Consider the following 144,179-nt stretch of genomic DNA (forward strand, 5'->3'; position numbering starts at 1 on the left):
GCCAATATATAGGTAGCAGAATGCTGGCAATAATAATTAGAATACTTAGAAAAAACATTATTAACAACGTCACTATACAGTGACTACGCAGTGATTTACAGTATGTACGTTTCTTTGCTTCTCTCTCTCTCTCTCTATCTCGATCTAGGGGATACATGTCAGAAACTATTTAACCGATTCACCTAGGGGAGGACTTAAACAATTAAACTGTCTGACTTGCTAGATCGGAGTTTCATACGATATAGTTCTTGGGGAGTTTTTTCTCGTTCAGACACTGTAACGTCTTTTCTTTCAACACAGTCTTTGGTGGGGGTGGACGAGTCAGAGTCCTGTTTTAGTCCGTTTTTTAGTTCATTGCAAAGTTTGATGTGACTCGTGTGGACCCACCCCTTTCTCCCCTCTATCTTCACGGCGGTCCTGGTTGTAAGGAGGACGGTCTTCGGGGATTTCCAGCGGGGCTCCAGCGGACTTTTCCGGTCGAAATTCCGGACGAGTACCAGGTCCCCAGGACGGACCTCATGCGCCTTTACATCGGTGTTGTCAGGGAAGGCTGCGGCAACCTGTGAACGACATGATTGGAGTGCAGACATCAAGGAGGCAAGGTAATCTGTCAACATATTGCAATCAACATCAGTTATTTTCTTCGGAATGGGCGTCCCCCACATATTCGGTGGTCTGCCAAAGACCACTTCGTACGGGGATAGCCCTGATCTTGAATGGGCGACCATTCTCATGTAGAATAGTGCCACGGGCAGGGCGACTATCCAGTCGACCCCCTTTTCCTGACAGATCTTTGCAAGGCGGATTTTTAGTGTCTGATTATGCCTTTCTACAAGGCCTGCTGCTTCGGGATGTCGGACACAGTGGAACCTCCACTGATATCCTAGCAAAAGGGAAACCTGTTTCATCAACTCGGACGAGAATGGCTGTCCGTTATCTGAATACACGACACGGGGCAAACCGTACCGTGGGAAGAATTCACGAACCAACTGTCGGGCAGTGGTCGGAGCAGTGTAGTCTGGAACTGGGTATGCTTCGGTCCAGCGGGACAGAGCACAAACAACTACAAGGACATATTTAAAACCTCGACAACTGTTCATCTGGATATAATCCATCTGGAGGACTTCAAAAGGGTGATCGGGAGGATGAAATCCGCCTTGTTCTACAGGGACGCTTTTACCTGGATTGAACTGACAACAGATCATGCAAGTACGCACTTTCTGTTTTGCTGCTGCTCGTAAGTGTTTGTTGTACCAGAGATTCTGTAAACTGTCTAACATCGCCTTCTCTCCTAGATGTGCCGGGCTATGTGCTGTGTTTATCATGACTTGAACCATTGAGTCAGGGAGAAACCATATAGATTTTTCCTTCGTTATCCAACCTTGATCTGTCTGGATCCCTCCTAGTTCAGTCCATTTCTTTATTTCATCTGGTGTAGCATGTGTCTGAATGTCAATTACGTCTAGGGCGGGATCTCTAACTGCCATACACTTTGTCGGTACTATTGTCTTTGTCACATCAGTAATCTGGATGTGAGTCAGTGCTGTATGTTTTGCTGTCTGGTCTGCCAGGTCGTTACCCTGGGAAACAGAATCTGTAACTTTAGTATGTGCCTTACACTTCATGACTGATATGCCCGAGGGCAAATGTATTGCTTCTAACAGTGCTTGAATGAGGGGACCGTGTTGAATCTTGGCCCCATGAGAGGTCAGGAAACCTCGTTCTTGCCAGAGGACTCCGAAGTCGTGTACAACTCCGAATGCATAACGTGAATCAGTGTATATGTTAACATTTCTGTTCTTTGCTAGAATACAAGCTCGGGTCAGAGCGATAAGCTCTGCTGCTTGAGCAGACAGTGTGTCAATACGATGTGTTTCTTTAACTTCAGTTTCAGTGGTCACGGCATACGCGGCCACTAATTCTCCTGTACTTGTTCTCATGCATGAACCGTCCACATAAAGTGTCAGGTCTGGATTTGTCAATGGAACATCTGTTAAATCTCGTCTAGGCTTTGTTACTGCATTAATGATTTCTATACAATCATGTGGGGCTGGATCTGTCATAACTGTTGGTAACAGTGTTGCGGGGTTCAGGATACTGCAGCGTCTGATTTCTATGTGTGGCTGGAATAACGTTAATTCATAACCTGTCAGTCGTGCTATAGTCAAGTGTTGAGTCTGGGTCCTGTTTAACAAAACCTCTACAGAATGTGGTACTTGAACTGTTAACTGATGACCTAAAACAATTGAGTCACTTTGTCTTATTGCTAACGCTGTTGCTGCTACTGATTTTAAGCACGCAGGGAGTGCTTGGGCTACTGAATCCAATGTACTAGAAAAATAAGCACAAGGCTTATGTGAACCTGCTTGATCTTGGGTGAGGACAGACAACGCTGTACCATCACGTTCTGTAACAAAAAGTGTAAACGGTTTGCTGTAACATGGTGTCGCTAAAACTGGTGCTTGACATAAAGCTTTCTTTAAGTCTTCAAAAGCTTGTGTATGTTCCTGAGTCCAAGGGAGGGCAGTCGAAGTCGCTGCCTCCTGTGTCGTTAACTGGATGAGTGGCTTGGCTAGAAATGCATACTGGGGAATCCATTGTCTGCAGTACGAGGTGAGGCCTATGAAGGCCCGCACTTCCTTTTGTGTCTGGGGTTGTGGCATATTTGCAATTAACTGAATGCGATCGGGAGTGAGCTGTCTCCCCACTTTGGAAAGCAAGTGACCCAAGTACACAACTTGCTGAACACAGAATTGTAGCTTCGAAGGAGACACCTTGTGTCCCTTGTCGGCCAGGAAGTGTAAAACTGTCAGTGATGCTTTTTCACATTCGGGCTCACTTCGTGCGGTGATCAGCAGATCATCGACGTATTGCAGTAAAGCGGTGTTAACTGGCATTTGAATACAATCTAGTTGTCTTTTCAGTGCTTGACTATAGATGCTGGGGCTTTCTGTGAATCCTTGAGGTGCGCGCGAAAATTTGAAGCTGCGTCCATTTAAACTGAATCCGAAGAGATATTGGCTCTCTGGACCAATAGGCACGCTGAAGAAGGCGTTCTTGAGATCAATTACAGTAAAGAACGTTGCTCCTGAATCAATAGCAGTCAATAGAGAGGAGATATCGGGGACCACAGGATACTGTGGAATAATGCATTTATTCAATTCTCGAAGATCAATCACCAGCCGATATACTGGCGGTGCATTGGGATCGGTACGTTTAAGAATCGGAATGATGGGTGAATTGCAGATATTGGAGTCGGTCTCGACGACCACTCCTTGGGCAATGAGCTCTTCAATGATTTTCAGTAAAGCCACTACAGCATCGGGTGGTAACTTGTATTGTCTGATTCTGGGTAATACAACACCTGCCTTGAGTGTAACGCGGTATGGTGTAATGTGCATACAGCCTACATCAGTTGGGCCTTTTGCCCACAAGTAATCTGGTACATTTTTCAATCTGACATCAAATTCACGCAGAACATAATGACCCTTGAAATCCCGCAGAAAGAGTCTAACTCCCTCCGGGGAACAGCATATTATAGCTCCTAGAGCCTTCAATGTTTTAATTCCTAACAGATTTTCTGGACATGATTTCGTGAGTAACAGGTCTGTAACACGTGATAATGGACCCACAGCCAGGGGAACTGGTTCTGATACCTCGTTTACAATAGGCTGTCCTGAAAAACCCAGGGAAACATTCTGTGAGCCTGAGAGGGGTGCCCCTGGAACTTCATCATGGCTGATTGTAGTGCGACTTGCCCCTGTGTCAATTAAAAACTTTCTGTCTTTTCCCAATACTTGACTGTGTACATAAGGACCTTCTTGATCTACAGGAATCTCAATAAGAGGCAAGCCACCTTCCCTCTCTAGGCTGTTTCATGTATATCGGGAATATTCGGGGTAAGCGGACTGGGCATACTGGTACATCTGCTGTGAAACTTGCTGAGTTGCGGCAATGGGCTGTGGCTGTGGTACTGCTACGGTCTGTGCTGGAGTCGAAGAAGCATGCATAAGCTGTGTACCCTGTGTATTCTGTGAAGACTGATGTTGGTTATGGTCTTGTCTAGGCGGATGCGGTCTTTCTTTAGTTTTACCTGTCGCTATGTTATGTTTCAGAACTGGGCATTCATGTACGTAGTGACCTGGCTGCTTGCAATAATTACATGTCCCTTTAACGGGAGCTGCAGTGTGACTTATCTGGGTCATACCCTTTCTGTGACCCTCGGATGGGACCGTCTGAGCTACTAACATTTTCATCTTTGTGTCTTTCATGCGTTTTTGTTCCTGATCTTGTTCTTCTCTGATTCTGTTCTGATGATATTGTAACATTTGTAACATCTGTGATGGCGTATTTGCTTGCCATGTACTCTCGACCTTGTACACTCGATTTTTAACTAACGGTAAGGAATTCTCGACTAACTTTGATACAAAAAGATGCGGGTACGACTCGCTACTTGGCTGGAGGCCACTATTAATAATAAAACATTTCTCGAATCTTGAATAGAAGTCACTAGTATCTTCATCATGTTTCTGTTTACAGGACGATATTGCATCCCAATCCTCCTTTCTTGTTGTCAATAATCTGGGCAGGACCTGTACTATCAAACCTGGTAATGCTTTAGTTTTGTCCCCAAGGCCTAACCCTGGGACCCGTTTCTTTTCTTCTTCCTCTATTTCTGCCCAGGCAATCTTTGTGTCTCCCACCTCCCATTCCTTTTCCTTTAATTTCTCGAATATACCCGTAGGCAATAATACTTTCAACATTTTCATGATATCATCATACGTGTAATCCCCCATTAATAACATGTCTTTAAGTTCTCTATGAAAACCTGCAGGGTCTTTATCATGGCATGGTACTAGTTTCTTCATTTCTAACAGTTCTAATTTAGTCAGAGGTGTGTGTACATACACGCGTTTCAAGGTTTTATCCTCACACATAACAGGGTGCACTTCTCGTAAGGGGTTCTGACTTTCAATACCACCCCCGCATTGCATGTGGTACATTTTCCTTTCTGGAGGTGGGGCGGGAACATATTCAGAGCTTACAAAGGTATCATATCTGTGTCGTTGTTCTAGAATTATTTGAATTAATTTAGTGCTTAGACCTCTCCATCTATCCATCAGTAGTGCTTCTAGTGTCTCGTGTAAGGGACCTGGATCAGAATAATGTTTTCTGTATTTGATGAGAAGGTGCTGAATCATGTATACACCTGCTAATTTCTGTTCGTCGGGGGAGAGGTTCAGAAATGTCTGCGCTACTGTGTCATCATTATATATGTCTGCATTTTCGGCCCATGATACAGCTGATCGGGCTAGTTTTGTTCATCCATAGAATTGAGTATATGGTACCCAACTCGATCTCGAAGCCTTTTATCAGTTTCCTGGAACTGATGCTCAGCAGAATTCGGATTTGTTAAGGCAGAGAAGAAAACTCTCTTGCTCTCTGGACGGATACCCTTCCTAAGGTAAGTTCCCTTACCTACATATGCTATTGTTCCTACATTTCTTTCGGATTCTTCCTGTTCTTCTTCCTCCTCGGAGGGAGCCTCTTCTTTCTCTTTCTGGTGTACGGCTATCACTGCTTTCCTAATTTTCTTGTACATAGAGTCTATGCAATTCTGTCTGTCATGTTTTCCATCAGCTATATTTTGACCCCACTTGTTCAATGCATCTAATTCACTCTGATCTGTTCCGGGCCTGTCTCGTTCTCTTATTAGACAATTTATGAAAAATCGTAGTATCAGCGCTTGCATGCCAACTTTCTGTTTCTCCATGGCATCCTTAATACTGTCAGGGTCCTTTCCTGTCTGAACAAACTCATATATTCTGTCTAGACGCTCCTTCATTCCTGCATAGCATAACAAGCTATCAGTGGCAGATCTTAACCGTAATGATGCCAATATCATTAAATCGTCCTTTCCGGGTACTGGATCATATCTGCAAACTGACATGTTTTCCTTTAATGCGTCAAGGCGGGATGAATTAGAGGAGTGGGGAGACCTGTACGTGAGAGGACTCTGCATATCTCTGAGATTGAATCTGTGAGTTGGTGGCGGGGTCTGAGGACCCGCGGTCGCACCTCCTGAAGCGGACGCTTGTGTATTACCTCCCTGTGGAGTCTGTATCTGAACTTGAACTTGTCGTTTAGGTGGATCAGGCAAACGTGGTTTCGGTAGGTCAGTTTTGAGTACGGGAAGCGGCGGGGCTGGCGGAACGGGGGAAGTCTGTTGCGGTACCGGCGGAACGTGACCTGGGGGTGGAGTGCCGCCCCCGTCCCTGTCAGTAGGCAGGGCACGAACAGGCAGATTGGTGTAAGCTGGTGCTACATCTTCTAAGTATGAATTTAGGAATATGTCTTTAGTAGTCTTGTGCATTACTTTAGTTGGAACTAATGGTGACGGCAAATTTTTCGGTATTTCTGAAATGGCGTCAGGTGTACCTTCGGCCAAAAGATACATGTTGTTCACTTGGCTATTTCGGATGCGATCTATTTGTTCTGATTTTACTCGAATTCCTTCAATAACTAATTCGTTTTCTTGGGCCTTTTCTGATTCTTTAAGTCTGTCTTCTCTACGAAGTGCTCTTTCAGCACGTTTATGTGATTCCTTACGCCAAAATTCTATGGCGTCTTTCTGAGATTGTCTGGCTTTCTTTTTCCGTAATGCCTCCTCTACCTTTATGATGCACTCGGCATCCCATGTTCCGTTAACCGGCCATCGGTATCTTTCCTCTAGGTGCTTTGTATAATCGGTCCATAACTCTAGATACAATATGGCGTCTATGCCATGTTTGTTATACATGAAATTACCTGGAGTGTCCCTAGGGGGGATCGGAATTTCTTCCTCTAACATCCCTTTCCTAGTTCCTATCTGCTTTAACTTGTTGAAAAACGGCATTGTGCCTACTTGATACTGAAATGCTCGATCCTTGATACTTAATTCTGACTGTAACTATTTATACAAAAAACACAATAATGCACAAGAAAACAATCACATTCATACCACGACATTAATCACAAAAAACATTTAAAACATAGATGACTACCCCACTATACTAGATGTACTGCTCAACAGTACAGATACACTGTTGTAACAGTGCAAAAATTCAGAAATTCGGAATACTAGATATACTGCTAGACAGTACAGATACACTGCCTAAAAACAGTGCAGACCGGACTTGCGTACCCAAACCCGTCTAGATACGACCCAGCAATGGTACTCACCGGGAAGCACGGAAACAGAAGGCCTCGGAAAACTCGACTGGACTCGACTCGATACTTCGGAAAACTTCGGAAAACTTCGGAAAACTTCGGGAATTTTCGGAAAACTTCGGAAAACTGGTGGGCCTCTTGACACCTCGGACCTTGCTTCTTTCGGCTAGGCTCTGGTCGGGATCCTCCGCACTCCTCACCGCCTCGTCTGGGCACTGATCGCAGTCTTCGTCACCTCCGTGGGTCAGAGGGGGAAATCCTGCCGGTACGCGTATGTTCCGGCTAACTGACGGCAGGGGACAGAGCTTGCAATGCGCCAACCGGCGCGTGAGGTGGGGGAGGGGTCCCTATTCGGGCGCCAAAATGACGTAAATAATTAATTTACTCTCTTAATTTCTATGCAGGTAAGTACTTAATCAATAATAACTCAAATCGGGTGAAAAAAGACAGAGTCCGTGGTGTTAGAGTTCTAAGGGTTTTATTCCTTAAAAAGGAATGGTCATGGCCAAGATATCATGTTCTGACCACCACACAGGGTGTCAGAAGGGATAGATGAGCGCGCTAACATTTTATTAACAGTACATAGCTTATATACTTATTGTACACCATTGAAACAGTATAGAAGGCGTAACAGCTGAGAGAAGACAAGATAACAATATACACGTGGTACATGTGCGTAATCAAGAGGCGTGAACTAGAGGTGTGTTCTGGAAACGTCACTGATAGGTGTCACAAAGGGGTGTCACTAACAGAAAATGTGGCAATGTCAGCAGAAATCGGAAGCTTGGATGCGCACGCATCTGCATGACGTGTAATTGGAGGGGTGCAGGGGACTTGACATTTACACTGACGGAAAGAGACAAAAGTCTGGCATGTCAGATCAACTTGGGCTTCTATCATATCTGATATCTGATGTTTAGGAACTAAGCTATCTGGGCGGAAAGGTCTCTAGAGCAGAAGCTATTCTATACTTGCTGTGAGTGCGTGTATAAGCGCCTGAGTGTCTGTATGAGAAGCGTGGGGGCATGGGGCCTTCCATGGAAGCATGGCAACGAAGCTATGAATTACTTGCACAGAGACAGGTCGGCCCTTTAGCCCTGTAGCTGAGGAAGGATGTTTACTGAAGCTAGCAGGCAGGAATGTATTTCGGGGAGGGAAACAGATAACTCGAAGGTTATAGTCAATCTTGGCAGGCAGCAGGCTGAGCCGAGCGCGAGGGGCCGCGCTGAAAGTAAGTCAGAGTTCACGAGTACGGGGGCTGCCTGGGCAGAGATTTCTCGGAGTCAGAAGCCAGAAAAGAGGCTCGGTGGCAGAGATTCAGGGCCTACTTCAGCCAGAGCTGAAAAACGTAGGAGTACACTACAAAAAGACGTTGGCATAGCATACTTAGGAACGGACCATTCGACCCATTCATGGTGGATCTGAAAGAGGACATGTTAACGTTGGACGCAAATGTATTTGCGTCTTCATAGCTGACACAGGAGGGAAGTTACATGCACTTTAACTCGTACATGGAGTCGGTGGGGTACTCGCTAGGGAACACAACTTGACCATAAAATTTAGATTACCTCAGCGCTGTGGGCTTCGGTAGTAGCGGTGGTGGTGGGGAACCAACGAAGAAGGCAGCACAGTTGCAGCGTCCCACCTGGCCAAGAAAGCACAGCCAGGTAGGGGATTGCGGGTTATGACTCCAGACACCTTTATGTCTTTATCATACAGGAGTCAATAGACGGGTCGGTGCCTCTCTTTAAGATACCGGCTTCCCTATCCCTTGAGAAACTCAGTTTCCAGGTAGCCTGTTTCAGAGTGGCTTTTAATTAATATGGTGCTAGGGTGAAAAGTACGGTTTCATCCAGTTGAAGTAAGTCTACCGCAGCTCTAACATTTTTAACAATTAAAGATTGCTCATTTAAACTTCCCAGTAGTTCTTTCCAGATAAAAGATCTTGTTGTCCCTACCTCACCCTTTACAAGACTTATAACCCAACGTACTATCCCCGCATGTCCCTGTCCCCAGGTACTTCTTAATCCAAATTCCAACCTTAAAGCGGCCACAGGACAAGCAGAGTTAACTGAGGCTAGGCTCCATAAAATTTTGCCTTCTGTTATATTTAGGAAACCCCATTTTTCTAGGTCAAGTAATTCCATACCATATAACAAAGAGGCAGGAATTTTAGCATGAAAGACCTCCAATAGCATTCCAAAGTGTCTCCTTCCAGTTGACCTATAGAGGGAACCGAAACTTTCCCCTATGTAATTGCTTTAAGAATATTATTTTCTATGTGTGCTTTATCACTTAAATTGCTACACACCGTTTTTCCCAGGAAGACATAAGATTTTACAAGTTCTAGTTTTTGCCAACCTACAGACCAAACAAAGTTTCCATACTTCACCTTTTTTCTACCATGCTTTCACATTACTTTGCTTTTATTTACATTTATCTTTAAAAAATGGGCCTCTGCATATTCATAAAGCACCTGAAGACGACTATTTAATCCCACTCAGCGTCAAATTCAATATTAGAATGCCGTCCGCATAGAGTAAACAAACAATTGATTTTCCTCCCAATAATGGAGCAATGCCTTCACTTTGAGACAGAACATAGGGAAGGTCAGAGATATAAAGGGAGAAAAGTAGAGGGGCCAATAAACATCCCTGTTTTAGGCCATTTACAGTGGGAATTATTTGGGAGAGACCTCTTTCCCCTCCCAATAAGACTCTACACCAGGTATCTGTATAAAGAGCACAGACTAACTTCAAGAGGATGGCTGGCATACCCAGGTTCGACAATTTTCCCCACAGCAATAATCAATCTACTTTATCAAATGCTCTGGAGAAGTCTATAAACGCTGTGTACACTCTTCCACCTCTGTATTTAACAAATGTGTCATTTATTACCTGTAGAGCCGTTAAATTGTCCATAGTTCCATGTTTTGACCTAAATCCTGTTTGTTCAAAAGGTAAAATTTCACCCCCCTTCACCCGATCATTTATTTGCATCAAGAGGCATTTAACAAAAACTTTACCTACTGCATCTAGGAGGGCAATTTGACGATAATTTTTTGAGGCATCTCGGTCTCCCTTCTTGAAAAGGGGGACCACTATACTCCATTTCCAAGATGGGTGGACCGTTTTGTTTGCATAGCAGTAGTCAAACACCGGATAAAGGATTTTACTCCACATTTTACTGTTTTGTTTTAAAAATGTAATCGGTAACTCATCCGGTCCCATCGCCTCGGAGGACCGCATCCCCTTGATCGCCATTTCAATATCTTTTTCAGATGGTGAGCCATATAATGATACATCTTCCTTCAATGCAGTGCATACCATTGTAGCTGCATTACTCGCATATAGGTCGTGTATATAACTAACCCATTTATGCTCCTCAATTGCAATTGGGAGAGGACACGATCCAGCTCCACATCCCTCCCCAATGATGGACCAATACTTTCTTACTTTGCACAAATGTATCCAAATGTTGTCTTCCCTCTCTTTTCTTAACTTTACCTTTGCCCTAGTCCTCCTCCTCTTTAATAACAATATTGTACGGTATCTATCAGAGAAGTAGTAAAGTTACTGTTCTCTAATCAGCTTATTTATTACAAGATTAAATAGATGTAAGGGTTTAGGGGCTACTTTAATGCTTCTTTTTTGGTTTGACTTCCTAGCAATAGCTACCAATTTCATCATAAAATCAGTAAAACTAGCAATTTCTGTACCATTCCAGTTAGCCAAGTTCTCTACAGTAGCCTCTAAAATACTATCCAAACCCAGAATAACCTTAGTATCCCAATAGCATTTCCCTGAATTCTTAGCAAAGCAAACTGCTTCCCCGTTTAGTGCCCATGGGTCACACCCGGGAAGATCTACATTTATAGTGAGAGTTAATATTTCATGGTCACTATAGAAAGAATTGGAAACCTCAAGATTCTTCAATAAGAAACAAGATGTACTTTCCACTGCCACATAATCTAAAATAGATTCTCTGTTATTAGATTTACAAGTAAAATTTGACGGTGTATCAGAGGAGAGTCTTCCATTCACTACAATGCCATCAGCTTTTGTTAACTCATCCAGAAGCATTTTCCCCCTCTTATTTGTTCTAATATTTTGTGGAACAAGTGCTTGTGGGATCTGTAAGGATTCTTCTTTTTCCTTTTTTCGGAATATATCCAGAGTGGAATTCGAGATTTTACAGTTCAGATCCCCTACCAAAACTATGTGGGGGAGAATTCTACTTCATGGAGTTTTTTAATATAAGAGAAAACCTTCCTCAAAAGTACATCATGGCAGGCGTCAGGAGGAATATAAGCATTTATCAACGTCAATTGTTTACATTTTACATAATTATCGGAGGTATACAGTGTTATTCCCATAAAAAGGTTACTAGGATCTGTATAGTAGTCATAGTTCCATTTTATCTTATTTGACAACATGCATGCCACTCCTCCCTTTGCATGTCCTCTCCTAGACGGAACAGCCATACAATCTAAAAGAAAATAATCCTTACATAGAAATTCCTCTGTACACCAGGTCTCTTGTAGACAAATCACGTTTGCACCAAGTGCACATATGTATTGTAACTTTTCCTTATTATTCTTTATTCCTGCAACATTCCAAGATATTATTTTTAATTCATTGCTAAGGGGATGGCTGTTGTGAAAGTTTATTATTAGATCTGCTCGATAGAACACCAGGAAGCCAGTTCCAGTTAGAACTCTCTTCTTTACAGTTCCCTTGAGAGTAAGCTGAAATAGATCCTTTAAAATTCACTCGTCTGACATTTTATGTAATACAGATTTTTAATTCCTCCGTATCATACGGACGGGCTCTACTACATAAAACTACATTTGTTAACATGGACTTATTATCGGAGGCTCTAATTCGAGGTTTGTCGGAGCAAGGGGTAACATCGATCCCCCTACTTTGTAGGTCTTCTGACCATTGAAATACAAGGTTAACAACAATTTTGGAATTAAATCTTACCCTCGATTTATAGCCAACCTCTGTTTTTAAAAGTGAGACTAAGCTTATATCACTACTTTGAATACGTTTTAAACTTTCAATCTCCTGGAAACATTTCAGAAGCAGAGACCTATTTTGTAATAAATAAACAGAGGTATAAAATCTAATTGGAATGTATCTATACTTTCCCTGATGTGATCAACCTCAGTTTTCTTCGATCTAACTTTACTTTTTACAATGTCGGAAAAGGGGATAGCCAAAAGATTAAGTGCTGAAGAGGAAAGGCTAACAGACTTCCGCTGCTCTGCTGTTATCACGGATGAAGACGCCTTTATAGTGAATTTATCAGATACTGTTGTAGGATATGCGATGTTTGAGATGGGAGCTTCATAGGCCACTATTGGCCCTAATGCTAGATCTCTAGTCTCTGGATTCAAAAAATTTGCTTCATTTTCCTGAGTCATATCTTGTGAAGCATTTTGCAGTGATTCTGCGCGAGATTCCTTACTAACAGGGGCTTCTATATTTTCTTTAAAACAAATTCTCCGCTGCTTCTTTTTTGAGATTCTTCGTATTGATTTAATGTTTTTCCCTCTATTCTTTCCATTTTTCCCATTTCTCTCTTTTTTTCCAGGTGTACTATTCCTAAAGCATCTTCTTTCTCATCGTCTTTCTCATCAGTTGACTGGGTTCTAAAAATGGGGAAAACTTCCCTATCTATCCTTTTCGCTGAGTCTACCGAGTCTTTTAAATCATAATTTAGCTGTATCGATTTATTAATTTGCTTATCAGCTTGAGAACTAACGTCATGCTTAATATAGGTTTGATGACTATTTTCATTCTCGAATATATTCGTCACAACCTCTTCTATTTTTACTTCTCCTTCTTTTTGTTTGAAATCAGTTTTTAAACTAACCTCCTTCTCCTGATTACTTTTTAACAATACCTTTAAGATTTGGGTTACAGTTTCCAACACGCAATCAGAACCTCCTACAAATTTTTCAAGTAACGTTAAAATCGAGGACAATAGATATTCTAGGGATAATAGTGAGTCTGAGACTAACATCTCCTTCCTAGGTATTTGACTGGGAGAGGAATCCTTGATATTTAAATCAGGGGTCATAGAGGTGAGGGAGCTATTTGATTTATTTGATGGAGTACTGCTGAATAATTTTAGACCTATAGGGACTGTTTTTGTAGGAGTATTTTCTAGTTCTAAGATCCTGCTGGAATCACAAGAAACATATTTCCTGCAGAGTGCTAAATCTAGATCTGGGAGAGTGAAATCACTACTTTGAACATCCTCGGCTGGATTGAGACCAAGGGGTTCTTCTATGGAACCATGGGGAGCGTGTGGCGTCCTATGTACAGTCACATCTACTGTTATTAGAGCAGGTCCCAAGGCTACCTGTGGAATTAAAGAACTAATTTGATCCCCAGGACTTTGCGCTGGATGTCTCTGGGGTTCTTGGGGTTCTTGGGGTTTCTAGGGGTTCTCGATATTCTCCTCCTCTAGAATTACTACCAGTAATATGGGACTCTTCAGCAGTATTTACCTTTTCACACTCTTTTCTAATCCCACTCGCAATTTTCCCCTCCGTCTCCAGGTATTACAGTATTTGATGTAACTTTGGAGTTTGTATCCTTTCCCCTTTCCCATAGACTAAATAGTTGATTTTTTCCTTTGGACAGTATGCCAGAGACATTCTTATTTCGTAGGGGGTTTGATTTTGTTTTTGCACAAGTACTTCCCACCAATAAATGCCGACCTTAATTTTATTGCTGTCATTATGTTTTAAAAGATATGCAAAAGGGAGTACTGAAAGACAAAGGTAAAGGTGGGCAAAAAACGCTGCAAAGAAACACTGTTGATATATATGTTTAAATATACACAAGGCTTATAATCCAAGACTACAGTTTTCCCTTTCCTTTCAGACTTTGATCCTTCAAGTTAATCAACGTTCAAACATGTACCTTCAGCGATAGTTTTTGTTTTTTTGTACATTTGTAGGTGGCAGCAGTCCACAGTATTTAGTATTGCAAACAACCTGCATTTTTGCCTAGTTCCGGATACTCTGATCTCCCGGACAGTCTGCAGTCGCCACCAACTGCTCGGCACCCCCGCCGCTCCCGGAGGCTCTCACAGCTCCTATCACTGCTAAAGAAGATTTCTCAGCCTCTCAGCTGCCGGGCTGATTCCGTGGCTTTTACGTGGCTTTTGTGGCTGCGGGACAATATATGACAGCACCTGCTGCTAAGGAAAGTTGAGGAAAGTTTTTCACGGCTCCGGCCGCTTGTGAAATGCCTTTCGCGGCTCCAGCTGTAGAATGGCTTTCGTGGCTCCGGCCGCTGCAGAATGGTTTTTGCTTCTCCGGCCGCTGGAAGATGGCTTTTCGCGGCTCTCACGACTCCAACCACTGTAGAAACAATTTCACAGCTCCGGCCACAACAGGATGGCTTTTTCGTGGCTCCTGACGCTTTTGGACGGCGTTCAGGGCGGCGTACAGGGCGTTCAGAGCCGGGGCGGCTCCCGCTGCGGAAACTGCCCCACAAACACAGCCACGTGGCAACAAACAGCAACCTCCCACTTCCTATTCAGCATTGGCTCAAACAACTCAAGCTCAGGTGGCTCAGGCAGCTCAGGCGGCTCAGGCAGCTCAGGCGGCTCTTGCGGGTTCAAGCAGGCCCAATAGCGCCGATGGAGGCGGAATTTCTTTGGAGGTTTTCGCTAGTTCGTTGGATTGGTGTTTGACCAAGTTGAACAGCTTGCAAGTTATGTTTTTGGCTTTCTCCAGTTCCATTCTGAAGAATTATTTTTTTGAGTTGAGGATTTTCTTGTTGTAGGCATTCCTGGCCTGGCAGAGAAGCTTTAGATGTGCTGCTGAAGGGTGTTTTTTCCAGTTACGTTCAGTCTGCCCATCCAGAAGCGGATTATGTTTAAAACTCTGACTTTGGTGCATACAGCACTTTTTGGCTTGGGAGCAAGGTATCTGCAGCGAAGGCTTGCCTTTTATCGCCCGGTTCGTTCACTTCGGTCGGAATCTCTGTTCACGGCCGTGGTCCCTCGAGTGAGGAAGGCCCGCACCGGGGGTCATTCCTTTAGTCTCAGGCCCCCCCCCAGCTGTGGAACTCCTTACCTTTGGCTTTACGTAGTAGTCCCAATTTGCTTCTGTTTAGGAAGAGCCTCAAGACCTGGCTTTTTAACCTGTAGGCTGTTTTTCTTTCCTTTTGTCTCTGTTTCATGCTGTTATGTTTGTTAACGTTGAGCTGCCTGTATAAAGCGCCGGGACACTCTCTCTGAGTAGCCGTGCGCTATGCAAATAAAAGTATAACATAACATAACATAACATAACGTCTGTCGAAGGGATATCCTCTCCTTGTTTAGGGATCCGCTGAACCAGGGATTTCGATCTTTGATATGGGTTCTTTTTAATTTTAGTGGTGCCAGGTCGTCTGGAATGTCGGATATGGTAGACGAGTAATGACCTGCTAGATTGTCAACTGTAGTGCACTGAGGGGGGCGGGAGGTCGGTCGTACAACGCGCTGCCAGTTTCTTGTGGTCAAGGTTCTTGGTGTCTCTATCCCATCGTTTGGGAATCACGGGTTGAGGTGTCCATATCTTGTGGGTGCTGGGCAGGAGGAAGGTGAGGGCCTGTGGTCAGACCAATCACAAAGGTCAATAAAGATAAGTTTGACCGCTGCTGCTTTAGCAATGATCCAGTCTAGGGTGGCACCTTTCGAATGAGTAGGGAGGGAGCAGGCTTGGGTAAGGGCTTGATCAGCCAATAAGTCTCTAATGGCAATGACCTGTGGATACTTAGGGTCATTCCAATGCAAGTTGAAGTCACTAAGGAAAATGTCATTAGAGTTTGGAGAATTCTTGCCTGTGATGATTTCCATGAGGAGGTCCGTCAATCAATCAATCAGGAGTTTGTTAAAGCGCAACTACTCACCCGTAGGGGTCTCAAGGCACTAGGGGTGGAGGGGGGTGCAGGTTCCATTCCATCAAGGAGGGGGTCTGTCGAAGAGCCAGGTTTTGAGGTTTCTTGCGAAGATGGGGAGCGATCTTGTCTGTCTGAGGTGGAGCGGAAGGGCGTTCCATGCTTTGGCTGCGAGGAAGGAGAAGGAGCAGCCTCCCGATCTGGTCTTTCTGGTGTGGGGGACCACGGCGTAGGAGAGCTGGGCTGATCGTAGGGTCCTTTGGGGTGCGTGGAATTTGAGCCGGCTGTTCAGGTATGCTGGTCCGGTGCCGTGGAGGGCCTTGTGTGCGTGGGTGAGCATCTTAAAGGTGATTCTCGCCTCGACGGGGAGCCAGTGGAGTGTGCGCAGGTGCTGGGAGATATGGCAGTGTTTTGGCAGGTTGAGGACCAGTCTTGCGGCGGCGCTCTGGATGTTCTGTAGCTTGCGGATGAGGTTTTTGTTTATTCCGGCGTAGAGTGCGTTTCCTTAGTCGAGTCTGCTGGTGACCAGGGCGTGAGTGACTGTCTTTCGGTGTTCGAGGGGGATCCATTTGAAGGTCTTACGAAGGAAGCAGAGGGTGTGGAAGCAGGAAGATGAGACAGAGTTGATCTGGCGGTCCATTTTGAGCTCGGAGTCCAGGATGATTCCCAGGTTGCATGAGTGGTCTGTATGGGTTGGCGGGTTTCCGAGGGCGGTGGGCCGCCAGGTGTCGTTCCAGGCGTCGGGGTTTATGGCCCATGAAGAGTACTTCTGTTTTGTTGGTGTTTAGTTGTAGGCAGCTGTTTTTCATCCATTTGGCGACGGCTTCCATGCCTTCTCCAAAGTTGCGTCTGGCGGTATTGGGCTCGTTGGATAGGGAGATGATGAGCTGGGTGTCGTCTGCGTATGACACGATGTTGAGTGCGTAGGTTCTGACGATGGGGGCAAGTGGAGCCATGTAGACGTTGAAGAGCGTCGGGCTGAGGGAGGAGCCCTGGGGGACTCCACAGGTGGTAGGTGTGGGGTCTGAGAGGAAAGGGGGGAGTCTGACCCACTGCGTCCTGCCAGAGAGGAAGGAGCAGATCCAGTCAAGGGCCTTGTCCTGGATTCCTGCGTCGTAGATTCTGCGTATTAGGGTGTGGTGGGAGACTGTGTTGAACGCCGCTGATAGGTCTAGGAGGATGAGGGCTACTGTTTCCCCTTTGTCCAGTTGGGTGCGGATGTCGTCTGTTGCGGCGAGGATGGCGGTTTCCGTACTGTGGTTTTTTCTGAAGCCGGATTGGGAGGAGCCGAGGATGTTGTGTTCTTCAAGGAATGTGGCGAGTTGGCTGTTGATGGCTTTCTCGATGACTTTTGCTGGGAAGGGGAGCAGGGAGATGGGTCTGTAGTTTTTGAGGTCGGTGGGGTCCGCTGGGGGTTTCTTTACGAGGGGGTTGACCTCGGCGTGTTTCCAGTCGTCGGGGACGAGGCGGTCGCCAGGGAGCGGTTGATGGTGTGGCGGAGCATGGGTACGATGGTGTCGGCGGCTCTGTTGAAGATGTGGTGGGGCCAGGGGTCCGTGGGGGCCCCTGAGTGGATTGACTTCATTGTCTTCAGTGTGTCTTCGGTGGTGAGGGCTGTCCAGTCATTAATCGCTGGTTTCCGGGTGTCGGGGGTGGTTGGTGAGGGTTCAGTGTGTTGATTGTCTTCGTCGAAGTTGTTGTAGATGCTCTTGATTTTGTGGTGGAAAAAGGTGCTGAGTTTGTCGCAGAGGTCTTGTGAGAGAGGGATGTCGGTAGACTCGCTGGTGGGTTGGGCGAACTCCTTGATGATGCTGAAGAGTTCCTAGCTGTTGTGTGCGTGGGTGGAGATTCTGTCTTCAATCGCTTTTTTCCTCGTTTCACTGATGAGTTGATGGTGGGCGTTGGTGACGCTCTGAAGTTGTTGTGGGCTTCTGTGGATTTGGTGTTTCTCCATGCCTTTTCAAGGCGGTGGCATGTGTGCCTGGACTCTCGAAGTTCGGTGGTAAACCATCTGGCTTCCTTGGCACGGGTATTGTTGTTTTTCTTGAGGGGGGCTATGGTGTTGGTGCTGTCCGAGATCCATTTATGCAGGGTTCGGGCTGTGGTGTTGGGGTCGTCGTTTTCCGCGATGGTTGGGGTGGAGTTGTTGAGTGAGGAGGTGAGCTGGTCGTCGGTGATTTTGGTCCAGTTTCTTTGTGGAAGCAGGTGCTGGTGCCTGTGGATGGTGGGTGTTCTGAAGGTGAAGTGGACGCAACGATAGTCGGTCCATGGTAGTTCGGTGGTGTGGCTGAAAGAGATGGAGTTTCCTGTAGTGAAGAGGGGGTCGAGGGTGTGTCCTTCTGAGTGCGTGGGCTCGGTCATGATCTGGCAGAGTCCAATGTTGTGGAGGTTGTCCAGGAGGCATGTGGTGTTGGGGTCCAGTTGATTGTCGAGGTGGAAGTTGAGGTCTCCCAGCAGGGTGTAGTTGGTGGATGCGATGGCCTGTGGGGAGATAATGTCCGTGATGGAGTTGGCGAAGGGTCCGTGGGGTCCAGGGGGTCGGTAGATGAGGGTTTCTCGGAGGGCGGCGGTGGGGCTGACCAGTATCTTGAAGTGAAGGTGATCCATCAGTTTTGTGGACTCGTCAGGGAGTGTGCTCAGGCGGAGGCTGGATTTGTGGACAATGGCGATTCCTCCTCCTGGGTGGGTGGGGCGGTCCTTCCTGGAGATCTTGTATCCTTGGGGGATGGCGATGGCGATGTCTGGTCCAGAGGTGGCGCTGGTCCAGATTTCGGTGAAGAATGCTATGTCCGGGGTGGTGCTGTCGAGGAGGTCCCAGATTTCTGTGGCGTGTTTGTGGAGGGACCGGACGTTGGGGAGGATGCATTGCAGGGTCTTCGGTTCGGTTGTGTTCTTGTGGGCGGGTTGTGCTGGATCCGTGTTTTGGTGGTGCTGCAGGTGTGCCGGCAGCGGTGGCAGCTGAAGGGTCCATGGGTGTCGGCTGGTGATGCTAGCTTGCAGTTGTTGTTGCAGCCTGGGTTGAGAGCGTGGAGTACTGCTGGGTCGTAGTAGCGTTAGCGGGCGGAGGTCCAGGGTTCCTGGTGCTGGTCGCGGACGGGAGCAGACGTGCTTGCCTTTGACGCGCCTTCGGTGCACCAGCGGCGCGCTCGCAGACAGAGGTCCACTGGACCACCAGCAATGAGGCGCAGGGAAACCTGCGGGTGGAGGAGGGCTTCGATCACTAACACTCAAGAGTGCACGGGCAGGGGCGCCTCACTTAATGGTGGAGCTGCGAGGGTTGGAGAGCAATTTCACTGACAATGAGTCAGTGGTCTTGCTCGCCTGTCCCCGCAGTGGCCGCCATTAAGTAGGGGTCGGGGAGGGCTGGACAGCTGGGAGGCGGGGAGAGGAGCTGGATTGGGCCAGTCCCTTGGGGGGGGGAGGGGCTGTGGGGGCAGCAGCGGCGGGGAAAGGTAAAGGGAGGAAAGAAGGGATAAAGAAAAAAGGGAAAATAAGCAGAAATAAGGCAAAAAAGAGCAGAGATGCAGAAAAGGGCAGAAAGATGGAAAGTGTAGAAAAACGAGTGAAAACGAGTGAAGGAGCAGAGGGAGAGGAAGGGAAAATGGGCAGAAATAAGGCACAAAAGAGCAGAGGTGCAGAAAGGTGAAAGATAGAAAGGGTAGAAAAACGAGTGAAAACGAGTGAAGGAGCAGAGGGAGAGAAAGGGAAAATGGGCAGAAATAAGGCACAAAAGAGCAGAGATGCAGAAAGGTGAAAGATAGAAAGGATAGAAAAATGAGTGAGGGGGCAGAGTGAGAGAAAGGAGACAGAGGTACACTGGACCACCAGGGATGAGGCGCAGGGAAACCTGCGGGTAGGAGAGGGCCTCGATCACTAACACTCAAGAGTGCACGGGCAGGGGCGCCTCACTTATTGGTGGAGCTGCGAGGGTGGGAGAGCAATTTCACTGACAATGAGTCAGTGGTCTTGCTCGCCTGTCCCCTCAGTGGCCGCCATTAAGTAGGGGTCGGGGAGGGCTGGACAGCTGGGAGGCGGGGAGAGGAGCTTGATTGGGCCGGTCGTACTGGGGGGGGAGGGGCCGCGGGGGCAGCAGCGGCGGGGAAAGATAAAGGGAGGAAAGAAGGGATAAAGAAAAAAGGGAAAATAAGCAGAAATAAGGCACAAAAGAGCAGAGATGCAGAAAAGGGCAGAAAGATGAAAGATGGAAAGTGTAGAATAATGAGTGAAAACGAGTGAAGGAGCAGAGGGAGAGAAAGGGAAAATGGGCAGAAATAAGGCACAAAAGAGCAGAGATGCAGAAAGGTGAAAGATAGAAAGGATAGAAAAACGAGTGAAGGGGCAGAGTGAGAGAAAGGAGACAGAGGTCCACTAAACCACCAGGGATGAGGCGCAAGGAAACCTGCGGGTGGAGGAGGGCCTCGATCACTAACAATTAAGAGTGCAGGGGCAGAGGCGCCTCACTTAATGGTGGAGCTGCGAGGGTGGGAGAGCAATTTCACTGACAATGAGTCAGTGGTCTTGTTCGGTAAAGGTGTTGTTCTTGCCTCGGGTGGTAAAAGATGTGCAGTTTGCACAGCTGTGAGGTGTTGTTGGAGATGGAGAGTGCAAGGTATGTGCAGGAGTCTGTAGGTTCTACCGGCAGTTCCGTAACCAGGAGTTTGGACCGGTAGATGCAGGCAATGCCACCCTTTTTTCTTTGAGTGCCTGTCCATCCCTATGATGTTGTAGTTGGGTGGGACTAGGAGGTCTAGGTAGGGCGATGAGGATCCCTTGAGCCAATATTCAGTCAAGATTGCTATGTCCAATTTATGTCTCAGGATGAGGTTGGCAACATCAGATGCATGTTTTACAGCTGATCGGCAATCTATTAGGAGGCTGGCTAGGGACGGGCCGGAGTGAGTCTCAAGGGTAGAAGCAGAGATGGGAACTCTAGCAAGATTGGTATTTACCACCCCTCAGGTGCGGAGGGTAGCAGATCTGTTAGGGTTAGGTGCTACTGTGATGATAGGGAGTATTTCCCTCAGGTCTGAGGGGCATGGGGTGGTCAAAGCAGAGTTGTAACCACTAAGGAGGTCAGCCACTTCTTTCTCCGAGAGTTCTGAGGAATTAGGCATGCCAGGGGTGGGATTGTAGGTATGGAGGAGAGCAAGAATTTCCTGCTCCGAGAGGTGGCAGGGTTGCTTGCGGGGGTGCAGGTGTCTAATGGAAAGTGGTTGGGGTTGAAGGAGGAGCTTTGTGACGGGGATGTGAGTCACGTTCTGCGTGAGCCAGAGATTGGAGAAGGAGAGTTTGGTGATGTGAAGAAGGTGCTTTAGGTCCAGAATGGACTTGTGGATGCTCTGGGTTAATTCTGTGGCTCTGCGGTGCAAATTATCAATGTCTCTAAAAGAGGTACGATCAGGCCGGCAAGGGGCCAGTAGCAAGGGAGTGGGCCTGATAGAGTGTGCTGGTAGCCTGGAGGTGGGTTTAGGCGGGCAGAAATCAACGCCCTCCTGAAGAAACCAACAGCGGACCCCAAAGACCTCAAGAACGTCCGCCCCATCTCTCTTCTCCCCTTCCCGGCTAAAGTCATCGAGAAGACCATCAATAAGCAGCTGACTGCATTCCTCGAAGAAAACTACTCACTCGACCCATCCCAGTCCGGATTCCGAGCCAACCCCAGCACCGAGACCACCCTCATCGCAGCCACCAATGACATCAGGCAGCCTTTGATACCGTCTGCCACCGCACCCTAATAACCCATCTCTACAACACCGGGATCCGAGGAAAGGCCCTGGACTGGATCACATTGTTCCTCTCCGACAGAAACCAGATAGTCCCCCTTCCTCCCTTCCGCTCGGAGGCAACCAAGATCATCTGCGGCGTACCCCAGGGCTCTTCACTTAGCCCAACCCTCTTCAATATCTACATGACCCCCCTCACCACCATCGCAAGCAAATACAGCATCAACATCATCTCCTATGCCAACGACACCCAACTGATACTCTGCCTCACAAAAGACCCTCTCACCGCCAAAGCCAACTTCCAGGACGGAATGAAAGATGTCGCAGAATGGATGAAGCACAGCCGTCTGAAGCTCAACTCGGACAAGACGGAGGTCCTCATCCTCGGACAATCCCCTTCCGCCTGGGACGACTCCTGGTGGCCCATGATGCTGGGCACCACACCGACACCCATGGACCACGCACGCAACCTGGGATTCATCCTGGACTCCTCCCTCACAATGACCAAGCAAGTCAACGCATTCTCGTCGTCATGTTTCAACACCCTACGCATGCTCCGAAAGACCTTACAGTGGATCCCCACCGAAACCAGACAGACGGTCACCCAGGCCCTCATCACCAGCCGATTGGACTACAGGAAAACCCTATACGCAGGAACCACAGCCAAACTTCAGAAACGCCTTCAACGCATACAGAACGCCTCTGCCCGACTCATCCTCAAAATCCCTCGCCACAGCCACATATCCACCCACCTGAGAAACCTGCACTGGCTCCCCATCTGCAACAGGATCACCTTCAGGCTGCTCACCCATGCACACAAAGCGCTCCACAACATGGGCCCCGAATACCTCAACAACAACCTCTCGTTCTACACCCCCACCCGCCAGCTCCACTCAACCAGCCTCGCCCTTGCCACCAACCCACAGATTTGTAGAACCACCACCGGAGGAAGATCGTTCTCCTACCTGGCAGCCAAGACATGGAACTTCCTCCCCGCACACCTATAACTGACCCTGGACCATCTCACCTTCAGGAAACACCTCAAGACCTGGTTATTTGAAAAGTAGCGCCCCCCCTCCCTTTGTAGTGTAGTTCCTATATTCCCAATAGGCTCTGCGCATTGGAATAACATAAACGGCAGTTTAGACGTAGGACTGATGTCGACTAGGTCTCTACTGAATATGTTAGACTTAAGTAGGTATGCCAGCTAGCTCAGAGGTCACTAGAAACTTTCTCGAATGAACAGGGAGGAGTTAACTTCCCTGATTAGAAAAGAAGGGATTAGCTTCTGACAACCGCATAAACATGACAACTTTGCTCCCTCCAGAATAAGGAGTATATCTCCAGAGTCATGTGAAAATAATAGATAACTATTTCACTCGGTCATTCGTGCATACTTAGTTTCAAAAGAGTGCAGAGAAATAGAGAGATGGGCGTTTTCAATAAAAGGAGTTATTTATTGAGCAGTCTTCTTTCTCATGCAAGAGAAGTGAATTGCCACAATTGCAATACTTGTCATAAAGTAAAGTGCGTATAGTAAAAGGAGTATTATGAAATAATACTGTAAAAGGATTGATATGGTTTCTGAGCCATATGATACTTAAAACGGATAAAATATATACAATTACATACAATGATAAAAGTTGAATAAACGTACTCAACTGGTGCTTCTAAATACGCCTACCCCAGTGTACCTAACCTAGGCCTAGTAGGTGGGAAGGAGTAAAGGAGTTGCAGTTTAATTAAGTTAGTTTTGCCAAGAATCTGAATGAAGAATTCTCTAAGGGTCTAATCAGCTCCGTACTTTGGTTTAAGAATGAAGGAGGTCTTGTATCTCGATCTCTCAGTAACCCGCAAGGGTGACTGGAAACACTGGAGCTGGATTTTCTCGGCAGGAGAAAAGACAGCGTCTTTCTCAGTGTGTCAAATGGGAGGGACGGCTTCCTTCGGCACTCGCATCAGCTGGGCTTTGGGTAAGTAGATAGCCGCTCTTCTCCAAACCACTGTGTGTTGCTGAAGGCAAATGCTGGTATATTTATACCTGGAAGGTGCCGTGTTTGACGTAAGGTTGGACATAAGACGTCAATAAGAACCGTCATTAGGAACTTGCAGTTCTTTCAGACTCGCAGGAGTTCTAGGACAAATCCAAACAAAAGTATGGGGAATTCCCAGGTTGCTGGAGGTTTGGTTTGTTTAAAGAACTCGTTGTACTTTCTAGGAGTCTTAGGAAGTAGCCTTGCCGTATTTGGACTGCATTGGCTATTACTAGCCAATGGGACAATCACTAGAAAAATATGAGTTTCAAAAGTACCCTACTAAAGCTCTACTGTTAAACATACTGCAGAATGTGTCTAAATATTTTTTGCATTTTTTACAAAGTACATGCTCTTCGCGACTACCAATGTCCTCATGAGGATCTCAGTAGTCGCAAATATTAAACCATAATGTAAGCGTGCTTTTCTCCTAAATTGATCACAGAAAGACACGTTAAAACAATATTTTACTAAATATCTACACTTAAACTTTATTTGAAAAATGCATTTAAGTGTATTTTTCAGTATATGAAATACATTTGCTGATCACACATTCTCCATAGTAAATGCAGCAATGTTGTGCCGACTCAAATTAAAAATAAAATAAACATATTTATCAATGTAATTTCTGATAAACACATACCAAATAAAAAAATCGTGGTATTTAATATATTTATAATGTACAATATCCAATTATAGAAAGAAAATATGAAAAATCTTAAGAAATGGACATTACAGTTAGAAAGGTTACAGGGATGTTATAGTTAGGATCAGATTACACATGCACAAGACCAGATACATTCAGCGTAACTCATGCCCCAGCAATGCACTGCTTATGACCTCCCACATTACATCAATCATGACTAGTACAACCGGTTTTATGGTATTTATTTTTTCACATTTCCGTCTGTATTATCAATATTTATTTTTTGCTAATTTCATCTGTATTTATCCATTTTTATTATTGCTTTTGTGGAAAAAGGAACCTGAAATTAGTATTTTTCCACATTTGTTTAACCGGTAAATATGCACTCATGCATGAATGCCTACCATGTTCCAATGCTGTAAACACCTGCAAAAGATAAACCAATGCACTTTACAGGAAATATGCTTATTTCATTATCAACTGTGTGCATATCTACTTCTGTTACAGTCTCTTTACTAAAATTCCTAACTTTTTTACCCCCTAACCTATCCATCCACACAGCTATTGGCCTGACGGTCATGGCAGACAGTATTTAGAATTACTCAAAAAGCAAACCAATTTCCTTTTTTATCCACATTAAAAATAAATACAGACAAGAAAATAAATGTTTTCTGTCTGTATTTATCTGTAAAAATGAGTAAAAACAGAAAACTGGGAGCCTTAATCATGACATGGTTAGTAAATTCACTCATGACATCACTGATGACATCACAAATGACATTCTAATGACATCATTCATAGAATCTCTGACACAATCATTCACACCCCCATATAACCTTTCATACACCCACTCCAACTTCACACTAGCATTCTGAAAACCATTGACACACACATACCAGTACTTACACATCACCTCACTGATGCATAGGCCTACACACACATATCCACTCAGGTACCCACACAGCCACTCATACACCAACTCAAACACTAATACAGCCGCTGATATATCTACTCATGCACCAATACAACCACTCACACCCTGTTAGTCTCCCTAAGAGCTACCTACTCACACACCTACTCAGTCACCAATAGAATCAATCACACAGCCATTTCCTCACCTATACAGTTATAAACAAACCCACTCACTTATTCATAAAGATACTAAAACATACTTGATCACCCATACAGTCACACAAACACTCACTCATACAGCTACTATCACAATCCCTCACACAAAGTCATTTATATACTCCAAAACTCACCTATACTGCCTTCCACATATACAGGTTCTCATCCATATACTACTGACACACCCATCCACTCACCAACAAAGCACTATTCACACTCAAACACTTATACAACCCTTCACTTATACAACCATTATCCCAAACAGCCACTGACTCTCCCATACACTCCATGCAGGCAGTCACACATCCCCTCACCCAACCATACAGCTCATATAACCATAGAGGTACTCAGACAACCAAACACTCACCTAGACAGCCACTCATATACCCAATCACCTACCCATACAGCCAATCAGACACCAACTGACAGAATAATACAGACATTCACACAACCTAATCACTTACCCATACATTCACTGAAACACCTCATCACTCACTTACACAGTCAGGCATGCACCCACTGACTCATCCATACACACACTCATACACCAATTGATTCATAAGTACAACTTTGTATATATATTTAACACTCATAAACATTTTAAAAACACTCACAGTCACTGGGTGATGCCATCAGTGATGTCATGAGTGATGTAATTTGAAGTGGCATGAGTGATGTCAGTGACCATGTCATGAGTGATGTAATATATTTGGTCATAAGCAGTGCATTGCGTGGAGCAAGTAATAGTTAGCACAGCTAACTATAACTACTGATTTTCTCAGGGTTTCTGGTTGTGAAATCTGAGCCTAACTATAATGTCCCTGTAACCTTTGGTTATATATATTAACTGAAAAAACAACGGTTACAGGGATGTTATAGTTTGGCTCAGATTTCCCTCATACAGAACAATGGAAAGTCAGCAGTTGTGGTTACCAGAGGTAACCATAATGTACGCCCCTGCAATGCACTGCTCATGACCACAAATATATTATAATGGCATAGAAACATCTAGAAATAAAAATAGATTTCCCTACCTATTTCCTCTTTAATATAATGGTAATAGGTAGAGAACAGCAATAAAACCTATAGTTACCTATGCCTGAGTTCCTTGACAAGAACACAGCAAAGGTTTGCAGAAACGTACATCACTGCATTTTTGATCTTGAAAAGATGGACAAAAGCCAAGTATGTACTGCCTATTCAATGCCATTTACTGGTGTATATCGCAAAATTATCGCTTCATACCTCAGAATACCATGGTCCAATACATAACTATGTATTTTGACATGTATAGCTTTAACACTTCTTAAACTATTTAAACCTTCTACAAAAATGAGCATTTGCACACCATAATATATATTCCTGCCACATTAGATCAAAATCCTTCACACAATTTCACGCTACATCTTTGTAAACATCCACACTCCACTCTATTCTACTCCACTCAATACCACTCCATTCAACATCACTCTACTATACGCCACACCACTTTAATCCAATCCCCTCTATGCCACTCCACGGCTCTGTATGTTGCTCGACTGTATAATACTCCACTCTACGCTAGTTCACAGTATGCCACTTTACTGTACACCATTCCACTCTTTGCCACCCCACTGTACAGTATTCCATTCCATGCCAAACCACCATATGCCATCCACTCTACATCACTCCACTGAATGCCAGTCCACTCTACAGCAATCTATTTAATGAAATGCCACTGTACGCCACTCCACTCTATGCTAATCTATTGTATGTCACTCTAGTTTATGCCTCTCTACTGTACACAACTTTACTCTATGTAGCTCACCTCTAAGCCCCTACAGTCTCCTCTATTCTATATGACTCAATTATTCACCACTCTATGCCATTCCACTGTATCCTTTTAAACTCTATGCCATTTGACTGTACACCACTGTACACCCCATCACTGTGTGCTATTCCACTCTGCACCACTTGAATGCCACTCCACTCTAATCTGGCATGTTCTACTGTATGCAGCGTCTTTCTAGTCCACTTTATTCTATGCTATTCTACTCTATGTCACAGCTCTCCAGTCCACTCCACTCTATGCCACTCAAGTCTACACCTCTCCATTCTGCCCAACCCCACTCTACTCAATGTCACTCCATCCGATGCTACTCCACTCCACTTTCACTCTAAACCACTCCAGCCTAAACTATTACTCTCTACACCATTTCACTCTAAGGCACTCCATGTTAAACCAGTCTATTCTATCCCACTCCACTGTATGCCACTCCACCCAATGCTATTCCACTGTAATCCACTCAATCTATGCCACTCAACTGTACTCTTTTCTTCTGTATGCCAATTCAGTTCATGCCACTTTTCCGCATGCCACTTAACTCTATGAGACTTCGTGCTATGCTATTTCACTGCACACCACTTCACTCTTTTCCATTCCACTTTATGCCACTTGAATCTATGACACTGTATGCCACTCTAATCTACTGTATTCTACCCTGCGCCACTCCACTGTGTGAGACATTGGCCTGATATATGATGTTCACTAGTTCTAGTGACCACCTTGTATCAGTCCAAACAACCCTTATGATGATTGGTTGTAAGTCAACCTTATAGACCAGCTATCCTAGGGATAGTGTGGACAAAGCAGTCTTAGGCTAAACTCTGTAAAGGCATGTGAAGCAAGCTATTTTACCATATACACTCTACTTGAATACCAAATGAAAGGACACCACACAGAAATATATTGAAAATATATATATATTTATTTACTACAAGTATCCCCTATACTCTTTATGAGCACAGAAGCAAATGCGTTAAAACAAAACAGTGTTTAAATATACAAAAGTTGCACAATATAGATAGGCCCTGGTGGCCAATCAAACCATATACTAAAATAGTGGTATAAGAACCACATATCTGAAAGGAAGAAGGCTTAGAGAATCGCTGGGACTGCAAGGAGCTAACAAAAGTTAGTGACCAGGAGGCCCACGGAATGTGTGTGCAGTGCTGAAAGTTACACGCGGGCGCCTATTGATTTCAATGGGTGCGTAAAAACACAGAGTTAAAGAAAGGGGAACCTTCCGGATGACCTAGAACCTAGCAACTTGGAACTTAGACACTAGAGGTGTATTTCTACACATGAGCACCGGAGTGCCAGAGTTACCTCACCAACAGGAAGCGGGTGCATATGTCTCAAAGTGTGTCGGGTTTCGTCGTGCTGTTCTCTGGAGCCTGGAGATGAAGATGCTGCAGGTGGGTCGTCGAGGAGAGTTCCGGTGGATCCAAGGGTGGATCTGAAGAAGAGAAGACCTTAAAGCAGAGGGCACAATGTTCAAAGTCACTAGCCAGTGACCGGCGAGGAACCAGGAAGGAACCAGGCTTTGTCGGGTGCAAACAGGTGAAGAGGTGTAGCTTGTCTCTGCAGCCACATGGACACGAAGAGGTCGAGGATGTCCAGAAGTCGATCATGAGCTGTCCCACATAGGCTCTAGCTGATGGCGGTGTCAGCAACTTGATTGAAGCAAACAAGCCTTGGCTAATGCAAGCCACACAGGAGTTAAAGAAAGCTTGTTACTCGGACCAGCAAGGTCAGAGCGGCTGCTCCTTATTACAGGAGCGAGGGCCAATCTGTAGCAACCAGACCAGTGGTGTTGATTGTAGATTTCGTCCCCAAGATGGCCTCTAGCCAACGGACCAGTGACTGGGATGACGCGTCAAGTGGCAAAATGCACAAGGGCCCCACACAGATCGTGGAAATGCTGGAGGGCTGCTTTTCGAAGCAGATGCTGCTCGGTAGTGTGGCTTCTCAAACCCCAAAGCACAGCATTGAGGATGCCTCGGGTGCTGTGCAGTCAGCTTCTCGTGGATCTTCCAAGATGGCCGGTCCCACGTCTCTCGGTGACTCCATGGGTCTCTTCTTTTCAGGGACTGTGGATCGGGCTCTGAGATGTCTGGGAATCTAGGTCTTGTCAGGCTCTGGGCTCTGGCTCTGGCAGGAGGTGGCAGCAATGCAGACATCGAGTTGCTGGATGGTGCCTGTATGAAAGAATGAATGAATTGGATTTCTTAAGCGCATGGCTGCCCGAGAGCGTCCCAGCGCTGATACACACAGCTAGCTTCCTAGATCCTCAGACAGCGGACTCATATTCCTCGCGGAAAAAGGAATGTCTTTAAAGATTTCCGAAACCTCTGGAAACAGGGTTCCAGACGGAGAGCAGCAGGAAGATCATTCCAGATCTTGGCTACATTCACAGAGAACCTCCTGCCTCCTGAACGAGCTCTCTTTACTCTGGGAATAGTCAGTAAATTGCTCCCGTCAGAGCGGAGGGGACGAGAGGACTTGTAGGGGCATATAAGGTCCCTGAGGATTGGGGGACCCATTCCCTGGAGAGACTTAAAGGCGATGGAAAGGGCCTTAAATTTAACTCTCTCCCGGATGGGGAGCCAATGGAGAGCTCTAAGAGCAGGCTTGGCCGAAGTTCTTTTTTCAGTGCCTGTCAAAACCCTGGCCGCCGCATTTTGTACTCGCTGGAGGGTGTTGATGGCTGATTCAGGGGCACCGAGCAGCAAGGCGTTACTGTAGTCCAGCCTTGACAGTATAAGCCCTTGAATCAGGAGTTTCCTTGAACTAAAAGGGAGGAGAGGCAGCACCTTTCGGACCGAGCGTAACAAACCATAGCAGATCCCTGCCACTTTCTTCGTATGTACTCTGAACGTCAGGTCGGGCTCTAACCATACTCCCTAGGGTATTCACAGGGTGGTCACTCATTGGCCACAAGGGAGATGCTCTTCAGTCTTCTGTGCAGCAGAACGTTGAAGTCCAGTATTCTTCTTGTTTTCAAGTCTAGTTCAGGATGATCTGCAGTCTTAGGACACAGCTCCTACTCTTAAACCAAATCTAGGGGGCCGATCACCTGCTAGGTCCCTCCTCTGGGTGGGACCAGGGAGAGGGGTGGTTATACCCCCTTTCCTTTGTCCAGTTTTGTGCCAGGACTGGGGCTGGAAAGCCCCAGCTTCGGTTTGAACTGGCATATGCACAGGGACACCTTGTGTGCCCCAGGCATGTCTCATTCTATTCGGCCCTCCCTAAGCCACTACACAAAATCCTGTCTGGGGTGGTGCAAGCACCTCCCGTGACAGGAAACCCTTTGTCCAGGCCTCCCAAGCTGGAAGGACTCCCAGCAGCAGGAGGTCAGACTTGTGTCTGTGGTGGCAGCATCCATTTTTATGATGCTGAGGTTCATGTTTAACTTTACCCGGGTTTCAGGTTAGGTACATGTCGTCTCCCTCTAGAAGGGTGGAATGCTACCCCCGTTGCCAGAACTGGCGAGGGGGTAGTATTCTAAGTTGTATGACACCTTACTCGACATGTTTTGATAAAGCCAAACCAAAGATAGCATTTAACCGCGAGGTTCATAATGCACTTAAGAGTATATGGTATGGCCATATCATGAACCAGCATAAGGATGTTGTTCCGAAAGCTGCAGACAGGCTCAGCTCATGTCAGAGCACCATCTCACATGAAACCAAGCACTCTGCCTCCAGGATTGCCGAGGCCTGCCATAGGAGTGACTTCCCGGTTACCATGTGTCCACATATGTTAGATATTGATATACTATATCTAAGTAAGAGGTAGTTACACCAACTTACCCCAGATGAGCGATCAGCCAGTTGTGTCAAATAGCTAGGCCAGGCCAGGGGTGGCACAATACATGCTGCAGCCCCTGGTAGGCCTTGGATACACCTATGCCCTGGGTACCTAAGGTACACTGTTACAGGGGCCTATAAGGTGAACCAGTTCCAATTGGTAATGCACCTAGGGTGCATTGGCATTAATTTAGAGAGAGAAAAGTGGGCTGTGGGTCTGATTAGCAGGCCCACAGCCACATTAAGTCAGAAACTAGTGAAGCAAAAAGCAAAAATTTGGGGTGACCATAGGATAGCAGACTCTACACTCCTACACACTGTATGCCTTTCCACTCCACTTTTCATAACTCCACTCTATGCCACTCATGTTTATGCCACTCAACTGTATACTTCTCCACTGCACACTATTGCACACTACATGACTCCAATGTAGGACACTCCACTATACACCATTTCAGTCTCTATCCCTCCATTCTAAGCCACTCAAATTGCCACTCCACTTATGCTACTCTACTCTCCACTAATGCACTCTATGCCACTTCACTCTAAAACTCTCCACTCTAATATACCCACTGTAAGCCACTCCACTCTATGCTGCACTATGCTATTCCATTTTACAAAACTTCTTTAAACAACACTCTATGACACTCCACTCTAACTAATTCTACTCTACGTCACTCCATTTTATACCACTCTAATGTACGTCACTCCTCTTTACACAACCCCATTCTATGCCACTCCTTTGTACCATATCCCAAACTATGCCATTCTACTCCATGACACTCTAGTCTACTCCACTCTACAATATTTCGCTTGATGCCATTGCACTCTATGCCACTCAACTTTATGACACTCCACTGAATGACCTTCATTCTACGGTCCTCAACATTATGTCACTCCATGTTACTCCAGCCCACTATTCGCTTTTCCACTCCATGCCCCTGGTTTATGGTACTCCACTCTATGGTACTCCGGTCTATGCCATTCCACCTTATGCCACATCACACTAAACAACTCCTATCTACGCTATTCCCCTGCATGATTGTAAATGTAAAAACCCTTAAAATTCAACGAATATAGCACAGGTGAACACTTAATTATAGTTAGGAAAAGGTTAGATATCATTTCTATACAATTCACCCTTAAAGAATTTGTGCCCTAAAGTAACTCACACCATGCACAATATTTTCATCAATGATGCCATTTCGGATGGTTCAATGATTTTATTAGTGATATAAAGATCATGTCATGACCGATGTAATATGTGGGGTAATTAGAAGTTCATGACAAGCCAATGAGTTATAATTACTTTAAGACACAAGTTATAGTTGCTTGAGATAACAACTGGTGAATTTCAGTGTTTTTTTTTCAGAGTAAAACATTGAGTTGTTGCTGAGAGTTTTAACTAACTATAGCTCTACTTTCACCTTTTTTCAGTGAGTGTGTATATATCTATTACCTACTGAGGTCGCCAGTAGGTATATATAGTTAGGATTTTTTTGAATAGGGATTTCTGAAAATTCTATGTTGAATAACTTTGGCGTTGATGGACGGAATTGGCTGAAATTTTCAGGAAAATGGCACATTTTGTTTCTGAGCATCCCCTGAAAGTTTTCTGGGGGTTTCGTCAAGCGGGGGCCGAGAAAAAAGGGGGGGTCCCAAAACGTGTTTTTAACATTGAGTTTTCCATAGGGCGGTTGGACTCACTTTTAGCTCGAACGGCTAAATGGATTTCCACAAAACTTGGCTAATTGTAGGGACTGGTAGCCCAATGTGCCTTTGCTATGTCTCAAGATATATGCTCCAGTGGTTTTTACAAATATTAACTTTGAAAAATATATATTGGGCTACATTGGGCTATATATATGTTAGAGCCCAAATGTAGCCCAATGTAGCCCAATGTAGCCCAAAGATGGCCACCAGAGACAAAAAAAATGTAGCCTAAATATCAGCCAGATGTAGCCCAACTATAGCCCAGTGACAGAATGTCCCAGAGTGTTCTAAAGAACAACTAGAGCGCTAACAGTCTTACTTATGACAAAAGTATGGCCCACCTGAAGTCATCTTGTTTGGAATAAAGTGTTAACACTTAAAACATTTAATTTGCAAAGGAACAAAATGATCGGGTTCATTGTGCCATAGAAATTATGATGAGTGCTGAAGAAAGAAAAATTAGGGCACATTTTGAGTGACTTCTCAAATCCTCTTATATCTCATTTAAACAATTCTGATATGCAGTCTCCCAAGATGGCCACCAGAGACAAAAGAGCCCAAATGTAGCCCAAATATCAGCCAGATGTAGCCCAACTATAGCCCAATGACAAAATGTCCCAGAGTGTTCTAAAGAACAACTAGAGCGCTAACAGTCTTACTTATGACAAAAGTATGGCACACCTGAAGTCATCTTGATTGGAATAAAGTGGTAACACTTAATACATTTAATTTGAAAAGGAACAAAATGAGGGGTTTAATTTTGCCATAGAAATGTTATATATATATATATATATATATATATATATATATATATATATATATATATATATATATATATATTACCTACTGGCGATAGCCAGTAGGTATATATAGTTAGGATTTTTTTCCTATGGGATTTTTGAAAATTCTATGTCGAATAACTTTGGCTTATGAGGACAGAATTGGCTGAAATTTTCAGGAAAATGGAACATTTTGTTTCTGAGCAGCCCCTGAAAATTTGGGGGGGTTTCGTCAAGGGGGGGCCGAGAAAAAAGGGGGGTCCCAAAACGTGTTTTTCCCATGCAATTTTCCATAGGGCGGTTGGCCTCACTTTTAGCCTGAACGGCTGAATGGATTTACACCAAACTTGGCAAAATTGTAGGGACTGGTAGCCCGATGTGCCTTTGCTATGTCTCAAGATATAGGCTCCAGTGGATTTTACGAAAATTTACTTTGAAAAATATAAATTGGGCTACATTGGGCTATATATATGTTGGAGCCCAAATGTAGCCCAATGTAGCCCAATGTAGCCCAATGTAGCCCAAAGATGGCCACCAGAGACAAAAAAAACAAATGTAGCCCAAATATCAGCCAGATGTAGCCCAACTATAGCCCAATGACAGATTGTCCCAGAGTGTTCTAAAGAACAACTAGAGTGCTAACAGTCCTACTTATTACAAAGGTATGGCACACCTGAAGCCATCTTGATTGGAATAAAGTGGTAACTCTTAAAACATTTAATTTAAAAAGGAACAAAATGAGGGGGTTCATTTTGCCATAGAAAGTATGATTAGCGAATATATGACGAAATCCCGCATACCATCAGTCCGCAAAAAAAATCCCGCATGTACTATTAGGCCGCAAATTAAAATAACGAAAACTTTTAGAACGAATATGCCTTTAGCATACACTAAACAACTAAACTACCCTAAACCCTAAAACACTACCCCCAGCATGACCCTACACTACACAAACACTACAACACTACCCTAAACCCTAAAACACTACCCCCAGCATGACCCTACACTACACAAACACTACAACACTACCCTAAACCCTAAAACACTACCCCCAGCATGACCCTACACTACACAAACACTACAACACTACCCTAAACCCTAAAACACTACCCCCAGCATGACCCTACACTACGCAAACACTACAACACTACCCAAAACCCTAAAACACTACACCCCAGCATGACCCTACACTACGCAAACACTACAACACTACCCTAAACCCTAAAACACTACCCCCAGCATGACCCTACACTACAACACAACCCTAAACCCTAAAACACTACCCCCAGCATGACCCTACACTACGCAAACACTACAAAACAACCCTAAACCCTAAAACACTACCCCCAGCATGACCCTACACTACGCAAACACTACAACACTAACCTAAATCCTAAAACACTACCCCCAGCATGACCCTACACTACGCAAACACTACAACACTACCCAAAACCCTAAAACACTACACCCCAGCATGACCCTACACTACGCAAACACTACAACACTACCCTAAACCCTAAAACACTACCCCCAGCATGACCCTACACTACGCAAACACTACAACACTACCCAAAACCCTAAAACACTACACCCCAGCATGACCCTACACTACGCAAACACTACAACACTACCCTAAACCCTAAAACACTACCCCCAGCATGACCCTACACTACGCAAACACTACAACACTACCCTAAACCCTAAAACACTACCCCCAGCATGACCCTACACTACGCAAACACTACAACACTACCCTAAACCCTAAAACACTACCCCCAGCATGACCCTACACTACGCAAACACTACAACACGACCCAAAACCCTAAAACACTACCCCCAGCATGACCCTACACTACGCAAACACTACCCAAAACCCTAAAACACTACCCCCCAGCATGACCCTACACTACGCAAACACTACAACACTACCCAAAACCCTAAAACACTACCCCCAGCATGACCCTACACTACGCAAACACTACAACACTACCCTAAATCCTAAAACACTACCCCCAGCATGACCCTACACTACGCAAACACTACAACACTACCCAAAACCCTAAAACACTACACCCCAGCATGACCCTACACTACGCAAACACTACAACACTACCCTAAACCCTAAAACACTACCCCCAGCATGACCCTACACTACGCAAACACTACAACACTACCCAAAACCCTAAAACACTACACCCCAGCATGACCCTACACTACGCAAACACTACAACACTACCCTAAACCCTAAAACACTACCCCCAGCATGACCCTACACTACGCAAACACTACAACACTACCCTAAACCCTAAAACACTACCCCCAGCATGACCCTACACTACGCAAACACTACAACACTACCCTAAACCCTAAAACACTACCCTCAGCATGACCCTACACTACGCAAACACTACAACACTACCCAAAACCCTAAAACACTACCCCCAGCATGACCCTACACTACGCAAACACTACAACACTACCCAAAACCCTAAAACACTACCCCCAGCATGACCCTACACTACGCAAACACTACAACACTACCCAAAACCCTAAAACACTACCCCCAGCATGACCCTACACTACGCCAACACTACAACACTACCCAAAACCCTAAAACACTACCCTCAGCATGACCCTACACTACGCCAACACTACAACACTACCCAAAACCCTAAAACACTACACCCCAGCATGACCCTACACTACGCAAACACTACAACACTACCCAAAACCCTAAAACACTACCCCCAGCATGACCCTACACTACGCAAACACTACAACACTACCCTAAACCCTAAAATACTACACCCCAGCATGACCCTACACTACGCAAACACTACAACACTACCCAAAACCCTAAAACACTACCCCCAGCATGACCCTACACTACGCAAACACTACAACACTATCCTAAACCCTAAAACACTACGCCCAGCATGACCCTACACTACGCAAACACTACAACACTACCCTAAACCTTAAAACACTAGCCCCAGCATGACCCTACACTACGCAAACACTACAACACAACCCTAAACCCTAAAACACTACCCCCAGCATGACCCTACACTACGCAAACACTACAACACTACCCTGAACCCTAAAACACTACCCCCAGCATGACCCTACACTACGCAAACACTACAACACAACCCTAAACCCTAAAACACTACCCCCAGCATGACCCTACACTAAACAACCACCACAACTCTACACTACACTAACACAACACTACACTACACAACACTACACTACACTACACAATCACTAACCCACGAAAAAATTAACACAAACCCACTTACCTCTCTCGTCATCGTGGTTTTCACAACGCAAATGCATTTACCATACATGCCTTTAAAACGTAATTCTTTGTAAAGGCATGCGCGATAAATGCACATGCGTTTTGAAAAAATGCGGGATAATGGTATGCGAGCTCAATGACCTTGCGGGATAATGGTATGCGGACTGAAAGTCTGCGGGATAAAAAATGCGGGAAAATGGCTGCAAACCATGATTAGCAGCAGACTTCCCTGGTGAGCACTAGCTTTACTACAGTGATCTAATGAGCAACTAGAGTGCTAACATTCAGAATTTATGGCAAATGTGTGACACATCTGAATGCCTTCTTGATAGAACCAAAGTAAACAAGCATTGAAAATGCAATAGATCTCGCCCTCGTTTAAGTTAAAGCCATTCTGTTTGTAATGAGGTGGCTTTTTAGCTTTGCTTTTATTAGTGTTTTTAAAACTTTCATGTAAATAACGGGCATATGTATGCATATATGTATATGTATGCATGCATTTATATTTATATAGATATGCAGATTACATATGTTTATATATGTATATTACCTACTGGCGATAGCCAGTGGGTATATATAGTTAGGATTTTTTCTCTATGGGATTTCTGAAAATTCTATGTCTAATAACTTTGGCGTTTGTGGACGGAATTGGCTGAAATTTTCAGGAAAATGGCACATTTGTTTTCTGAGAAGCCCCTGAAAATTTGGTGGGGTTTCGTCAAGGGGGGGCCGAGAACAAAGGGGGGTCCCAAAACGCGTTTTTCCCATTCATTTTTCCATAGGGCGGTTGGACTCACTTTTAGCTCGAACGGCTGAATAGATTTACATGAAACTTGGCAAAATTGTAGATATGGTTTGCCCGACGTGCCTTTGCTATGTCTCAATATATGTGCTCCAGTGGATTTTGAGAAATTAACGTTTAAAAAAATATAAATATCTGTGACAGCGCTCCGGTTAGCGCCCCGGTTCGCGTACCTGACGCGTAACGGAACTTCGCGAAGCGAATCTGATTGGCTCTCCGGTGTCTGTCAACATTCTAAACAAACCGGAGCGGCCGCCATCTTGTCTCTCGGTACGATCGTGAGACAAGATGTGGTGAAAAACGAAGGGGGAAATGAAGTAAAGGGGGCAAGGTAGACCACTCCTGAACCCCTAGGATTGATGAGGGGGATATTAAAGTGCCCCGCGGGGCAAAATATTTTGCGATTTTACGCCGTAGAGGCGCGTCCCGGTACGCGAACCGGGCAGCTCACCGGGCAGCTCACCGGGCAGCTAACCGGGCAGCTAACCGGCAGCGTAGCTGTCAACATTGTAAACAGTCCGGAGCGGCCGCCATCTTGTCTCTCGGTAGGTTCGAGAGACAAGATGTGGTGAAAAAAGAAGGGGGAAATGAAGGAAAGGGGGCAAGGTAAACCCCTCCTGACCCCCTAGGATTGATGAGGGGGATATTAAAGTCCCCCGCGATTTTTCGCGGTAGAGGCGCTTCCCGGTACGCGAACCGGGCAGCTAACCGGCAGCGTAACGGGAGTCCGCCATCTTGTGTTTTTGGAGCGTCCGGTTCGCGTACCGGGTAGCGTCCCGGTAAGCGTAACAAGGGGAAAACCAAGAGAAACAGTAAAAAAAAAATTAAGGGAATAGATTTCCAGCAAACTTGGCAAAATTGTAGGGACTGTTTTGTTTGATGTGCCTTTGCAAGGCCTCAAGATATGTGCACGTGTGGATTTTGTCTAATTAAGGTTAAAAAAAATATATATATCTGTAAGCGTGCTCCGGCATGCTTACGTTACGGGTTTTGTTTGCGCTGCAGAACCGATACGTCACGGTTATGCGACGCGTCATGAGGCGTCTCACGTGGCTACGTGATACGTCACGTAATAAAGAATATATTTTACAGCTATAGATATTAGCTTTTAAAAAACCAATGAAATTCACTGAAAAAACCATAGGTTATAGACCATATATAGTTAGGAATTTGCATTTACAAAACCTTGAAAATTCACTGAAAAAACCATAGGTTAGAGACCATATATAGTTAGCTGGACATTTTATTGACATAAAACCAATGAAATTCCATATATAGTTAGTTGCACTAACTATATATCGCGCACCCGCAATCCACTGCTGATGATGTCACATATTACATCATTCATGACATGGTCAGTGACATCACTGATGACATCACTGATGACATCTCAAATGACATCACTGATGACATCACTGATGACATCTCAAATGACATCAGTGATGACATCATGACACACCAATACCAGTTACTACATACGCACCCACTGATTCCTACGTCTACACACACATTCACTCATTCACCCATACAATCACTCATACATACAGTCACTCATTATTACAACACTATCATATGCACTCATACACCTATGCAGACACTCACACACTGCCACTCATCCATGGAGTTACTCACACACCTAGTCAGTCCTGTAAAGAATCAATCACACTTCCATTTCCTCATCTATACAGTTAAACACAGAACACCATACTTCAGTGACATCACAGATGACATCACTGATGACATCTCAAATGACATCACTGATGACATCTCAAATGACATCACTGATGACATCATGACACACCAATACCAGTTACTACATACGCACTCACTGATTCCTACGTCTACACACACATTCACTCATTCACCCATACAATCACTCATACATACAGTCACTCATTATTACAACACTATCATATGCACTCATACACCTATACAGACACTCACACACTGCCACTCATCCATGGAGTTACTCACACACCTAGTCAGTCCTGTGAAGAATCAATCACACTTCGATTTCCTCATCTATACAGTTAAACACAGAACACCATACTTTTCACACATATACTAACACATACTTACTCTCTTATACAATCACTGATACAAGTACACATTGATATGCACAGAGTCACACACCTCCCAGCCAGCCACACACACACTCAGTCTTCCATACATCCACTCATTCTTCAATATGTAAAACATATTTAAACTTTACAAAAACACACAGACACTAGATGATGTCATCAGTGATGTCATTTGAGATGTCATCAGTGATGTCATCAGTGATGTCATTTGAGATGTCATCAGTGATGTCATCAGTGATGTCACTGACCATGTCATGAATGATGTAATATGTGACATCATCAGCAGTGGATTGCGGGTGCGCGATATATAGTTAGTGCAACTAACTATATATGGAATTTCATTGGTTTTATGTCAATAAAATGTCCAGCTAACTATATATGGTCTCTAACCTATGGTTTTTTCAGTGAATATATATATATATATATATATATATATATATATATATATATATATTCACTGAAAAAACCATAGGTTATGGATCATATATAGTTAGGAATTAGCATTTACAAAACCTTAATTTACTCGCACAAAACTATAGAAATTCGCATATATAGTTAGTTGCAATAACTATATATCGCGCACCCGCAATCCACTGCTGATGATGTCACATATTACATCATTCATGACATGGTCAGTGACATCACTGATGACATCACTGATGACATCATCCAGTGTTTGTATGTTTCTGTAAAGTTAAAATATGTCTTACATATTGAAGAATGAGTGGATGTTTGTACTAACCCGAGTTAGGATGGGTATTGCACATCACCTTGTCGCTTTCCCAGTACAGAAATTAGGATCTGAGACTCTCTGCCCATGCGACAACACCTCACGCCAAAGCTGCTGTCATTTTTTACTTTTCTGTAAATTTTATCACTTTTTAAGAATAAGGTATCTAAAACCTATTTTTATAAAATACAATATTCAATCTTTTAAGAGTGCTTTAGAGTTATTATCTTCCCTAGAGAATGTGGATATTTGTTTCTTTGTTGCCACTTTTATCCTGAAATGTACAGCTGCCAGGAAGTGTATAGTGCTGCCATAATTATATACACTCCTGTCTGTACATATTTTCCTTTTTAATAGCATATTGTATTTAATTTCGTATTATGCCCATTGTCTGTAAATGTATGGTCCAACTACCTTTCTTTTTTGTACTGTATTTTGCTTTACCCCTATTGAAACAATGCTAAAATGTACAGCTGCCAGGAAAAGTATTTTGTGTGATAATTATCTTTATTCCTGTCTGTACATGCATGACCCTTTTTAGCTTTTAGCTTTTTACTCTTTATAATTTTTTTAATCATGTATTGTTGCCCAGTGTATGACTAGTAAATGTTTTCTCCCTTTATGTATTATCTCTGAGACCATTTGAGTCTCTATGCTTTTTAGACTAATCGTGTATGTAATGAACTTTTTTTATGTCTATGCTTGTGTGATTTGTATTCTCAAATCGAATAAAAGCCTATGACTTGACTTGACTTGAGTGGATGTATAAGTGTCTGGATGAAGGATTTAGTAGGTGCATGACTGACTGTATGAGAGAGTGATTAAATGTGTCTCACTGAGTGCATGGGTTAGTGACTAAACTGTCTTAATTTGTGCATCATTATGTCTGTTGTTCTGTAAACTGCTGCATGTGTTAATCAGTAGCTATATGAGTAACTATATGGGTTATTGATTGGTTGCCCTAGTATTTGTATGGGAGAGTGAGTGTGTGTGTGTGGGTGTCTGGGAGGTGTGTGACTCTGTGCATAGATGTGTGAACAGTTGATTCACTAGATGTATGGGTTCAAAAGTGCATGTGGAAACAGCTGTATGGGTGGTTGACTGTGTGCATGAGTGTATTGGTGAGTGAATGGATATCTCAGTGCTACATGTCAAAGTAAGTACATATGTAAAACACAGTACATGTGAGAGTTGACATATATAAATAACTGAGCATAAGAGCCAGTGAATGTGAGATTGGCTGTATGAATCATTGAGAACTTGTATCAGGGATTGTATAAGAGAGTAAATATGTGTTAGAATATGTTTGAATTAGTAAGGTGTGTATAACTGTATAGTTGAGGAAATGGAGGAGTGATTGATTCTTTTCATGACTGACTAGATGTGTGAGTAACTCCATGGATGAGTGACAATCTGTGAGTGTCTGTGAGTGTCTGTTTACACTGATTGTGTCTAAGGTTATATTAGAGTCTGAAGAGGTTCATCGTATTATCACATGAATGATATTATCAGTGATGTGATCAGTAATGTCAAATGAGATGTCATCAGTGATGTCATCAGTGATGTCATCAGTGATGTCACTGACCATGTCATGAATGATGTAATATGTAGGTTCATCAACAGGGAGGGATGAGGAATCACTTTGTCTGTTTCTTTCCCCGGGATAGGATTAAGGTTTATCAAAAAGAGAAAAGGGACACTTGTTACACCTTACAACCTTGGGTTCAAGGAAGAAGAGTACCCTCAAAAAACTCAATGCGAATCTGAGTGCGGTATATATGTTTCATCCGCCCCGCATTGACGTTGTGGCAGTTATCATTGGGATTTCTTCAGTGCTAAACTGCCCGCCTCAACCAGAGGCACCTCTGGGTCGTTTGGTGCAGTGTCCAGAGATTGAGGGTTTCCCCACTAACAATGTGAAAAAAGGAAAAAAGGAAATAGAAAAAGAAGCTTGGTGCGCAAAAAGTGGATTAAAAATGAGAAAATTACCCCTGGGATTTATTGGGGGGTAGATTCTCAGTTGGTTTAAAAATGGTGGTACTTACTGCAGACCGAGTTACTGGGTCTGTAAGTATTAGAGTTGTTGAGAATTCGTCGACATGTTTCAGCTTCTTAGGCCCGAGCGGTCTGTGAAGCTTTCGTCAGGACTTACAATATAACATAACAAAAAAGTATACTCACACTATTTGTGCAGTATCGGTATAGTCTTTTCAAGCTAGGAGCAATTATCCAATTTCTGAAAAAGAATTGTATGTTAGTACAAACAGATCTGTATGTATATACTCTTTTCCAAATTTTATTTCTGACACAATGGGGGAGGAAAAGCAATGTCCTTCTGTGGAACAAGGCTAAATTATACTCATATTTAAGAATCAAGGGGAGGAGGGTCTCAGGGTTCAGTAGTACAAGAGGCATGGTGAATTTATAGCAAATATCTGAATTGTGTTCCATATTATATCTTTTGATGCTATTTATTGGATGTCTCTGTGGCTGTTAGTCAGTAATAATTATATTGAGAGGCACCTACACAAATGATGTCGACTCAGAACTGGGTTAGCACCATTCGAAATTATTCAGAAAATCGGCATGTGCCAAATGCAAGGTAAATAGTTAGAGTTAGATCCTGTCTGACATCGTCCCGTAGCATCATACATTTTTAATTGTAACACTGGTGTCTTAAACTGTGCACAGTCATTGTAAACATGTTATTCCTCGTAAATGGAAAGCACTAAACGCTAACCGCTGACTAGTGCATCAGGCACACTGTGTAATAGATGAAAAAACGGGAGGGGGGTTTGGCTCGTTGTTGTACGAAATCTTTGTTATATAAAACAGTTACCTAGGTGGAACATGTGACATCATCAGCAGTGGATTGCGGGTGCGCGATATATAGTTATTGCAACTAACTATATATGCAAATTTCTATGGTTTTGTGCGAGTAAATTAAGGTTTTGTAAATGCTAATTCCTAACTATATATGGTCTATAACCTATGGTTTTTTCAGTGAATTTCAATGGTTTTTTAATAGCAAATATCAAAAGCTGTAAAATGTGGTAGGTAAAAACATTTTCGTATTAATGCACTCTGATGTGCTTTGAACGCTGCCCCCCCTCCCTCCTCTTTTCTTTTAGGAGTATTCTCTCTTTGCAATTAGTGAAGGATAGGTAACGTAAGCCTTTGACCCCGTTGTAACCCGTCGTGCCTGCTTCCCTCTACATTTGATTTATTGTTATCCAAGCATTTACTGTTTTAGAATTGGGTGCTCTCATGCTGACGCCAGCTTCAATCTGCAACATCCAGAAACACTGTAGACTACCAATTCAATCAGCTCCGGTGAAGCCCCAACGTGACCCAGTAGAGAAGAACTTGCCCCCCCCTTTGACTGATTGTTCTTGTTGCCTGTCCCTTCTCTTGTCATTTAACAGAACTTTTTGGACTGCTGAAAGGGGTTGTATTCCGACCGCTGGTTGGTGGAGACATTTTAACTATATTCTGGAACTGCGTTATTGCGTAATGCGTCATATGACGCGCCGCGTTAGCGCACCCGGAAGTGCTCCGGTGCGCAAGGCGCAGCTTCCCGGAAACGATCCAGACCGCGGCGCGCAGCGCGTAACGTAAGCATAACAGGTCATGTGGAAAGGGGCGACCATTCGGTCCCCCCGAACGTATGGTGGAGTACCTCGATCCCCCCGGGAAGCCATCTTGGGAGGGAGGCGAGTCTCGGCTGGTATGCCCGAAGCGGCGTAGCCGGGGCGCGCCTTTTTCCCGCCCTAGAGTGGGCTGGCCTAGACACCGACGCGGCCGGCCACACCCTCGGAGGCAGGCGGGGGCGGGTTCACGCCCACCCTGAAGACGGATAAAAGGAGCGGAAGCCCAAGAAAGCATCCTCTTGTTCCTGTGCTCTGAAGCTGCACCTCCCCGCTGCACGTGAGCTCGAGACGGAACGAAGAGCCGATTTTGAGCGTTGTAATCTTTCTTTTATCTTACAGATATCCCGTCTGAGAATGCCCAAGAAAGTCGGAAAGCGGGTCGGTACCGAGGAGATGCTCCGCATACTCATGAAGGAGATAGCCGATCTGAAGAAAAAGGTTGAGGCTAAGGACGGGGAGGGAGGATCGAAGCGGCCTTTGCAGGGAACAGTCCCCGGTGGAAAAAGCAAGAGGCCCAGAAGGGGAGCACTTGGGGGAGAGACCCCGGTTCCCGAAACTCTACGAGCGGAGCCAACCCCGGTGCCAAAAGAGGGGAATCCAATCCCTGTGGTGGTCACCCCCGTGAACAGGGAGGATATGCCCCCCGAGTTAGCGGCACAATTGGCAGCGTGGTTGGGAAACGATAGCGAGGGCGCCACGGCTGACGACGCCCGGGCAGTAATGAGGCTACTGCGTGAATCTAGGGAGGCGGCGAAGGCGCCATCTTCTATTCCCGCACAGGTCCCGGCGGCTGGAAGTACACCAGGCCCAAGTTCGGCGACAAGCGCGGGGTCTACTTCAGGTAAGAGGCCATTGCCGATTGCGGGGGAGGGGTCTGTACCTTCTCGAAAGGAGAAGATTGCCCAGCATGTCCCACAAGAAATCAAGGAATTGATCTGGGCGGATAAATATATAAACATGTTTTCATTGCTTACCGATCATTACGAGATCGAGCATGTGAAGAGTCAGAAGGAGCTCATGCATCCGAGTGTTTGGCGCGCAAAAATGGCCGCCTTTAAGGTCGACGAGACCATTGGTACTTGGGGCAGAGCGTGGGGTATTTTTACTTCCATCATGGGTGAGCGCAGGCCCGAGTTGTTGACCGAGTTACCCATTTATCAGTCACGTATTATGGAGTATTCTGTGGCATATGGGGGCAACCAGTGGTTCTGCTATGATAATCTGTTTAGAAAAGCTAAAGAGCACAACCCATTGTTGTCTTGGGATTGTTACGACTCCGTGTCTTGGCAGAAAATGGAGAGTACAGGGATGTTGAAGGTTCCATTGGTAGGGAGTAACGGGGGGGAATCCTCCCGCCAAAACTCTGGGACACCCTTTCGGACGGGGACAGGTAACGAGTACCACTCGAAGCCGAGTGGCAACACAGGTAAAAGGGGGATCTGTTGGAATTTTAACAGAGGCAAATGTACTAGGCCCCAGGGGTCATGCAAATTCAGACATGAGTGTGGGGGGTGCGGGCAGCCATCCCATCCTGAGTCCATGTGCAGAGCCAAAACGGGTGATAACGGTGGTAAGGGAGGCGCCAAACAGGTCTAATATAGTCCGAGGGGCGCCTCTACCGACCCCGATTGATACCATGGCAATGATTCCTTGGCTCAGCGAATACCCGGATCATGCTTCCGCTGGGGTGTTACGGAACGGGTTTTCATATGGTTTCCGCATCCCAGTGGGGGATTTTCAGGGGGTACCAAACTGTAAGAATCAAATGTCGGTCTTACAGCACTCGGCGGTGGTGCAGGTAAAGATTGAGAAAGAGGTGACTCGAGGTCGTGTCACCGGTCCATTCGATTTGCCACCGGTTGCTAACTTTGTGTGTTCTCCTCTAGGGGTGGTCCCCAAGAAGGACCCGGGTGAGTTTCGGCTGATACATAACTTGTCAGCCCCACGTGGTCTTTCCGTGAATGACGCGATAGACTCGGAAGTATGTTCGGTGCGGTACGCATCTTTCGATGAGGCCGTTGCCATGTTGAATCGCCTGGGGCCCGGGACGCTGATGGCCAAATCGGACATCGAGTCAGCGTTCCGGTTTCTCCCGGTACACCCAGACGATCAGCGTCTACTTGGTTTTCAGTTTCAGGGTCGCTATTACATGGATAGATGTATGCTAATGGGATGCTCGATTTCATGTGCCTATTTCGAGAAGTTCAGTTGTTTTCTGCAGTGGGTATTCACGAGGAAGACAGGTTTTCAACATGTTATGCACTATCTCGATGACTTTCTGTTTTTGGGGGCAGCCGGGGATTCTGAGTGTGGACAGGCTTTACATGAATTTTGTGTCCTAATGAATCAATTCAGTGTGCCTTTGGCGCCAGGTAAGACTGTGGGTCCCTCGACCTTGATCGAGTTTCTGGGGATCGAGCTCGACTCGGTGGAAGGTTGTTTTCGATTACCCAAGGAAAAAGTGTTAAAATTCAGGTTTTCCCTTGAGAAATGTATTCGTTCAACGAAAGTTAGCCTGCATCAATTGCAACAGGTGGTGGGTCAGTTGAATTTTGCCCTAAGAATAATGCCGATGGCGCGCCCTTTTTCCCGCTCGATTGCACAATCCATGGTCGGCTTGAGGGAAGGACATCATCGCACGAGACTCTCGGCAGAGGTTCGCCAGGACATGCGCATTTGGATTGCATTCCTGGCGGATTTCAATGGTCGAATTGTCTGGAACAAACCAGCGGTGTCTTCCGAGGAGTTGGGGCTTTGGACAGACTCGGCGGGGAGTATGGGTTTTGGCGCCATATTGGGTACACAATGGTCGGCTCAAAAATGGCCGTCATGGTGGCATGAGTGCGGGTTGACGAGCAACATTGCTTTTCTCGAACTATTCCCTATTCTGGTGGCTTTGAAAACATGGCCAGAAGGGTTTAGGGATCACTCTGTGGTGTTCTGGTCTGATAACATGACCGTGGTTGAGTGTATCAATAGTCAGGCAGCACGATGCAAATTGATTCTGAGATTGCTCAAAGAAATTGTGTTGTTATGCATGCAACTGAATGTACTGTTTAGGGCGCGACACGTGCCGGGGGTGATGAACCAAGCGGCTGATGCGCTTTCTCGTTTCCGTATGCAGGCCTTCTGGGGTTTCCTGCCCACAGCGGACCCGGTGGCGGCGCCCTTTCCCGAAGCTCTCTGGTCTCTCAGTGCCCCGAACTACAAAACCTCGTGGGAGAGAGTTTAGCACCCAGGACGAGGAAGGCATATGAAGGGGCGTTCCGTTCCTATTGGGCCTTTTTGGGTACTGCTGGGGGGGAGCTTTGGGGTCAGGAAGAGTTTGTAGTGAGTTTCCTGCTCTCTTTACATCAGGCAGGCAAGTCAGTAGCTACGGCCCAGAGGCATCGGGCCGCCATTTCTTTTATGGCAAGGGCTCATGGGATCCAGGACCCGACAGCGTCTTTCGTTGTGCAGAAAGCGCTACGTGGGTGGCAACGCCTTGAGGGTCGCAGAGTAGACGATAGGCACCCGATAGGTCTGGATAGGTTGTCCCTGTTATTATCTGTGCTACCGGTAACATGTTCATCCCAGTACGAAGCAGTGTTGTTCCGAGCCGCGTTCGCATTAGCATTCCATGGGGCTATGCGGGTAAGCGAATTAGTGGCAAAGAACAAGCGGGATACGATGGGGGGACTGTGCCGGGAACACATTCAGGTCAGAAAGGAGACGATGACGGTCTCGTTTGTCAGGTCCAAATCCGATCAGGGTGCAATCGGGGACTGTACAATCATTCAGAGGATCCCCAGGTCTTCCATGTGCCCTGTTGTGTGCGTAGAGGAATATTTAGCACAGAGGGTGGCAGCATGGGGGGGGACCTTGTTGAGACACGCTGACGCCACCCCACTGACGAGGTTTCAGTTTCAGCGGGTGCTTGCGATGTCGATTTCGCCCGCGGGCTTGAACCCCGGCGACTTTGGGACCCATTCCTTTCGGATAGGGGCTGCTACAGAGGCTACAGCCAGGGGTCTGAATGTTGAACAAGTAAAACGTGTGGGGCGTTGGTCCTCGAACTGTTATAAGAGGTATGTGCGGTTGCACATGTTGTGAAGCTGTAATGATGTACTCACGCTTCTTGTTTTTGTTTGGTTTTCAGTTGCGCAAGCCTACGAGGCGGGGCGGACTGTGCAGTCGACCCGACACCGGGGGGCCAGCGGTCAGACATCACCGGCTGTGAAAAAAGAGGTGTGGGTCGTGGGCCACTCATACGTGAGACGTGCCACGGACGTATTCAAAGCAGGTGACATGATTCACGTGGCTGGGGAATACGGGTACAGTGTGTCCTTCTACGGAAAGGGCGGGCTCTGTATTGACCAGTTTCGATCATTTATTGAGGGTTTGTTAGGGCGGAAGAGGTCACCGCCGTCTGTAGTCATAGTACATCTTGGGGGCAATGATTTGGTGACCACTGGTAGACGACTTCTTCTTGAGGCGATGCTTTCCACGGTAAGTTGGTTGGCGAGAAGAGTTCCAGGGTGCACAATTGCATGGTCCCATATGATCCCACGGAAAGTGTGGCGGGGGGCTATTTCTGTTTCTGCTCTGAATCATTCAGTAAGGAAGATTAATAATAAAGTGAGTAGATTGTTCCGTTCGAGTACACTGCATTCTATTTCGCATGGTTGTATTAAAGGGGACAGTATGTATTTGGGGGATGGTGTTCATTTGTCCCGGGTGGGGAACGAGTTACTCATAGGAGACCTGATAGCCTGGCTAAAGACTTTATGACATGACCTTTAGGCAGGAGTGTTGTGGGGGGGTCCGGATAGCCGGTCAACTATCCGGCCTGTGGCGGTAAGGTCATGATCGGTGAGCAGTAATTCGAAGATCCCTATGAGGGGGCGTCACCCATTACGGATGGGAGCGCGCGGGGGAGGTGGCCAATTGGCCCCTCAACGGGGAGGCGGTCCTGTCTAAGGAGAGGCCGCCGGAAGGAAAGGAAAGGTGGTCAAGGGCCCTTCCTGGATAGGAGGGGCTACGGCCCCTCCTGGGGAATTTCCCGGGGCCAGGACATCTGCGACGGCAGATGGGTAAGTTGTGTGGGGTGCGGGAGGGGGTTTACGCTACCTTTTAGACACCTCACACGAGCCCTCGAACGACCGTTAAATGGCGTCGAGTTTATTGGGGCCCCCGTCAAGTACAAAGGGAAATTGGTAGATGCACTTGAGGTACGCCTCTGTGCGGTCACTCCTCTCACAAGTGAGGGGGGTATTTCTGGTTTAGGGATCTGACACCGGTTACGACCTTGCCGTTGGCCCTTAACGTTAGGATGTACAATTTCAAGTTAAATGTTTTGTAGGATGTTAGTTCGGCTAGGAGAACCTTTGTATTAGAGATCTGTTAAGGTTAGCCAAACATCGTAATGTGGAAATGAAATTGTACATAATATGAAACTGTTATTTTAATGTTTTAATTTTGTTTCATATTTTAATAAATACGGCCGGGAAGGGTGACTCCCTTCCCGCCTTCCAAAAGTTCAAGAACGGTTTCCGGTTTCCCAATTCTTGGGGATTGTGTTGAGAGGGGGTGGCGGGTATCTCAGCCATATGGAAAGGGGCGACCATTCGGTCCCCCCGAACGTATGGTGGAGTACCTCGATCCCCCCGGGAAGCCATCTTGGGCGGGAGGCGAGTCTCGGCTGGTATGCCCGAAGCGGCGTAGCCGGGGCGCGCCTTTTTCCTGCCCTAGAGTGGGCTGGCCTAGACACCGACGCGGCCGGCCACACCCTCGGAGGCAGGCGGGGGCGGGTTCACGCCCACCCTGAAGACGGATAAAAGGAGCGGAAGCCCAAGAAAGCATCCTCTTGTTCCTGTGCTCTGAAGCTGCACCTCCCCGCTGCACGTGAGCTCGAGACGGAACGAAGAGCCGATTTTGACCCACCCACCAGCCCCTGAGGACAGCGATTCGTTGTGAATACAGTTGATATAGTATTGTGTTTGTTTTCTCTGTTTTCTTACAGGTGGTGATGATATCGTGAAATTTCTTAAATGCAATAAAGATTGGTTAATTTTAGTATGTTTTGCAAATAAAGTTTTGGAACAAGGATTGAACAGTATTCACGCTTGGTAATAGGTGATGTTTTCTTTATAATCTTAGTTACTTAGTTAGTCTTGTCGTATTTATTTTTGGTCGGGCGGTAAGGTCATGATCGGTGAGCAGTAATTCGAAGATCCCTATGAGGGGGCGTCACCCATTACGGATGGGAGCGCGCGGGGGAGGTGGCCAATTGGCCCCTCAACGGGGAGGCGGTCCTGTCTAAGGAGAGGCCGCCGGAAGGAAAGGAAAGGTGGTCAAGGCCCCTTCCTGGATAGGAGGGGCTACGGCCCCTCCTGGGGAATTTCCCGGGGCCAGGACATCTGCGACGGCAGATGGGTAAGTTGTGTGGGGTGCGGGAGGAGGTTTACGCTACCTTTTAGACACCTCACACGAGCCCTCGAACGACCGTTAAATGGCGTCGAGTTTATTGGGGCCCCCGTCAAGTACAAAGGGAAATTGGTAGATGCACTTGAGGTACGCCTCTGTGCGGTCACTCCTCTCACAAGTGAGGGGGGTATTTCTGGTTTAGGGATCTGACACCGGTTACGACCTTGCCGTTGGCCCTTAACGTTAGGATGTACAATTTCAAGTTAAATGTTTTGTAGGATGTTAGTTCGGCTAGGAGAACCTTTGTATTAGAGATCTGTTAAGGTTAGCCAAACATCGTAATGTGGAAATGAAATTGTACATAATATGAAACTGTTATTTTAATGTTTTAATTTTGTTTCATATTTTAATAAATACGGCCGGGAAGGGTGACTCCCTTCCCGCCTTCCAAAAGTTCAAGAACGGTTTCTGGTTTCCCAATTCTTGGGGATTGTGTTGAGAGGGGGTGGCGGGTATCTCAGCCATATGACTTGTTAATAAAACTTTTCATTGGTTCATTTTACTTTTGTTATTCTGATGATGAAAGGCTTGGTTATATGATCTAAAAATAACGCTTTTCATTGCTTTCAAACATTTTTTTTTCCCAAATGATGAAAGCCCCACCTTTTTTTCTCACTCTGACTTGTAAAGCAAAGGACCCAGATGCATTTACAGTTTATCACTAACAATGATCCAGGCTAATGTATTTTCCCGGGAAATTTAGAACTGTCCTGCAACTAAAATATTCCTTTTTCGAGAAAAAGGGCGTTTCTTCATCCCATGAGGGAGCCGTTGAGCAAAAGAGGCTCGGCCTGCTGTCTTAGTCGCTGATAGGCATGAATATCTGATTCTTATCGATCACTTTATGTTGCAGGAGTGGAAAACACAACAGCCCTTGACCATTTATCTTTACTGTGTTCCTGCGTATTATACCTTTTAACCGTCGTGTAATCGGACTGCTTTATTTCACTTGCCTTTTACTGATTCGAAAACAGTGGCTATTATTCAAAACTTTACCAATGTAGGTACTACTACATTTTTAAAAAACCTTTATTGTGAAAATGTCAGTATACAAATACGGGCCTATAACCACGTGGGCCGGCCACGGAGCAAACTGGAATCGTATATGATGAGGGCACATTTACACTGTAGAAGAACGTAACGGGCGAACCATTCGATTGCAAGAACTAAGGTGTCTACCATATACGGAATCAGTGGACGTACATTTTATAATTAAAGTACGACAGGGCCAGTTACAATAAAATTATCTAGATATACATTTGCGGGCAAGTACCATGGGTGACGTTAATTCGAACTTTCAATAGTACAGTAATCAATAACACATCAGAACTTAATATCAATAGGGATGTCAAAATGTTCAATCAATTCTCGTCCCTGCTCGCCATGTGCTTCAAAACTGCATACGTATCTCGTGATATCAAGGTTGGGCAACCAGTACACAACAAGGAGTTACGAGTCCCATTTATACCGGCGCCATTTTGGGCGCGGACGGGCAGGTCCAGGATATAGTCAAACATAACAAATGAGGCTGACGTCTCTGAAGCAGTTGACGCACAGCAGGACATAGCAAATAAACATGAAGTTTCTGAAGCTGTTAACTCACTGCAGGACAAAACAAGTGAACCTGAAACCTCTGGAACAATTGTCGCTCAGAAGAACAACACACAAAACTCTGTAGTGTCTGAGGAACTCAGCTGGTTACGCCGTCTTTTGGTGCAGCATTGTAGGATGGCCACACCGGTGCGGCAACTTGCTGGACACCACCTCGGTGCCATCCGGATCTCGTCGCGTTGTGCTGCCTTCGGCGTACTGTAGCAGCAAGAGTGACCGCAACTCAGCTGGATACGCCGTCTTTCGGCGCAGCATTGTAGGATGGCCACACCAGTGCGGCAACTTGCTGGACACCACCTCGGTGCCATCCGGATCTCGTCACGTTGTGCTGCCTTCGGTGTACTGTAGCAGCAAGAGTGACCGCAACTCAGCTGGACACGCCGTCTTTCGGCGCAGCATTGTAGGATGGCCACACTAGTGCGGCAACTTGCTGGACACCACCTCGGTGCTATCCGGATCTCGGCGCGTTGTGCTGCCTTCGGCCTACTAATTGTCGCTCAGAAGAACAACACACAAAACTCTGTAGTGTCTGAGGAACTCAGCTGGACACGCCGTCTTTGGGCTCAGCATTGTAGGATGGCCACACCAGTGCGGCAACTTGCTGGACACCACCTCGGTGCCATCCGTGTCTCGTCGTGTTGTGCTGCCTTCGGCGTACTGTAGCAGCAAGAGTGACCGCAACTCAGCTGGACACGCTGTCTTTCGGGGCAGCATTGTAGGATGGCCGCACCAGTGCGGCAACTTGCTGGACACCACCTCGGTGCCATCCGGATCTCGTCGCGTTGTGCTGCCTTCGGCCTACTGTAGCAGCAAGAGTGACCGCAACTCAGCTGGACACGCCGTCTTTCGGCGCAGCATTGTAGGATGGCCACACCAGTGTGGCAACTTGCTGGACACCACCTCGGTGCCATCCGGATCTCGGCGCGTTGTGCTGCCTTCGGCCTACTGTAGCAGCAAGTGCGGGCGCAACTCGGCTGGAAGGCGAGTGAAACGCTAAGGGGCGCCGCACTGCACATGAGGTGCCTCCACCTGGGGAGGCGGAAGAAGGCCGTTTGCGCCGCCTCCCCCCAGGCACCCCACGCCGTCTTTCGGCGCAGCATTGTAGGATGGCCACACCAGTGCAACTTGCTGGACACCACCTCGGTGCCATCCAGATCTCGGCGCGTTGTGCTGCCTTCGGCCTATTCGCACATCGGTCCACTACTGACGCCAACGGATTTTGTATACTTTTTATAACCCAAAGCCGCATATCAGGTCATGTGACTTGTTTATAAAACTTTTCATTGGTTCATTTTACTTTTCGTTTCCTAATGATGGAAGGCTTGATCATATGACCTAAAAATAACACTTTTCATTGGATTAAAACATTTTTTTTTCCCAAACGATGAAAGACCCACCTTTTTTTTTCTCACTCGGCAATCAAAAAAGGTTCCGTTAGATGACAACAGAGGGGACAGGCAACAAGAACCATCACTCAAAAAAGGGGAGGGCAAGTTCTTCCCTACCGGGTGACGTTGGGGCTCTAACGGAACTCATTGAATTGATAGTCTACAGTTTTTCTGGATGTTTCAGACTGAAGCTGGCATCAGCATGAGAGCACCACCATCTCGTAGCTCCGTGGTGGCCATTCTGCAAGCAATCATGGCAGCCGCTCCCCACCGGAAGCCTGCGGGAGTCGGGGGCCCCCAAGACTTTTATAGAATCTTCAAGGCTGAGGGGACGCTTTCGAGAATGGAGCCCAAGCCCTAGCAGACAAGCGTCAGAATTCCAAGGTGTCCCAGGGCCATTTTAGTGGACCAGGCCCAAATCCGAAGAGCCGGCCGCCATTTTAAGAGTCCTGTGGCAGCCACCTATCGCTGCACCACAAGAGTGGGAGAAACTCGAATACATGGTGAGCGAGACGCTGTAGCCGCAAGAGCGGGCGGTAAACAGCTGAATGGCAGATGAGGCACAGTGTAGCAAAAGCGGGCGGAATGGCAACTGAAACGGTAAAGGGGCGCCCCACTACAGCAGACGAGCCTCCACCTGGGGAGGCCCATTCACGCCGCCTCCCCCCCCCCCCGGGGCGCCCCACGCCATTTTTCGGAGCAGCATTGTAGGATATCAAAACCAGTGCGGCAACTTACTGGACATCACCTGGGTGCCGTCCAGATCTCAGCGCGTACTGCTGCCTTGGGACTATTCGCACAACAGACCGCTACTGACGAGGCACAGTGCAGCAAAAGCGGGCGGAAAACCGCTGAATGGCAACTGAAATGCTAAAGGGGCGCCCCACTACAACAGACGAGCCTCCACCTGGGGAGGCCCATTCACGCCGCCGCCCCATCCCCCCGGGCGCCCCACACCGTTTTTCGGAGCAGCATTGTAGGATACCAAAACCAGTGCGGCACCCAGGTGCCATCACCTAGGTGCAGTCTAGAACTCAGCACGTTGTGCTGCCTTGAGACTATTCGCACAACAGACCGCTACTGAGCATTGTTGCTTCTGTTTTAATAAAAAAAAATTTAAGGTGTTTACTGTTTTTGTTGCGATGTATATATTTATAAGTTATTAAAGTGTTATAATCCTACTACTTTGTTGGAGTGCTATATATTTTTGATGTGACATATAATTGTGAAGACTTTGATGTACAAAAAGGCATCCCTGGAATCTTCCGCTTCAGGCTCGGTCCCACACACCCTCACAGTGAGAATCCCCTCCCCAATCACAATACAGGATGGTTATCAGATAGTAGGAACGCGTGTGGTGTGACGGATCTCATCGGGTGGGGGCCTTGATCTACTGTAACTCCTTTGAAGAGGGGTGATTCTTTACAGTTGAGGCCATAAACTACATCTGCAGGGCTACGTGATAGCCTGGGACCGGCCTGGACAATCAGACACAAAGGAAGAGGAATGTCAGAGGGTGCGGTAGTAAATAGGGTGAAAGGGTGGTGTCGGGCGGGCACAGGGTGTGATTCTCAGGAAAGAGCAGCGCAGATGGGGAGGTTTATGGCCCATGCATAAGACAGAGAACGGGGGTGACCAGTGCATGGGGGAGCAGCAAATCCCCCCTCCCCAGTATGTCCTCCGCGCAAAAATGCGAGGATCTTGCGAAGTTCTTTGTCGACAAGGTACAGAAAATTTACACTTCCTTTCCTCAGCACTCCCCCAGCCCTTCCAACAGCCCTTCTCCTCCCTCCAACTATTCTACCTTGACCCACATTCCGGAAATTTCCGGCGATAACCTCATCAAACTATGCCAAAAAGTTAAAACTGGCTCACCGGCTGACCCCATGCGCCCGGCACAATTTCTAGAGTCACTCAACTTCTTTCTTCCTTCACTCACCTCTATTTTGAACCTCTCCTTCACCTCAGCGAGTGTGCCATCTGCCTGGAAGCAAGCATGGGTTTCACCTATCATCAAGAAGCCCACTCTAGATCCATCTAAACCGGAGAACTATCGACCTATCTCCTTGCTCCCATGGCTTTCCAAACTCGCTGAAGCACACGTGAACACTACTCTATCCCAGCACATGGTCAATAATAACATCCTGGACCCATCTCAAAATGGGTTCAGACCGGGCCATAGTACTGAGTCTGCTCTCTTGGCCACCACAGAGCATCTCCGAACGATTTTAGATGCCGGTCAAAGTGCTGCGCTGATTCTTCTTGACCTCAGCGCGGCCTTTGATACGGTATCCCATGACATCCTTCTTAATCGTTTAGAGACATTTGGAGTATCTGGTCATGCTTTGGACTGGTTTCGATCCTTTCTCAAAGAAAGATCCTTTCGGGTCTCTGCCCCCCCTTTTCTATCCAAATCCCACCCCATTGCACAGGGAGTTCCGCAGGGCTCTGCGTTGAGCCCATCCCTTTTTAATCTTTACGTTCAGCCCCTGGCGGCGTTGGCCAAAGAGTGGGGCCTGACATTAGTATCGTACGCCGACGATACACAGCTGGCCATCGCTCTTACAGAAGGTCCTTCCATTGCATCCTCCAGTTTTAAAAACGGTCTATTTGCGCTTGCCCAATGGATGACAACAAACTGTCTACAGCTCAATGCTGGTAAAACAGAGGTGCTACTTCTTGGCAAAAACACCTGCCTATGGAATGAGCATTGGTGGCCGTCCTCCCTAGGCACCACCCCATCTCCCAAATCCCCAGTGAAAAATCTAGGAGTTTGGATGGATGCCTCACTTAACTTTCAGGCCCACACTAAAAAAGTGTCTGGCACTTGCATCGGCCTGCTGAGGAGTCTTAGCCACATACTAGGCTTCTTCAATGCCAAAACTCGCCAACTTATTATTCAAGCCACCATTCTCTCGCGTCTTGACTACGCCAATGTACTCCTTCTTGGCGCTAACAAAAGTGAGGTATCACGACTCCAACGTGTGCAAAATTCCGCGGCTAGAACTCAAGTCGGCCTCCCCCGCAGATGTTCAGCTAGAGCGACCATCCAAAAACTACACTGGCTACCCGTCGACTCCAGAATCAAATTTAAGACCCTCATCATGACCTTCAAAATCATTAAACTCGATACCCCTCCACTGCTTCGACCTCTTCTTACCCCCTATGCGCCGTTACGCAACCTGCGATCTTCCAACCAAAACCTACTATGCGTCCCACGCATAAAACTTTGCCGCATGGGCGGCCGCTCCTTTAGGTTTCTTGGAGCCAAACTTTGCCGCAACATATTCGCTCCATAGAAAGCCTACCGGCGTTCCGGAAGGAAATAAAAACGTACCTATTCTCATAATTCCCTTCCCTTCCGCCCAGGCCTAGGTCTTGGTTCTTAGCGCCGGGACGCCTCATTGCTGAGGCAGCTGTTTGCGCTCTACCAAAACTATAGAATAGAATAGAATAGATGCTTGCGAGGGTGGGGAGCCATGCTGAGGATCGGCGGCATGCAGAGAGTGGGTCTGGTCAAGACATCTAAAATGGCTGCCGTGCACGACAAAAGTGTGGCATTGGAAAAAAAGCAAGATGGCGCAGACAATGTTTATCAATACGAATTAATTTATAACAATTATTTTTAACAATATATTTACTCGCAGTGACAAAATGGCGGTCAACACTTCCTGATTTCCTTCGAATCGAACGTTAACAGACGTCACGATCGGCGGCGTGCAGAGAGTGGGTCTGGTCAAGGCATCTAAAATGGCTGACGTGCACAACAAAAGTGTGGCATTGGAAAAAAAGCAAGATGGCGCAGACAATGTTTATCAATACGGATTAATTTTTAACAATTATTTTTAACAATATATTTACTCGCAGTGTCAAAATGGCGGTAAACACTTCCTGATTTCCTTCGAATCGAACGTTAACAGACGTCACGCATAAAAAAAAAAAATTAAAAAAAACGCTCACGCGCAGCCGCTGGAAGACAAATATCAACATATATGAGCCTCCTTAGCCACCCTCAGAAAACATAGGGGGTCAGGATACGTCTCCCGTACCCCCTTATACCCATTTCTCACATTGTTTTTCCTCCATCTTGTAATTTAATTAAATCGAAACACAAAATGGCGAATTCCCGTTTCGCGTCCCGGTTCACTACCCAGTTCGCGAACCGGAAAGCGCTTCTACCGCAAAAAAATCAATATTTTTTTATTTGCCCCACGGGACCCTTTAATAACCCCAACATCATTCCTAGGGGGTCAAGAAGGGTCTACCTTGCCCCCTTTCATTAAATTCCCCCTTCGTTTTTCTCCTCCTCTTGTCTCTTGATCCTACCGAGAGACAAGATGGCGGCCGCTCCGGACTGTTTAGAATGTTGACAGACACGGGAGAGCCAATCAGCTTCGCTTCGCAAAGCTCCGTTATGCGAAAAGTACACGAACTGGTGCGCTATCCGGGACGCTGTCACAGATATATCTGTTTTTTTAAACGTTAATTTCTCAAAATCCACTGGAGCACATATATTGAGACCCAGCAAAGGCACATCGGGCTAACAGTCCCTACAATTTTGCCAAGTTTCATGCAAATCCATTCAGCCGTTCGAGCTAAAAGTGAGGCCAAATGCCCTATGGAAAAATCAATGTTAAAAACGCGTTTTGGGACCCCCCTTTTTCTCGGCCCCCCCTTGACGAAACCCCGCCAAATTTTTGGAGGCTGCTCAGGAACAAAATGTGCCATTTTCCTGAAAATTTCAGCCGATTCCGTCCACAAACGACATAGAATTTTCAAAAGTTACATAGAGAAAAAATCGTAACTATATATACCTATATATATATTCAATGAAAAAACCATTGGTTTTAGGCCATATATAGTTAGGGATTTGCATTTACAAAACCTTATTTTACTCGCATAAAACCATTGAAATTCCATATATAGTTATAAGCGCTAACTATATATCGCGCACCCGCAATCCACTGCTGATGATGTCACATATTACATCATTCATGACATGGTTAGTGACATCACTGATGACATCACTGATGACATCTCAAATGACATCACTGATGACATCACTGATGACAACATCCAGTGACTGTATGTTTCCGTAAAGTTAAAATATGTTTTACATATTGAAGAATGAGTGGATGTATAAGTGTCTGGATGAAGGATTTACTAGGTGCATGACTGACTGATTGAGTGAGTGATTAAATGTGTCTCACTGAGTGCATGGGTTAGTGACTAAACTGTTTTAATTTGTGCATCATTATATCTGTTGTTCTACAAACTGCTGCATATGTTGATTCGTAGCTATATGAGTAACTGTATGGGTTATTGATTGGTTGTCCAAGTATTTGTATGGGAGACTGAGTGTGTGTGTATGGGTGGCTGGGAGGTGTGTGACTCTGTACATAGATGTGTGAGTAGTTAATTCACTATATGTATAGATTCAAAAGTGCATGTGCAAACAACTGTATGGGCGGTTGACTGTGTGCATGAGTGTATTGGTGAGTGAATGGATATCTCAGTGCTACTTGTCAAAGTAAGTACATATGTAAAACACAGTACATGTGAGAGTTGACATATATAAATAACTGTGCATAAGAGCCAGTGAATGTGTGAGTGGCTGTATGGATCATTGTGAACTTGTATCAGGGATTGTATAATAGAGTAAATATGTGTTAGTATATGTTTGAATAAGTAAAGTTTGTATAACTGTATAGTTGAGGAAATGGAGGTGTGATTGATTCTTTGCATGACTGACTAGGTGTGTGAGTAACTCCATGGATGAGTGACAGTCTGTGAGTGTCTGTTTACACTGATTGTATCTAAGGTTATATTAGAGTCTGAAGAGGTTCATCGTATTATCACATGAATGATATCATCAGTGATGTTATCAGTCATGTCAAATGAGATGTTTTCAGTGATGTCATCAGTGATGTCATTTGAGATGTCATCAGTGATGTCATCAGTGATGTCACTAACCATGTCATGAATGATGTAATATGTGACATCATCAGCAGTGGATTGCGGGTGCGCGATATATAGTTAGCGCTTATAACTATATATGGAATTTCAATGGTTTTATGCGAGTAAAATAAGGTTTTGTAAATGCAAATCCCTAACTATATATGGCCTAAACCCAATGGTTTTTTCATTGAATTTTCAAGGTTTTGTAAATGCAAATTCCTAACTATATATCCACTATAACCTATGGTTTTTTCTGTGAATTTCATTGGTTTTTTAGTAGCAAATATGAAAAGCTTTAAAATGTCAAGTACGTGATAGATAAAAACATTTTCGTATTTATGCACGCTGATGTGCTTTGAACGCTGCACCCCCCCCTCCCCTCTTTTGTCTTAGTAGTACTCTCTCTTTGCAGATAGTGAACGGTAGTTAACGCAAGCCTTTGCCCCCGTTGTAATCCGTCGTGCCTGCTTGTCTCTCCATTTGATTGATTGTTGTCCAAGCATTTACTGTTTTAGAATTGGTTCTCTTTGGATCACTCTCTATTTACAAACAAGCACAAAGTCGCAATACTCTGTTTAGTCTTTGCAGATAGTGAAAAATCGTGTAAAAAAAATAAAAGTAATCGAGCAAAATCAGTAGGCCACTAATTGGATCTCTTTTTGACCTCGCTAAAATAGAAATATTAGGAACAACCCTTCATGAGAAATACGAAAATAGTGAGATGAACTGAGCTCCACACCATGAGGGCTGCAAGACAGCTCGACTCCGTCACCCATCCCGCCCAAAATAACGACAAACCCTATGCAAATATTAAAAATATAGACAACACACCAGCAAAGAAACAGGGTAAAACATTTTATTAAAAAACTATTTACATAACGTTGGTTTATAAGATGATGTCAGTAGTGGACCGATGTGTGAATAGATCGAAAACAGCACAAGGCTCCAAGATCCGGATGGCAAGCTCCTGGATGTTGGGTGCCATAGTTTAGAGTTCTGAATTTCAGCCTTTTTCAATGCCTGTGCTTTGTTGAATCAAAATGGCGGCTTGACACAAAGCTGACTCAAGCGTTGCTACTGATGCTATGCAGACCAAAACTGGTTTTCAGTTTGTACATTTTTCTAGATTTTTCAATCCAAGTTTGGTTGACTTTGTAGAACGATGGCTTCAGATTTTCAACATACACTGTGCCTCTTCCGCCATTCAGCTGTTTACCGCCCGCTCTTGCGACTACAGCGTCTCGCTCACCATGTAGTTGAGTTGCGCCCGCTCTTGCGGTGCAGCGATAGGCGGCTGCCACAGGACTCTCAAAATGGCGGCCGGCTCTTCGGTTTTGGGCCTGGCCCACTAAAATGGCCCTGGGACACCTTGGAACTCGGACGCTTCCCTGATAGGGCTTGGGTCCCATTCTCGAAAAGCGTCCCCTCAGCCGTGAAGATTCTACAAAAGTCTTGGGGGCCTCCGACTCCCGCAGGCTTCTGGTGGGGAGCGACTGCCATGATTGCTCGTGGAATGGCCACGACGGAGCTACGAGATGGTAGTGGTCTCATGCTGACGCCAGCTTTAGTCTGAAACATCCAGAAACACTATAGACTACCAATTCGATCAGTTCCGGTAGCGCCCCAACATGACCCGGAAGAGAAGAACTTGCCCTCCCCTCTTTGACTGATGGTTCTTGTTGCCTGTCCCCTCTGTTGTCATTTAACAGAACTTTTTGGACTGCTGAAAGGGGTTGTGTTCTGAACGCTGGTTGGTGGAGACATTTAGACTATATTCTTGACCTACGTTGTCGCGTAATGCGTTTTATGACACGCTGCGTTAGCGCACCCGGAAGTGATCCGAGGCGCGGCGCGCAGCGCGTAACGTAAGCATAACAGGTCATGTGACTTGTTAATAAAACTTTTCATTGGTTCATTTTACTTTTGTTAATTTAATGATAAAAAGCTTGGTCATATGACCTAAAAATTACGCTTTTTATTGTTTTCGAACAATATTTTTTTTTCAAACATATGTTATAATATTCCAGGCTAATGTACTTTCCCGGAAAATTTACAACTGTCTTGCAAGTAAAATATATTCCTTTTTCGAGAAAAAGGCGTTTCTTCCTTCCATGACGGAGCCGTTGAGTAAAAGAGATTCGGCCTGCTGTCTTAGTCGCCGATACGCCTGATTATCAGATTCTTATCGATCACTTTATGTTGCAGACATGAAAAACACAACTGCCCTTGACCATTTATCTTTACTGCGTTCCTACATATTATACCTTTTATCCGTCATGTAATTGGACTGCTTTATTTCACTTGCCTTTTACTGATTCGAAAACAGTGACTAAAAGTAAAAACTTTACCAATGTAAATACTACTACCGTGTTTTGTTTTAAAAACCTTTATTGTGAAAATGTCAGTGTACAATACGGGCCTATAACCACGTGGGCCGGCCACGGAGCAAACTGAAATCGTATATGATGAGGAGACATTTACACTGTAGAGGAACGTAACGAGCGGGCCATTAGGTTGCAAGAACTAAGGTGTCTAACAGTTGCGGAATCGGTGGACATACATTTTGTAATTAAAATAGAACAGGGCCACTTACAATAACATTTTCTAGATATACATTTGCGGGCAAGGAGTTACGAGTCCCATTTATACCGGCGCCATTTTGGGCGAGGCCGGGCAGGTCCAAGATATAGTCAAAATGTCTCCACCAACCATCGGCCAGACCAGAACCCCTTTCGGCCCTTTATGCTACAAGATGGTGTCTTCCATTCAGAAAATATTGTTGGCAGCATTTTGAAAGGAAACAGAAACAGCCGTTCTCCTAGTGAGTTTCACATTGTTACATTTAGGAAGAATGTTGAAGAGTAGTATGTGGAAAATCTGAAGCCATTTTTCTACAAACTCTCAATCAGACTTGGATGGAAAAAAAAAACCTGAAGAATGTACAAACTGAAAACCAATTTTTGTCTGTATAGCATCAACAGCAACGCTTGAGTCAGCTTTGTGTCAAGCCGCCATTTTCATTCAATCAATAGCGTCCCCCTGCACACATTCAGGGACCTGGTCGTGTCTTCAGATGAAACGCATTGTAGGAAAAGAAGCAGAAAGGAAAACGCAAAAAGTTCCGCCGGACCTAGTGAAGCTGCAGCAGGTGCAAATAAGCTTCAGACAGTCTTGCAAGCACTGCTCAGAACTCTCAACTGAGGCACTCAACATCCAGGACTTGCCATTCAGATCTTGGCGCCTTGTGCTGGTTCCGACCTATTCACACATCGGTCCACTACTGACATCACCTCATAAGCCAACGGGGCACCCCACGCTGACTTTCGGCGCAGCATTGTAGGATGGCCACACCAGTGCGGCAACTTGCTGGACACAACATCGGGGCCATCCAGATCTCGACGCGTTCGACTCACTGTACCGCAACAGTGACCGCAACTCAGCTGGACACGCCGTCTTTCGGCGCAGCATTGTAGGATGGCCACACCAGTGCGGCAATTTGCTGGACACCACCTCGGTACCATCCGGATCTCGGCCCGTTGTGCTGCCTTCGGCCTATTCGCACATCGGTCCGCTACTGACGCCGCCTCACGTGCCAACGGATTTTCTACACTTTTTGTAGCCCTATGCCGCATAACAGGTCATGTGACTTGTTTATAAAACTTTTCATTGGTTCATTTTACTTTTGGTTTCCTAAAGATGGAAGGCTTGGTCATATGACCTAAAAATAACACTTTTCATTGGTTTAGAAATTTTTTTTTTTCCCAAACGATGAAAGCCCCACCTTGTTTCTGGATCATTCAGACTGAAGCTGGCGTCAGCATGAGAGCACCACCATCTCGTGGCTCCGTCGTGGTCATTCCGCGAGCAATCATGGCAGCCGCTCCCCACCGGAAGCCTGCGGGAGTCGGGGGCCCCCAAGACTTTTGTACAATCTTCACGGCTGAGGGGACGCTTTTCGAGAATGGAGCCCAAGCCCTAGCAGGCAAGCGTCCGAGTTCCAAAGTGTCCCAGGGCCATTTCAGTGGACCAGGCCTAAAACCGAGGAGCCGTCCGCCATTTTAAGAGCCATGTGGCAGCCGCCTATCGCTGCACTGCAAGAGTGGGAGCAACTCAACAACATGGTGAGCGAGACGCTGTAGCCGCAAGAGCGGGCGCAACTCAGCTAGATGGCCGCCACCTGGGGAGGCCCGTTCACGCCGCCTCCCCCACGCCCCCCCCCCCCGGGCCGCCGCACGCCAATTTTCGGAGCAGCATTGTAGGATACCAAAACCAGTGCGGCAGTTTACTGGACATCACCTGGGTGCCTGTCGTACATGTTGTGTCAGCCATGTGACACTGGACACAGACCGCTACTGATGAGGCCTCCCCCCGCACCACCCGGGACGCCCCACGCTGTTTTTCTGTGCTGCATTGTAGGATCCCTAAACCAGTGCGGCACCCAGGCGACATCACCTGGGTGCCGTCCAGAACTCTGCACGTTGTGCTGCCTTGGGACTATTCGCACAAAAGACAGCTTCTAACCATTGTTGCTTTTTGTGTTGAGAAATGTTTAAATGTTTTTAGTTTTTGTTCCGTTCGTTAAAGTTAATAGTTAATAAAGTTTTATAACCTTACTTTGTTGGAGTGTTATCTATTTTTTTAAAAACGGGTGAATGGGGCCTTGAATCGGGTTATTGTCATGTGTGGGCTTTGGAAGTGTGCTGCTGCAGGATCGGACATTTCAAACTCAAATGCACGTTCTTTTTCTTACCTTTCCGAAGCATGGAGCGCAATAGCAAGCAGAGAAAGGGTGATGCACGTGTTGAACACTACCTGACCTGGCAAGTTGCTGGCAGTGCCCCCCCGCCCGCTCCTGAAAGGGGGCACACACACACACCGCCGCTCCGAGTACTTCACAAATCTTTAAAAGACCATGCGCTTGTTCATGAGGCTTAAATGGTTTACCACCTCTTCTAGAACCCCTGCATCGACCCTCTGACGTTTCCTGGAAAAATTACCATGTAACACAATACCAAGCCCTGTCAGCTGAAACCCCCAAGGAATCGTGGGGCATATTATCAAGGGGGTTTATCTCCGCTTTTTTGGCTTTAAAAGCCTTGAAAGCGGAGATAAAATTATCTCCCTATTACCAAGCTGTCGCTAACACCAGTTAGTGACAGCTAAAAGGAGATAGCGACCATCTTGGGCCCCGCTTTGCATGTCAGTGATACTTATCACTAATGACATGCTAAGTGGCGTGCCAAGATGTTAGCGACTGGAAACAGTCCCTAACATCGCTACCTTCTATTACCAACTTTTGGAGATATTCGCGCTAAGCGCGAATATCTCCAAAATCTAACACCTGCCCTGAGCAGTTCTTAGCCATGTTATCCAATGGGAGGTGGATAACATGGCTAAGAGCATTTGCTCGATAATACATGAATATCGCTGACTTTTCTGCGATAATAGCAAGGTTTATCTGCGATAAAAATCGCCGATGTGCGGCGATAATTTTTGTCTCTAAACAAGTTAGAGACAAAAATTATCGCTAGTTGTTCGTAATATGCCCCCGTGTTTTTGCTTGCAGAAATCGGGAGGCGGGAGACTAGCACTGAAATCAGTAGTCACACGCCTGAATCGGGAGGGTTGGCATGTCTGAATTCTCTACAGCTGGGGCCATAAACTACATCCGCAGGGGTAGGTGATAGCCTGGGACCAGCCTGGCATCTAAAATGGCTGCCGTGCACGACAAAATTGTGGCATTGGAAAAAAGGCAAGATGGCGCAGCCGCTGGAAGAGATGTATCAACATATATCAGCCTCCTCAGCCACCCTCAGGAAACATAGGGGATTAGGATACGTCTCCCGCACCCACTTATACCTAGTAATTTAATTAACGAAGCACAAAATGGCGAATTCCCGTTTCGCTACCAGTTTGCGGCCCAGTTCGCGGCCCGTGAAGCGCTTCTACCGTGAAAAATCATTTTTTTTTTATTTTCCCCACGGGACCCTTTAATAACCCCAACAACATTCCTAGGGGGTCAAGAGGGGGATACCTTGCCCCCTTTCATTAAATTCCACTTTCGTTTTTCACCTCTTCTTCTCTCTCGATCCTACCGAGAGACAAGATGGCGGCCGCTCCGGACTGTTTAGAATGTTGACAGACACCGGAGAGCCAATCAGCTTTCTGCGCGCAAAGTTCCGATAAGCGAAAAGTAAGCGGACCGGATCGCTGCCCGGAGCGCTGTTACAGATATATATCTTGATTTAAACGTTAATTTCTCAAAATCCACTGAAGCACATATATTGAGACCTAGCAAAGGCACATCGGGCTAACAGTCCCTACAATTTTGCCAAGTTTCGTGCAAATCCATTCAGCCGTTCGAGCTAAAAGTGAGTCCAACCGCCCTATGGAAAACTCAATGCAAAAAACGCGTTTTGGGACCCCCCTTTTTTCTCAGCCCCCCCTTGACGAAACCCCACCAAATTTTCAGGGGCTGCTCAGAAACAAAATGTGCCATTTTCCTGAAAATTTCAGCCGTTTCCGTCCACAAACGCAAAAGTTATTAGACATAGAATTTTCAGAAATCCCATAGGGAATTAATCCTAACTATATATACCTACTGGCGATAGCCAGTAGGTAATATATATATATATATATATATTGCCACATATATTGCCACAGCTTCTTCTTTCCACATGGAGTAGATCAAAGGACACGGCACAGCAACAGATGGTTTTAGCGTTCTTTTATTTACACACCAGTGCAAAAATAACGTGTATCAAAAAAGGACGATCTATGCGTTTCGGCTCCTGCCTTCCACTGGACCATAGAGTCCCTAGGTCTAGAACATGTTTAAATAGTGTGAATAGTGTAAGTACCCTCTACCATTTCCATGGTCATCTAGACCAACCCACCCAGCAATGTATATACATGGCCAGTACATGTTTAAAGGTATATACACCAATATGTACAATCAACGTAAAGTACTCTAATACTAATCCAAAACCATGCATCCAAAATAAAGTATTTACAATCTTGTTCTATTATACATATTGGTGTTCAAAATTAATGTGAAGTACCAGTAATCAATCGAACCGATAATATTAAATAAAGTATTAACAACAATTATTTACAATCAGATCCATCCAAGTATTTATGGTATTAGTTCATGCCTATTCATGAATTACTCAAGAAGTGAGGACCAAATTAATTCAGGGTTAGTGATGGCCTGAAATCATATGACAATCCATTTGCAAAACTTAAGAGGAAACAAGTTTTCAAGTTTTTATAAAGGTTGGGAAACTGCTGCAATAGTCTAAATAAAGTATCATGTGGATATAGAAAAAAGAGACTAAGTAATGCATATTGTCATTCTCTAGGTATAACACAAACTCTCATCCGTAATTATATATATATATTTATTTATATATATATATATATTCACTGAAAAAAACATAGGTTATAGACCATATATAGTTAGGAATTAGCATTTACAAAACCTTGAAAATTCACTGAAAAAACCATAGGTTATAGACCATATATAGTTAGGGATTAGCATTTACAAAACCTTATTTTACTCGCACAAAACCATTGAAATTCCATATATAGTTAGTTGCACTAACTATATATCGCGCACCCGCAATCCACTGCTGATGATGTCACATATTACATCATTCATGACATGGTCAGTGACATCACTGATGACATCTCAAATGACATCACTGATGACATCACTGATGACAACATCCAATGACTGTATGTTTCTGTAAAGTTAAAATATGTCTTACATATTGAAGAATGAGTGGATGTATAAGTGTCTGGATGAAGGATTTAGTAGGTGCATGACTGACTGTATGAGTGAGTGATTAAATGTGTCTCACTGAGTGCATGAGTTAGTGACTAAACTGTCTTAATTTGTGCATCATTATGTCTGTTGTTCTGTAAACTGTTGCATGTGTTGATAAGTAGCTATATGAGTAACTATATGGGTTATTCATTGGTTGCCCAAGTATTTGTATGGGAGACTGAGTGTGTGTGTGGGTGGCTGGGAGGTGTATGACTCTGTGCATAGATGTGTGAGCAGTTGATTCACTAGATGTATGGTTTCAAAAGTGCATGTGGAAACAGCTGTATGGGCGGTTGACTGTGTGCATGAGTGTATTGGTGAGTGAATGGATATCTCAGTGCTACATGTCAAAGTAAGTACATATGTAAAACACAGTACATGTAAGAGTTGACATATATAAATAACTGTGCATAAGAGCCAGTGAATGTGTGAGTGGCTGTATGGATCATTGTGAACTTGTATCAGGGATTGTATAAGAGAGTAAATATGTGTTAGTATATGTTTGAATAAGTAAAGTTTGTATAACTGTATAGTTGAGGAAATGGAGGTGTGATTGATTCTTTGCATGACTGACTAGGTGTGTGAGTAACTCCATGGATGAGTGACAGTCTGTGAGTGTCTGTTTACACTGATTGTATCTAAGGTTATATTAGAGTATGAAGAGGTTCATCGTATTATCACATGAATGATATCATCAGTGATGTGATCAGTAATGTCAAATGAGATGTCATCAGTGATGTCATTTGAGATGTCATCAGTGATGTCATTTGAGATGTCATCAGTGATGTCATCAGTGATGTCACTGACCATAAAGAACAAAAAGAGTCGGAAGGTCTGTTAAGCTACGTAGCTGAGTTTATAAGGTCCTACTAAAGTGACCCTTTTGGATTGCACTGAGCCAGACCAAGTGGTAACATGACACGAAAATGTGTTAGATATCCTATCAGCCCACCCATCTGGCGGAGCCTCGTCATGTAGGACGTCTGACCAGGGTGGTGAGTCCAAGCCCAGATGTATTGGCCAGACACCACACACTACTGGTTCATCATGTAAACGTGTCCGTGCCACAGAATGGTGCTGAGAAAATGCAGTGCAAAACAGGGAATAAAGAATAAGTGATCTTAAAATGACGGTCGAGGTAAAGAAAAACGTTTTTATTAAAGATATTCACCAAGACGCCAAATTAAAAAAGAGTGTAGAACAGTGTGAAATAATCACTATGATGCTTGGTTGTGTTAAGGATCAGGCCTGATCCTTAACACAACCAAGCATCACAGTGATTATTTCACACTGTTCTACACTCTTTTTTAATCTGGCGTCTTGGTGAATATCTTTAATAAAAACATTTTGGACTCACCACCCTGGTCAGACGTCCTACATGACGAGGCTCCGCCAGATGGGTGGGCTGATAGGATATCTAACACATTTTCGTGTCATGTTACCACTTGGTCTGGCTCAGTGCAATCCAAAAGGGTCACTTTAGTAGGACCTTATAAACTCAGCTACGTAGCTTAACAGACCTTCCGACTCTTTTTGTTCTTTGTAGTTTGATTAGGGGTATTGAGTCTGGTAGGTCTATAAACATAGTCCCCTTGACCCTCCTCAACCTTTGTTTTCCATGTCACTGACCATGTCATGAATGATGTAATATGTGACATCATCAGCAGTGGATTGCGGGTGCGCGATATATAGTTAGTGCAACTAACTATATATGGAATTTCAATGGTTTTGTGCGAGTAAAATAAGGTTTTGTAAATGCTAATCCCTAACTATATATGGTCTATAACCTATGGTTTTTTCAGTGAATTTTCAAGGTTTTGTAAATGCTAATTCCTAACTATATATGGTCTATAACCTATGGTTTTTTCAGTGAATTTTCAAGGTTTTGTAAATGCAAATTCCTAACTATATATGGCCTAAAACCTATGGTTTTTTCTGTGAATTTCAATGTTTTTTAATAGCAAATATCAAAAGCTGTCAAATGTCAAGTACGTGTGTTGAATAATCATGGAGAAGATAATAAAGTTGTAATGTATTTATTAGCAGCATGGCTATCCATCCACAGGTTACAGAGTACAGCTACAACTGATTTCTATAACAGCAACATGTAAGTTCCACTAGCATGTGGAATGTAGAGCTCTGTTGAAAGGAAACATGTCGCATGCAGTGGCATGCGACAATGACCAAGCTTCTTAAAGAAATACAACCTGAAATCAGGATACAACATCTTCCCTTTTCAAAACAAAAAGAAAAAGAGAAAAACAAATATGTACAATGTTGAATAACGAAGAAAGTAATATAACAAAAATACAGAATAACATTCAGTCAGAAAATCTTTTAGGTAAATTGACAACCCGTTTTCCACCCTTGACCCTATGGGCTATAGAGTCATCTGTTTCAGCATCAACATGTTTATCAGCCAAACTATTGGAAACATTATAAGGTTTAGTACACTTGGCTAACCTACACATATTCCAAATCCTGCCGTCTTGGGTCATGACACTGTTGGTAAACACTTTTTTAATTTTGATTGGATCGGTAAATTTGCTGGATCCTTTGGGCAAAAGACCAGGTTTAAGAATTCTGACCCATTCACCCTCTTGAAAAAATAAACGTTTGGTATTCCATTTCTTATCATACCATGATTTGGTTCTCAACTGTTTACATTCCACACGTTTAGCCACCTCAACAATATTCTCCTTATCATCCAAGGCACCCTTACTATACTTTTCTTTTAACCACCAAGGTAGAACAGTGGAAGCTGGATTTAGACCTTTAAACAGTTTAAAAGGGCTAACCTCTGTGGTAGAGTGGGGCGTGATACGATATGTCCACAACCTTTCTCGCAAAGCACTTACCCAATTTCTTCCAAATTTGACAGACTCTACAATGAAATTTTTTAACACTCGATTAAACCTCTCCACTTGCCCATTCTCGTGTGGTTCGTACAAAGATGTCAATCTGTGGACAACATTACATTCTTTAAGAAACGTGGACATATCTACAGAGGTCAATTGTACCCCATTATCAGACACCATTACTGATGGACAACCTTCTCTAGTAAAAATGTCCTTGAAAAACCCAATCACAGCTTCTGTGGAAGCTTTGGGTACAAATTTAACCTCCGGCCACTTAGAATGGTAGTCTATCATGACCAAGGCATATTTTGAACATTCTGGTAACATGTGAAAAGGCCCAGAAATATCAAATGCAACTTTTTCCCAGGGTTCCAATGGCCACTTAACCATCTTGAGGGGTGGAGTAATGGTTTTCATCATCTTATTACTGGATGCACAATCCTGACATTCTCTGACAATCTTATCAATGAAACGGTCAATTCCAGGCCACCAAAAATACGATCTAACTAGTCTTTTCATAGATGAGATTCCCGGATGGGTCCTGTGTGCCACCTTGAGTATAACATCCTGCATACCTTCTGGAGGGACACACTTGCCTGACTTAAAAATAAAACCAGACTCTAGTTCCAATTCTTCTTCCACATTATAGAAAGGCAAAAGTTCTGCTCTAATTTTGTCCTTGCTAGGCCAACCCCCATTGATATAATTTTTGAGTTCCTCCCATTTATCATCCTTCTGTACACACTCCAACCACAACGATTCAGAAATATCCTGAAAGGAATCTTGTAAAACATCCTGAACAGTAATCACAAAATCCCCTTCATGTAAAGTGCCCACTACATCTTGTTGACACGGTAAACGCGATAGACAGTCAGCCATAACATTCTTCTTCCCAGGTACATAGCAAGTGACAAAATTGTATTCTTGTAATCTAGAGGAAAGTCTGGCTATCCTGGCTGTTGAGTTCCATCCACCACCAACTGATAAAATGTTGACTAGTGGTTTGTGATCTGTCCTAAGGACAAACTTAGAACCCCAAACATACAATCTGAAGTGCTCAATCGCCCAAACACAAGCAAGAAGTTCCCTTTCTATCACTGCATATCTTCTCTCACACTCATTGAGAGTTCTGGATGCAAACGCTACAACCCACTCATTATCCCCCTCTTTCTGTGATAAAACACTGCCCAAACCATACAAACTCGCATCAACCGTAATTACACATTCCTTGTTTATGCGGAAAGGCTTAAGGGTAGGGGAACTTATAATATCATTTTTGATGGTATCAAAAGCTTGTTGTTGTGTAGTAGACCACTTGAATTCCTCACCTTGCCTTAATAATTTCCTCAGGGGTTCCATCTTAGTTGCAAAGTTTACTACAAATTTACTGTAATATTCACACATTCCAGCAAATGATAGCAACTGATCCTTATTTATTGGAGCAGGAGCCTTAATAATGGCATCTACATTTGATTTTTTAGGAACAACACCCTCACCGGACAACGTGTGTCCTAAGTACTCCACAGATTCTTGAAATAATTTACACTTATGTGCTTTAAGTGTTAGCCCATTAGACTCTAATCTTCTGCAAACTTCTTGCAAATGAGATTCGTGTTCATTCACATTTTTTGAAAATACTAGGATGTCGTCCTGAAAGCATTTGACGTACCCATCCAAATCTCTGAAAATATGGAACATTGTCCTTTGGAACACGGATGCAGCTGACGCTAACCCAAACGGCATACGTACATATTGGAATAAACCTTGAGGGGTAATGAAAGCTGTAAGTTTCCTAGATGTTTCTGTTAAAGGGATTTGGTGATAGGCCGACCTCAAATCTAATGTCGAAAAAATGTTTGCACCTTCTAACATAGACACTAGCTCGTTTATATTGGGTAAGGGATGACAGTCAATAACTATATTAGCATTTAGTGCTCTTAAATCTACACATAGCCTTAATTTTTGGTCCGGTTTTCTTAGTAGAACTATGGGCGAAACCCATTCGGAGGATTCAATTGGTTCAATAATGCCCTCATCTAGCAACTCTTTCAACATACCTTTAAGTTCCTCCCTGATGTTGATAGGTACACCTCTAAGCTTTTGTACAATTGGTGTATGGTTCCTCTTGAGAACAATATTATGTGAAAAATGTTTGAGCATTCCTAATTTCTCACAAAAAACTGAGCTAAAAGACTTTACTAGATTATCAGCTTTTTCAGCATAAGTAGTAGCAATATTGGATGGTTCAATCAATGAAACAGTACCCATGAGACTGTCATCACATAGAGAAATGGGATCTTTGGCACGTGGATTAATCAAAATTCCTAATTGCCACTGATCCCACCATCCTAAAACATTAACGCCCCTGAGAGAAATATATAATTTTATGTCAGCTTTCCTATTCCTAAATAGAATCGTCACATGAAAAAAACCAATAATATCAATTTTTGTACCAGAGAAATTTTTTGCAAAAATATCAGGTTCATTCATTTCATTCAACATTAAATACTTAGCTAGAATCTGGTTGAAATACTCTTTGGTGATAATAGTCCAAGGCGAACCTGAATCCACCATGAGGGACAACTCAATATTGCCGATGTTGAATATGCAATCAGGTGCTTTAAGGTGAAACAAAGCCTGTTCATCAATGATGGATACTACAAAACCAGAAGAATGTGATTCAAGGTTACAAATTTCATCAGCATTCACTTCTGCTACAGAAGAAACAGAACCCTTATTATGAGATTGAAATCTTCTGTCCCTACACATGTTCCCAAAATGACCAATTCTCTTACAAAAATTACATTCTTTTTTAAGTGCTGGACAACCTGGAAAGGAAGCATAATGAGATTTGTTTCCACATCTAAAACACATTCCTTGCATATTAGAATATTCATTGGACTTTTGTGTAAAATTAGTCTTAAATCTGGAAGGCACATATTTAGATAAGGATTGGTTAGTAACAAATTTGTTATCCTGTCTATTTTTGATTACGCAGACTTCTTCCTCAGGAACCTTCTTTTCCGAATCATTTCTAATAGTTTTCATCCATAAGTCAGATTGCTCTTGTGCTTTAGCAATTGCAATTGTTTCTGTGAGATTGGGATCACCCATGACCCAAAGTTTATCCTGTATCTTTTTGCATTTGACATGTACAATAATCTGGTCTCGAATCATTTCATCTGTCATCATGCCAAAATTGCAATGTAAACTTAACGATCTCAAAGAGGTTAAAAAGTCATCAAATGTTTCGTCTTCTTTTTGTTTCCTAGTATAAAATTTGAAACGATTTAGAGCAATGCTGACAGTTGGTTTAAACCTTTTCTCAAGTCTCGCTAAGGCTTCAGTATAGACATTCATGGAATCCCCACTACCATCACTTGAAGAAGTAATTTGTGGTAAAGATCTGAAAATAACTTGACCTTCTGAACCAAGGCAATGTAAAAGAATACTTTTTTTTCTTTCTGATCCCATTCTTTCACCATCAATGGCTTTCATATAAGTCATAAATTCTTCTTTCCACCTAGTCCATGGCATGGGTGGATCTCCTTTTAGTTGTAAAAATTTGGCAGGAGGATCAAACTGCATGTTGTAAGTAAGTAACTAGAAATATTATATTGTAAAAAGTAGATGGAATAAAAATAAATAAATAAAATATAGTTCAATGCTGAAATTCTGTAGTATAAAATGTAACTTGTATTTGTTTGTCTTTACTGTGTAGAACAGTTATGAATTTCCAATTGAGTAAAACATAGAAAGGAAAGTCATGTATTATCTATGTTGTATTTCAATACATCCAAGTTTCAAAATGAATATTTTTTAAAAAAAATTTTACTAACTGAATCAGAAATGGTATGGCACTTACTTGAACGCGTTGAGCGAAAACGCGTTGAAAAACGAAGCTTGTAAACCTGTGAAATCCCAAAAAGAAAGATTTCTCGGGTTGGTAGCGTTGCTATGGAAACGCCAAACAGAGTAACGATGTCAATAAGGAAAGACGCGTAAGAGCGTGGTGAACGTGACGCGTCACAGCACAAAGAGCGCATGCGCTAAGGAAATCAACAGCGCTCGAGCACCGACATCGGAAGATGTTTACATTCAAGATTCAACTTAAAAAAAACAGGTAAATAAATGGAAAAAATGCTCGAAAATGTTAAACGAGTGTCGCTTTCCATCCAGTTGACATTATGGCATCAGAAACGAGTTGACATTGAAACGATAAAAATTTGATAAAAACTGGTACTTGTAAAAATTGTATGACGCTTGTAATTAACACTGTATTCAGCCGCAGGTGCGATCATAGCACATAAATATATTAAATTTCAGCCGCAGGTACAATCAATGTACATTCAAATAAATGAAGAAAAGCACATACCAGAATTTCAGCAAAATAGAAGAAAATAGTGAGTTCAACACCACTGAAATCCATGCTGCTTAGTGGTGATTTCCCTCGTCGCCATATTTTGTTGAATAATCATGGAGAAGATAATAAAGTTGTAATGTATTTATTAGCAGCATGGCCATCCATCCACAGGTTACAGAGTACAGCTACAACTGATTTCTATAACAGCAACATGTAAGTTCCACTAGCATGTGGAATGTAGAGCTCTGTTGAAAGGAAACATGTCGCATGCAGTGGCATGCGACAATGACCAAGCTTCTTAAAGAAATACAACCTGAAATCAGGATACAACAACGTGGTAGGTAAAAACTTTTTCGTGTTTATGCACGCTGATGTGCTTTGAACGCTGCCCCCCCCCCCCTCCCCTCTTTTCTCTTAGTAGTACTCTCTCTTTGCAGATAGTGAAGGGTAGTTAACGCAGGCCTTTACCCCCGTTGTAATCCGTCGTGCCTGCTTGTCTCTCCATTTGATTGATTGTTATTCAAGCATTTACTGTTTTACAATTGATTCTCTTTGGTTCATTCTCTATTTTCAAACAAGCACAAAGTCGCAATACTCTGTTTAGTCTTTTCAGATAGTGAAAAATCGTATAAAAAAAAAAGGAATCAAGCAAAATCAGTAGGCCACTAATTGGATCTCTTTTTGACCTCGCTAAAATACAAATATTAGGAACAACCCTTCATGAGAAATACGAAAATAGTGAGATGAACTGAGCTCCACACCATCAGGGCTGCAAGACAGCTCGGCTCCGTCACCCACCCCGCCCAAAATAACGACAAACCCTATGCAAATATTAAAAATATATACAACACACCAGCAAAGTAACAGGGTAAAACATTTTATTAAATAACTATTTACATAACTATTTTATACTTTTTGTTGCCCGATCCGGCTAGCTCAATCGATCGAGCATGAAACTCATGCACTCTGATAGCAAGCGTTGCTACTGATGCTATGCAGACCAAAACTGGTTTTCAGTTTGTACATTTTTCTAGATTTTTCCATCCAAGGTTGGTTGAGTTTGTAGAACGATGGCTTCAGATTTTCAACATACGGTGTGGTGGCGCGGACTGGGAGGGGGCGCTTCGCTCCTGCCCCCTCCCCAAGTAAGATTTTCATACGTGAAAGTACGTTAATGGTTTTGGTCCCTGAGTTGCTTCGATGTCACTGCCATTCTCAAATGGCATAAGTTCTGGATGTTGGGTGCCATAGTTCAGAGTTCTGAGCAGCGCTTGTAACACTGTCTGAAGCTTATTTCCACCTACTGCAGCTTCACTATTCTCAAAGTAAGTGAGGGTCGTTTGTGGACCTGACTGCATTTGAAAACAATGTGATATGGTACCTCCCTAAACCGCTTGACGGAGGCCCCCGAGGGGCGGTGTGATGGCACTGACTCGGAGAAGACGCTTGGCTCCGACCCCCTCCCCAAGTCTTATAGCACTGGTGTAGCCTGAGATCGCCCCCGACATAGGCGGCGGGCTCCCGGGGTCCGGCGAAACTTTTTGCCTTTTGATGACTCTTCTATTCTGGACCTTGTCCCACAATCCGTTTGACCTGAAGACACGCTGTAGTGGGGCGCCCCTTTACCGTTTTAGTTGTCATTCCGCCCGCTTTTGCTACACTGTGCCTCTTCCGCCATTCAGCTGTTTACCACCCGCTCTTGTGACTACAGCGTCTCGCTCACCATGTAGTTGAGTTGCTCCCGCTCTTGCGATGCAACGATAGGCGACTGCCACAGGACTCTCAAAATGGCGGCCGGCTCTTCAGATTTGGGCGTGGTCCACTAAAATGGCCCTGGGACACCTTGGAACTCGGACGCTTCCCTGATAGGGCTTGGGTCCCATTCTCGAAAGAGTCCCCTCAGCCGTGAAGATTCTACAAAAGTCTTGGGGGCCCCCGACTCCCGCAGGCTTCTGGTGGGGAGCGGCTGCCATGTTTGCTCGTGGAATGGCCACGACGGAGCTACGAGATGGTGGATCTCTCATGCTGACGCCAGCTTCAGTCTGAAACATCCAGAAACACTGTAGACTACCAATTCGATCAGTTCCGGTAGCGCCCCAACATGACCCGGTAGAGAAGAACTTGCCCTCCCCTCTTTGACTGATGGTTCTTGTTGCCTGTCCCCTCTGTTTTCATTTAACAGAACTTTTTGGACTGCTGAAAGGGGTTGTGTTCCGAACGCTGGTTGGTGGAGACATTTTGACTATATTCTTGACCTACGTTGTCGCGTAATGCGTTATATGACACGCCGCGTTAGCGTACTCGGAAGTGATCCGGGGCGCGGCGCGTAGCGCGTAACGTAAGCATAACAGGTCATGTGACTTGTTAATAAAACTTTTTATTGGTTCATTTTACTTTTGTTATTTTAATAATGAAAAGCTTGGTCATATGACCTAAAAAATACGCTTTTTATTGATTTCGAACATTTTTTTTTTAAACATATATGTTATAATGTTCCAGGCTAATGTACTTTCCCGGCAAATTTACAACTGTCCTGCAAGTAAAATATATTCCTTTTTCGAGAAAAAGGGCGTTTCTTCGTCCCATGACGGAGCCGTTGAGTAAAAGAGGCTCGGCCTGCTGTCTTACTCGCCAATACGCCTGATTATCAGATTCTTATCGATCACTTTATGTTGCAGGAGTGGAAAACACAACTGCCCTTGACCATTTATCTTTACTGCGTTCCTACGTATTATACCTTTTATCCGTCATGTAATTGGACTGCTTTATTTCACTTGCCTTTTACTGATTCGAAATCAGTGACTAAAAGTAAAAACTTTACCAATGTAAATACTACTACCATGTTTTGTTTTAAAAACCTTTATTGTGAAAATGTCAGTATACAAATACGGGCCTATAACCATGTGGGCCGGCCACGGAGCAAACTGAAATCGTATATGATGAGGAGACATTTACACTGTAGAGGAACGTAACGAGCGGGCCATTAGGTTGCAAGAACTAAGGTGTCTAACAGTTGCGGAATCGGTGGACGTACATTTTGTAATTAAAATATGACAAAGCCACTTACAAAAAAATCATCTAGATATACATTTGTGGGCAAGTACCATGGGTGTCGTTAATTCGAACTTTCAATAGTACAGTAATCAATAACACATCAGAACTTAATATCAATAGGGATGTCGAAATATTCAATCAATTCTCGTCCCCACCCGCCATGAGCATCAAAACTGCATTCATATCTCGTGATATCAAGGTTGTTCAACCAGTACACAACAAGGAGTTACGAGTCCCATTTATACCGGCGCCATTTTGGGCGAGGCCGGGCAGGTCCAAGATATAGTCAAAATGTCTCCACCAACCATCGGCCAGACCAGAACCCCTTTCGGCCCTTTATGCTACAAGATGGTGTCTTCCATTCAGAAAATATTGTTGGCAGCATTTTGAAAGGAAAGATAAACAGCCGTTCTCCTAGTGAGTCTCACATTGTTACATTTAGGAAGAATGTTGAAGAGTAGTATGTTGAAAATCTGAAGCCATTTTTCTACAAACTCTCAATCAGCCTTGGATGGAAAAAAAAATCCTGAAGAATGTACAAACTGAAAACCAATTTTTGTCTGTATAGCATCAACAGCAACGCTTGAGTCAGCTTTGTGTGAAGCCGCCATTTTGATTCAATCAATAATGTCCCCCTGCACACATTCAGGGACCTGGTCGTGTCTTCAGGTCAAACGGATTGTGGGACAAGATGCAGAAAGGAAAAGGAAAAAAGTTCTGCCGGACCTCGGGAGCCGGCCGCCTATGTCATGGGCGATCTTTGGCCACACCAGGGCAATAGTGAAGCTGCAGCAGGTGCAAATAAGCTTCACACAGTCTTACAAGCACTGCTCAGAACTCTCAAATTTGGGACTCAACATCCAGGACTTGCCATCCGGATCTTGGCGCCTTGTGCTGGTTCCGACCTATTCACACATCGGTCCACATCAACTCATAAGCCAACGGGGCACCCCACGCAGACTTTCGGCGCAGCATTGTAGGATGGCCACACCAGTGCGGCAACTTGCTGGACACCACCTCGGTGCCATCCGGATCTCGGCGCGTTCGAGTCACTGTACCGCAAGAGTGACCGGAACTCAGCTGGACACGCCGTCTTTCGGCGCAGCATTGTAGGATGGCCACACCAGTGCGGCAACTTGCTGGACACTACCTCGGTGCCATCTGGATCTCGGCGCGCTGTGCTGCCTTCGGCCTACTGTAGCCGCAAGTGCGGACGCAACTCAGTTGGACGGCGAGTGAAAAGATAAGGGGTGCCGCACTGCAGCCGAGGAGCCTTCATCTTGGGAGAGACGCACAGCCCCCACTGACTGACGCGACCTTACAGGCCAACGGGGCGCCCCACGCCGACTTTCGGCGCAGCATTGTAGGATAGCCACACCAGTGCAGCAACTTGCTGGACAACAACTCGGTGCCATCCGGATCTCGGCGCATTGTGCTGCCTTCGGCCTATTCGCACATCGGTCCGCTACTGACGCCGCCTCACGTGCCAACGGATTTTCTACGCTTTTTGTAGCCCTATTGGAGTTCTGGACTTTTTGGTTCCATCCAGAGGTGTCAGGGAACAACACCCAAAGACCCCGGAGTTCCACCTGCCTTGGTGCGCAAATGAACAGAAACACGGGCTTCTCGATGGTGGCGTCAAAGACCAAAGGTTTATTACTGCAGGGACACAGAAGTCACAGAAACCACACATGGGCAGATTCTAGGAGCCTGTTAAATTTGTACAAAGAGGGTTGCTCCTTATATACTAAATTTTTAGCTGGGGGCGAATTCTTTACATGTAATACATTCTCAAAACCTTTGTGTCTAAAACAATAAGTATTTGGTGTTACACAGGAAACATTGATAATATCTGATGCCAAACATTACGAAGAGGGGTTCCCACTAGTTCATCACAATCCCTTGTCAATATTGCATTCAAGAGCTGGACCGCCTCATCGTAAATTTCGTTGCCTCCCCCTAATAAAGATTCGGAAAGAAAGGAACGGAGCCAGGTGTGGAAGATAGAAAAGTGGGAAAAGGGATGTTTGTGGGTTGTAAATGGGCAAGGCTACCGGCTTCGGCCGCCTAATCATGATCGGGACAATGGATGCGAAGACCAGTTTAGTAGGACTGGCCTCGGGCAGAGGAGGCAGCCCTTGTCGAGTCATGCAGCTACAGAGTGATCTGGTTTAAGGTGCACGTGTCATGAAAGAGTGAAGTAGTGTGGCTCACTGGTTAGAGGCGGCAGACCCGAGAGCAGAGGACGGCCCGGACCAGGGTTCGATTCCCGGCGCGGCAGGTTTCTGGACCAGGGTCAGCGGACTCGATAATTCTCTCGCCTCGGTGCCCACTCTGATCAGCGATCACACTCGGCAACTCTGGGCATTAGCTTGCCTCATCTTCACTAACGGCCCCACCAGACCGCCGGGGATGCCTGGTCTCACCCTGGAGATACCCATTAAGGGACCATCTCTCAGGGAAGCCAGGAAGGGTTTCGCAGCGGTCGAAGCGCCTTGGGACCCTACGGGTAAGTAGTGCGCTATATAAATGCCAATACATTTACATTTACAAGGCTACGTGTCCTTAATCGAAATGAAGTGATCAGAGGTTATTGCGTATGTGAGGGCAAGAAACACAAAATGGCTGCCATGATCTAAGATGGATGCTGTGGGTAGATCAGAAATGTGTTCATAACAGGAGTGCTCTTGCTCGTAGCGTAGCGAAAACACCAGGATATGCTAAATGGATCATTTGCGGTTCGCTGATACCAATATTATGTATTTCCGACAACATTGAAAACACGGGTTCAAATCGTCACGGAACCTCAGACCCTCCTTTTGCCCTTACATAGGCAATTACTCAGTCTATGTCAGAATCTAGTTCTATGCTCATCAGGTCAGTGACATGCTGTTGTATCATCATCCTTTCTCGTGCCTTTTCTCCAAACGCAGGTGGTTTCCTAAAACAGGTTGCAGCACAAAGGCTACACAGAGCCGGACCACACTGGATAATCAGGCAGCATGAGAAGAGGAATACTAAGATGACACCAATGACCATTAGAACCTTCCATCCCCACGCTGATATCAGAGTCCAAAACCACTCCATGAAGGACCAGTTTCCCTTGTCTACATGAATAGAGTCGGAAATCTTGTGGAGCTTAGAGATCGCCTCATACACTGTTGGAGCATTATTAGGAATAAAGACACAGCAGCTCGATTGGATCATTCTGCATACCCCACCTCGATCTGCAAGTATTACGTCTAGAACCATACGGTTCTGCAACGTCATGAGTCTATCCGCCTGAAGCTCAGCTGTCAAATTGCTAAGGGCACCAGCAGTTTCGGTAATAGTAGATTCAACTACCCGTGTTAGCTGACGTGTGTTTCTACTATTGGCCATAGGCCCCCAGAACGGAAGGAAGCCTTTGAAGAAGTCTCCAGCTTCCTGACCAGCGGTATCTTCCTTGCTGAAGACACCTCTCGCTACTCTGGTCCTGTGGTAGTCAGATGAAGCAGTGTATGTTGGAGGCAACAATCGAGCAATATAACATGACCCTGAAAAGTCGGCAGGCAACCATGTATATGCTCGGTCTTGACAGATGAAGTAGGTACCCCTAGCAGTAGGGAAGGCAGGGGAAGAGTTAGCCGGAAACACATAAGTCTCTACGCACTCACTCCTCCCTAGCCGAGCTCTCGGATTTCTCCCATTACCTTGCAAACAGACCTGACCTCGGTGAGGTACGACCCAGATTGGAGTTGAGCTTTTACGCTTGCTTTCTCCCAAACTAAGGCGATACTCTGAAGAATTCCAACTCAAATATACTCGCAATTCGTCTCTAGGGTAAGATGGAGTGTTATTGACGTCCTTGATCATGTCAATAATTCCCTGGACTAAGGCTTTGTTGGCAGAGTTATATCTAGTGGAACGTGGTGGACGCGGAGGATAGGTTTCAAGGGCATAAGCAAAGATGGTTTGAAGGGCCTGAAATGATCCATTGTAGCTGAAAGGCAAAACCAGATAGGGAATGCCTTTATCCATAGTGTGGGGTATCAAGCCACACACCCAGCAGTCTGTAGTGTTAACTACCAGTTGGTGTTGGTGCAAGAGCTGTATAAAAGTGTTGTTAATGAATTCTGAGCGTCGAGCTTGTTCGTGTTCAGGAAACGAGTGAAAAGAGTGTATAGAGGAAACAGTAGAAGTAGCAGGTTTAAGGGGAGGTACTGTAGTTACTGGCACAAAAATCAAACTCATACCGAAAACGATTCCACCCACCAACGTTATCAAAACAATTAAAAATGTAATGGCACATTGTATTAAAAAGCATTTGCTGTGAAGAATTCTGTAAAGTCTGTTTCTGCGAACATAAATCACATTTTCTCGTTGCAGCGCAGGAAGCTCCATCTTCTACAATCCGCTCGCGACCACTGATGATGTGTACGTAGATGAAAATGCCTCTATCAGCCCTGGGAGTTCCCAGAACCAACAGAAAGATCGACCTTATGTCAGACCCCCGCAGATTCAACTAAGCACACAGCCACGACCCTACGGCTACCCAGACGGCAAGGCAATTTTAAAAACAATAAAACAATAGCAAACTTCCTGGCTGAAGGCAAAAGTTCAATATTTCAAAATATCACAATAGGCAGTTGCCTGCTTTATTTGTCCATTTTACGAGGTCGTAAATTGTATCTTTGCTTAGCAGGTACTGTTTGATCGGCAAATAGCGTATCACTGGTAGCTGTTGCAGTGTTCAGGTTCGCAGGTGATAAAGGTTTTTCTGATGCAGGGGACAAATGTTCAGAGTTCAAAGGAGTCTTTTCAGGAGGAGAGTCAGATTTCGGAGTGTCAGTAATCAATTCGGCATCGCTGAAAGGGATGAACTTTGGTGTGCGTTCAAATTCGGAGGCACCAATTCCCTTCTTCACCCAGTCGTCGTAAGGAAGTGGCAAAGGTACACGCTTAACATGAGATGCGTGCACCCAATGCTTGCGACCAGCTACACGAACTGCTGTTCTCGTTGCAAGCAGGACCTGGAAAGGGCCGATGTATCTGGGCTGAAGATTCTTCGTCCTCGCGAAGTTCCGGATTACAATTTGGTCGCCGGGTTTCAGCTGATGCCCTGGACTCTCCGGAGGCTTTGGCAATGCATCGAAAACCTGTTGGTGAATAAGACTCAATTTAGCAGTCAAGTCGTAAAGGTAGTCGATCAACATAGGATATTCTAGAGAACAAAACTCTTTAGGTCTCGGCACACCCCAAATATTTGCCGGGCGGCCAAAAACGATCTCATACGGGCTAAGCCCCACTCTAGAATGTACAGTTGCTCTCGTTGATAATAAAGCCAAAGGAAGTGCGTCTGGCCAGGACAAACCTGTGGAAGCTTGAATTTTGGCTAGTTTTAGTTTGAGGGTGCCATTGTAACCCTCAACTAAACCAGCAGACTGGGGATGGTTTGCACTGTGAAACTTCTGTTTTATGTTCAGACCGGCACACACACTCTGCATAACTTTCCCTATGAACTCACTTCCGTTATCTGACCATACAATCCATGGCATACCATATCTAGGGAAATATTCTTTGAGAAGAATTTTGGCAGTTGATAGGGCAGTATTGTCCTTTAGTGGGTATGCTTCAATCCATCTGGAAAAAGCACAAACTACCACCAGGACATATTTCAGATTATTACAGCGATCCATGTGAATGAAGTCTAACTGAATCACTTCAAAAGGACAGGAAGGAGGAGCGAAGTGACCAGCAGGAGTTGGAGTTCCCTTGCCGGGATTATGCATCAGGCATACCATACAATTTTTCACCACTCTCTCTGCACACTTATTGATCCCATCATTCTTCCAGACTGGAGCCAACATCTTACAGATTCCTTTAGAACTTATATGCGCTACTCCATGCGCCATCGTCACCACTGCAAGCACATACACATCAGGCAACATCCAACGCTGCTGTTCTGTCAAATCAATCCAACACCCATTCGAATCCAACTTGCCCGTACTCTCTCTCCATACACGTTTTTCCTCCTCAGTTGCCTCTTTCTGAATCTCTTTCACACTTTCCATTGTATCCTCACACATTCCAGATTCAGCAATCCACCTTGCGGACGTAGCAACATACATTCTACTCATCATGTCTCTAGCTGTCTGTTTAGCGGTCTCATCAGCAAAAGCATTCCCACGACCAACATCATCCGTAATTGCTTTATGAGCACTGCACTTCACAATCGCAACTTCAGTCGGCAAGGTTAGAGATTCCAACAGGTCGTTAACTAGCTGACCATGTTGAATCTTAGTCCCATGGGACGTAATGAAACCTCTTTCTTTCCACAAACGGCCAAAACTATGGGCCACGCCAAATGCGTACTGACTATCTGTAAAAACATTCACTCTCTTTCCCTTAGCTAAAACACACGCTCTTGTTAAAGCTATTAATTCTGCAGCTTGGGCAGAATTCTGACTTACTCTTGCAGTCTCCACAATCGTCTTCAAAGTCGTTACTGCGTAAGCAGCAGTCACATCACCATTCTCCAATTTAAAACATGACCCATCCACCTACAACGTGCCATCTGGATCTGATAATGGAGTGTCCTTTAAGTCAATACGTCCTTTTGTCTCTTCCTCCGTTCTAAAACAACAATCATGTGGCTCGGAATCACTCGACTCTTGATTAGCCGGCAACAGCGTTGCTGGATTCAATACATTACATCTTTTGATCTGAATATGACTCGCTAGTAATGTCAGTTCATAACCAGATAGTCTCGCACTGGTAAGGTGTTGTGTCTTGGTTCGGTTCATGAGTGTATCCACAGCATGAGGAACCATAACCACTAGCATGTTATTCATCACCAGACCAGCAGATTGTCGAATGGAAGCCGCAGCTGCCGCTGTAGCTCTCAAACAACTAGGTAACGCTCTGGCTACCGGATCCAATGTTGATGAAAAATACGCACAAGGGCGTTGTTTATCACCAAATGTCTGTGTCAGAACACTCAACACGCAACCTTCTCTCTCGTGAACGTAGAGCGTGAATGGCTTACTGTAATCGGGTGTACCCAATACAGGAGCTGAACACAAAGCTTTTCGCAACTCAGAAAAACTCTCTTGACATTCATCAGACCATGGCACCGGACTCGGAACATTTTTCCCAGTCAAAGCTACCAATGGTTTCGCTAAAAGAGAAACGTTTGGGATCCACTGCCTACAGTAAGAGGTAATACCTAGAAAGGCACGTACTTCTCTCTGTGTGCGGGGAACACTCATCTGCGTAATTGCTTTTATTCTCTCTGGGGTCAACTTCCTTCCCTCCTTTGACAAGAGATGACCTAGGTAGGTCACTTCTTGGCAGCAGTATTGCATTTTTGAAGGTGATACCTTGTGATTCAAATTGGACAAATGATGCAATAACGAAACCGTAGCTGCTTTGCAAGTTTCCTTGTCATCGGCAGCCACTAGAAGATCATCTACATACTGCACTAGAGCAGAACCTGGAGGAAGGACAAAGGAATCTAACTGACTTTTTAGTGCTTGACTGTAAATAGACGGGCTCTCACAGTAGCCTTGTGGAGCGCGTTTATATCTGAAACTTCGACCTCCTAGACAGAAGCCAAAAATATCTCTGCTTTCTTCGGCTATCGGAATGCTGAAAAAGGCATTTTTCAGGTCGATGACTGAAAACCAAGTAGCTGTAGCAGGAATCAATGTTAATAAGGCAGTAATGTCTGGAACCACAGGAAACTGCGGGACCACAATCTTATTGACTTCTCTGAGGTCGATGACAAACCTATATACTGGAGGCTTTGTAGGATCAGTTTGTTTCAAAATCGGTAATACAGGACTGTTACAGACATTTCCTCTAGTTTCTTCAACCACACCTTTTTTAATCAAATCTTGCACAATCAATAAAAGTGCACGCTCACCTTCACTAGAAATTTTGTATTGAGGAATTCTTGGAAATTTCACATTTGCTTTCAAAGTTACTACATATGGTGGTATTTCTAAAAGGCCTACATCATTAGGACCAGTCGCCCAAAGAGAATCAGGGAGTGAACGCAGCTCTGGCGGGAGTGCATCCATTGACAAGTACATCGGAGAGGTCATTCTTTTACCCAATGTAAGCTGTACCCCTTCCGGAGAACAGTACAATGTCGCATATAGTCGTTTTAACAAGTCTAAACCATGCAGATTTTCATTACAACCTGTTGTCAAAATCAGTGGTGCTTTTAATTGGCACGGTCCAACAGAAATAGACAAAGGACCAGATATGGGGTTGTAAACAGGGGCGCCTGAAAAACCTACGGAAACATTTGTTGAGCCGGACAAAGGTGCGCCAGGGAGTTTTGCATGAATGATAGAACTTTTTGCGGCACCAGTATCCAACAGAAACGGTTCGACTACACCTGATGTTGCTACTGCGACATAAGGCCCACTCTGATCCACTGGAACTGATACTACTCCCTCTCTCTGTCCATGGCTGTCCTAGTACCCATTTTGCTGAAATCCCTCATCCGCTTCACAATAGTCTTCAACAAGATATTGTTGAGATCTATTTTGCTGGGCTGACTGTCCATTTCGTTGATCAAAGTGATTGGAAGGACGATCATTCGTCTGTGGAGGCATAGCACCTCGCCCTCGACCTCTAGAATTCTGCACAAACCCACCACGACCTCTCTGAGCTGCTGCTGCATTATTTTGCGCTAAGATTGGACACTCATTCTTGTAGTGACCCTCTTTCTTACAGTACGCACACTGGTTCCACTGATATTGAGGTCTAGGTGAACTATAATCAGTCCTTTGATACGAACCTTGCTGCGTGTTAGTCTGATTCATGCGAGGCGGATACGCCTGTTGCAAAAGAACTTTAGTTTTTAAATCTTTCGTTTTCTTGTCTGATTTCTCTTTTTCCTCTTTATCCCTATTTTCATAATACTGTGCAGTTGCAAGTATTTGCGCAGTTGTAGAAACAGCCCACGCACTCTCTGAATCCTTTAATTTATTGCATAACTCAGGTAACAAATTATGCACAAATTTATCGACAAACAGTCTCTGTCCTCCTTCTGTGCTCATATCTTGACCACTATGATCTACAAAAGTCTCTTCGAACCTCGTGAAGAAGTCGGAGACACTTTCGTCTTTCTTCTGTCTGCATGCGGATAACTTGTCCCAATTAACACGCAATGCGGGCATCAGAGTCTTCATTAAGTCTATTATTCTACCTGGAAGATTAGCAATTAGGGGTTCGGGTTTTGCACCACCTGTTTGCTGACCATCCGCTGCAATGATAGCTGCCCAATCACCACCTAGGGCAACTGGATGATTCTCTCTACGAATTTTAGCCCAAATTGGTTGCGGAACTACATTACCAAATAACATATCAATGTCCGCTAAGTTCATTATGCAAGCCTCAACTGTCTGTGTTAATTCCTTATAGTATCCAGCAGGATTCTTACGCGGGTCTGGCAAGGCCTGTTTCACTGCTAGCACTTCGGCTCGCTTCCACGGAATGTGTATCCATACTCTCTGGAATTGCGCCGGAGCAGCTACAACACCATTAAGAGCATCAGCTTGCACAGCTTCGCGCCAAATCGGAGGAACCTCCCTCATTGGATATTGGCGACTCAGCTTCGTCTTACCTTTCTCTAAATCTCTTGGTGAACGAAGAGATGGATCATTTCTAAAACTTAAGATCAGTTCCATCGCTTCTTCTATATTTTCACCTACTATCATTCCTGCAGCAAACTCTTTCTGAACCTTAATTAAGTCTTCTAAATTCGATTCAACATCATCTTCTTCTATCTCCTCACGTAACAGCGAGCACATCTCATCAAAGACATACCGCTGCGTTGGTTCCTTCCACTGCATAAATGTATCTAGCACATCTCTCGTACTATATCTCCTACTCTTCGAAATCCATCTGAGAGCCGTGGAATCTAAAATTCCCCGTTCCTCAGTGCTTGGATGCTGACTGCGTCTCTGAACAGAGTCAGAAGTAGGAGTCTTGATTAGAGTTTTATAGAAAGGAGACAGAATGTTAGAAACAGAATCAGTGATTCTTCGACGAACAGAAAGTGGAGTCAACACACTCGCAGACGTAGAGAACACAGTAGAGGTAGGAACGGATAGCGGAACAGTAGAAGTATCAAGAAAAATAGTTTGTGGAGCAGTAGGTGTAAGCGAGACAGATACTGGTATAGAAGTCGGCAACCCAGGAGGAGGAGGAGCCGTAGGAACATTCACATTAACCACAGGAGGTACTGGAACTTGATTCTGAGGGGCAGGAGCAGGAATACCAGGTTGTCCAGCAACCGGTAATTGAACATTCGGTAAAGGTGGAGCCGTAGCACCTTGTGCATACGGTGGAGGTGACCGTAACAGATAAGACAACAGAGGATCGTTTTCGGGGTCCTCTAGTATCTTAGCTGTTTTCGATGGCAAGGCAGGATAGCACTTGTCGATCGCTAAATTATGCTCTCTAATGGCCACCTCTATGGCCTTCTCACACTCATTATCTTGCAGCTGCTTAGCCGCTTGCTCCAGAGTCAACTCTTCTTGCTCTTTCTGTTCTTTCTTTAACCTCTTAATTTCTCTCTGTTTGGATTCTTTCCGCCAGTAACGGAAAGAATCAAACATTGCCGGCCGGGCTTTCTTCCTAAACAATTTCGCTTCTAAATTATCAAGAATTTCGGGTTCAAAACTACCATGCAGTGGCCAACTAAGGACACCATCTTTCTCAGTGTAGCGGACCCACACCTCATTATAAGATATAGGACCCACACCATGTTTACAGTACAAGTCATATAAGGGAGTCCCAATCGGAGGAACCAGACATGAGTCCTCCAATCGTGAGTCACTGTTGCAACCAAAGCACGACAACATACAATTTCTCCGACTTACCATTTTAGTCCGGAACACAAAACAAACAAAACACGAAACAGATATGTGCACCTGAACCGAGAACTTTTAGGCCTACCAAAACGAACTGATGTATCGATACCCAAACTGAACCAAATAGATTATCGTAACCAGAACAACCAATGATAATCTTACGAAACCAAACCAAACCAAAAACCAAAAAAGGATTTTAACAACCCTCACGAAGTAACTAACTAGCAACCACTAAATACTTAACTGAGGCACTGAAGACGTCACCAAGGAGAAACCCGTCACGTTTCGCTGTACTAAGGACTGCACCTCGGGTCCAAGACAGGGCGACGGTCAAGGCAACGGCCCACTGCAGCCGTCCTGAACGGGAACCCTCGTGGAAGAGAACTTCGGGCCACTTTTGCGATATGCCGGGATCGATGAAGTGGGGCGCCTCCCTCAGGAATCTTCACACGAAGCTTCTCGAACTCTTCAGGCTTTTGGACCGGTACCGAATGACGTCGCCCCACGTTGGGCGCCAATAGGAGTTCTGGACTTTTTGGTTCCGTCCAGAGGTGTCAGGGAACAACACCCAAAGACCCCGGAATTCCACCTGCCTTGGTGCGCAAATGAACAGAAACACGGGCTTCTCGATGGTGGCGTCAAAGACCAAAGGTTTATTACTGCAGGGACACAGAAGTCACAGAAACCACACATGGGCAGATTCTACGAGCCTGTTCAATTTGTACAAAGAGGGTTGCTCCTTATATACTAAATTTTTAGCTGGGGGCGAATTCTTTACATGTAATACATTCTCAAAACCTTTGTGTCTAAAACAATAAGTATTTGGTGTTACACAGGAAACATTGATAATATCTGATGCCAAACATTACGAAGAGGGGTTCCCACTAGTTCATCACAATCCCTTGTCAATATTGCATTCAAGAGCCGGACCGCCTCATCGTAAATTTCGTTGCCTCCCCCTAATAAAGATTCGGAAAGAAAGGAACGGAGCCAGGTGTGGAAGATAGAAAAGTGGGATAAGGGATGTTTGTGGGTTGTAAATGGGCAAGGCTACCGGCTTCGGCCGCCTAATCATGATCGGGACAATGGATGCGAAGACCAGTTTAGTAGGACTGGCCTCGGGCAGAGGAGGCAGCCCTTGTCGAGTCATGCAGCTACAGAGTGATCTGGTTTAAGGTGCACGTGTCGTGAAAGAGGTGAATCTCCGGCTAAGGCTACGTGTCCTTAATCGAAATGAAGTGATCAGAGGTTATTGCGTATGTGAGGGCAAGAAACACAAAATGGCTGCCATGATCTAAGATGGATGCCGTGGGTAGATCAGAAATGTGTTCATAACAGGAGTGCTCTTGCGTAGCGAAAACACCAGGATATGCTAAATGGATCATTTGCGGTTCGCTGATACCAATATTATGTATTTCCGACAACATTGAAAACACGGGTTCAAATCGTCACGGAACCTCACTATGCCGCATAACAGGTCATGTGACTTGTTTATAAAACGTTTCATTGGTTCATTTTACTTTTGGTTTCCTAATGATGGAAGGCTTGATCATATGACCTAAAAAAAACACTTTTCATTGGTTTAGAACATTTTTTTTTCCCAAACGATGAAAGCCCCACCTTGTTTCTGGATGTTTCAGACTGAAGCTGGCGTCAGCATGAGAGCACCACCATCTTGTGGCTCCGTCGTGGTCATTCCGCGAGCAATCATGGCAGCCGCTCCCCACCGGAAGCCTGCAGGAGTCGAGGGCCCCCAAGACTTTTGTAGAATCTTCACGGCTGAGGGGACGCTTTCGAGAATGGAGCCCAAGCCCTAGCAGGCAAGCGTCCGAGTTCCAAGGTGTCCCAGGGCCATTTTAGTGGACCAGGCCCAAATCCGTAGAGCCGTCCGCCATTTTAAGAATCCAATGGCAGCCGCCTATCGCTGCACCGCAAGAGTGGGCGCAACTCAACTACATGGTGAGCGAGACGCTGTAGCCGCAAGAGCGGGCGATAAACAGCTGAATGGAGGATGAGGCACAGTGTAGCAAAAGCGGGCGGAATGGCAACTGAAACGGTAAAGGGGCGCCCCAATACAGCAGACGAGCCTCCACCTGGGGAGGCCCATTCACGCCGCCTCCCCAACGCCCCCCCCGGGGCGCCCCATGCCGTTTTTCAGAGCAGCATTGTAGGATACCAAAACCAGTGCGGCAAGTTACTGGACATCACCTGGGTGCCATCCACATCTCAGCGCGTTCTGCTGCCTTGGGACTATTCGCACAACAGACCGCTACTGACGAGGCCTCCCCCCGCACCACCCGGGACGCCCCACGCTGTTTTTCTGAGCTGCATTGTAGGAAACCAAAAACCAGTGCGGCACCCAGGTAACATCACCTGGGTGCCGTCCAGAACTCAGCACGTTGTGCTGCCTTGGGACTATTCGCACAAAAGACAGCTACTGACCATTGTTGCTTCTTTTTGCCAAAAAATTTTAAATGTATTTACAGTTTTTGTTGCGTTCGATATATTTATAAGTTAATAAAGTTTTATAATCCTACTTTGTTGGAGTACTATATATTTTTAAAAAATCGGGTGAATGGGGCCTTGAATCGGGTTATTGTCATGTGTTTGCTTTGGAAGTGTGCTGCTACAGGATCGGACATTTCAAACTCAAATGCACGTTCTTTTTCTTACCTTTCCGAAGCATGGAGCGCAATAGCAGGCAGAGAAAGGGTGATGCAAGTGTTGAACACTGCCTGGCCTGGCAAGTTGCTGGCAGTGCCCCCCCCCCCCCCCCCCCGCCCGCTCCTGAAGGAGGGCACACACACACCGCCGCCCCGAGTACTTCACAGATCTTTAAAAGACCATGAGCTTGTTAATGAGGCTTAAATGGTTTATCACCCCTTCTAGAGCCCCTGCATCGGCCCTCTGACGTTTCCTGGAAGAATTAGCACGTAACACAATACCAAGCCCTGTCAGCTGAAACCCCCGAGGAATCGGGTTTTGCTTGCAGGAATCGGGAGGCGGGAGACTAGCACTGAAATCGGTAGTCTCACGCCTGAATCAGGAGAGTTGGCATGTCTGGATTCTCTACAGCTGGGGCCATAAACTACATCCGCAGGGCTAGGTGATAGCCTGGGACCGGCCTGGACAATCGGACACAGAGGAAGAGGAGTGTCAGAGGGTGCGGTAGTGAATAGGGTGAAAGGGAGGTTTCGGGCGGGCACAGGGTGTGATTCTCAGGGAAGAGCAGCGCAGATGGGGGGAAGTTTATGGCCCATGCATGAGAGAGAAAGCGGGGGTGACCAGTGCGTGGGGGAGATGCTTGCGAGGGTGGGGAGCCGTGCTGAGAATCGACGGCGTGCAGAGAGCGGGTCTGGTCAAGGCATCTAAAATGGCTGCCGTGCACGACAAAATTGTGGCATTGGAAAAAAGGCAAGATGGCGCAGACAATGTTTATCAATAAGGATTCATTTATAACAAAATATTTTATCGCAGTGACAAATTGGCGGTCAACACTTCCTGATTTCCATCGAATTGAACGTTAACAGACGTCACGCAGCAAAAAAAAAAAAAACGCTCACGCACAGCCGCTGGAAGACATGTATCAACATATATGAGCCTCCTCAGCCACCCTCAGAAAACATAAGGGATCAGGATACGTCTCCCGCACCCCCTTATACCTAGTAATTTAATTAAAACGAAACACAAAATGGCGAATTCCCGTTTCGCTACCAGTTTGCGGCCCAGTTCGCGGCCCGAGAAGCACTTCTACCGTGAAAAATCATTTTTTTTTTTATTTTCCCCACGGGACCCTTTAATAACCCCAACATCATTCCTAGGGGGTCAAGAGGGGTCTACCTTGCCCCCTTTCATTAAATTCCCCCTTCGTTTTTCACCTCTTCTTCTCTCTCGATCCTACCGAGAGATAAGATGGCGCACGCACAGCCGCTGGAAGACATATATCAACATATATGAGCCTCCTCAGCCACCCTCAGAAAACATAAGGGATCAGGATACGTCTCCCGCACCCTCTTATACCTAGTAATTTAATTAAAACGAAACACAAAATGGCGAATTCCCGTTTCGCTACCAGTTTGCGGCCAAGTTCGCGGCCCGAGAAGCGCTTCTACCGTGAAAAATCATTTTTTTTTTCTTTTCCCCACGGGACCCTTTAATAACCCCAACAACATTCCTAGGGGGTCAAGAGGGGGATACCTTGCCCCCTTTCATTAAATTCCCCTTTCGTTTTTCACCTCTTCTTCTCTCTCGATCCTACCGAGAGACAAGATGGCGGCCGCTCCGGACTGTTTAGAATGTTGACAGACACCGGAGAGCCAATCAGCTTTCTGCGCGCAAAGTTCCGAAACGCGAAAAGTAAGCGGACCGGATCGCTGCGATAAAAAACGGCCGCAATGCATGAATATCGTTGAAAAGTCAGCGATATTCATGCATTATCCAGCAAATGCTCTTAGCCATGTTATCCACTTCCCAATGGATAACATGGCTAAAACTGCTTAGGGCAGGTGTTAGGTTTTGGAGATATTCGCGCTTAGCGCGAATATCTCCAAAAGTTGGTAATAGGAGATAGCGATGGTTAGGGACTGTTTCCAGTCGCTAAAATCTTGGCACGCCCACTTTGCATGTCATTAGTGATAAATATCACTGATATGCAAAGCGGGGCCCAAGATGGTCGCTATCTCCTTTTAGCTGTCACTAACTGGTGTTAGCGACAGCTTGTTAATAGGGAGATAATTTTATCTCTTTTTTTTTTGGCTTTTAAAGCCCAAAAAGCGGAAATAAACCCCCTTGATAATATGCCCCATGATTTCTCGGGGTTTCAGCTGACAGGGCTTGGTATTGTGTTACGTGCTAATTTTTCCAAGAAACGTCAGAGGGTTGATGCAGGGGTTCTAGAAGGGGTGATAAACCATTTAAGCCTCATGAACAAGCGCATGGTCTTTTAAAGATTTGTGAAGTACTCGGGGCGGCGGTGTGTGTGTGCCCTCTTTCAGGAGCGGGCTGGGGGGGCACTGCCAGCAACTTGCCAGGCCAGGCAGTGTTCAACACGTGCATCACCCTTTCTCTGCCTGCTATTGCGCTCCATGCTTCGGAAAGGTAAGAAAAAGAGCGTGCATTTGAGTTTGAAATGTCCGATCTTGTAGCAGTACACTTGCAAAGCCCACACATGACAATAACCCGATTCAAGGCCCCATTCACCCGATTTTTTAAACATATATAGCACTCCAACAAAGTTAGATTTTAAAACTTTATTAACATTTAACTATAATGAACGGAACAAAAACTGTAAAAACATTTAAACATTTTTCACCCAAAAAAGCAACAATGGTCAGAAGCTGTCTTTTGTGCGAATAGTCCCAAGGCAGCACAACGTGCAGAGTTCTGGACGGCACCCAGGTGATGTCGCCTGGGTGCCGCACTGGTTTTGGGATCCTACAATGCTGCTCCGAAAATTGGCGTGGGGCGTCCCGGGTGGTGCGGGGGGAGGCCTCGTCAGTAGCGGTCTGTTGTGCGAATAGTCCCAAGGCAGCAGAACGCGCTGAGATGTTGATGGAACCCAGGTGATGTCCAGTAAACTGCCGCACTGGTTTTGGTATCCTACAATGCTGCTCCGAAAATTTGCGTGCGGCGGCCCGGGGGGTGGGGGGGTTTGGGGGAGGCGGCGTGAACGGGCCTCCCCAGGTGGCGGCCATCCAGCTGAGTTGCGCCCGCTCTTGCGGCTACAGCATCTCGCTCACCATGTTGTTGAGTTGCTCCCACTCTTGCAGTGCAGCGATAGGCGGCTGCCACATGACTCTTAAAATGGTGGACGGCTCTTCGGTTTTGGGCCTGGTCCACTGAAATGGCCCTGGGACACCTTGGAACTCGGACGCTTGCCTGCTAGGGCTTGGGCTCCATTCTCGAAAAGCGTCCCCTCAGCCGTGAAGATTCTACAAAAGTCTTGGGGGCCCCCGACTCCCGCAGGCTTCCGGTGGGGAGCGGCTGCCATGATTGCTCGTGGAATGACCACGACGGAGCCACGAGATGGTCCAGCAAAAAAATATTCCTTTTCCATACATACCATGGTGCGGCATGTCAAACAAGTGCACCCTGTGCAATTTGCAGAGGCAACGACAAGAGCCCTGACCACGCTATTACCATTAGAGGTGGCCAGCACATCTTCTGATCGACGACCTGTATCTCCATCGAGTGCAGAGATGAACTTCAGATATTTAACTATATGTGGTCTATAACCTATGGTTTTTTCAGTGATTTTTCAAGGTAAATATTATAAATATATACAACACACCAGCAAAGTAACAGGGTAAAACATTTTATTAAATAACTATTTACATAGCAGCCTGCTGCAACATGAAAACAAAACTTCTAATTGCTTCTTAGTAGTTTCAATTCTGAAATTGAACACCCAGTACATCCAGAGGTGATGTCCAACAAGTTGTGTGGGGGGATGCCTTGCTAATGCCGCCACCCCCACCACCTTCTATAGGAAGGACTCTGGATATGCTTGGTCCCTGAGAGGCTTCGATGTCCCTGCCTTGCACAAATGTCATAAGTTCTGGATGTTGAGTGCCATACTTCAGGGTCCGACAAGTTGTGTGGGGGGATGCCTTGCTAATGCCGCCACCCCCACCACCTTCTGTAGGAAGGACTTTGGATATGCTTGGTCCCTGAGAGGCTTCGATGTCCCTGCCTTGCACAAATGTCATAAGTTCTGGATGTTGAGTGCCATACTTCAGGGTCCGACAAGTTGTGTGGGGGGATGCCTTGCTAATGCCGCCACCCCCACCACCTTCTATAGGAAGGACTCTGGATATACTTGGTCCCTGAGAGGCTTCGATGTCCCTGCCTTGCACAAATGTCATAAGTTCTGGATGTTGAGTGCCATACTTCAGGGTCCAAGAAACGGCGTGGGGTGCACTAGAAAGGAGAGGCGGCGCGAACGAGCCTCTCCCACCTCCCCAGGTGGAGTTTTCCTAGCTACACCCCAGCGCTTCACTCGACAAGCTGAGTTGCGCCCGCTCCTGCAGCACATTGCCTCGCTCGGCCACCTGAATTGCACCCACTCTTGCTTGCCGGTGAGAACAACTGATCTGAAGAACGGCTGCCTGCGGTGCCTCCCTGAGCCGCTTGACGGAGGCCCCCGAGGGGCGGTGTGGTGGCACGGACTCGGAGGGGGCGCTTAGCTCCTGCCCCCTCCCCAAGTCTTGTTGCCCTGGTATGGCCTGAGATCGCCCACGACATAGGCGGCCGGCTCCCGGGGTCAGGCGGAACTTGTTGCCTTTTGATGCCTCTTCCATTCTGGACCTTGTCCCACAATCCGTTTGACCTAAAGACACGTCCTGCGGTGCCCTGGTCCAACCATCACATATACCTGCGCCAGGAGACGGCGTGGGGTGCACTGGAAGGGAGAGGCAGCGCGAACGAGCCTCCCCCACCTCCCAAGGTGGAGGTTTCTCAGCTACACCCCAGCGCTTCACTCCACAAGCTCAGTTGCGCCCGCTCCTGCAGCACATTGCCTCGCTCGGCCAGCTGAATTACCCCTGCTCTTGCTATTACAGCGTCTCACCCGCCATCCGGCTGAATTGCACCCACTCTTCCGATACAGCGACAGGCGGCTGCCACGGAGCTCAGGAAATGGCGGTCGGCTCCACAGACTTGGGCCTGGCCTGCAAGGATGGCTCTGGGCAACACTGGAACTCGGACGCTTGACTGCTAGGGCATGGGCCCCATTCCCAAAAGTGTCCCCTCAGCCTTGAAGATTCTACAAGAGTCACCGAGGCCCCCGACTCCTGCAGACTTCCGGTGGGGAGCGACTGCCATGATTGCTTGCGGAATGGCCACGACGTAGCCACGGGGTGCTCTCATGCTGACGCCAGCTTCAGTCTGAAACTCAGTTCCGGTGGAGCCCCAACGACGTATCGCGTTGTTGCGTAATGCGTCATATGACGGGCCGCGTTAGCGCACCCGGAAGTGCTCCGGTGCGCGAGGCGCGAAGCACAGCTTCCCGGAAGCAATCCGGGGCGCGGCACGGAGCGCGTAACGTAAGCATTTACATTTCAGTTGGTTCTCCCTCACAATATTTTCAATGTCACATAAAAGTCACCCATCACTCACTGCCATCTCTGGCTGTTTCCATGGTAACACCTCATTCTGCACCTGGCTGAAGGCACAGGTCAAAAGTTCATATCTCAACGTTCTACAGCAAAGTAACAACACTGTTTTCCCTCCAGAAACACCTGCCTATCCACAGCTCTATTACATGTCATTTTTTTCACACCCAATAGTACTTTTAGTTTTACATAACATTAACATGCAACGTAGTCTTCAATCTTCACGTATTAGAATCAACCAATCATTTTTTGTTTTTCAACCACACCAAGCCTCATCCATTTTTTTATCCTGACTTTCAGCTTCTAACTGCCATTCCACTTCCAGAACCCATCGGAGTACGAGTGCATCTGCCTTGAAAATGAAGGTTTGGCTTTTAGGACACAGCTATATTCACTGGACTGGAAAATATGCAGCAACCAGACGAATTTCCAACCTTGATTTACCAAATGTGCAAATAACGTGGATTGGCCAAAGAGGATTGAGATGTCACCAATAAATCCCATTGGTGAAAACTTTTATGCATCTCCCAGAACCAGACCTTATAATTGTGCACTGTGGTGGGAACGATCTAGGCACATTGACTGGGGTAGGTCTGGAAATGCTTCTAAAAGACACCTTTCAACAATTGATGACACTTTTTCCTCGAACTGCCTTGGTATATTCCAATATATGCTAAAGACAGAAATGGAATTGGTCCAATCAACATTGTGCACGAATTGAGAAACCAAGGAGACATGTAAATAAATCTGTTTCTGCATTCCTCAGAGATTATAGCATGGGTTCTATTTACCACAACGACTTGAGTTACAACATGCAAGACATCTATAGGAGAGATGGTGTTCATTTCACGGATGAGGGAAACAGAATCTTCCTCTGCAACATCAGGCTCTGCATCGGTACTTACTTATAAATGCAGAAAAAACTCAATTAACACAAGGGCTCTTTTCAGAGCCACCTTATATCAAAGCACTCAAACGTCTGATTTATCTCCATTTTCACACTCTTGTAAATAGGTGTGCGCGACCGATTGCGCGCACCACGCAACTTTAAAAAAAAAATATATATATATATTTTCGCCTTTAAGGGCCTTACTGCACACCCTGAGAAAACCTACGCAGCAAAACAATCTCTACCTTCTCCCCTTTCAATGTTCCAACGCTTTGAAATCAACAATATATTTACTCGCAATGACAAAATGGCGGTCAACACTTCCTGATTTCCTTCGAATCGAACGTTAACGGACGTCACGCTGCAAAATTCCGCTCGCGCGCACAGCCGCTTCAGTGCGCGCACCCGTCCGCGCGTATAGATATATAATTGACTTTAACTTTAATTTCCTCAGCAACTACTGAACGGATTTACACCATTCCAAAAAAAGCGTAATCTGCGAGTTGGACTGTACAGTTTTGCCAAATTTCTTATAAATCCATTCAGCCGTTCGACCTGTAGCCGAGTCTAAAGGTCCTATGGAAAATAACATGGAGAAAACACGTTTTGGGACCCCCTTTTATCTCAGCCCCCACTTGACCAATCCCCCCCAAACTTTTAGGGAAGGAGCGCAGCGGACCGAGCCATCTTCTTTGAGAAATTCGCTAAGATTCTTCAACCAGGGCCAAAGTTATTCCAAATAGAATGTTGAGGATTTCCTATGGAAACTAGGTCCTAACTATGACTACCTACTGGCGACCGCCAGTAAGTAATATATATATATATATATATATATATATATATATATATATATATATATATATATATATATATATATTCACTGAAAAAACCATAGGTTTCACACCAGTTATAGTTAGGAATTAGCATTTAAAAAACCTATGAAATTCACTGAAAAAACCATAGGTTTCACACCAGTTATAGTTAGGAATTAGCATTTAAAAAACCTATTAAATTCACTGAAAAAACCATAGGTTTCACACCAGTTATAGTTAGCTGGAAATTTTACTGATATAAAACCATTGAAATTCCCACGTTATAGTTAGTCGGACTCACTATAACTTGCGCGTACAATGCACTGCTGATGACGTCACATATTACATCACTCATGACATGGTCAGTGACATCACTCATGACATCACTGATGAGACCATCCAGTGAATGTGTGTCTTTCTGAAAAATAAATTTGTTTTATATATGTATTTGTAAAGGTCGATGGAAGAATAAATGTTTAAATAAGTGTGTAAATGGATGTTTTTTTAAAAAAAATTGGTTGGGTAACTGGCTTATTAAGTGTATCTTAGTGAATACATATATTAGCGAGTATTGTTTAAATATTTAAATGTTTGTATCAGTGTTTCTCTTTGTGTATAAGTGGCTGCATGGGGTTGGTGACTGACTCACTGTTTGTATGTGTTTTGAAGACAGCATATGTGCAGGACTGTATGGGTGGATGAGTGTATATATGTGTGTGTTAGTGAGTGAATGACTGTCTCACTAGTGTCTTCATTAGTAACGACATATGTTTTAATCTAGTATATGTGAGTATTGATGTATATAAGTGAGTATAGTATATATAGTGAGAGATTGTAGGAGTTCCTGTGTAAATAAGTATGTGTTTCTATAAGTGATTGTTTAAGAGAGTAAGTATGGGTAAGTTTCCTTAGAAGTAAGGTGGCAGTGTGTGTATAAATGTATATGCAAATAAATGGATGTTCAATAGTTTATTTGCATGTGTGAGTATGTGTGTGAGTAACTTTTGGATGATTGCTGATGTGTAACAGGATGTGTAGGTGTATCACTACATATGATGAGTGAGTATATATGAGTGACTATATAGAACTGTTGGTGAATGAGTGGATGTGTATATAGATGGTGGAATTACTGAATTGGTTGTTGTTACTGGTTTGGGTATCTCCATTTTTTTGAAAATGTTTGTTTCTATTTTTGAATATGTGTTTCAAGCGTTACATTACACTGAAATTAGGTCTGTCACTCTGTCACAAGGATGATCTCATCAGTGATGTCATGAGTGATGTCATCAGCAGTGCATTGTACGCGCAAGTTATAGTGAGTCCGACTAACTATAACGTGGGAATTTCAATGGTTTTATATCAGTAAAATTTCCAGCTAACTATAACTGGTGTGAAACCTATGGTTTTTTCAGTGAATTTAATAGGTTTTTTAAATGCTAATTCCTAACTATAACTGGTGTGAAACCTATGGTTTTTTCAGTGAATTTCATAGGTTTTTTAAATGCTAATTCCTAACTATAACTGGTGTGAAACCTATGGTTTTTTCAGTGAATTTCATAGGTTTTTTTAATGCTAATTCCTAACTTTCTATACAGACTCATACCTATGTGTTTTTTAGTGAATTGCTAAAGTATGTTTTTGTAAAAATGAACACTATAATGTATATTGAGATAATATTTTTAATTTAAAATATATTTTTTTTATATTTCACTTTGGTGCGCTTCCGGTGCGCGCACCCGTGCGCGTACCGTCAGCGCACTAACAAAAAAAAAAGAAAAAAAAAATGAAGGAGTGACTGTGTAATAGATAGTAAGACAGATAAAAAGTTTAAAAGGAAGTAACTGAGAAAAGAAAAATGAATAAGGGAGCAAAAGAAAGAAGAAATAGGAAGAACACTAAAGTAGAGGTTAAGGGAGAATATAAATGGATATTGAAAGTAAAAAGAAGGACAGATAAGTATGAGAATGACAGGTAGTGACGGAATCAGAGGAAAAGAATAGCAGTGATTGAGGGAAAGTAAATATCAGTGAATATAAGTAAAGAGGGGTGAAACAGGGTACATATAAGTGAATAAGGGCAACACATGGGGAGTAATAGAGAGAAAGAAGAGAGAGAGTAAAAGAAAGACAAAAGGAAGAACTAACTGAACTACAGTACAATGAGTGTGAAAGAAAAAAAAATGGAGAAAGAGAAAGAGGGTTAGGAAACTAAAGCAGTGGTACTAAGTGAATATAAAAAAGATAAAAAGTGGTGGAAGGAACTGAGGAAATGCAGATAGTTCTTATTACATTAAGAAGTTGTGAATGAAGTACAGTAAAGAAACAGCAATGAAAAAAGAGTGTAAATTAGTAAAGAGAGGTAAATAAGGGTGAAGAAGAAAATGAGTGCATAATAATGTGAACACAATATAAATTACATAAAGCAAACAACACAATAACTTCTACAATATGTTACATTATTTATTTTTGCTGTTCTCAGAATATATTGAATTCCACTTAAATTAGTGAGTTCAAAGTCTTCATCATATAACAGCGGGAAAAAAAAAACACAATCTAAAAGATTGTGTTTAAAAAAACCCATTCAAACATACATCTCATATATGTACACTAATCTTTGATTCACTTACTTTTCCATGAGGCCAAGTAGAAGATAGTGAAGGTCCTTTTGGTAGAAAAAAAGTCTGCTGTTCCTTATAAGTTCCATTTCATCGACTTCCTATGAAAAAAGATCTAAAAACATCATACCATACACAATCCTCACGGCCAATTTGTGTCAGATATATCGGTATTTTTTACTTTCAGATCCACTTAAAGTATCTACATGAGATTGCAGATAGTGAAGGTCCTTTTGGTGAAAAAAGTCTCCTGTGCTCTATAACTTCGATTTCATCAACTTCCTATGAAAAAAGATCTAACAACATCATATCTTACATTTTCCTCACGGCCAATTTGTGTCAGATATATCAGTATTTTTTACTTTGAGATCCACTTAAAGTATCTACATGAGATAAATAATTTCAAATATTAGATTAACTAACTAACTAACTAACTTTTATTAACTATTCCCGTCTTCAAAGGCCAATTCCCTTTACTAAAACTTTGGTTTTAAAAACACTAGATAAGAATTTGTAGAGTCATAAGGCAAACGTTGTTTATAAGTTAAATGACAATCATTGCAGTAACTCCATCCATTTTCAGATTTTAAGTAGCATGTATAATGTCCTGAGGTGGTCGAAGGTCCATCATGATAAATAATAGCTTCAGTTGTAAAGGTCCTTCCAGAAATTGATAACTGAGAAGCCACAAAATTTTTGATAGAAGTTGTCAATTTAGTTCCATCAGGTCTACATCGTTGGAAAACTAAAATGATATACTGCCCATACCTTTGTATAAATAATGTGGACAGCATTGTACAGTTACATTGGGTACACACCATATTATGATCTGCTGCTTTAACTAGATTTTTAAAAGACACTGATTTACAGTCTGGTAAAGTCAAATATATAAATCTTTCAGTGTCTATTGTAGTAGTACTTGATAAACTACAATTGTGGCAGTCATGCTGCCATTGATAAGAAAGACTGAAAAGATTATCTACATCTACACCTTCATCTTCCAAAACACCAAACATATACATTAAAAATTCCTGACAATCCTGCTGAATGTTCTGTGAAAATTTATCTTGACCAGAACACAAATCTAAAATATTTCGAATTTCTGTTACACTTTCTATTTGTGCTGTAACACTGCTACATTTCTGAAACACAGAATTCAATAAACCACACAATCTTTGATCCCGATTTTCAACAATCTGTTCTTGTAAACTTTTAAGAAAAAAAACAACATTAACCACTACATTAGCATAGCAGTTGACACCAGAACTGTTTTCAAACTGAAATCCAACAACATTTTCTCCACAATTCTTTTTCTTCCTGTTTTCAATTACAGTTTTCTCTACTTTTTGTCTTTTTGCAACTACCTCACTACAATATGGCTGAGATACCCGCCACCCCCTCTCAACACAATCCCCAAAAGGAGGGAAACCGGAAACAGTTCTTAAAGTTTTTGGATGTGGGATGGAGTGACCATCCCGGCCGTATTTATTAAAACAAAATTAAAACATTAAACGTTTTCATGTTATGTACAATTTCATTATCACATTACGATGTTTGGCTAACCTTAACATAATCTCTAATACAGAGGTTCTCCTAGCCGAACTAGCATCCTACAAAACATTCTCTAAGAACACTGAAATTGTACATCCTAACGTTTAAGGGCCAACGGCAAGGTCATAACCGGTGTCAAGATCCCTAACCAGACTTACCCCTCCCACTTGGGAGGGGCGACAGCACAGAGGCTTACCTCAAGTGCAACTACTAACAATTTCCCTTGACTTGACGGGGGCCCTTAAGACTCGACGCCATTTAAAGGTCGTTCGAACACTTGTGTGTGGTATCTAGAAGGTATCGTTGACCTCTCCCCACCCCACACAACTTACCGCATCTGCCGTCGCAGATGACCCTGGCCCCGGGAAATTCCCCAGGAGGGGGCTGTAACCCCTCCTACAAAGGAAGGGGCCTTGACCGCCTTTCCTTTACTTCCGGCGACCCGCCCTTAGACGGGACCGCCTCCCCACTGAGGGGCCAATGGCCACCTCTCCCGAGCGCTCCCATCCGTGTTGGGTGACGCCCACTCATAGGGATCTACCAATTAGTGCTCACCGATCATGACCTTACCGCCTACCAAAAATAAATACGACAATTCTGAAACCTATGAAAACATTGGTCACTACGACCGAAAGAGCCTGCTAGAAATGCAACACTACATCAACTCATTTTAATCGTAACAACCTAGACTGTATTCACCATACTTTATTATGATTAACCACAAACTGATACTGTCACAGCCTGTAAACGAAATGGAAAAACCAACTTATAACTTCACTTTATTGCACAACAACTTGCTGTCCTCAGGGGCTGGTGGGTGGGTCAAAATTGGCTCTTCGTTCCGTCCCGAGCTCACGTGTAGCGAGGGGGTGCAGCTTCGGAGCACAAGAACAAGAGGACGTCTTCTGGTCTTGCGCCTTCTTTTATCCGTCTTCAGGGTGGGCGAAAACCCGCCCCTGCCCGCCCCGAGGGCGTGGCCGGCTGCGTCGGTGTCTAGGCCAGCCCACTCTAGGGCGGGAAAAAGCGTGCCCCGGCTACGCCGCTTCGGGCATACCAGCCGAGACGCGCCTCCCGCCCAAAAATGGCTTCCCGGGGGGATCGAGGCACTCAGCCATACGTTCGGGGGGACCGAGCGGTCGCCCCTTTCCATATGGCTGAGATACCCGCCACCCCCTCTCAACACAATCCCCAAAAGGAGGGAAACCGGAAACAGTTCTTAAAGTTTTTGGATGTGGGATGGAGTGACCATCCCGGCCGTATTTATTAAAACAAAATTAAAACATTAAACGTTTTCATGTTATGTACAATTTCATTATCACATTACGATGTTTGGCTAACCTTAACATAATCTCTAATACAGAGGTTCTCCTAGCCGAACTAGCATCCTACAAAACATTCTCTAAGAACACTGAAATTGTACATCCTAACGTTTAAGGGCCAACGGCAAGGTCATAACCGGTGTCAAGATCCCTAACCAGACTTACCCCTCCCACTTGGGAGGGGCGACAGCACAGAGGCTTACCTCAAGTGCAACTACTAACAATTTCCCTTGACTTGACGGGGGCCCTTAAGACTCGACGCCATTTAAAGGTCGTTCGAACACTTGTGTGTGGTATCTAGAAGGTATCGTTGACCTCTCCCCACCCCACACAACTTACCGCATCTGCCGTCGCAGATGACCCTGGCCCCGGGAAATTCCCCAGGAGGGGGCTGTAACCCCTCCTACAAAGGAAGGGGCCTTGACCGCCTTTCCTTTACTTCCGGCGACCCGCCCTTAGACGGGACCGCCTCCCCACTGAGGGGCCAATGGCCACCTCTCCCGAGCGCTCCCATCCGTGTTGGGTGACGCCCACTCATAGGGATCTACCAATTAGTGCTCACCGATCATGACCTTACCGCCACAGGTCCGGATAGTTGACCGGCTATCCGGACCCCCCACAAAACTCCTACCTAAAGGTCATGTTCCAAAGATTTTAACCAGGCTAGGAAGTCTCCTATGAGTAACTCATTCCCCGCCCTCGACAAATGCACACCATCCCCCAGATACATACTGTCATCATTAATACAATTATGCGAGATCGAATGCAATGCCTTGGAACGGAACAACCTACTCACTTTGTTATTCAATTTTCTAACCGAATGATTCAAAGCAGGGATCGAGATAGCCCCCCGCCACACTTTTCGTGGGATCATATGAGACCATGCGATTAGGCACCCCGGAACTCTCCTCGCTAACCAACTTACCGTGGAAAGCATAGCCTCCAGGAGAAGTCGTCTACCGGTGGTGACCAAATCATTGCCCCCCAAATGCACTATGACTATGGACGGCGGTGACCTCATCCGCTCTAACAAGCCCTCAAAAAATTCCTGAAACTGGTCAATACAGAGACCGCCCCTTCCGTAGAAGGACACTCTGTACCCGTATTCCTCAGGTACGTGAACCATGTCACCTGCTTTGAATACGTCTGCAGCCCGTCTCACGTATGAGTGGCCCACGACCCAAACCTCCTTCCTCACAGCCGGTGACGTGCGACCGCTGACCTGGTGTTGGGTCGACTGCTCAGTCTGCCCTGCCGCGTAGGCTTGCGCAACTGAAAACAAACAAAAACAAGAGGCGTGAGTACATGATTACAGTTTCACAACATGTGCAATCGCACGTACCTCTTATAACAATTGGAGGACCAGCGCCCCACACGTTTCACTTGTTCTACATTAAGACCTCTGGCTGTAGCTTCAGTGGCAGCCCCTATACGAAAGGAGTGGGTCCCAAATTCGCCCGGGTCCAAGCCCGCTGCGGCAATGGCCATTGCAAGCACCCGTTGAAACTGAAACCTCGTCAGCGGGGTGGCGTCTGCATGCCTCAACAATGTCCCTCCCCATGATGCCACCCTTCGTGCTAGGTAATCTTCTAAGCACTGTACCGGACACATGGATGAGTCGGGGTTCCTGCGGATGATCGTGCAGTCCCCTCTCCCATCTTGATCAGTCTTGGACCTGAGAAAGGAGACAATCATCGCATCACCCCTGATCTGGACATGCTCCCTGCACAAGCCCCCCGTCACGTCCCGTTTGTTCCTTGCAACCAGCTCACTAACTCTCATAGCCCCGTGAAATGCCAGCGTAAATGCAGTCCGGAACAAACAGGTCTCGAACGGGGACGAGCATGTGTTCGGGAGCGTGACCAGTAACTGGGACAACCTGTCTAGACCTATCGGTCGTCGTACATCTACTCTGCGACCCTCTAGACGTTGCCACCCACGTAGCGCTTTTTGTACCGTGAAAGACGCTGTTGGGTCCAGGATGCCATGGGCCCTGGCAACAAAGGAAATGGCGGCACGATGCCTTTGGGCCGTAGCCACCGATTTCCCAGCCCTACGTAAGGACATCAGAAAAAGTACTACCAACTCCTCCTGACCCCAAAGTCCTCCTCTCTCTGCCCCCAAAAAGGCTAAATAGGCCTGGAACGCCCCTTCATATGCCTTCCTTGTCCTGGGTGCTAGACTCTCTCCCACGAGGTGACGAAGTTCGGGGCACCGAGAGACCAGAGAGCTTCGGGGAAGGGTGCCGGCTCCGGGTCCGCTGAAGGAAGGAAACCCGAGAAAGCCTGCATGTGAAAACGAGACAGTGCATCAGCAGCCTGATTCATCACCCCTGGGACATGTTTTGCTCTGAATACTACGTTCAGTTGCATACACAGTAAGACAATTTCTTTGAGGAGCCTCAAAATCAACTTACAACGGGCTGCCTGACTATTGATGCATTCTACCACGGTCATATTGTCGGACCAGAACACAACAGAATGATCTCTGAACCCTTCTGGCCAGGTTCTCAGGGCCACCAGAATGGGAAATAGTTCGAGGAAAGCGATGTTACTTGTCAGCCCCTTCTCGTGCCACCATAGGGGCCACTTTTGTGCCGACCATTTTGTGCCGAAGATGGCGCCAAAACCTACGCTTCCTGCTGAATCTGTCCATAGCCCAAGCTCTTCAGAGGAGACGGCTGGCTTGTTCCAGACGACCCGGCCATTGAAGTCCGCCAAGAATGCTAACCAAATCCGCATGTCCTGGCGGACCTCGGCCGATAACCTTGTGCGATGATGACCCTCCTTTAAGCCAACCATCGCTTGGGCAATTGAGCGGGAAAAGGGGCGAGCCATTGGTATCACCCTCAAGGCAAAGTTCAACTTTCCCACTAACTGTTGCAACTGATGCAGTGTAACTTTGGATGCCTTTAAACATACTTGGAGGGCTGCCCTGAATTTCGACACTTTGCTAGCTGGTAAACGGAAGCACCCCTCCCTTGAGTCCAACTCGATCCCCAAAAACTCGAGGCAAGTCGTGGGACCCATAGTTTTACCTGGTGCCAATGGCACGCCAAGATGATCCATTAACACACAGAATTCAGCTAAGGCCCGGGCACATTCGGAAGTACCGGCGGGGCCAAGGAACAGAAAATCGTCAAGGTAGTGCATTACATTTCGGAAACCCGTTTTCTTAGTGAACACCCATTGCAGGAAAGTACTGAATTGCTCAAAGTAAGCACATGATATAGAGCATCCCATTGGCATACACCTATCCATGTAAAATGACCCCTGGAACCCGAATCCCAGAAGACGCTGATCGTCTGGGTGTACCGGAAGCAACCGGAACGCTGACTCGATATCAGATTTCGCCATCAACGTCCCGTGCCCCAGGCGATTCAAGATGGCTACCGCCTCATCAAAAGATGCGTATCGCACCGAACAAACTTCTGGCTCAATTGCGTCGTTCACCGAAAGACCATATGGAGAAGATAGATTATGAATCAAACGAAACTCACCCGGGTCCTTCTTGGGGACCACCCCTAACGGAGAACAAACGAAATCCGGTACCGGGGGCTCACTAAACGGGCCGGCGACCCGTCCCCGGCTAACCTCTTTCTGAATTTTTTCTTGCACTACAGATGCATGTTGTAAAACGGAAAGTTGATTTTTGCACATCCCTACACCCTGAAAGTCCCCTACCGGGATGCGGAAACCATGTGTAAAACCGTTCCGCAGCACCCCGGCAGAAGTACGATCCGGGTATTCGCTGAGCCAGGGAATCATTGCCAAGGTATCAATCGGGGTTGGTAAAGGCGCCCCTCGGCCTAGCTTAGGCCTGTTTGGCGCCTCCCTTACCCCCATTCTCACTCGTTCTGGCTCTGCACGATGACTCAGGATGGGACGACCCACACGTACTACACTCATGTTTGAATTTACACGATCCCGGAGGCCTGGTACACTTCCCCTTGTTAAAATTAAAACAGAAACCCTTTCTCCCTGTATTGCCTGCGGGCCTCGACTGGTCGTCGGTGCTCGTACTTGGTCGAAAGGGCGTCCCCACATTTTGGCGGGAGTAATCAACAACAGTGCTCCCGACCAATGGCATTCTTAACATTCCCGATTCTTTCATCTTATCCCATGTTAAAGAATCGTAACAATCCCAAGTCAAACTCTTGTTATGTTCCTTTTCTTTCCTGAACAAATTGTCATAACAAAACCAATGGTTACCTTGATACGCTGTCGAGTAACCCATAATTCGTGATTGATAAACGGGAAACTCAGGAAGCAACTCGGGCCTACGTTCCCCCAAAATTGATGTGAAAATACCCCATGCATTGCCCCAGTTGCCAATGTTCTCATTTACCTTAAAGGCGGCCATCTTTGCGCGCCAAACACTCGGATGCATTAAGTCCTTCTGACTTTTTACATGTTCCACATCATAATGATCAACAAGCAGGGAAAAAATATTCACGTACTCCCCCGCCCAGATCTTTTCCTTTATAGCTAAAGGCACATGTTGTCCTAATCTCTCTCTACGAGAGGGTGCTGACTCGTCCCTTGCAATCGGCAATGGCCGCTTACCTGCACCGGACGCAGCTTCTGCCGCTTGCGGCTTGTCTATCCCCGCCAACGGCGTAGCCACTCTAGCTGCCTCTTTCTTCTCACGAAGCCCTTTTATCAGCGCCTGTGCTTCGGCAGCCGTGGCGCCATCACTACTATCCCCCAACCATGCTGCTAGCTGTGCTGCCAGCTCGGGGGGCATGTCTTCCTTGGATGTCGGGGTGACGACAACGGGGATTGGATTCCCCTCCATCGGTACTGGGGTCGGCGCCTCGAGCGGGGCAGAGGGAACCGGGACGGCCCCCCCGGCTGGAACCTTTCTCGGCCTCTTAGGTCTCCCTCCAGCTGGCGGGGTGCCCGAACCCTCCTCCCCATCTCGCTCCGCCAACCGTTTCTTTATGTCGGACACTTCTTTGCAAAGGGCCCGCACCATCTGTTCGGTCGTCATTCTTTTTGCGCCTTTCTTGGGCATCTCTCCGAGGAAGTATCTAGAAGACAAAGAAAAAGATCAAAACGCTCAAAATTGGCTCTTCGTTCCGTCCCGAGCTCACGTGTAGCGAGGGGGTGCAGCTTCGGAGCACAAGAACAAGAGGACGTCTTCTGGTCTTGCGCCTTCTTTTATCCGTCTTCAGGGTGGGCGAAAACCCGCCCCTGCCCGCCCCGAGGGCGTGGCCGGCTGCGTCGGTGTCTAGGCCAGCCCACTCTAGGGCGGGAAAAAGCGTGCCCCGGCTACGCCGCTTCGGGCATACCAGCCGAGACGCGCCTCCCGCCCAAAAATGGCTTCCCGGGGGGATCGAGGCACTCAGCCATACGTTCGGGGGGACCGAGCGGTCGCCCCTTTCCATTATCCTCATTTCTTCTTTTTCGGCCTACCACACGTTTTTCAAACAGAGGATATTGAGGCAAATGTGGAGCATACTCTCTTCTTAACCTATTGTATTCTTTAACACAATCTAGATCTGCACAAATTTTTGTCTCATCACACGCAATCAAATACAATCCTGATAAAGTTCTGACTCGAGATAATGCCACATATGCCATACCCTCTTTAAACACAGATCTTCCAATGTTCACCAATGCACTATCTACACTTAAACCTTGAGATTTATGAATTGTCACTGCATACGCCAAACAAACAGGAAACTGTTTTCGGCGAACATATAAGTCTTTTACAAGTAAAAATCTAGCAGAACAACGACTTATTTGTTGTACTTGTTCAATGCCATCAAATTTTATTTTTAAAAATTCAATTCCATCTCTATTTCTGTAATTCACAAAATCAACAACATAACCCATTGCTCCATTTACCAGACCGCTTTCAACATTTAAATTCCTTCTCAAAATGATACGACAATTTAAACACACATTCAGAGTCTTTTCAAAACCAGCTGTTTTTGAAATACTTTTCTCCAATGAATGCAATTTAATTTTCAAATTTTCTGACAAAACAATTGTTGCACCCATATGCTCTATTTTATCTATTGCTTCTAATTTCACAATCTCTTCATTTTCTAAGTCTAACATTTTTTGGTTGAAGATGGAACATTCTTGCAGAGTTGGCATCAAACATATCCCAGATTTCTTCTCAGTCATTTTTTTAAAAATATTCTCTGGAAGAATGTTGTCATTTGGATACAAATTTGAAATTAATCGACTATGCAAAGCTTTTTTACCTTTCTCAGTCATTTTTCCAATTCTTACATCTTGTAGAATATTTTTATAATCTTCATCCTTGGCCTGTCGCATATTTTGAAGCAGTTCAGCATATTTAAAATTTAGCCATATATTAACATTTCCAATGCTTCCAAGGGACTTCCTGGTATCTTCATGCGTGAGCATTTTAAACACTGGTTGTCCTTTTACTGGAGTCAACTGCAATAGATCTCCAAAAACAATAATGTGTTTTCCTCCAAATAACACATCATAGTCTGTTTTAAGAATTTCTTGCATTCTCAAATGCACAAAAGCAAGCATTAGATTTGAGACCATGCTTACTTCATCTATGATAAGAAGTTTCATTTTCTTCAAGACTCTTGAAACTTCAGAACACGCATCTCCAGATAGCTTGTTGTAATGCAATTTATTATCATGTTCAACTGGCAGCATCAATAAACGATGTAGAGTAATCCCTTTAATGTTATGTGCTGCCAGACCAGTTGGAGCAGTTACAACACAAGACAGTGGTGAATCAGTCCTTTTCTGCAGATAACTTGCAACGGCTTTAATTAGAAAACTTTTTCCTGTCCCCGCTTCTCCACTTACATACAGTCGGACAGGGTCAAATAATATACATGAGCACTCTTTTTTCTCATGTCTGAATCCATGTTCAATCTGCTCTGTGACTTCATCATATATCTTTTTCTGCTCAATGTTTAGTTGCGTTACCAAATCTTCTAAGTTAACTCCATCCTCTTGAGCTTGTTCCATAGCTCTTTCCACCTCATCCATGGCAGTGGCAGCTTCATTTTGGATAATTGGTCCTCCTAGTGGATCCTGGCTCAATGAAGTAGAACTCTGACTATCTTGAGAACTGTTTCTAGCTATCTCTTCAGCAATTGTGGTTTCTTGCTCCATTTCTTCATTCAACATTTGCAGATAATTTAGAAAAATAGGACATTCTATGGTATCCTTAGTTGCATTAAAAGAGTCTTCATAACAGAGAAAATCTCCAAGTAGTTCCTCTTCTGTACGCCATGGCTTAAAGAGTTGCAAAAGAGCTAAGTAGTAAAATTCTCTTTTGTCTGGAACTTCACAACTCAATTTTCGATGATTAATCAAATGGCCTTTTTTCTGCTTCACTAGACATCCTTCATAGCCAATGAGTGCATATTTTCCATTATTGATATCTTCTGTGATGTTCCTCTTATAACTGTAGTTTTGAAGAACTTCATACAAACATATGTTCTCAAGGTGAGTACTTCTATTTGGATAGTATGTATCCAACATATTTGTCTTCAAAATATCTGTACTGTTTGGTTCTTTTTCCGCCAAATATTCAATTTCTTGTACAGATTTCAAAACTCGGTTTCGTGTGGCAGCAAGACCAAGACTCACCCAAATGATTGTTCTTGATTTGGCATAGAGACTTGCTGATGATAACCGATCAGAACATTCATATGCTCCAATTTCTCGATGTGACAACATCTTCAGACTGAAACTGTATAATTTCTTGCTTAGACTCTTTTCATGTGAAATGTCCTCCCACATTTCCTTCAGTTCTGTCTTTTCTTTTTTGGTGATGTAAGATGTCACATATCGAGCCACAGCAATAGAGTTGTCAGCAACGAACTGAATATCCATGTTAGCATTCCACATGGATAAAATCACTGGGTTGTAATCGTTGATGTACTTAGATTCTTCATTTCTTTTCAAATTATATGTGTTTTTGGGAGATTTTCTCGTCACAGTATGTCGTAGAGATGACATCAAATTATTTACTCTTCCCTTAGAAATCACTGGTCGAGGAAATGCAAAACGACATTTCGTGTAGTACTTTTCCTTGTTTTTAAATTTTCGACGACAGTACTTTCCACAACGATGAGATTGAAAACGTAAAACTTGTTGCCTTAAATTGTTTTCTTCAGTAGATTTTGGAACAGCACATGTTGAATACTCTTCAATGAAACTCATCACTGTTTCATCTGAATCTGATCCAAATTTGGGTGCATCTTTAATCCACAACAACATATGTATATGAGGAGCACCTCTCGCTTGATATTCCTTCCTCCAAAAGAAATCCAAAACCTCTCCAAGGGGAGGATTTTTTTTGTTGGTAATAAAAGACATCATAGCTTCAAATCTATGATTAAAATATCTGCAAACATTCACTGGATCTAAAGAACACAGTTCTCCTGGTGTTTTCAATTCTATATTTGGTATGTTTTCATTTGCCTCTCGTAGAAATTGAAGTAAATCGTCCCATGCATACTCAGCACAGCTAAGAGTGAGGAACCATGTAGGAGTTCCTAAGTTTCTTAGCATACATTTCAATTCTCCATGACGACGAAACCAATACTCATTGGTTCCACGTTGACATGCCATGAGATTGATTAGCTGAGATTCCAAAATACTGTCTTGCAGATTAACTTTCTCCATAAAGTCCCTTGCACATACATTTTGCAAATGAGGTCCACTTTTTAATATATGATTAACTGCATAAGAAAGCCCAGACAAATCACTTTCAAACAGTAGATGAAATAAATATGGAATGCATTGACGAAACCTTGGATCTTCTGCATATAATCTTAGAGTCCGGTATTCAGCTGCAGGAATTTGAACTGGTCGATCATCATATCGTCCACCACAACCTGTTGGAAATAATTGTGGAAAACAACGAGCTTCCAAACTTTCTTCCCATACACTAATGGGACTTCCTTTTGCTGCCTTCATTTGAAACAAGTCAATTGCATTTCCCATTACTTCTTTGGAATGTAAAGGATGAACAGTATAATGTTCATATATTTCTTCAGTTCTAGACACATCAACTTTTTCAATTTGACCAACTGAAGAATCACTATCTTCTTCTGTAGCTGTTTCCTCAACTCCAACACTTACATGTTTGTAGTACTCATTGTTTTTAACTAAATACAACGTTGCCTTCTTGACTTTTTTAACATCCACTAAATCTTGCCAAATTTTCTTACTCTTTGTTGGAACCCCATTAACTAGAATAACTAAAGGATCTTCTTCTACTCTTTCTACACCAATTGTATTAATATTTTTCTTTACATCTAGAGGCAAATAAACAACTCTTCCCTTTAATCCTCTCAGTAAATCTGATGGAGGCAATTTCCCTGTCTTAGGCTCCATGCGTACAATAGCCTGAAAAGGATGGACACATTGAATCAAAATAGATTCATAAGTATTTAGATCCATCAATTCAGAAGGAATATCTATCAACTGAAGATTATTATAAACTGCTCTTGCAGGCATTCTATTTTCATTTAATTTTTTCAAACAATAAGTGCAAATACGCTGATCCAAACTCAAATCAAAAGAATTCTCCACCAACAAATAACTTACAAAATCCTCCCATTCACTATTATTTTCCAATTCACTTTTTGCATATAAATCAACTAACCTAGTCTGAATTTTATAATGAGTCCGTCGACAACACACACAAGTTACATTAGGCCTCTCACTTGATTTCACCTTAAACTTGATAATTTCCTCATCAAACTTTTCAATACTTGAAATTTGTCCATTATCTTCTACATTACCATCCATTACTATATCTATTTCTACACTGTCCTCTTTGTTCCCAAAATAACAAAACTCAATTTCTTCACAAATAGTCTTCACATCCACTTCAGATCCATGCAAAAGAGCACTATTTAACTGTTTAAGCTTAAGTGCAGGACTTTTTGCATAATACAACTTCCTCACTAATTTCCTTACGTTATTATGATGCACTGCTAACATCCTAAAATGATGAAAAACACTCCGACAAACTTTTCTAGAAAGACATGCTAGTGAATGCCCTTGCAAACCTGTGCTTTCTCTCACTCTGCAAGGATCTAACTCTTGCAGGATCTTCATTTTTTGTTTGAGACTTTTTTTACTATATGTACGTAAGAAATTTCGAAGCAAATCAATTGATTCCTGTCGCACACTACAAATACTACTGCATTTCCATGTGTACACTGGACCCTTAGTACGTCTCCCTAAAACTTCATCAGCTAACACCTCTTCTGCATCTCTAGGTACAAGTTTCTCTTTTTCCATCACACAACTATCTTTCACCTCATAGGCACGACCACTGGTGTCAACCGCATGCACCAAATCATTTTCCTGAAAGTAACTCTCCTCATTAAAAAAAGGCTCAGAACTTGAACTATGCATCCATTCACCAGAAAATACTTCACAAAAATTACTCCGATTAATAATTCTTTTCCATCTACTGTTCGATTTGAAAACATCCATTGCCTTATTAAGTATCCTAATTCTATTGATTATTAAAATAAATAATTTTTTCTTAACTTCAAAAGCCTGATCAACAATCTTTTCTACACTTTTCTTTTTCTTGTAAAAAGCAGCTTTTAGTTTACTTTTCTTTTCATTTTTTAGCAAATTTAAAACTACCCTATTGCGAAACATTCGCCTACGAATGTCCCTAAAAACATTTACTCTTCTATTGCTAACCATTCTCTTCTCTCCTGGTCCAATGGAAACATTTTTTGTGGGCTTCTCTTTCCTTTTTAGATTTGTTGACTTTTTCTGTATATTCACATTAGCAATTTCATTTTTTTTCCTACGACATATGTTACGAAGAAAAGACTTAATTGGCTTACCAGAAGCTTTTCTGGTGTTTTTTGAAGTAGTTGTTGAAGAGGATTCCATAAACTCTGTTGTTGATGTTCTCCTTTTCCGTATGGTATTTTTGATATTTCTTTGCCTTGAAGGCATTTTTGCTTGCTTTTCAGAAGTTGATTTGAATCTGTTGTTCTGTTAAAAAAACACATGAAAGACCACTATTAGCAAACAACAAAGTAATGTTAAAAAGCAAACAATATAAACAATAAATTGCAACATATTTAAGTTTATACAATAGCAACTCATGGCTTTATTTTTAAAGGCCTTGCGCCACCAGTGCGTCACTTATTACCCATGTTTAAAGTCAAGCATCAGCTGCACATGGCATTCATAAATAAGGGCCAAATGCAAATACCAATCAATTGCACCCAAAAATCGATTTTTCAATAACATGTAAGAAACACTGCGCAAAACCTAAGTACAACCACTCAATATCATCAAACAAAGTCAGGGCCTTATTTATGAAAGCCTTGCGCCACCAGTGCGTCACGTATTACCCATGTTGAAAGTCATGCATCGGCTGCACATGGCAATCATAAATAAGGACCAAATACATATACCAATCAATTGCACCCAAAAATCGATTTTTCAATAACATGTAAGGAACACGGCGCAGAACCTAAGTACAACCAATCAATATCATCAAACAAAGTCAGGGCCTTATTTATGAAAGCCTTGCGCCACCAGTGCGTCACTTATTACCCATGTTTAAAGTCATGCATCAGTTGCACATGGCAATCATAAATTAGGGCAAAATACATATACTAATCAATTGCACCCAAAAATCGATTTTTCAATAACATGTAAGAAACACGGCGCAGAACCTAAGTACAACCAATCAATATCATCAAACAAAGTCAGGGCCTTATTTATGAAAGCCTTGCGCCACCAGTGCGTCACTTATTACCCATGTTTAAAGTCATGCATCAGCTGCACATGGCATTCATAAATAAGGGCCAAATACATATACCAATCAATTGCACCCAAAAATCGATTTTTGTTTAACATGTAAGAAGCACTGTGCAGAACCTATGTACAACCAATCAATATCATCAAACAAAGTCAGAGCCTTATTTATGAAAGCCTTGCACCACCAGTGCGTCACTTATTACCCATGTTTAAAGTCATGCATCAGCTGCACATGGCAATCATAAATAAGGGCCAAATACATATACCAATCAATTGCACCCAAAAATCGATTTTTGAATAACATGTAAGGAACACTGCACAGAACCTAAGTACAACCACTCAATATCATCAAACAAAGTCAGGGCCTTATTTATGAAAGCCTTGCGCCACCAGTGCGTCACTTATTACCCATGTTTAAAGTCATGCATCAGTTGCACATGGCAATCATAAATAAGGGCCAAATACATATACCAATCAATTGCACCCCAAAATCGATTTTTCAATAACATGTAAGAAACACTGCGCAAAACCTAAGTACAACCACTCAATATCATCAAACAAAGTCAGGGCCTTATTTATGAAAGCCTTGCGCCACCAGTGCGTCACGTATTACCCATGTTGAAAGTCATGCATCAGCTGCACATGGCAATCATAAATAAGGACCAAATACATATACCAATCAATTGCACCCAAAAATCGATTTTTCAATAACATGTAAGAAGCACTGTGCAGAACCTAAGTACAACCAATCAATATCATCAAACAAAGTCAGGGCCTTATTTATGAAAGCCTTGCGCCACCAGTGCGTCACTTATTACCCATGTTTAAAGTCATGCATCAGCTGCACATGGCATTCATAAATAAGAGCCAAATACATATACCAATCAATTGCACCCAAAAATCGATTTTTGTTTAACATGTAAGAAGCACTGTGCAGAACCTATATACAACCAATCAATATCATCAAACAAAGTCAGAGCCTTATTTATGAAAGCCTTGCACCACCAGTGCGTCACTTATTACCCATGTTTAAAGTCATGCATCAGCTGCACATGGCAATCATAAATAAGGGCCAAATACATATACCAATCAATTGCACCCAAAAATCGATTTTTGTTTAACATGTAAGAAGCACTGTGCAGAACCTAAGTACAACCACTCAATATCATCAAACAAAGTCAGGCCTTATTTATGAAAGCCTTGCGCCACCAGTGCGTCACTTATTACCCATGTTTAAAGTCATGCATCAGCTGCACATGGCATTCATAAATAAGGGCCAAATACATATACCAATCAATTGCACCCAAAAATCGATTTTTGTTTAACATGTAAGAAGCACTGTGCAGAACCTATATACAACCAATCAATATCATCAAACAAAGTCAGAGCCTTATTTATGAAAGCCTTGCACCACCAGTGCGTCACTTATTACCCATGTTTAAAGTCATGCATCAGCTGCACATGGCAATCATAAATAAGGGCCAAATACATATACCAATCAATTGCACCCAAAAATCGATTTTTGAATAACATGTAAGGAACACTGCACAGAACCTAAGTACAACCACTCAATATCATCAAACAAAGTCAGGCCTTATTTATGAAAGCCTTGCGCCACCAGTGCGTCACTTATTACCCATGTTTAAAGTCATGCATCAGTTGCACATGGCAATCATAAATTAGGGCAAAATACATATACTAATCAATTGCACCCAAAAATCGATTTTTCAATAACATGTAAGGAACACGGCGCAGAACCTATGTACAACCAATCAATATCATCAAACAAAGTCAGGGCCTTATTTATGAAAGCCTTGCGCCACCAGTGCGTCACTTATTACCCATGTTTAAAGTCATGCATCAGCTGCACATGGCATTCATAAATAAGGGCCAAATACATATACCAATCAATTGCACCCAAAAATCGATTTTTGAATAACATGTAAGGAACACGGCACAGAACCTAAGTACAACCACTCAATATCATCAAACAAAGTCAGGGCCTTATTTATGAAAGCCTTGCGCCACCAGTGCGTCACTTATTACCCATGTTTAAAGTCATGCATCAGCTGCACATGGCATTCATAAATAAGGGCCAAATACATATACCAATCAATTGCACCCAAAAATCGATTTTTGAATAACATGTAAGGAACACTGCACAGAACCTAAGTACAACCACTCAATATCATCAAACAAAGTCAGGCCTTATTTATGAAAGCCTTGCGCCACCAGTGCGTCACTTATTACCCATGTTTAAAGTCATGCATCAGTTGCACATGGCAATCATAAATTAGGGCAAAATACATATACTAATCAATTGCACCCAAAAATCGATTTTTCAATAACATGTAAGAAACACGGCGCAGAACCTAAGTACAACCAATCAATATCATCAAACAAAGTCAGGGCCTTATTTATGAAAGCCTTGCGCCACCAGTGCGTCACTTATTACCCATGTTTAAAGTCATGCATCAGCTGCACATGGCATTCATAAATAAGGGCCAAATACATATACCAATCAATTGCACCCAAAAATCGATTTTTGTTTAACATGTAAGAAGCACTGTGCAGAACCTATGTACAACCAATCAATATCATCAAACAAAGTCAGAGCCTTATTTATGAAAGCCTTGCACCACCAGTGCATCACTTATTACCCATGTTTAAAGTCATGCATCAGCTGCACATGGCAATCATAAATAAGGGCCAAATACATATACCAATCAATTGCACCCAAAAATCGATTTTTGAATAACATGTAAGGAACACTGCACAGAACCTAAGTACAACCACTCAATATCATCAAACAAAGTCAGGCCTTATTTATGAAAGCCTTGCGCCACCAGTGCGTCACTTATTACCCATGTTTAAAGTCATGCATCAGTTGCACATGGCAATCATAAATTAGGGCAAAATACATATACTAATCAATTGCACCCAAAAATCGATTTTTCAATAACATGTAAGGAACACGGCGCAGAACCTAAGTACAACCAATCAATATCATCAAACAAAGTCAGGGCCTTATTTATGAAAGCCTTGCGCCACCAGTGCGTCACTTATTACCCATGTTTAAAGTCATGCATCAGCTGCACATGGCAATCATAAATAAGGGCCAAATACATATACCAATCAATTGCACCCAAAAATCGATTTTTGAATAACATGTAAGGAACACTGCACAGAACCTAAGTACAACCACTCAATATCATCAAACAAAGTCAGGCCTTATTTATGAAAGCCTTGCGCCACCAGTGCGTCACTTATTACCCATGTTTAAAGTCATGCATCAGTTGCACATGGCAATCATAAATTAGGGCAAAATACATATACTAATCAATTGCACCCAAAAATCGATTTTTCAATAACATGTAAGCAACACAGCGCAGAACCTATGTACAACCAATCAAAATCATCAAACAAAGTCAGGGCCTTATTTATGAAAGCCTTGCGCCACCAGTGCGTCACTTATTACCCATGTTTAAAGTCATGCATCAGCTGCACATGGCATTCATAAATAAGGGCCAAATACATATACCAATCAATTGCACCCAAAAATCGATTTTTGAATAACATGTAAGGAACACTGCACAGAACCTAAGTACAACCACTCAATATCATCAAACAAAGTCAGGGCCTTATTTATGAAAGCCTTGCGCCACCAGTGCGTCACTTATTACCCATGTTTAAAGTCATGCATCAGCTGCACATGGCATTCATAAATAAGGGCCAAATACATATACCAATCAATTGTACCCAAAAATCGATTTTTCAATAACATGTAAGGAACACTGCACAGAACCTAACTAAAACCACTCAATATCATCAAACAAAATCAGAGCCTCATTTATAAAAGCCTGGCGCCACCAGTGCATCACTTATTACCCATGTTTAAAGTCATGCATCAACTGCACATGGCAATCATAAAAAAAGCCAAATAAAAATACCATTCATTTGCACCCAAAATCGATTTTTAAATAACATGTAAAAAACACTGCGCAGGACTTATATACTAACATACAATTTCACTTCTAAAACATAACTATCTGCTTCCAAATATTCTCCATAGAGAAAATAAATCTCTATCTAAATTAAATGAATCATTACTTACCTTTAGAAATGCTTTTGGAGATTGAAAACAGTGTCAGACACACACACCAATTTTTCTTTAGCAGAGGAAAAGGTGTGCTCTCAATACACTGAAACCAAGACTGGCATAGAAAATCTCTATCTTTGTACACATATGCCTTAATTCAACCAATGAAAACTCTTCCCTCACTATTTTCAAACCAACACCCATCCCCCTCTCAAACCTTTCTATCTGTTACCATAGCAACTCCCTCCTAACTGAACTCTAAGGTTCAAAAGTTTATCTTACAATGTTGCAAATTAACTCAGCAAGGATGTTTGACCTGTCAATACAGCAGCCTATACAGGGTATTTTTGCTTTTGGTGACTTTTTTTAAACCATTCAAATTGCTTCTTTCACACAACATAACCATACACCCTAACTTTCAGTTTTCAACTATCTGAATCCACCAATCATTGCTAGTGATTCAAGAGCACAGAAACTCCACAATTATTTTTTTGTGAACTCCTACTGTTCCAACTGCCATTTCATTCCCACACTTCATCTGACTGGACCAGAACCTTCTCACATCATGTACTCTGTTTGGGTTATTGGACATAGCTACATCCACTGGGCTCAAAGGTATGCAGCTAGCAGAAATTTTCATAACCTTGATTTATCAAATGTGGAAATCAAGTGGATTGGCCACAGAGGATTAAAATGTCACCAATTGATACCATTGGTGAAAACCTTTTTGCATCTGCCAGAACCTGACCTTATAATTGTGCACTGTGGTGGAAACGATCTAGGCACATTAACTGGAGTAGGTCTGGAAATGCTATTAAAGGACACCTTTCATCAATTGATGATACTTTTTCCCCACACTGCCTTGGTATATTCCAATATATGCCAAAGACAGAAATGGAACTGGTCCAACCAATTTTGTCCACAATTTGAGAAAGCATGGAAACATGTAAATAAATCTGTTTCTGCTTACATGAGAGACTATGGAATGGGTTCATTATACAATAATAACTTGCGTTACAACATGCAAGACATCTACAGAGGAGATGGAGTGCACTTCTCAGATGAGGGGAATAGAATATTCCTTCTGAATTTAAGAATGTGTATTGGAACCTACTTGTAGGTACCTAAATCAACCACAGAACCCAAAAGCTCTTTTCAGAGCTACCCTAACTCTGATCATTCAAAGCGTTTATTTTTTTCTAACTTTTTTCACTATTTTTCACCAAAGTACGCGTACGAGTACGCTTAAAGGTGCGCGCACCAGGCGCTTCCCCCGCGAAAAATTTAAGAATTTTTATTTTTTTTTTTACGTTTATGAGCCTCCTAAGCCCCCCTCAGAAAACCTAGAGGGTCAAGAAGTCTCTACAGTTCCCCCTTCTATCCATTCCGAACATTGTTTACCCTCCATCTTGTGTCTCGATTGTTCCGAAACACAAAATGGATGACTCCCGTTACGCTGCCCGTGCGCGTACTGGAGCGCGCACTAGTAAGCGCAAAATAAAAAAAGGTGGGAAAGTAATTTACGGAAAACCCAATGGAGACACTTTCATCAAATATAGAATACGCCCTACTACATAGCAGTCCCTACCATTTGCCCAAATTTGGTGAAATTCCATTGAGACATTTAGGCTACAGGCCTCTCTAAATATCCTGAGGTAAATTACATGACAAAAACACACTTGTAATGTTAGAATTTACAACCAATTAAAAAGTATCTCTCATTTTCTACGATTTTTTCCTGTCGTTTGATTGGTTAAGTACAACAATATATATAAAAGAAGAGAGGGAAACACAGCCATTTTGACTACTGCTTCCTGAAGTACACTTGAAAACAAATTTCACTGTCAACTTCAACTAATTTCTCTAAGGTAACTTCTAATTATGGAAGTATATTGTACACGTTAAGTTTATTTCTTAAAAAATATTCTGTTAGTGATATGCTATCCCTCTTTAATAGTTAGAGATAGACATAGACTTCTCTGTAATAGTTATGGATTGAGTTAGGCTTCTCTGGTATACAGTACCCTAACTCTACTAATATAGTTAATTTATATGCAATTTTCAGAAAGAAAATGGAAGGAGAAAATAAGGCAAATGATACTTCTATCAAAGTAAAGGTGGAAAAACCAGAAGATGAAAAAAAAGAAGTTGATTTCATGGATGACTCTTTGGATGAACAGTTTATAGAATGTTTGGAAGAAATTGATTCATGTACATATAATTATGAGGAAATTCCGGACAATATTATGTTAGAAATTTTATTAAATTATGAAAAAGAATCAGAGGAATAAATTTATCTTTAATAATATCAATTGTATCAGACAATATTCTTTTTTATATGTAATTCATGAAGTATTACCAAAAATGTTTAAAATATAAAGTGAGACTTATAGTATACTGTTCAACTATTTTTCTGTTACATAGTAAGTTTACTCATAGTTACTACCTTTCTCCCACTATATTATCTCATATGAATATTTTACACCTCATTTTCATAAGTGAACAGGACAGACTACTCATGATCCCCTAGAAATTCTCAGGGAGTGCTTAAAAGATCTGTTTCTCCTTTCCAGACAGACTATATTATGAATTCCTTATACCACAAAAAATACAATAACAACATGCAAGATGTCTACAAAGAAGATGGTGAACATTAAATTTAAGTCTCTTCATTAGTACCTACATGTAGGTACTTACATAAAATAAACAAATAAAAAAAAAAACAATTCATAAACATACAATTTTTGAAGTGATTATTTTTCCATAGTACGCTCCCCAATACGCTCCCCCGTGCGCGCACCAGGCGCTTCCCCCGCGAAAATCGAAAAAAAAAAAAAATTTTTTGAGGCCCCGCGGGGCCCTTTAATGGCCCCCATATCAAACCTAGGGGGTCAGGGGGGGTCTACCCTGCCCCCTTATGGTCAATTCCACCCTTTGTTTTTGCCACCTCTTATGACTAGATTTTACCGATAGACAAGATGGCGGCCTCTCCGGACTGTTTAGAATGTTTACAGACAACTGAGAGCCAACCAGCTTTCTGCGCGCAAGTCGCGTGTCGCGCCGGGAGCGCTCACGGGTGCGCGCACCCGAGAGCGCCTATAGATATATATATTTTTTTGAACGTTAATTTCTCAAAATCCACTGAAGCACATATCTTGAGACATAGCAAAGGCACATCGGGCTACCAGTCCCTAAAATTTTGCCAAGTTTGGTGGAAATCCATTCAGCCGTTCGGGCTAAAAGTGAAATCGACCGCCCTATGGAAATTAACATGGGGAAAACGCGTTTTGGGACCCCCCTTTTATCTCAGCCCCCGCTTGACGAATCCCCCCCAAACTTTCAGGGAAGGACCGGACCGCCATGAGACCATTTTCCTGAAAATTTCAGGCAGATTCGTCAACCGGCGCCAAAGTTATTCAAAATAGAATGTTGAGATTTAACATTGAAAATTATCCTAACTATAACTACCTACTGGCGACCGCCAGTAGGTAATATATATATTCAATGAAAAAACCATTTGTTTTAGGCCATATATAGTTAGGGATTTGCATTTAGAAAACCTTATTTTACTCGCATAAAACCATTGAAATTCCATATATAGTTAGAAGCGCTAACTATATATCGCGCACCCGCAATCCACTGCTGATGATGTCACATATTACATCATTCATGACATGGTTAGTGACATCACTGATGACATCACTGATGACATCTCAAATGACATCACTGATGACATCACTGAAAACATCTCATTTGACATGACTGATAACATCACTGATGATATCATTCATGTGATAATACGATGAACCTCTTCAGACTCTAATATAACCTTAGATACAATCAGTGTAAACAGACACTCACAGACTGTCTCTCATCCATGGAGTTACTCACACACCTAGTCAGTCATGCAAAGAATCAATCACACCTCCATTTCCTCAACTATACAGTTATACAAACTTTACTTATTCAAACATATACTAACACATATTTACTCTATTATACAATCCCTGATACAAGTTCACAATGATCCATACAGCCACTCACACATTCACTGGCTCTTATGCACAGTTATTTATATATGTCAACTCTCACATGTACTGTGTTTTACATATGTACTTACTTTGACATGTAGCACTGAGATATCCATTCACTCACCAATACACTCATGCACACAGTCAACCGCCCATACAGCTGTTTCCACATGCACTTTTGAAACCATACATCTAGTGAATCAACTGCTCACACATCTATGCACAGAGTCATACACCTCCCAGCCACCCACACACACACTCAGTATCCCATACAAATACTTGGGCAACCAATGAATAACCCATATAGTTACTCATATAGCTACTTATCAACACATGCAACAGTTTACAGAACAACAGACATAATGATGCACACATTAAGACAGTTTAGTCACTAACCCATGCACTCAGTGAGACACATTTAATCACTCACTCATACAGTCAGTCATGCACCTACTAAATCCTTCATCCAGACACTTATACATCCACTCATTCTTCAATATGTAAGACATATTTTAACTTTACAGAAACATACAGTCACTGGATGTTGTAATCAGTGATGTCATCAGTGATGTCATTTGAGATGTCATCAGTGATGTCATCAGTGATGTCACTAACCATGTCATGAATGATGTAATATGTGACATCATCAGCAGTGGATTGCGGGTGCGCGATATATAGTTAGCGCTTCTAACTATATATGGAATTTCAATGGTTTTATGCGAGTAAAATAAGGTTTTCTAAATGCAAATCCCTAACTATATATGGCCTAAAACCAATGGTTTTTTCATTGAATTTTCAAGGTTTTGTAAATGCAAATTCCTAACTATATATCGACTATAACCTATGGTTTTTTCTGTGAATTTCAATGGTTTTTTAATAGCAAATATCAAAAGCTGTCAAATGTCAAGTACGTGATAGATAAAAACGTTTTCGTGTTTATGCACGCTGATGTGCTTTGAACGCTGCCCCTCCCCCCCCACTCCCCTCTTTTCTCTTAGTAGTACTCTCTCTTTGCAGATAGTGAACGGTAGTTAACGCAGACCTTTACCCCTGTTGTAATCCGTCGTACCTGCTTGTCTCTCCATTTGATTGATTATTATCCAAGCATTTACTGTTTTACAATTGGTTCTCTTTGGATCATTCTCTATTTACAAACAAGCACAAAGTCGCAATACTCTGTTTAGTCTTTGCAGATAGTGAAAAATCGTGTAAAAAAATAAAAGTAATAGAGCAAAATCAGTAGACCACTAATTCGATCTCTTTTTGACCTCGGTAAAATACAAACATTAGGAACAACCCTTCATGAGAAATACGAAAATAGTGAAATGAACTGAGCTCCACACCATGAGGGCTGCAAGACAGCTCGACTCCGCCACCCACACCGCCCAAAATAACGACAAACCCTATGCAAATATTATAAATATACACAACACACCAGCAAAGAAACAGAGTAAAACATTTTATTAAATAACTATTTACATAACTATTTTATACTTTTTATTGCCCGATCCGGCTAGCTCAATCGATCGAGCATGAAACTCATGCACTGATAGCAAGCGTTGAGAGTTTGTAGAACGATGGCTTCAGATTTTCCACATACGGTGTAGTGGCGCGAACTGGCAGGGGGCGTTTGGATTCTACGCCTTCCCCAAATAAGATTTTCATACGTGAATGTTCGTTCATGCTTTTTGTCCCCGAGTTGCTTCCATGTCACTGCCTTACACAAATGGCATAAGTCCTGGTTGTTGAGTGCTATACTTCAGAGTTCTAAGCAGCTCTTGTAACACTGTTTAAACCTTATTTGCACCTGCTGCAGCTTCACTATTCAAAGTAAGTGGGGTCCATTTGTGGACCTGACTGCATTGGAAAACAATGTGATACGGTGCCTCCCTAAACCGCTTGACGGAGGCCCCCGAGGGGCGGTGAGATGGCGCGGACTGAGAGGGGGCGCTTGGCTCCTGCCCCCTCCCCAAGTCGTGTTGCCCTGGTGAGGCCTGAGATCGCCCCCGGCATAGGCGGCCGGCTCCCGGGGTCCGGCGGAATTTTTTCCCTTTTGAAGAATCTTCCATTCTGGACCTTGTCCCACAATCCGTTTGACCTGAAGACACACTGTCGTGGGGCGCCCCTTTACCGTTTTAGTTGCCATTCCGCCCGCTTTTGGTACTCTGTGCCTCTTCCGCCATTCAGCTGTTTACCGCCCGCTCTTGCGACTACAACGCCTCGCTCACCATGTAGTTGAGTTGCTCCCGCTCTTAAGATTTAACCAAACTTTTTGGACTGCTGAAAGCGGTTGTATTCCGACCGCTGGTTGGTGGAGACATTTTGACTATATTCTGGACCTGCATTGTCGCGTAATGCGTCATATGACGCGACGCGTTAGCGCACCCGGAAATGCTCCGGTGCGCAAGGCGCAGCTTCCCGGAAACGATCCAGAGCGCGCCGCGCAGCGCGTAACGTAAGCATAACAGGTCATGTGACTTGTTAATAAAACTTTTCATTGGTTCATTTTACTTTTCTTTTCCTAATGATGTAAGACTAGGTCATGTGACCTAAAAATAACACTTTTCACTGGATTAAAACATGTTTTTCCCAATCGATGAAAGCCCCACCTTGTTTCTGGATGTTTCAGACTGAAGCTGGCGTCACCATGAGAGCACCACCATCTCGTAGCTCCGTCGTGGCCATTCCGCAAGCAATCATGGCAGCCGCTCCCCACTGGAAGCCTGCGGGAGTCGACGGCCCCCAAGACTTTTGTACAATCTTCAAGGCTGAGGGGACGCTTTCGAGAATGGAACCCAAGCCCTGGCAGACAAGCGTCCGAGTTCCAAGGTGTCCCATGGCCATTTTACTGGACCAGGCTCAAATCCAAAGAGCCGGCCGCCATTTTAAGAGTCCTGTGGAAGCCGCCTATCGCTGCACCGCAAGAGTGGGAGCAACTCAACTACATGGTGAGCGAGACGCTGTAGCTGTAAGAGCGGGCGCTAAACAGCTGAATGGCGGAAAAGGCACAGTGTAGCAAAAGCGGGCGGAATGGCGACTGAAACGATAAAGGGGCACCGCACTACAGCAGACAAGCCTCCGCCATGTGCTTCAAAACTGCATATGTATCTCGTGATATCAAGGTTGGGCAACCAGTACACAACAAGCAGTTACGAGTCCCATTTACACCGGCGCCATTTTGGGCGCGGCCGGGCAGGTCCAGGATCTACTGAAACATAACAAATGAGGCTGACGTCTCTGAAGCAGTTGACGAACAGCAGGACATAGCAAATAAACATGAACTCTCTAAAGCTGTTAACTCACTGCAGGACAAAACAAGTAAACCTGAAACCTCTGGAATAATTGTCGCACAAAAGAACAACACACAAAACTCTGTAGAGCCTGAAGAAAAAAAACAGAAGGGCACTGTAGTTTCAGACACACTTAACACTAATGACTAAACAAAGATATCGTCTGTTTATGAAGCAGTTATCATCTTCACAGAATTGACAAAGAAGTGTACAGACACCAATGCTATTAAGAAACACAAGGAAATCCTAACGCATCAGCATTCTCGGAAGAGGTTGACACAGATAACATCTTAAGGAACAAAGAAAGACCTGTTCACTCTTGACACCCCAGGTGCTGTGTATGTTGCACTATAGTGCTGCATCGAGAAAACGGACAACCCTATTGATGTGGATTTTTCATTATTGATTATTGTAAAGAAATGGCGACTCCCCCCTTTAGCAGATTAGCTAAATGTTTGCGTAATTTAGGCATAAAAGTTATATTATTGTTGTTGTTGTTGTTATCGTTATAGTTCTGGTTAATTTCAAAAAATGGTTAAATATATTTACAGTTTTTGTTGCGTTCGTTATATTTAAAAGTTAATAAAGTTATATTATTGTTGTTGTTATCGTTATAGTAATAGTTTTCTTTGTAGATGTTTTTCCATCACCCACCCAGGATATCACCACTGTTCCCCATGTCATAAAACTTTAGGATGTTCAATAACTGAAACAGCTAATATGGGTTTACTTACAGGGGACATCTTTTGTTCTGTTTTATAAAGTAAAACTATTGTGAACGCAAGTATTATACATAGTAAGTGTTTAATATAGCATTTGTCAGTCATTGGTTAAGCAGGTAGGACCTGTTCACTCTTGACACCCCAGGTGCTGTGTATGTTGCACTATAGTGCTGCATCGAGAAAACGGACAACCCTATTGATGTTGATTTTTCATTATTGATTATTGTAAAGAAATGGCGACTCCCCCCTTTAGCAGATTAGCTAAATATTTGCGTAATTTAGGAATAAAAGTTATATTATTTTTGTTGTTGTTCTTATCGTTATAGTTATGGTTAATTTCAAATTTTTTTTAAATATATTTACAGTTTTTGTTGCGTTCCTTATATTTAAAAGTTAATAAAGTTTTAAAATCCAACTTTGTTGGAGTGCTATATATTTTTAAAAAATCGGGTGAATGGGGCCTTGAATCGGGTTATTGTCATGTGTGGGCTTTGCAAGTGTACTGCTACAGGATCGGACATTTCAAACTCAAATGCACGTTCTTTTTCTTACCTTTCCGAAGCATGGAGCGCAATAGCAGGCAGAGAAAGGGTGATATACGTGTTGAACACTGCCTGGCCTGGCAAGTTGCTGGCAGTGCCCCCCCGCCCGCTCCTGAAAGAGGGCACACACACACCGCCGCCCCGAGTACTTCACAAATCTTTAAAAGAGCATGCGCTTGTTCATGAGGCTTAAATGGTTTATCACCCCTTCTAGAACCCCTGCATCGACCCTCTGACGTTTCCTGGAAGAATTAGCACGTAACACAATACCAAGCCCTGTCAGCTGAAACCCCCGAGAAATCATGGGGCATATTATCAAGGGGGTTTATTTCCGCTTTTTTGGCTTTAAAAGCCAAAAAAAAAGAGATAAAATTATCTCCCTATTACCAAGCTGTCGCTAACACCAGTTAGTGACAGCTAAAAGGAGATAGCGACCATCTTGGGCCCCGCTTTGCATGTCAGTGATATTTATCACTAATGACATGCAAAGTGGGCGTGCCAAGATGTTAGCGACTGCAAACAGTCCCTAACCATCGCTATCTCCTATTACCAACTTTTGGAGATATTCGCGCTAAGCGCGAATATCTCCAAAACCTAACACCTACCCTGAGCAGTTTTAGCCATGTTATCCAATGAGAAGTGGATAACATGGCTAAGAGCATTTGCTCGATAATGCATGAATATCGCTGACTTTTCAACGATATTCATGCATTGCGACCGTTTTTTATCGCATTTGCGATAAACCTTACTAATAGCAAGGTTTATGTGCGATAAAATTCGCCGATGTGCGGCGATAATTTTTGTCTCTAAACAAGTTAGAGACAAAAATTATCGCTAGTTGTTCGTAATATGCCCCCGGGTTTTTCCTTGCAGGAATCGAGAGGCGGAAGACTAGCACTGAAATCAGTAGTCTCACTCGTGAATCGGGAGGATTGGTATATCTGGATTCTCTACAGCTGGGGCCATAAACTACATCCGCAGGGCTAGGTGATAGCCTAGGTCCGGCCTGGACAATCTGACACAGAGGAAGAGGAGTGTCAGAGGGTGCGGTAGTGAATAGGGTAAAAGGGAGGTGTCGGGCGGGCACAGGGTGTGATTCTCAGAGAAGAGCAGCGCAGATGGGGGGAAGTATATGGCCCATGCATGAGAGAGAGAGCGGGGGTGACCAGTGCGTGGGGGAGATGCTTGCGAGGGTGGGGAGCCATGCTGAGGATCGGCGGCGTGCAGAGAGTGGCCCTGGTCAAGGCATCTAAAATGGCTGCCGTGCATGACAAAATTGTGGCATTGGACAAAAACGCAAGATGGCGCAGACAATGTTTATCAATAAGGATTCATTTATAACAAAATATTTACTCGCAGTGACAAAATGGTGGTCAACACTTCCTGATTTCCATCGAATTGAACGTTAACAAACGTCACGCAGCAAAAAAAAAAAAAAAAGCTCACGCACAGAGCAGTTTTTAGCCATGTTATCCAATGGAAGGTGGATAACATGGCTAAGAGCATTTGCTGGATAATGCATGAATATCGCTGACTTTTCAGCGATATTCATGCATTGTGGCCGATGTGCGGCGATACACCTACCCTGAGCAGTTTTAGCCATGTTATCCAATGGGAAGTGGATAACATGGCTAAGAGCATTTGCTGGATAATGCATGAATATCGCTGACTTTTCAACGATATTCATGCATTGCGACCGTTTTTTATCGCATTTGCGATAAACCTTGCTAATAGCAAGGTTTATGTGCGATAAAATTCGCCGATGTGCGGCGATAATTTTTGTCTCTAAACAAGTTAGAGACAAAAATTATCGCTAGTTGTTGGTAATATGCCTCCGGGTTTTTCCTTGCAGGAATCGGGAAGCGAAAGACTAGCACTGAAATCAGTAGTCTCACGCCTGAATCGGGAGGGTTGGCATGTCTGGATCCTCTACAGCTGGGGCCATAAACTACATCCGCAGGGCTAGGTGATAGCCTAGGTCCGGCCTGGACAATCTGACACAGAGGAAGAGGAGTGTCAGAGGGTGCGGTAGTGAATAGGGTAAAAGGGAGGTGTCGGGCGGGCACAGGGTGTGATTCTCAGAGAAGAGCAGCGCAGATGGGGGGAAGTATATGGCCCATGCATGAGAGAGAGAGCGGGGGTGACCAGTGCGTGGGGGAGATGCTTGCGAGGGTGGGGAGCCATGCTGAGGATCGGCGGCGTGCAGAGAGTGGCCCTGGTCAAGGCATCTAAAATGGCTGCCGTGCACGACAAAATTGTGGCATTGGACAAAAACGCAAGATGGCGCAGACAATGTTCATCAATAAGGATTCATTTATAACAAAATATTTACTCGCAGTGACAAAATGGTGGTCAACACTTCCTGATTTCCATCGAATCGAACATTAACAAACGTCACGCAGCAAAAAAAAAAAAAAAGCTCACTCACAGAGCAGTTTTTAGCCATGTTATCCAATGGAAGGTGGATAACATGGCTAAGAGCATTTGCTGGATAATGCATGAATATCGCTGACTTTTCAGCGATATTCATGCATTGTGGCCGATGTGCGGCGATAATTTTTGTCTCTAAACAATTAAAACGAAGCACAAAATGGCGAATTCCCGTTTCGCTACCAGTTTGCGGCCCAGTTCGCGGCCTGTGAAGCGCTTCTACCGTGAAAAATCATTTTTTTTTTATTTTCCCCACGGGACCCTTTAATAACCCCAACAACATTCCTAGGGGGTCAAGAGGGGTATACCTTGCCCCCTTTCAATAAATTCCCCCTTCGTTTTTCACCTCTTCTTCTCTCTCGATCCTACCGAGAGATAAGATGGTGGCCGCTCCGGACTGTTTAGAATGTTGACAGACACCGGAGAGCCAATCAGCTTTCTGCGCGCAAAGTTCCGTTTCGCGAAAAGTAAGCGGACCGGATCGCTGCCCGGAGCGCTGTTACAGATATATATCTTGTTTTGAACGTTAATTTCTCAAAAACTACTGGAGCACATATATTGAGACCTAGCAAAGGCACATCGGGCTAACAGTCCCTATAATTTTGCCAAGTTTCGTGCAAATCCATTCAGCCGTTCGAGCTAAAAGTGAGTCCAACCGCCCTATGGAAAAATGAATGGGAAAAACGCGTTTTGGGACCCCCCTTTTTTCTCAGCCCCCCCTTGACAAAACCCCACCAAATTTTCAGGGGCTGCTCAGAAACAAAATGTGCCATTTTCCTGAAAATTTCAGCCGATTCCGTCCACAAACGCCAAAGTTATCAGACATAGAATTTTCAAAAATCCCATAGGGAAAAAATCCTAACTATATATACCTACTGGCGATAGCCAGTAGGTAATATATATATATATATATATATATATATATATATATATATTCACTGAAAAAACCATAGGTTATAGTCGATATATAGTTAGGAATTTGCATTTACAAAACCTTGAAAATTCTATGAAAAAACCATTGGTTTTAGGCCATATATAGTTAGGGATTTGCATTTACAAAACCTTATTTTACTCGCATAAAACCATTGAAATTCCATATATAGTTAGATGCGCTAACTATATATCGCGCACCCGCAATCCACTGCTGATGATGTCACATATTACATCATTCATGACATGGTCAGTGACATCACTGATGACATCACTGATGACAACTCAAATGACATCACCGATGACAACATCCAGTGACTGTATGTTTCTGTAAAGTTAAAATATGTCTTACATATTGAAGAATGAGTGGATGTATAAATGTCTGGATGAAGGATTTAGTAGGTGCATGACTGATTGTATGAGGGAGTGATTAAATGTGTCTCACTGAGTGCATGGGTTAGTGATTAAACTGTATTAATTTGTGCATCATTATATCTGTTGTTCTGTAAACTGCTGCATGTGTTGATCAGTAGCTATATGAATAACTATATGGGTTATTTATTGGTTGCTCAAGTATTTGTATGGGAGACTGACTATGTGTGTGGGTGGCTGGGAGGTGTGTGACTCTGTGCATAGATGTGTAAGCAGTTGATTCACTAGGTGTATGAGTTCAAGAGTGCATGTGGAAACAGCTATATGGGCGGTTGACTGTGTGCATGAGTGTATTGGTGAGTGAATGGATATCTCAGTGCTACATGTCAAAGTAAGTACATATGTAAAACACAGTACATGTGAGAGTTAACATATATAAATAACTGTGCATAAGAGCCAGTGAATGTGTGAATGGCTGTATGGATCATTGTGAACATGTATCAAGGATTGTATAAGAGAGTAAATATGTGTTAGAATATGTTTCAATAAGTAAGGTGTGTATAACTGTATAGTTGAGGAATTGGAGGTGTGTTTGATTCTTTGCATGACTGTCTAGGTGTATGAGTAACTCCATGGATGAGTGACAGTCTGTGAGTGTCTGTTTTCACTGAGTGTATCTAAGGATATATCAGAGTCTGTAGAGGTTCATCGTATTAACACATGAATGATGTCATCTGTGATGTTGTCAGTGATGTCATTTGAGTTGTCATCAGTGATGTCATCAGTGATGTCATTTGAGATGTCATCAGTGATGTCATTTGAGTTGTCATCAGTGATGTCATCAGTGATGTCACTGACCATGTCATGAATGATGTAATATGTGACAACATCAGCAGTGGATTGCGGGTGCGCGATATATAGTTAGCGCACCTAACTATATATGGAATTTCAATGGTTTTATGCGAGTAAAATAAGGCTTTGTAAATGCAAATCCCTAACTATATATGGCCTAAAACCAATGGTTTTTTCATTGAATTTTCAAGGTTCTGTAAATGCAAATTCCTAACTATATATCGACTATAACCTATGGTTTTTTCAGTGAATTTCAATGGTTTTTTAATAGCAAATATGAAAAGCTTTAAAATGTCAAGTACGTGATAGATAAAAACATTTTCGTATTTATGCACGCTGATGTGCTTTGAACGCTGCACCCCCCCTCTTTTCTCTTAGTAGTACTCTCTCTTTGCAGATAGTGAACGGTAGTTAACGCAGACCTTTACCCCCGTTGTAATCCGTCGTACCTGCTTGTCTCTCCATTTGATTGATTGTTATCCAAGCATTTATTGTTTAAGAATTGGTTCTCTTTGGATCATTCTCTATTTACAAACAAGCACAAAGTCGCAATACTCTGTTTAGTCTTTGCAGATAGTGAAAAATCGTGTAAAAAAATAAAAGTAATCGAGCAAAATCAGTAGGCCACTAATTGGATCTCTTTTTGACCTCGCTAAAATAGAAATATTAGGAACAACCCTTCATGAGAAATACGAAAATAGTGAGATGAACTGAGCTCCACACCATGACGGCTGCAAGACAGCTCGACTCCGTCACCCACCCCGCCCAAAATAACGACAAACCCTATGCAAATATTAAAAATATAGACAACACACCAGCAAAGAAACAGGGTAAAACATTTTATTAAATAACTATTTACATAACTATTTTATACTTTTTATTGCACGATCCGGCTAGCTCAATCGATCGAGCATGAAACTCATGCACTCTGATAGCAAGCGTTGCTACTGATGCTATGCAGACCAAAACTGGTTTTCAGTTTGTACATTTTTCTAGATTTTTCAATCCAAGGTTGGTTGACTTTGTAGAACGATGGCTTCAGATTTTCAACATACGGTGTGGTGGCGCGGACTGGGAGGGGGCGCTTCGCTCCTGCCCCCTCCCCAAGTAAGATTTTCATACGTGAAAGTACGTTAATGGTTTTGGTCCCTGAGTTGCTTCAATGTCACTGCCATTCTCAAATGGCATAAGTTCTGGATGTTGGGTGCCATAGTTCAGAGTTCTGAGCAGCGCTTGTAACACTGTCTGAAGCTTATTTCCACCTACTGCAGCTTCACTATTCTCAAAGTAAGTGTGTGTCGTTTGTGGACCTGACTGCATTTGAAAACAATGTGATATGAAACCTTCCTAAACAGCTTGACGGAGGCCCCCGAGGGGCAGTGTGATGGCCATGGACTCGGAGAAGACACTTGGCTCCGACCCCCTCCCCAAGTCTTATAGCAGCGGTGTAGCCTGAGATCGCACCCGACATAGGCGGCCGGCTCTCGGGGTCCGGCGGAACTTTTTGCCTTTTGATGACTCTTCTATTCTGGACCTTGTCCCACAATCTGTTTGACCTGAAGACACGCTGTAGTGGGGCGCCCCTTTACAGTTTCAGTTGCCATTCTGCCCGCTTTTGCTACACTGTGCCTCTTCCGCCATTCAGCTGTTTACCGCCCGCTCTTGCGACTACAGCGTCTCGCTCACCATGTAGTTGAGTTGCTCCCGCTCTTGCGGTGCAGCGATAGGCGGCTGCCACAGGACTCTCAAAATGGCGGCCGGCTCTTCGGTTTTGGGCCTGGTCCACTAAAATGGCCCTGGGACACCTTTGAACTCGGACGCTTCCCTGATAGGGCTTGGGTCCCATTCTCGAAAGCGTCCCTTCAGCCGTGAAGATTCTACAAAAGTCTTGGGGGCCCCCGACTCCCGCAAGCTTCTGGTGGGGAGCGGCTGCCATGTCTGCTCGTGGAATGGCCACGACGGAGCTACGAGATGGTAGTGCTCTCATGCTGACGCCAGCTTTAGTCTGAAACATCCAGAAACACTGTAGACTACCAATTCGATCAGTTCCGGTAGCGCCCCAACATGACCCGGAAGAGAAGAACTTGCCCTCCCCTCTTTGACTGATGGTTCTTGTTGCCTGTCCCCTCTGTTGTCATTTAACAGAACTTTTTGAACTGTTGAAAGGGGTTGTGTTCCGAACGCTGGTTGGTGGAGACATTTTGACTATATTCTTGACCTACGTTGTCGCGTAATGCGTTATATGACACGCCGCGTTAGCGCACCCGGAAGTGATCCGAGGCGCGGCGCGCAGCGCATAACGTAAGCATAACAGGTCATGTGACTTGTTAATAAAACTTTTCATTGGTTCATTTTACTTTTGTTATTTTAATGATGAAAAGCTTGGTCATATGACCTAAAAATTACGCTTTTTATTGTTTTCGAACATTATTTTTTTTTAAACATATGTTATAATATTCCAGGCTAATGTACTTTCCCGGAAAATTTACAACTGTCCTGCAAGTAAAATATATTCCTTTTTCGAGAAAAAGGGCGTTTCTTCGTTCCATGACGGAGCCGTTGAGTAAAACAGACTCGGCCTGCTGTCTTAGTCGCCGATACGCCTGATTATCAGATTCTTATCGATCACTTTATGTTGCAGAAATGAAAAACACAACTGCCCTAGACCATTTATCTTTACTGCGTTCCTACATATTATACCTTTTATCCGTCATGTAATTGGACTACTTTATTTCACTTGCCTTTTACTGATTCGAAAACAGTGACTAAAAGTAAAAACTTTACCAACGTAAATACTACTACCATGTTTTGTTTTAAAAACCTTTATTGTGAAAATGTCAGTATACAAATACAGGCCTATAACCACGTGGGCCGGCCACGGAGCAAACTGGAATCGTATATGATGAGGAGACATTTACATTATGGAGGAACGTAACAAACGAGCCATTAGGTTGCAAGAACTAAGGTGTCTAACAGTCGCGGAATCGGTGGACGTACATTTTGTAATTAAAATACGACAGGGCCACTTACAAAAAAGTTATCTAGATATACATTTGCGTGCAAGTACCATGGGTGACGTTAATTCGAACTTTCAATAGTACAGTAATCAATAACACATCAGAACTTAATATCAATAGGGATGTCGAAATATTCAATCAATTCTCGTCCCCGCCCGCCATGAGCATCAAAACTGCATTCATATCTCGTGATATCAAGGTTGTTCAACCAGTACACAACAAGGAGTTACGAGTCCCATTTATACCGGCGCCATTTTGGGCGAGGCCGGGCAGGTCCAAGATATAGTCAAAATGTCTCCACCAACCATCGGCCAGACCAGAACCCCTTTCGGCCCTTTATGCTACAAGATGGTGTCTTCCATTCAGAAAATATTATTGGCAGCATTTTGAAAGGAAACATAAACAGCCGTTCTCCTAGTGAGTTTCACATTGTTACATTTAGGAAGAATGTTGAAGAGTAGTATGTGGAAAATCTGAAGCCATTTTTCTACAAACTCTCAATCAGCCTTGGATGGAAAAAAATCCTGAAGAATGTACAAACTGAAAACCAATTTTTGTCTGTATAGCATCAACAGCAACGCTTGAGTCAGCTTTGTGTCAAGCCGCCATTTTAATTCACTCAATAGCGTCCCCCTGCACACATTCAGGGACCTGGTCGTGTTTTCAGATGAAACGGATTGTAGGACAAGAAGCAGAAAAGAAAAGGAAAAAAGTTCCGCCGGACCTCGGGAGCCGGCCGCCTTAGTCATGTGCGACCTTTGGCCACACCAGGGCAATAGTGAAGCTGCAGCAGGTGCAAATAAGCTTCAGACAGTCTTACAAGCACTGCTCAGAACTCTCAACTATGGCACTCAACATCCAGGACTTGCCATTCGGATCTTGGCGCCTTGTGCTGGTTCCGACCTATTCACACATCGGTCCACTACTGACATCACCTCATAAGCCAACGGGGCACCCCACGCCGACTTTCGGCGCAGCATTGTAGGATGGCCACACCAGTGCGGCAACTTGCTGGACACCACCTCGGTGCCATCCGGATCTCGGCGCGTTCGAGTCACTGTACCGCAAGAGTGACCGCAACTCAGCTGGACACGCCGTCTTTCGGCGCAGCATTGTAGGATGGCCACACCAGTGCGGCAATTTGCTGGACACCACCTCGGTGCCATCCGGATCTCGGTGCGTTGTGCTTTCTTCGGCCTACTGTAGCCGCAAGTGCGGACGCAACTCAGTTGGACGGCGAGTGAAACGCTAAGGGGCGCCGCACTGCAGCCGAGGAGCCTCCATCTTGGGGGAGACGCACAGCCCCCACTGACTGACGCGACCTCACAGGCCAACGGGGCGCCCCACGCCGACTTTCGGCGCAGCATTGTAGGATGGCCACACCAGTGCGGCAATTTGCTGGACACCACTTCGTTGCCATCCGGATCTCAGCGCGTTGTGCTGCCTTCGGCCTATTCGCACATCGGTCCGCTACTGACGCCGCCTCACGTGCCAACGGATTTTCTACGCTTTTTGTAGCCCTATGCCGCATAACAGGTCATGTGACTTGTTTATAAAACTTTTCATTGGTTCATTTTACTTTTGGTTTCCTAAAGATGGAAGGCTTGGTCATATGACCTAAAAATAACACTTTTCATTGGTTTAGAACATTTTTTTTTCCCAAACGATGAAAGCCCCACCTTGTTTCTGGATGTTTCAGACTGAAGCTGGCGTCAGCATGAGAGCACCACCATCTCGTGGCTCCGTCGTGGTCATTCCGTGAGCAATCATGGCAGCCGCTCCCCACCGGAAGCCTGCGGGAGTCGAGGGCCCCCAAGACTTTTGTAGAATCTTCACGGCTGAGGGGACGCTTTTCGAGAATGGAGCCCAAGCCCTAGCAGGCAAGCGTCCGAGTTCCAAGGTGTCCCAGGGCCATTTTAGTGGACTAGGCCCAAAACCGAAGAGCCGTCCGCCATTTTAAGAGTCATGTGGCAGCCGCCTATCGCTGCACTGCAAGAGTGGGAGCAACTCAACAACATGGTGAGCGAGACGCTGTAGCCGCAAGAGCGGGCGCAACTCAGCTGGATGGCCGCCACCTGGGGAGGCCCGTTCACGCCGCCTCCCCCACGCCCCCCCCCCGGGCCGCCCCACGCCAATTTTCGGAGCAGCATTGTAGGATACCAAAACTAGTGCGACAGTTTACTGGACATCACCTGGGTGCCATCAACATCTCAGCGCGTTCTGCTGCCTTGGGACTATTCGCACACAGACCGCTACTGACGAGGCCTCCCCCCGCACCACTCGGGACGCCCCACGCCAATTTTCGGAGCAGCATTGTAGGATACCAAAACCAGTGCGGCACCCAGGCGACATCACCTGGGTGCCGTCCAGAATTCAGCACGTTGTGCTGCCTTGGGACTATTCGCACAAAAGACAGCTTCTGACAATTGTTGCTTTTTTTGGTGAAAAATGTTTAAATGTTTTTACAGTTTTTGTTCCGTTCATTATATTTAAAAGTTAATAAAGTTTTATAATCTTACTTTGTTGGAGTGTTATATATTTTTTTTTAAACGGGTGAATGGGGCCTTGAATCGGGTTATTGTCATGTGTGGGCTTTGCAAGTGTACTGCTACAGGATCGGACATTTTAAACTCAAATGCACGTTCTTTTTCTTACCTTTCCGAAGCATGGAGCGCAATAGCAGGCAGAGAAAGGGTGATGCAAGTGTTGAACACTGCCTAGCCTGGAAGTTGCTGGCATTCCCCCCCCCCGCCCGCTCCTGAAAGAGGACACACACACACCGCCGCCCCGAGTACTTCACAGATCTTTAAAAGACCATGCGCTTGTTTATGAGGCTTAAATGGTTTATCACCCCTTCTAGAACCCCTGCATCCACCCTCTGACGTTTCCTGGAAGAATTACCACGTAACACAATACCAAGCCCTGTCAGCTGAAACCCCCGAGGAATCATGGGGCATATTATCAAGGGGGTTTATCTCCGCTTTTTTGGCTTTAAAAGCCAAGAAAGCGGAGATAAAATTATCTCCCTATTACCAAGCTGTCGCTAACACCAGTTAGTGACAGCTAAAAGGAGATAGCGACCATCGTGGGCCCCGCTTTGCATGTCAGTGATAGTGCCCTGAGCAGTTCTTAGCCATGTTATCCAATGGGAGGTGGATAACATGGCTAAGAGCATTTGCTCGCTAATACATGAATATCGCTGACTTTTCTGCGATATTCATGCATTGCGGCCGTTTTTTATCGCATTTGCGATAAACCTTGCTAATAGCAAGGTTTATCTGCGATAAACAAGTTAGAGACAAAAATTATCGCTAGTTGTTGGTAATATGCCCCCGGGTTTTTGCTTGCAGAAATCGCGAGGCGGGAGACTAGCACTGAAATCAGTAGTCTCACGCCTGAATCGGGAGGGTTGGCATGTCTGGATTCTCTACAGCTGGGGCCATAAACTACATCCGCAGGGGTAGGTGATAGCCTGGGACCAGCCTGGCATCTAAAATGGCTGCCGTGCACGACAAAATTGTGGCATTGGAAAAAAGGCAAGATGGCGCAGACAATGTTTATCAATAAGGATTCATTTATAACAAAATATTTTATCGCAGTGACAAATTGGCGGTCAACACTTCCTGATTTCCATCGAATCGAACGTTAACAGACGTCACGCAGCAAAAAAAATAAAAAGCTCACGCACAGCCACTGGAAGAGATGTATCAACATATATGAGCCTCCTCAGCCACCCTCATGAAACATAGGGGATTAGGATACGTCTCCCGCACCCCCTTATACCTAGTAATTTAATTAAAACGAAGCACAAAATGGCAAATTCCCGTTTCGCTACCAGTTTGCGGCCCAGTTCGCGGCCCATGAAGCACTTCTACCGTGAAAAATCATTTTTTTTTTATTTTCCTCACGGGACCCTTTAATAACCCCAACAACATTCCTAGGGGGTCAAGAGGGGTATACCTTGCCCCCTTTCATTAAATTCCCCCTTCGTTTTTCACCTCTTCTTCTCTCTCGATCCTACCGAGAGATAAGATGGCGGCTGCTCCGGACTGTTTAGAATGTTGACAGACACCGGGGAGCCAATCAGCTTCGCATCGCAAAGTTCCGTTTCGCGAAAAGTAAGCGGACCGGAGCGCAGCCCGGAGCGCTGTTACAGATATATATCTTGTTTTGAACGTTAATTTCTCAAAATCCACTGGAGCACATATATTGAGACCTAGCAAAGGCACATCGGGCTAACAGTCCCTACAATTTTGCCAAGTTTCGTGCAAATCCATTCAGCCGTTTGAGCTAAAAGTGAGGCCAAAGGCCCTATAAAAATTAACATGGGAAAAAGGCGTTTTGGGACCCCCCTTTTTTCTCGGCCCCCCCTTAACGAAACCCCCCCAAATTATCGGGGGCTGCTCAGAAACAAAATGTGCCATTTTCCTGAAAATTTCAGCCGATTCCGTCCACAAACGCCAAAGTTATTAGACGTAGAATTTTCAAAAGTTCCATAGACAAATAATCCTAACTATATATACCTACTGGCGACACGCCAGTAGGTAATATATATATATATTCAATGAAAAAACCATAGGTTATAGACCATATATAGTTAGGAATTTGCATTTACAAAACCTTTAAAATTCAATGAAAAAACCATTGGTTAAAGAACATATATAGTTAGGGATTTGCATTTACAAAACCGTATTTTACTCGCATAAAACCATTGAAATTCCATATATAGTTATAAGCGCTAACTATATATCGCGCACCCGCAATCCACTGCTGATGATGTCACATATTACATCATTCATGACATGGTTAGTGACATCACTGATGACATCACTGATGACATCTCAAATGACATCACTGATGACATCAGTGATTACAACATCCAGTGACTGTATGTTTCTGTAAAGTTAAAATATGTTTTACATATTGAAGAATGAGTGGATATATAAGTGTCTGGATGAAGGATTTACTAGGTGCATGACTGACTGATTGAGTGAGTGATTAAATGTGTCTCACTGAGTGCATGGGTTAGTGACTAAACTGTTTTAATTTGTGCATCATTATATCTGTTGTTCTACAAACTGCTGCATATGTTGATCAGTAGCTATATGAGTAACTGTATGGGTTATTGATTGGTTGTCCAAGTATTTGTATGGGAAACTGAGTGTGTGTGTATGGGTGGCTGGGAGGTGTGTGACTCTGTACATAGATGTGTGAGTAGTTGATTCACCATATGTATAGATTCAAAAGTGCATGTGCAAACAGCTGTATGGGCGGTTGACTGTGCATGAGTGTATTAGTGAGTGAATGGATATCTCAGTGCTACATGTCAAATTAAGTACATATGTAAAACACAGTACATGTGAGAGTTGACATCTATAAATAACTGTGCATAAGAGCCAGTGAATGTGTGAGTGGCTGTATGGATCATTGTGAACATGTATCAGAGATTGTATAAGAGAGTAAAGTAAATATGTGTTAGTATATGTTTGAATAAGTAAGGTGTGTATAGCTGTATAGTTGAGAAAATGGAGGTGTGATTGATTTTTGGCATAACTGACTAGGTGTGTGAGTAACTCCATGGATGAGTGACAGTCTGTGACTGTCTGTTTACACTGATTGTATCTAAGGTTATATTAGAGTCTGAAGAGGTTCATGGTATTATCACATGAATGATATCATCAGTGATGTTATCAGTCATGTCAAATGAGATGTTTTCAGTGATGTCATCAGTGATGTCATTTGAGATGTCATCAGTGATGTCATCAGTGATGTCACTAACCATGTCATGAATGATGTAATATGTGACATCATCAGCAGTGGATTGCGGGTGCGCGATATATAGTTGGCGCTTATAACTATATATGGAATTTCAATGGTTTTATGCGAGTAAAATAAGGTTTTGTAAATGCAAATCCCTAACTATATATGTTCTTTAACCAATGGTTTTTTCATTGAATTTTAAAGGTTTTGTAAATGCAAATTCCTAACTATATATGGTCTAAAACCTATGGTTTTTTCATTGAATTTCAATGGTTTTTTAAAAGCTAATATCTGTAGCTGTAAAATGTATTCTCCTTTAAATCTTGAAATATATTTTTCATGTACTTTAGACAATTTTTTTAAAACATTTTTTTTTGTTTCGCTCCCAGTCCGCGAACCGGTCTGCTTCCCGTTAGCTCAATTTAAAGCCGCGGCTTAGTACGCGAACCGGTAAACGTTCCTTTAGCGTAACTGTTACGTTCGCATGACGTTTTGCGTTATCGCGTAATACGTCATTGGACGCGCCAAGTTAGCGGACCCGGAAGTGGACCGGAAAGCGGAGCAAAGCGCGAAACGTAAATACAACAGGTCATGTGACTCGATAATAACACTTTTCATTGGTTCATTTCACTTTTGGTTTCCTAATGATGTAATACTTGGTCATGTGATGTAAAATTAACACTTTACATTGGTTTAGAATTTTTCCTTCTCCCAAATGATGAAAACCCCTCCTTCTTTCCTCACTCTGACTTGGTGAGAGAAAGACCCTTTTTGATTCTTCAGCAATGGCTTCAATGGTTGCTTCAGCCAGTGTGCCACCACCACCTCCTCCACCTCCTCATGGGAAGAAAGGACCACCTGCTTCAGTAATTATGGAAGAGGTGGAAAATCAAGAAGAGGAAGAAGAGGAAGAACATTCTGAGTTTTTGCCAGAAGAGCCCAGGAGATATAACAGGAAAGAAAATTACATCTGGCAATTTTTTTAATTTCCAGCTGACCAAAAAAAAGTCAATGCAAGATACATCTTTTGCCGTATTTGCGGCGAACGTCTTTCAAGGGGCACTGACAAAAAGTACAGCTATGGGAATTATACAATGCACAGGCACATGAGTCGGTGGCACCCTAACAATTACAGTAATGCCCAGCTTCGCGACCAACAACAAAATCCCCCAGAAATGGCAAGAAGATCTGTTGTTCAGGAGGTATCGGGACCGGAGGCGAGGGAGGTGATCCCGAACATCCAAATCAACATGGGGGAAGTGAAGCAAGTCTGTGTGTGGTGCAACCAGACACTTTGCTACCGCGAAAGTAGCATTACCCTTATAATGAGAGCCATCAACAATCATGTGTGCCCAAAACGACCCAAGAAATAAATTCTTCTTTTTTTCGTTGTTCCTGTTGAGCCCTTTTCACTGAATCATTTTTGTTTCCCCCCTACCCCCCAAAAAATAAAAAAAAATACAAAATGTTCAGAAAAAAACAAAAAAATATAAAAAATGTTTAAAAAAAAATAAAAAAAATAAAACAACAAAAACAAAAAAAAAGTTCTTTTCAGAACTACCTCCCCATTATTAAAAAAAATTGGTTGAATTCTTTGAACTCTGCCAAGCTCTATTTCTATTAGTTCGCTCCCAGTTCGCACTCCGGGACGCGAACTTTGAGCGAACCAAAAAATTTTTTTTTTAAAAAAGAACAGTAAGTATAAGGAAAGGAAACAGACAGTTATATTACAAAAAAGACAGCTATAGGGAGTAAAGAAAAGATACTGTTACCCGCAATTCACTTCTGATCATGTCATATATTACATAATTTTTGACATGGTCAGTGACATCATCAGCAGTGGATTGCGAGTAACAGTTTTTTTTGTTTACTTCCTATAGCTGTCTTTCTTGTAACATAAATGTCTTTTCCTATCCTTATACTTACTGTTCTTGTTTTAAAAATTTTTGGAGATCATTCAGAAACAGTAACATTAATAGAGACAGAATGGAAAGGGGCGACCACTCGGTCCCCCCGAACGTATGGCAGAGTACCTCGATCCCCCCGGGAAGCCATTTTGGGCGGGAGGCGCGTCTCGGCTGGTATGCCCGAAGCGGCGTAGCCGGGGCGCGCTCTTTCCCGCCCTGGAGTGGGCTGGCCTAGACACTGACGCGGCTGGCTACGCCCTCGGGGCAGGCAGGGGCGGGTTTACGCCCGCCCTGAAGACGGATAAAAAGGGACGCAAGTCCGGAAGACATCCTCTTGTTCCTGTGCTCTGAAGCTGCACCTCCTCGCTGCACGTGAGCTCGAGACGGAACGAAGAGCCAATTTTGAGCGTTTTGATCTTTCTTTTTGTCTTCTAGATA

General features: G+C 44.2%; 1 protein-coding gene across 1 annotated transcript; it reads right to left on the reverse strand.

Annotated features, from left to right (window-relative positions):
- Positions 1–12,693: 12,693 nt before the first annotated feature.
- LOC147689495 (uncharacterized) lies at positions 12,694–120,008 on the reverse strand. The gene is made up of 5 exons (XM_086939933.1): positions 119,904–120,008; positions 110,860–115,012; positions 72,894–73,154; positions 70,441–71,969; positions 12,694–13,119 (listed from the first exon to the last, which is right to left on the reverse strand). Exons 2-5 carry the CDS (start codon positions 114,971–114,973, stop codon positions 12,694–12,696), a joined length of 6,330 nt encoding a protein of 2,109 aa, XP_086796059.1. The 5' UTR covers positions 114,974–115,012; positions 119,904–120,008.
- Positions 120,009–144,179: the final 24,171 nt, after the last annotated feature.

The sequence above is a fragment of the Lissotriton vulgaris genome, chromosome 10, assembly GCF_964263255.1.
Source record: "Lissotriton vulgaris chromosome 10, aLisVul1.2, whole genome shotgun sequence".
Lineage (NCBI taxonomy): Eukaryota > Metazoa > Chordata > Amphibia > Caudata > Salamandridae > Lissotriton > Lissotriton vulgaris.

Bases quoted from the DNA above. Each gene is read 5' to 3' on its own strand.
- LOC147689495 (XM_086939933.1), bottom strand. From the start codon at position 114,973: ATGCCTTCAAGGCAAAGAAATATCAAAAATACCATACGGAAAAGGAGA. The intron at 73,155-110,859 runs GTATATTATTTG...TTTCTTCTGTAG, and splicing joins TGAGAAAAAAGAGTGCTCAT to CAGAAGTGAATGCTGATGAA. The intron at 13,120-70,440 runs GTAAGTGCTTTG...CAAATCTTAAAG, and splicing joins TCAAATTTGGAAGAAATTGG to GTATTGTTAAAAAGTAATCA.